This window comes from Lutra lutra, chromosome X, assembly GCF_902655055.1.
Source record: "Lutra lutra chromosome X, mLutLut1.2, whole genome shotgun sequence".
Classification (NCBI taxonomy): Eukaryota; Metazoa; Chordata; class Mammalia; order Carnivora; family Mustelidae; genus Lutra; species Lutra lutra.
This window is the reverse complement of record NC_062296.1, coordinates 56,898,354-57,019,318: the sequence shown is the minus strand read 5'-3', so window position 1 is coordinate 57,019,318 and position 120,965 is coordinate 56,898,354. Positions and strand designations below refer to the sequence as shown.

At 50.7% G+C, this 120,965-nt stretch overlaps 8 protein-coding genes across 18 annotated transcripts; 1 reads left to right on the top strand and 7 right to left on the bottom strand.

Annotated features, from left to right (window-relative positions):
• Positions 1–17,085: 17,085 nt before the first annotated feature.
• Positions 17,086–20,762, bottom strand: TIMM17B (translocase of inner mitochondrial membrane 17B). Of its 3 annotated transcripts, XM_047714721.1 has the most exons (7): positions 20,635–20,762; positions 19,664–19,763; positions 19,192–19,235; positions 18,588–18,651; positions 17,736–17,864; positions 17,537–17,647; positions 17,086–17,460 (listed from the first exon to the last, which is right to left on the bottom strand). In XM_047714721.1, exons 2-7 carry the CDS (start codon positions 19,758–19,760, stop codon positions 17,372–17,374), a joined length of 534 nt encoding a protein of 177 aa, XP_047570677.1. In that variant the 5' UTR covers positions 19,761–19,763; positions 20,635–20,762; the 3' UTR covers positions 17,086–17,371. The 3 variants fall into 3 exon arrangements, with proteins under 3 accessions (XP_047570677.1, XP_047570676.1, XP_047570678.1); XM_047714720.1 differs by lacking the exon at positions 19,192–19,235 and having other exon boundaries at positions 20,635–20,695; XM_047714722.1 differs by lacking the exons at positions 19,192–19,235; positions 20,635–20,762 and adding an exon at positions 20,429–20,555.
• Positions 20,763–20,838: 76 nt separating this feature from the next.
• Positions 20,839–25,199, top strand: PQBP1 (polyglutamine binding protein 1). 3 transcript variants are annotated; one of them, XM_047714717.1, is made up of 7 exons: positions 20,839–20,992; positions 21,471–21,555; positions 23,335–23,446; positions 23,925–24,037; positions 24,241–24,504; positions 24,734–24,797; positions 24,979–25,199. In XM_047714717.1, the coding sequence occupies exons 2-7, from the start codon at positions 21,489–21,491 to the stop codon at positions 25,133–25,135; spliced, it is 777 nt and encodes a 258-aa protein (XP_047570673.1). In that variant the 5' UTR covers positions 20,839–20,992; positions 21,471–21,488; the 3' UTR covers positions 25,136–25,199. The 3 variants fall into 3 exon arrangements, with proteins under 3 accessions (XP_047570673.1, XP_047570675.1, XP_047570674.1); XM_047714719.1 differs by having other exon boundaries at positions 20,842–20,972; XM_047714718.1 differs by lacking the exon at positions 20,839–20,992 and adding an exon at positions 21,037–21,296.
• Positions 25,200–25,258: 59 nt separating this feature from the next.
• On the bottom strand, positions 25,259–34,572 carry SLC35A2 (solute carrier family 35 member A2). Of its 4 annotated transcripts, none has more exons than XM_047714715.1 (5): positions 34,039–34,568; positions 32,295–32,477; positions 28,569–28,720; positions 26,921–27,061; positions 25,259–25,577 (listed from the first exon to the last, which is right to left on the bottom strand). In XM_047714715.1, exons 1-5 carry the CDS (start codon positions 34,127–34,129, stop codon positions 25,470–25,472), a joined length of 675 nt encoding a protein of 224 aa, XP_047570671.1. In that variant the 5' UTR covers positions 34,130–34,568; the 3' UTR covers positions 25,259–25,469. The 4 variants fall into 4 exon arrangements, with proteins under 4 accessions (XP_047570671.1, XP_047570668.1, XP_047570669.1 ...); XM_047714712.1 differs by having other exon boundaries at positions 26,921–27,651; positions 34,039–34,543; XM_047714713.1 differs by lacking the exon at positions 32,295–32,477 and having other exon boundaries at positions 26,921–27,651; positions 34,039–34,570.
• An 874-nt stretch (positions 34,573–35,446) lies between these two features.
• PIM2 (Pim-2 proto-oncogene, serine/threonine kinase) lies at positions 35,447–40,751 on the bottom strand. The gene is made up of 6 exons (XM_047714716.1): positions 40,483–40,751; positions 40,240–40,349; positions 39,438–39,488; positions 37,363–37,735; positions 36,717–36,893; positions 35,447–36,621 (listed from the first exon to the last, which is right to left on the bottom strand). Exons 1-6 carry the CDS (start codon positions 40,541–40,543, stop codon positions 36,458–36,460), a joined length of 936 nt encoding a protein of 311 aa, XP_047570672.1. The 5' UTR covers positions 40,544–40,751; the 3' UTR covers positions 35,447–36,457.
• A 2,939-nt stretch (positions 40,752–43,690) lies between these two features.
• OTUD5 (OTU deubiquitinase 5) lies at positions 43,691–73,014 on the bottom strand. Of its 3 annotated transcripts, none has more exons than XM_047714711.1 (9): positions 71,666–73,014; positions 61,447–61,537; positions 52,607–52,671; positions 52,364–52,520; positions 52,117–52,265; positions 47,150–47,353; positions 45,271–45,472; positions 45,066–45,179; positions 43,691–44,765 (listed from the first exon to the last, which is right to left on the bottom strand). In XM_047714711.1, the coding sequence occupies exons 1-9, from the start codon at positions 72,257–72,259 to the stop codon at positions 44,641–44,643; spliced, it is 1,701 nt and encodes a 566-aa protein (XP_047570667.1). In that variant the 5' UTR covers positions 72,260–73,014; the 3' UTR covers positions 43,691–44,640. The 3 variants fall into 3 exon arrangements, with proteins under 3 accessions (XP_047570667.1, XP_047570665.1, XP_047570666.1); XM_047714709.1 differs by having other exon boundaries at positions 61,447–61,540; positions 71,666–73,013; XM_047714710.1 differs by having other exon boundaries at positions 43,691–44,762; positions 61,447–61,540; positions 71,666–73,010.
• A 2,868-nt stretch (positions 73,015–75,882) lies between these two features.
• KCND1 (potassium voltage-gated channel subfamily D member 1) lies at positions 75,883–84,078 on the bottom strand. Of its 2 annotated transcripts, none has more exons than XM_047715881.1 (7): positions 81,212–84,078; positions 79,372–79,534; positions 79,186–79,269; positions 78,995–79,093; positions 78,464–78,714; positions 77,098–77,319; positions 75,883–76,023 (listed from the first exon to the last, which is right to left on the bottom strand). In XM_047715881.1, the coding sequence occupies exons 1-7, from the start codon at positions 82,330–82,332 to the stop codon at positions 75,999–76,001; spliced, it is 1,965 nt and encodes a 654-aa protein (XP_047571837.1). In that variant the 5' UTR covers positions 82,333–84,078; the 3' UTR covers positions 75,883–75,998. The 2 variants fall into 2 exon arrangements, with proteins under 2 accessions (XP_047571837.1, XP_047571838.1); XM_047715882.1 differs by having other exon boundaries at positions 77,091–77,319; positions 81,212–84,077.
• Positions 84,079–85,579: 1,501 nt separating this feature from the next.
• Positions 85,580–109,600, bottom strand: GRIPAP1 (GRIP1 associated protein 1). Its single transcript, XM_047715879.1, has 26 exons — positions 109,497–109,600; positions 107,361–107,427; positions 107,181–107,242; positions 105,993–106,019; positions 105,089–105,196; positions 100,123–100,273; positions 99,111–99,295; positions 98,867–98,914; positions 98,151–98,182; positions 98,001–98,048; positions 97,757–97,856; positions 96,356–96,433; positions 96,057–96,149; positions 94,929–95,063; positions 94,049–94,144; positions 93,587–93,799; positions 93,343–93,456; positions 92,465–92,542; positions 92,257–92,352; positions 92,067–92,123; positions 91,880–91,979; positions 90,042–90,172; positions 88,163–88,285; positions 87,952–88,045; positions 87,063–87,217; positions 85,580–86,141 (listed from the first exon to the last, which is right to left on the bottom strand). The coding sequence occupies exons 1-26, from the start codon at positions 109,536–109,538 to the stop codon at positions 86,049–86,051; spliced, it is 2,526 nt and encodes an 841-aa protein (XP_047571835.1). The 5' UTR covers positions 109,539–109,600; the 3' UTR covers positions 85,580–86,048.
• Positions 101,526–102,236, bottom strand: LOC125091830 (cytochrome c oxidase subunit 7A2, mitochondrial-like). Its single transcript, XM_047715880.1, has one exon. It carries the CDS (start codon positions 101,916–101,918, stop codon positions 101,667–101,669), a length of 252 nt encoding a protein of 83 aa, XP_047571836.1. The 5' UTR covers positions 101,919–102,236; the 3' UTR covers positions 101,526–101,666.
• Positions 109,601–120,965: the final 11,365 nt, after the last annotated feature.

Genomic DNA, 120,965 nt, shown 5'->3' with positions numbered 1-120,965 from the left:
TTAAAATGACACATCCAAGGAAACAAAACTTTGGTAAAATTTGAGTAGACATTGGGCAAAAAATGTTGGGGAGGGAATGTTAGTGGCTATTTCTGGGTGGGGAGATAGATAATGGTTTATCACTCTCTCCTTTACCCTTCTCTCTGTTGTCTGAAAAAAAATGTAATGAATATGCATCACTATTAAAATCAGATCAACATAAAGATATTTTCATTTAGGAATCAAAACAAACTATGGGGGTGCCTGGGTGGCTCAGTTAAGCATCTGCCTTCAGCTCTGGTCATGATCTCAGGGTCCTGGGATCGAGCCCCAGATTGGGCTCCCTGCTCAACAGTGAGTCTTCTTCTACCTCTCCCTCTGTGCTCACTCTCTCTCTCCCTCTGTCACTCTCTCTCAAATAAATAAATAAATCTTTAAAAAATAAAAAACAAAGTATGGTAACATGGCACAAATTCAAAGTGAAGAAAGACACCTTGATGCTGCTGGGTATATCTAATCCATTGATTCTGTCTCCATCTCTTCTGTATTACAAACAACTTTACAAGGAAAATCATTATACATATCCCTTTATGGTCCTGAAGATGATGTTCCCAGTGATGGGGTGACAAACACATGTTTAAGGTGGCTCCCATGATGCTTGTCTCCTGGTGTCCACAATCTTGTGTAATCCCCTCCCTTTTGAAAGTGTGCATGACCAAAGGTAACCAGATATATGTGATAACATGTACATAATTACATCAGAAATGAGATTGGTGGGGCGCCTGGGTGGCTCAGACGGTTAAGCATCTGCCTTCGGCTCAGGTCATCATCCGAGGATCCTGGGATCGAGCCCCGCATCAGGCTCCCTGCTCCTCAGGGAGCCCACTTCTCCCTTTCCCTCTGCCTCCTGCTCCCCCTGCTTGTGCGCTCTCTCTCTCTCTCTCTCTGTCAAATAAACAAAATCTTAAAAAAAAAAAAAAAAAAAGAAATGAGGTTGGAACTGTTATAGGCGGGAGAGTCTGTGTTGGGTGAATGGAGGTGTTGGTTCTTGGATTCCCCATGAAAGATTTATATGAGGATCCACAGTCAAAGGCAGCCAGAAGGAAGTTAGCAAACACGAAGCAGTTTGTTAAGGACAATGCACACTCAAGAATGGAGAGTGGGCAGGCCCCGAGGTGGCAACTGCACCAGGTTAGAGATGTCTTTTCTTTTTATGGTTGTATAGGTTACGGGTCACAGCAGGGTGGTCTCTGACTGAGGTTGTTTTCAATCATCTAAGGGACTTCTCCTACCAGTTGGGAGGGGGAGTTTTTGGTCCTACAAGGTTCTTGCTGGAAGTGTTATGGCCATTTTTCCCCCAGTGGGGGGGGCATTTAAACTAGGCACAGACTGGTGGCTGGACCCCAGGCCAGGCTGGGGGTGTAATATATAATGTAAATATACTATAATGAAACTCTAGGTTACCCTAGCCTCAGGTGGAGAAAAAGAGAGGTAGCCTCTAGGAACCGAAGGTGGTCCCAGCGGACAGCCAGCAAGAAATCAAAGCCCCCAGTCCTTCACCTGCAAGGAACTGAATTCTTTTTTTAAAAAAAGATTTTATTTATTTATTTGGCAGAGAGAGACACGGCAAGAGAAGGAACACAAGCAGGGGGGGTGGGAGAGGGAGAAGCAGGCAGGCTCCCTGCTGAGCAGGGAGCCCAATGCGGGGCTCCATCCCAGGACCCCAGGGTCACGACCAGAGCCAAAGGCAGATGCCCAGTGACTGAACCACCCAGGCGCCCCAAGGAACTGAATTCTGCCAATAGCCAGAGTGAATTTTGATCCTTCTCCAATCAGGCCTCATATGAGACTGCAGCCCTTGTCAGCACCTTCATTTCAACTTCATGAAGCCTGAAGCAGAAATCCCAGTTAAACCACGTCCTGACCTCTGACTCACAGAAACTGTGAGTTAATGTTGTTGTGTGTGTGTGGTTTTTTTAAAAGATTTTATCTATTTATTTGACAGACAGAGATCACAAGTAGGCAGAGAGGCAGGCAGAGAGAGAGGAAGCAGACTCTCCGCTGAGCAGAGAGCCCGATGCGGGGCCAGGACCCTGGGATCATGACCCGAGCTGAAGGCAGAGGCTTTAACGCACTGAGCCACCCAGGCGCCCCTGTTGTGTGTTATTTTAAGCTGAGAAGTAACATATCATCAACAAACTAGGAATAGAAGAGAACACCTTCAACCTGATGAAGGACAAAAGCCCACGGCTAACATCATACTTAACAGTGGATCAGGATCAAGACAAGGATGTTCCAGGGGCACTTGGCTGATTCAGTCAGTACAGCATATGACTCTTGATCTTGGGGTGGTGATTTCAAGCCCCATATTAGGTGTAGAGCTTATTAAAAAAAAAAAGATAGGGATGTTTCCTCTCGCTTTTATTAGACATTCTAGCCAGAGCACTTGGGCAAGAAGACAAAAGCATCCACAGTGGAAAGGCAGAAATGAAATAATTTTCATTTGCAAGTGATGTGACCTTATACATGGATAATCTTAAGGAATCTACAACACAAACATTAGAGTTAATAGATGAGACCAGCGAGGTTGCAGGATATAAGATCAATATTAGAAAACTCAATGGTATGTCTATACATGAGCTATGAACCATCCAAAATGAAAGAAAACAATTCCAAATTCCATTTGCAGTACCATCAAAAAGAATAAAAACACTTAGAAACAAATTTAACAAAATAAGGGCAAGACTGTAGCCTGGAAACCACGAAAACCATCTAACACAAGCCCAAATCCCATAATCACTTTCTTCTAACACCCCTCTTTTAGATACTCCATGGTTCTCCATGGCATGTGGTGACCCTCGTGGCAGCAAGCTAATAAACCCTGGTTGGTTTGACTGCAGCTGTGTTCCTGATGGTCTTTGACTAATGGGCATTAACACAAATGGAGAAGGTTTTGCTGAGATTGGGCAGAAATCCTCACTACCCTACCCTGTTCTGAGACCTTCAACTCAGTAAGAGTGCACGTATCTGAAACCCCTTGTGTCTCCAGCTAATTGAGTCACCTCCTTGCCCATGCTTGGCTTGGGAGTAAGTTCACAGAGCCTCAAATATAGACATTTCAATGAGGTCCTCTGCATTGGATGTTTTGTTTGTTTTCCTAGGAATGAGGATACCCCAGACTTTGGTTATCTGATCAGATACATAGTGTTACTTGGTAAAATTGTTTTCTAGATTTTTAGCACCTGTTTCTGTGGTCTGTCCAATTGTGTATGTGAAACATATAAGTGTTATATTTAGTTACATAGTTGAGCATTCCTTGACAACAAAAGGAAAAAGTCTATAGGAAGAGAAAGAGCATAGCCCTGACATTTATTCCCAAACTGGCCCTGGGGGCTGAGAAGTCCCTGTTTCTTCAGACCAGCATCCTTTGGACAAACAAGCCTTGGATCACCATTAGAAAATCTGATGCGGAAGCAGTCTCAAATAGATGTTTGTACACATGTGTTCATAGCAGCGCTATTCACAACAGGTAAACACGGAAGGAAGCCAAGTGTCCGTCGGTGGATGAGTGGATAAATGAAATATCATATATACCTACAATGGAATATTATTCAGCCTTTAAGGAAGGAAATTCTGATACATGTGACCACATGGATGAACACTGAGGACATTATGCTAAGTGAGATAAGCCAGTCCCCAAAAGAGGAATACTGAAGGAGTCTACTAACACGACGTACTTAGAAGAGTCAAAATCTTAGAGACAGAAAGTAGAATGGTTGGTTACCAGGGACTGTGGGGGGAGGGGAGAAGAGGGAGTTAGTGTTTAATGAGTACAGGGTTCAGGGTTTTTTTTAAAGATTTTATTTATTTGAGAGAGAGCACGCTCCAGCGCGAGTTGGGGGGGGGTGCACAGGGAGAGAGAGGGAAAGAGGAAGAAGCAGACTCCCCACTGAGCAGGGAGCCCTACACACCGGGATCCTAAGACCCTGTGATCACGACCTGAGCCAAAGGCAGAGGCTTAACTGACTGAGCCACCCAGGCACCCCTGGAGTTTCAGTTTTATAAGATGAAAAGAGCTGGGGCATCTGGATGGCTCAATGGGTTAAGTCTCTGCCTTCAGCTCAGGTCATAATCTCAGGGTCCTGGGATCGAGCCCCACATTGGGTTTTCTGCTCAGCGGGGAGCCTGCTTCCCCCTCTCTCTCTGTCTGCCTCTCTGCCCACTTGTGATCTCTCTCTCTCTGTTAAAATCTTAAAAAAAAAAAACAGATGAAAAGAGCTATGGAGATGGATGGTGGTGATGGTTGCACAATATTATGAGCGTATTTAACACTTACTGAAATGTACACTTAAAATGGTAAAGATAGTACATTTTATGTTATGTGTATTTCACCGCAATAAAACAAACAAAACATACATGAATTTCTTCTTCAGTCTTGTCTTTGTGTCCCTGAGAATTGCTTTGTTTAATTTCATCCGCTCAGTCAGGAGGGCTTTTATTCCTGGCCCACCACCATGACCGCCTTTAGCGGGAATCTGGAGACACCAGTTACACAACACACCCCTCCCCTTATGGAGCATTGCAATTCTCATGGGATCTTCCCAGTCTAAAACTGTGCCTTTCAGGCCAAGCACCTGTGTCCTTCATGTTTTTTTCAGCAGAATGTCAACATAAATGTTTATCTAACCGCAACTGGCATAATTTCACCAGAGAAATGTCAAAATTGCAGTAACTACTTTGGGAAACTTCTGCCATGAACAAGATTGTTCATTTGAGGGCCGCCTTAGAACAAAAAGGGCATCTGGGGGCATCTGGGTGGTGGCTCAATGGGTTAAGCATCTGGGTCTCGATCTCAGGGTTGGCAGTTCAAAGCCCTCATGGGGCTCCACGCTGGGCATGTCACCCACTTAAAAAAGGAAATTTATACAATTTTTAAAAAGAGCAATAATGGCAGAAATCCACACAAAGAGATGACTTGTTTCCTTTATCTAAGAGAGAGATCATCTTGTTTAACAAAGGAGACACCCTTCTCTTCATTTCTGTATTTGGGGATTAAGGAGTGTTGACGTTTAAGATTTTATTTATTTATTTATTTATTTATTTATTTAAGAGAGAGAGCGTGCACGATCTCACGCGGGGCATTGTGGGGAGCAAAGGGGGAGGGAGAGAGAGGGAGAAAGAATCTCAAGCAGACTCCTCACCAAGCACAGAGGGGAGGCAGGTTCCATCCCAAGACCCTGAAATCACCACCCCAGCTGAAACTGAGTTGGACACTTAACTGACTGACCCACCCAACTTTTTAAAAAAAAGATTTATTTATTTATTTATTTGAGAAAGAGAGAGAGCGAGCACACATGTAGTCAAGCTGGGGGAGGGGCAGAGGAAGAGGAGAAGCAGTCTCCGCTCTGAGCGTGGAGCCCTCCTTGGGATTGATCCCACAACCCTGAGACTATGGCCCAAGTGGAAATCAAGAGTCAGCTACCTGACTGAGCCACCCAGGTGCTCCAAGGAGTGACGAATTTTTTTTTTAAGATTTTATTTATTTATTTGGGCGCCTGGGTGGCTTAGTCGTTAAGCGTCTGCCTTCGGCTGAGGTCATGATTCCAGGGTCCTGGAATTGAGCCCCGCATCGGGCTCCCTGCTCGGCAGGGAGCCTGCTTCTCCCTCTCCTACTCCCCCTGCTTGTGTTCCCTCTATCGCTGTGTCTCTCTGTCAAAGGAATAAATAAAATCTTAAAAAAAAAAGATTTTACTTATTTATTTGAGAGAGAGAGATAGTGACAGATAGCAAAAGAGACACAGGTAGGGAGGAGAGAGGGAAGCAGGCTCCCCGCTGAGCAAGGAGCCCAATGCGGGACTCGATCCCAGGACCCTGGGATCATGCCCTCAGCTGAAGGCAGACACTGAACCGATTGAGCCACCCAGGAGCCCCAGAGTGCTGACTTTTTAATACTATGCCTTGATAAAATTGTCAAAGGCCTAATGTATTGTTTAAATCAGCTGTAATAACTCCCTTTTTTATTTTTTAAAGATGTATTTATTAATTTGAGAGAGAATGTGCACATGGGGGAGGGGCAGAGGAACAGGGAGAAAGAGAAGGAATCCTTAAGCAGACTCCCTACTGTGCATGGAGCCTGATGCAGGGCTACATCCCAGAACCCCAAGACCGTGACCCCAAGGGCAATCAAGCACCTTCCACCTAACCAACTGAGGCACCCAGGTGCCCCATCTCTTTTCTTTTTTTTTAAAGACTTTATTTATTTATTTGACACAGAGAGAGAGAGAGAGAGAGAGAGCAAGCAGGCAGAAAGGCAGGCAGAGGGAGAGAGAGAAGCAGGCTCCCTGCTGAGCAGAGAGCCCAATGTGGGACTTGATCCCACCTGGAACTCTGGGATCATGACCTGAGCCAAAGACAGATGCTTAACTGACTGACCCACCCAGGCGTCCTCTTTTATTTTTTATTATTTTATTGGCTCTTTTGAGAGAGGGTTGAAGGGTAGAGGGAGAGAATCCCCTCCACCCCAAGACCCATAGGATCACAACCTGAAGCAAAATCAAGAATCAGATTCTTTAACCAACTGAGCCACCCAGCCCCTGCAATAATTCTCTTTTGAGTATTTTTTTAAAAGATTTTATTTATTGATTTGACAGAGAGAGAGGGAGCTGTGAGAGAGGGGGAAGCAGGCTTCCTGCTGAGCAGGGAGCCCCAGGCGGAACTCGATCCCAGGACCCTGGGATTATGACCTGAGCCAAAGGCAGATGGTTAACCACCACCCAGGAGCCTCTCCTTTGAATGTGTTTATGTCAGATTGTATTTTCATGCAGCCAAAATTCCTCCCCTCTCCTTGTAGAGGGAATATAACTAGCTTTTTACGATGATAATTTCTCTCTTTTTAAAAAAGATTTTATTTATTTATTTATTTGACAGAGAGAGATCACAAGCAGGCAGAGAGGCAAGCAGAGAGAGAGGAGGAAGCAGGCTCCCTGCTGAGCAGAGAGCCAGATGTGGGGCTCAATCCCAGGACCCTGAGATAATGACCTGAGCTGAAGGCAGAGGCTTTAACCCACTGAGCCACCCAGGCACCTCTAATTTCTCTTTTTTTAAAAGATTTTATATATCTATTTATTTGAGACAAAGAGTGCACATATGCAGGGTGAGTGGCAGGCAGAGGGAGAGGGAGAATCAGACTCCCTGCCAAGCAGGGAGCCCAATGTGGGGCTCCATCCCAGGACCAGGAATCATGGCCTGAGCCAAAGGCAGACACCCAACTGACTGAGCCACCCAGGCGCCCCTTACAGTGATAATTTCATGTTCATCTGAAGGCACCTCAGGAACCCTTATTAAAATGGACAACAAATGATGGCAATTCTATATCTTTTGCCATACTTCAGATAGCCATAAGAAGAATGGAAGGTAGCAAAACTGCTTCGTGGTATTAGCCACAATAGCAGAGCTAAATTGGCCTTGATACTGAACCAACATTGATGAGGTAACTTAAAGGCTCTTGCTGAGGTGGTCCCCTTGAATGTCATACCTCCAATGACACAATCATGGCAAAGACTGTAAAGGTAGGACATGGGTAGGAACCCAAGACTTGAAGTCCCTTTGAACACCTCCAAATGGGTTATGAACATGTTCTGGCTGTGGTGTATTTTCTGGGCCAACTGAGATTTTCATTGGCAGAGAGCCTTTGCTGTAAGGGGAGGGGAAATTGCTTCCTTTAGTATTTGAATCTCAACTTGTCTCTCCAGTAACAGGGGCGCACATTGCACTCATTTAAATAACAGTCGTCTAAAAACTTACTCACAAACCCTACAGTCATTAGCATCCATAAGCTTCAGAGAAAGTAGAGACTTAATGCGGTTCTATTTTTTTTTAATTTTTAAAATTTTATTTTAAAGATTTTATTTATTTGACAGACAGAGATCACAAGTAGGCAGAGAGAGAGAGGAAGGGAAGCAGACTCCCGCTGAGCAGAGAGCCTGATGCGGGACTCGATCCCAGGACCTTGGGATCATGACCTGAGTCGAAGGCAGAGGCTTTAACCCACTGAGCCACCCAGGTACCCCCTTAGTGGAATTCTAAATGTAAAAGTAAGAGAAAACAAACTGATGGTTGCCAGAGGGGAAGGGGAGGGGGGAATGGGCACAAATGGGTGAAGGGTAGTGGGATGTACAGGTTTCCAGTTATGGAATGAACCAGTCACAGGGAGGAAAGTCACAGCATAGGGAACACAGTCGATGGTATTGTAATGGTGTTGTATGGTGACACAGTGTAGCTATACTAGTGGTCAGCAGAGCATCGCATATAGAGATGATGAATCACTATGAATTATTACGTGTTCCTGAAACTAATGTGACAGCGTATGTCAACTAAGCTGGAATTACAAAAAAATTCAGGGCGCCTGGGTGGCTCAGTTGGTTAAGCGTCTGCCTTCAGCTCAGGTCATGATCTCAGTGTGCTGGGATCGAGTCCCACATCAAATCTTGCTCCCTGCTCAGCAGGGAGCCTGCTTCTCTCTCTCCCCTTCCCCCTGCTCGTGATCTCTCTCAATCTCTCTCTCTCAAATAAATAAAATCTTTAAAAAGAAAAATCAACACACTTCTGGGACGCCTGGATGGCTTGGTCGGTTAAGGATCTGCCTTCGGCTCAGGTCATGATCTCAAGATCCTGGGATGGAGCCCAGGGTCTGGCTGTGTGCTCAGCAGGGAGTCTGCCTGTCCCTCTCCCTTTGCTCCTCCCCCCACTTGTGCTCTCTCTCCCTCTCAAACAAACAAACAAATAAATAAATTCTTTTTTAGGGACGCCTGGGTGGCTCAGTTGGTTAAGCAGCTGCCTTCGGCTCAGGTCATGATCCCAGCGTCCTGGGATCGAGTCCCACATTGGGCTCCTTGTTCTGTGGGGAGCCTGCTTCTCCCTCTGCCTCTGCCTGCCACTCTGTCTGCCTGTGCTCGTGCTCTCTCTCTCTCTCTCTGACAAATAAATAAATAAAATCTTAAAAAAAAAAGATTAAAAAAAAATAAATTCTTTTTTAAAAACTCGAAACACTTCTGAGAAACCCTCAAACTTTAAGAGACTAAAGTATTGCCACTAGCCTTGATAACGTCAAGATATAAACCCTCTGGGGACCACCTCTGGTTAGTTACTTCTGAGTTATTAACAGACCACCCCATGTGTTTTGTAATTTCACTTTCAATACAAGATTTTACCCTATTACAGGTCAATGCGACTTCATACTGCCAGAGACTCCTATGATGCCACCAGATGTCTTCCTAAGAGGTTTGAGCTGCATTTACGAAGTATCCACCTACGGGTGCTGGACTGGCTCAGTAGGAGGAGCGAGCAACTCAATCTCCTGAATTCGAGCTCCATGTTGGGTGTAGTGATTACTTAAAAAATAAACAAATTTCAAAATATCCACCCAAACAAAGACTGCATGATCTAAGGGAAAATTGCCCTTGAACTTCTTGAAAAAGACATTAATAGGCATCAAACAGGATTCTTAGGAATTCTCTGGAAGCCGATGACTGCAGAGGTGCAGACCTTCTCCCCAAGATGACAAGACTAATTTTCTGATTCTACAGCACCCTTTTTTTCTTTTTATTCCACTATGCATTTTTTAAAAGATTTTTATTTATTTGAGACAGAGTGAGAGCGAGAGAGATCACAGAGGGAGAGGGAGAAGCAGACTTGCCACCGGGCAGGGAGTCTGATGGTCTCAATCCCAGGTCACAGAGATCACGACCCAAGTGGAAGGCAGACGCTTAACCAATTGAGCTACCCAGGCGCCCCTATTCCACTATGAATCCTGACTATTAGTATATCTTAACACCCAACAATGAGGCAAGCATACACTCCTTGGAATTGCTACAGAAACAGCTGGCTCAGGATGCCCGGGTACCTCAGTTGGTTAAGCGTCTGCTTTACCCTCAGTTCATGATCCTAGGGTCCTGGGATCAAGTCCTGCATCGGGCTCCTTGCTCTGCAGGGACTCTGCTTTTCCCTCTGCCTGCAGCTCCCCCTGCTTGTACTTGCCCTCCCTCTCTCTCTCTGTCAAATAAATAAATAAAATCTTAAAAAAAATTAAATAGGGGCGCCTGGGTGGCTCAGTGGGTTAAAGCCTCTGCCTTCAGCTCAGGTCATGATCTCAGGGTCCTGGGATCGAGCCCTGCATCGGGCTCTCTGCTCGGCAGGGAGCCTGCCCCCTCCTCTCTCTCTCTGCCTGCCTCTCTGCCTACTGGTGATCTCTGTCTGTCAAGTGGATGAATAAAATCTTTTAAAAAAATTAAATAGCTGGTTCCTTCTTCATGGCAGCTGCTGTTTTCCATGGTAGGGAAAATAGTTGTGGAAAAACTGGTCCCAAACTCATCTCTGACCTTAGCAGATGCCACACATGACACAACTTGTATTCTAGAAGCGCAACTAACCAACTTAAATGTAAATTCGTTAGCCAGAGTTGTCACAAACCATTTCATAACCTCGGATTTCTTTTCAGCCAGTGAAGGGGAACGGAAATGGGGAGATGATGCTCAGGGAACACTCTTTGTGGCACTTACAGAAATACTACAGGTGAATTAGAGTGCTTTCTTATGAGACTAAAAGAAAAAGCCGCCTGGCTCTCTAGAGACCGGTTAGACTTTGGGACATGGTTCCATGGCCTGAGTGTGGCCCGGTCATTTAGGCCCTGGTCTCCGAGGCTTATTATGAAGACTAATTATTATGAAGACTTATTTTTTAAAAAGATTTTACTTATTTATTTGTCAGAGAGATAGAGAGAGTACAGGCAGGCAGAGTGGCAGACGGAGGCAGAGGGAGAAGCAGGCTCCCCACAGAGCAAGGAACCCAATGTGGGACTCGATCCCAGGATGCTGGGATCATGACCTGAGCTGAAGGCAGCTGCTTAACCAACTGAGCCACCCAGGCACCCCTTATGAAGACTTATTATGAACTTATTATGAGACTAATCATCATCTTGTTTTTGGTAACTACCTGTGTATGTACCCTGCTCAGAACCTTAAACAGCCACGGTACAGCCCTTGTCACGTCAGGGGATTCGACACAAACACATCTGACACAAACCCAAATCTTGTAAGGTCTTTCCTTAACTGAGATGCCCAAGGATTTTCCACGGTGTGTATTCCCCCTTGTTGCAATGAGCTAATACACCCAATTTTGTTGAATCACTAGTGTGTTCCTGGTAGTCTTTGGCTGAAGTCCGAGGACATTATTTGCTTAAAAAATCCAAGAGAACTAGGGTGCCTGGGTGGCTCAGTTGGTTGAACATCCAGCTCTTGGTTTCTGCTCAGTTTGTGATCTCAGGATCATAAGATCGAACCCTGAGTTGGGCTTGGCGCTCAGCGGGGAGTCTGCTTGAGATTCTCTCTCTCTCTCTCCCCCACTCGGTCCTTCTGACTTGTGCTCTGTCTCTAAAATTAATAAATAAATCTTTTTTATTTATTTTTATTTTTATTTATTTTTAATTTTTAAAATGATTTTATTTATATATTTGACAGAGATCACAAGTAGGCAGAGAGGCAGTCAGAGAGACTGGAGGAAACAGGCTCCCGCCGAGCAGAGAGCCCAATGCGGGGCTCGATCCCAGGACCCCCAGACCATGACCCTAGACGAAGGCAGAGGCCTAACCCACTGAGCCACCCAGGCGCCCCTAAATAAATCTTTTTAAAAAAAATCCAAGAAAATAATCTAAAACACTTTTAGACCTAATAAGGAAGGTGAGCAAGGTGGCCAGAAACAAGACTGAATGTGAAACTGAATGTCCTTCCTTTACAGACACTTAAAAATTCTTTAAATGTAATAGAAAAGGACATTGTTCATCATGGTAAGAAAATACAACTTCCTGTGAATACCTTGAGCAAGAAAAGTATGAGCTCTACCAATTTACAGAAGAAAAGAAAAAGGGGCCCAAATAAATGGAAAGAGATGTTGTGTTCCAGGCATGAAGAATCAACACTGGAGAAATGGGTCCCCAAATTAATCTATATATTCAATTTAATGCAAGTAGGATTCTTTTTTCATCTCCTAAATTATGAAATATCTTCAAATGGACAACAATCTGCAGAAGATAGTAATATAATGGACACCTGTGAACTCTCAACATTTTGTCATTTGCTCCCAATTTTTTTCCTTTAGGAAACAAAGTATTCCAGGGCACCAGGGTGGCTCGGTCAGTTAGGTGACTGCCTTTGACTTAGGTCATGATCCCGGGGTCCTGGGATCGAGCCCCACGTTGGGCTCCCTGCTTGGAGGGGAGCCTACTTCTATTTCTCCCTCTGCCCCTACCCACCAACTGTGTGTGCATGCTCTCTCTCTCTCTCATAAATAAAATCCTAAAAAAAAAAAAGAAAAAATATTTCAGCTCCAGCTGAAACCTACTAGGTTAGCTCCCTCTACTCTGTTTTTTTTTTTTTTTTTTTTACTTATTTTAAAATTTATTTGAGAGAGAGCAGAACACATGAGAGCACTAGCAGGGGGAGGGGCAGAGGGAAAGGGAGATACGGACTCCCCGCTGAGCAGGGAGCCCAACACAGGGCCTCAATCTCAGGACCCCGGGATCATAACCAGAGCTGAAGGCAGATGGTCAACTCAGCCACCTGGGCATCCCTCTAGTCCACTCTATCCTGCTTTCGCCCTCTGATGTGAACGCAACACTGAGTTTCTTATTGATTGTTCCCTTGCGCCTTTTTATTCTTTCATTAGCTCATCAGGGACCCATGAACTGCATATACTGTTCACATGTGTTTACTGCAAATATCGTACTCTACACAGCAGTCTTTGGCTTTCCTTCTTCTGTGTCATACTGCAGGCTCGAAAATGACCCTTGTTGATCCACACGGCTCTAGCTCATATTTAACTCTTCGGTGAGATGCACGCACAGAAAAGTACACGCTCTGATGAACGTTCTCAGAAGACGCCTGGGTGAAGGCCCATGATTGCTGCCAGCCTGCTCTCCGTCAAGTCATTCCTTGAGTCCTTAGTTATTACCTTAACAACGGGGGCTCAGAAATTGTTCCGCTGGCCTGTGAAAAGCTTCAAAGGGCACCTGTGGTGCTGATCGATGATGTGTCGGACATTATGGTGCAACACACTATACATACGGATACAAATGTCCGCTTTGCCACTTTCAGGCAGCACAGCCATACCTCTTGGTGCCTTCCATTTCCCCTTAGGAGGGTGACAAAAAGAAGGTTCCTCTGTCCCCCCAGAAGGGATCATTGGTGCATTGTTCCTCTACTGTGGGCATTCTGAGGACACTGTGGGCATTCTGAGGACACTGCATATTCCCCGGAGATGACTCCCATTGGCCAGCTGCGGGGGTTGGCCCCAAATGAGCTCTTTGATACCACCCGGGACAATAGCACAGCATTGCTGTCCAAAAGTGTATCCGGGGGTGCCTGGGTGGCTCAGTGAGTTAGGCCTCTGCCTTCGGCTCAGGTCGTGATCTCAGGGTCCTGGGATGGAGCCCCACATCGGATTCTCTGCTCAGCAGGGAGCCTGCTTCCGCCTGCCTCTTTGCCTACTTGTGATCTCTCTCTCTCTCTCTCTCTCTCTCTCGGTCAAATAAATAAACAGAATCTTACAAAAAAAAAAGTATATCCCCAGGGGATGCTGCGCTCCTCCCACCCACTTTGATGACCTGAGGTGCTGGGGCTGGCAGAGCTGCCCTGCCCAGCCAGGCCCTGTTCTCCAGCTGCCACTAAGAAAACAAAGGAAATAAGAACACTCAGACAGGGGTGTCTGGGTGGCTCAGTCCGTTAAGCGGCTGCCTTCAGCTCAGTTTACGATCCCGGGGTCCTGGGATCGAGTCCTGCGTCAGGCTCCCTGCTCAGTGGGCAGTCTGCTTCTCCCTCTCCCTTTTTGCCCCTCCCCTGCTTGTGCTCCCTCACTCTCTCTCCCCCAAATAAATAAATAAAATCTTACATAAAAAAGAAAGAACACCCAGGCCAGCAAGCCCCAGGTGCAGGGTAAGAGGGTATGTGTGTCCCACTCTCATGTCTCTCTCTCACTTCTTTGTTTTGTTCTGACTCTCTCTGCTCCTTTCTCTCCCTTGCCCCCACTGGCTGGCTCACTCTCTTAATCTTTTGTGTCTATCTCCCTTCTCACATTTTCTCTTTTCCTGTCCTACCATTTTTTTCTCTTTGATACTGCTTTCTCTGCATCTACTTCTCCTTTGATATCTCCTTAAACTTTGGCTTCCCTTTGTCTTGGTCCCTCTTGTGGGCTCTGTCCCAATTCTTTCTATTCTGTGTCTTAATCTCCCCATGTCTCTCTCCCCAGCATCTCAGGGTCTCTGCCTGAGGCAGTGACTCCCCACCCTGTTGTCAGGGCTGGACCCCGTTGTACTTCCCGGATTCTTTCCATCTCACTAAACTTCCTTGCCCCCCAGATACTTCCTCCAGCCACCTGCCCCATGACATTAACAGATAACAAAGCCAGGGGCCACGGGGAGTGTGCAAGCCACCAGCCAGGGGGACTGAAGTAGAGAAATGGGGAAGGAGGGCTGAGAGACAGATCAAGACAGATGGAGGCCAACTTGTCGCTCAGGGGATGGGGGAAGCCAGGAAGAAGAGGGGAAGGAAGAACCCCAGGGAGAGGCATGAAATCCTTGTGGGAAGCAGATGGGATGAAATCAGAAATGAGAGTGAGAGAGCGAGCCAGAGGGATAAAGGAGGCAGGGTCAGGCTCCTCTCTGAGAAGCTCAGGCTTCTCTGAGGCCCCTCAGCCAGACGGTAAGGGAAGGGCAGCCTGCTAGCCCTCTGTCCGTGGGGCCCTTCAGCCCAGCTCACACCTACTATGCTGGCTGGCCTTCTTCCCTGCGTTTACCTCCATCTGACGCTGAGGGTCTTCCCACGTCCCCACCTGCATTTTCCTTTCCTTTTTAAAAAGATTTATCTATCTATCTGAGAGAGCAGGAGAAAGCAACCACCACTAGTGGTGGGGGGAAGGGCAGAGGGAGAGGGAGAAGCCCAGTCCATGCTGAGCAGAGAGTCCCACGGGAGGCTCAATCCCAGGACCCTGAGATCATGACCTGAGCTGAAGGCAGAGGCTTAACCGACTGAGCCCCCCACGTGCCCCCGACCACCTGCATTTCTGACTCTCGCACAGCTTCTTGTTTCTCTTTCCATAGATCACTTGTAGGTCTCTGCCTCCAGCTCTTCTCGGGTTGTTTCTCTCCGTGTTTGTCTCACTCCTGCCTTCTCCCAGTCTCCATAGTCCCTCCAGATGGAAACTGTCTGGGGTCGACCCCACGTTTCCTTCCCTGGCAAAAAGAAGTTGTGTGCAGGCCCAGACACGACCTGACTGCTCCTCCGCTGCCCCGGCTCTAGCTCTGGGGACCTGGGTGACTCCAGACGCCCCAGGCCCAACTAGGAGACCAGGGACTCTGTGGACGCTTGGCGCAGGCCCCCCCCCCCCCCCCCCCCCCCCCCCCCCCCCCCCCCGCCAAAGCTACAAGCCAACGTTGCTGAGCTGGTACCCTGGTATTCATATGCACGCACACACCCCCGCCCCCGCCCCAGCTGCCTGAGGAGGAGCCAGAGCAGAAGGGCCTGAAGGATGCCATAAACCGCACGAAGGCCCCCTCGCATCCCACACAGCCTCCTGGGGACCGGAGACAGTGAACGGCCCCAGAGGCAGAGAGGCCGTATGTTTGGGTGTACCTACAGGGGCGGAACCTTAAGGAACAGAGGGCATGGGGCCTGAGCTGGGCAGAGGTTCGGGCTAGAGGCTGGGGAGGACCAGGTAGGGGCAGCAGGAAGGGACCTGTAGGAGCCCCACCCATTTGGAAGGGACCAGGCAGATGCAGTAGGCACATGACACACACACAGAGGAGCCAGAGCTGAGACATAGAAGAGGTAAGCGCTTGCAGGATCCTTAAAGGACAGGGAGGAAAGACAGGAGGGGGCCGGGGCCTGCGGATTCAGGTCTGTGGGGACCACAGCCGAGTGACATAGCCAATGGGAAAGGAGCTGGTGGGGTTCCATAGGAGCGATATGGGGTCTGAAATATGGGCGGGGGGGGGGAGCCCAGAGAAGGGGGCCTGGTGGTGAAGGGATCTTGCCATGTTAGCGGCCCAGAAGGCATGACCGCCTGGAAGACCCTGGGCCCGAAACTGACACCCCTAGAGCTCTGAGCTCAAGGCCGGGTGGGGGCCCTGCAAGGGCAGTGCGCACAGTGCCGGCAGCCCCCCCCCCACTGTGCTTCCCTGGAGTCTTGTCTGGTGGCTGCTGGCAGGCTGGCATCAAGGCACATGAGCTGGCCCTGTGACACTTCGGCTCCTACAGAGATATCCAGGCTGTTGGGAGGTCTGGGCCTCTATATTTTTACCCCCAGGAAGCAATTTTGTCTAAGGACATCTCCACCTCTTTGTAATGGCTTGCACTAAAAGAAACTGTTCTTAGGTCCCCTGTGATGCACCCCAGTGACAGTGTTGGCCCCACATGTGTAGAAGTTTGTGTGGAAGAGACAGTGTTTGGGGCCAATGTCCCTCCAGAAAAATCTCTTTCCTGTAACGCCCGCACCCCAATATGAAAACTCCTTTCTGGTTATTTTATGGTTGCTCTTAAGAAAATTGCAACGCTGAGCATCAAGGAGTAGCTCCGGGATACAGAAGGGGAGACTGACAGAGGGCATCTTCCTCAAGAAAGCTGGATCTTTCTGACCCCTACTTCCACCCCAGGTCCATGGCGAGGCCACAGAGAGGGAGATCACACTCATAAATGGGGTGACTGGGATTCAGAAAGCCAGACTTCACTGCAGTCAGATTTCCCAGCCTTGGCAATGGGTGCATGGGAGAGAGGGGTCGGGGTGCAAGGTGCAATCTACACCCTTCCCCACCCCAGTAATTCTTCTGTTCACTCACTTCTTTCCCAAGCCTGTTCCCGTCTGCCTATGATTCATCACTTGGTCCCCACACCCCCTTATTCATGCACCTGTTCACTTCTCGATTCATTCCTCCTCCTGCTCATTCATCCCACAAACACTTACTCTCTGCAGACTACAATATGTAGGGCTTCTGCATCCCCGAAGAGGGCCCTGCCCTTGTCATAACAAGGGGCTCCCACACGCGGCTCAAGGAGTACAAACACAGGCATTTCAAAACAGGCTTTAAATACTCATCAGGGCGCCAGGAAAAGGGGGCTGGGGTGAGAACTTGTTACATGTGAATTTGGGGTTGGGGTGCCCTGATAGAGAAGGGGACCCATCCTTCAGGGCAGCTGGGGTGCCCCACCCCCCACCCTGGGACAAGGGAGCACAGTAGAGGCCCTCTCTGGAGGGTCCCAGGGCCAACTGGGAGCCAGCCCTCCCTTCGAGGTAGATCATCGGGGAGGGAACGGAGGAGGAGCTCCCATGGTGGTGACAGGCGGTCACTTCCTCAGTGGTACTGCTGATAGCTGGGATAGCCTGGGGCTGGTGTACCCTCCTTAGGGGGCAGCTGGCTAGGGTCCTCCAGGAACGGGGGTGCTGCAGAGGAAAGAATCAAGGGTGAGAGGCGATGCATTTCGCACCTCTCCCTGACCAGTGTCTGCTGGGTACTCACCGTTGCGAAACTGCTGGGCCGTGTAGCGAGTAAGGAGGATACCAACACCCTCTATGAGGGCCAAGAGGATGCCCCCCATCATGGCCGAGCCCACCATGGCCAGTGGGCCACCTGGAAGAGGAAAGAGACAGGGAGAGAGAGGTGAGGGCAGGCAGAACAAGGCGAAAAGGGCTGGGGGGCCGGGGGCTAGGGCACTCACTGCGGGCTGCCAGCACAGCCCCGGTCAGTGCTCCGCTGGTGATGGAGTTCCAGGGGTCTTCTTTGCCCCGCAGGCGCACCAGGCCACAGTCGATGGTGGAGAACAGGCCCCCCCACACCGCAAAGCTACCTGTAGGGAGACAGAGGCTGAATCAGAATGCCCCAAAATCCACAGCGCTGGGTCTGGGGGCTTCCAAGGCCTGAAGGTTCTGGCAATGGATGGGGAGAAAAACCCAGACACAAAGGCGGAGAGTAAACTCCTAGGGGAATACTCCCTGTGTGCCCCTTTGTCAAGCGATCTCTGATCGCCACCGGCATTCCCCTCACCTTTGTAGGGGTTTGACAAGTGTTTACAAACAGATTTCTCTTCTGTGTGGCTTTTCACAGAGCAACTCTGATCTTTCTAAGCATCACACCAAACTGGACTTCCGATCTTGCTTTAAGGGACCCCAAAAGAGGCTATGAAAGCTGGTTAACGCTGTGATAGTTTAAGTGTTTATTGAGGCCTTGCTGTGCGCCAGGACCTGTTCTAGATACTGATATGTTAATTTGACTTCTGAAGTCTTAATTTAGATGGTTACTGCTGTCACCATCCCCATGTTACTGATGAGGTTCGGAGAGGTGAATCCACGAACCCAAAGTCATGCCATCAGGGAAGATCCGGGGTCTGGACTTAAACTCTGGAATCCATACTTCTGCACCTCTGTATTCAATTATGGGGAAACATCACTGTCCTGAAGTTGCAGGCAGAATTGGGACTGGAAATGTGGACCCCCAATCTGCAGTCTAGAACCACAGGAATGACCACTGCCAACTCTGCATCCCATTTCCTAGGTCTCTCCAAGCCTCTCACCTCCAATCTGGGGGGCTCGGATCCTCACAGCGTTGACACTACCTCTCATTCGGTGCCGAATTCCCTGGGAAAAGTGAGGAGGCGGGGAGTCAGAACAGGGATGAGACCCCTGGCACGCAGGGTTTGTAGCTTTTAAGAGAGGGAACGTGATGGGTCAGGGGTATCAGAAGTAGAGACATGGAGCAGGGACCAGGAACTCGGAGGCTGGTGAGCACCCTAACATGGGCGTTCTCAGGTGTGGGTTGAGAAGTTCTCATTCATTTAATGATCCCTAGCACCTAAGTGCCAGGCACCATGCTGTAATGGAGGGATAATGAATGAGACAGACCTAGCCTCTGCCCTCTCCGAGCTCACATTACAGTGGGAGAGACAAATGCCCGGCAGAGGTACAGACCAACAAGATAGCTTCACACAGCAATATAGACCCTAGAGGAAATGGCATCAAGAGAAATGATAACGGCTGAGGGGTCAGGAAAGGACTCTAAAGGAGGGGGTGTTTGTGCTGAGACCTTGAGGATGAGAACAGGAAAGCTGGGCAAAGATCCAGGAAAGAGTTCCAGGAGTTGAGGGGAGGGATGGGAGTAGATAGATAAATTTCAGAGACCTTGACAAATGGATGGCATTTAAAGCCATGATGTTTGATAAGATCTTGGAAGAAGGTGGGCCGAGAGAGAGAAAGAAAAGAACATTGATTAGGTTACATTAAAAGCATTTTCTTAACTTTAAGGCTGTCCTTCTGCCAGTTAAACTCCTGGCACTTCCCTGTATCTAAGTAATCTGCCTCTGGGGAAAATCTCTCTGGCCTTGCACATACATTTATAATTTGATGAGGATCGTTTTGATAGCACAGTATTTCCACAGAGAAAACCCAGTTGGGTGCTGGGGGCGAGGGACACAGGGCCATGTTTGCCATTTCTCCCCAAACCACAGATCCTGAAGCCAGGCCTGGCACATAGTAAGCTAGCAGGAACCAGAATGAGTAAGTCACGGCAGCTCCAAGCGGTTTTCCGCGCAGTATCCCGTGTGGGATGGGCAGGGCAGGTTCCCCGCCCCACCCAGGGAAGGCCACGACTCACGACAGGGGCATTGCGGAAGCCCTTGATGGCCTGGAAGACTCCACCGCCGATGACACCCATAGTGAAGGCTCCACCGCAATCGTCCACAATTCGCCATGGGCTGCAGGCCGGAAGGTAAGGGTGGGATTAAGTGAGCCCCTCTTCCCCCTGCCATATTGCATGGACTCTTTCCCACTGGGAGAAGCCAAGTCACTCCAATAGGAAGCAGCACTTCAGATAATATTATTTTCCCCCTCATTTCGGCAAATGGTGTTCAAAGGGAAAAGCATTAGTCTTGGCCCTGTCCGCCCCTCCCCTCGTGGCCAACCGAGGAATCAGCCAACTGCTTCCCTACTACCGAACAGTAAACAAACTGACACAGGCGGGGTTGGCACGTTTGGATCAGCGATGTGAAAGTGTTCATTCGCTAATACCGTTATTAAAGCAGGACGGGGTCGCACCCCCGTTTCCAACAATGAACACGTCCGACCAAATCCCGCCCTCTTCCCTCTTTAACCCGCCCCAACTGGGAAAAACCAAGAGCTCATGGTGCGGGGGGGGTGGGAGGACCCAGTTCGTCCACCATAGGCTCACCCGGGCCCCGCCCCCATTCGCTGAAGAGACCGGGATAAAGCCACGCATGGCAACTCTGGGGATTTCCGCTCGACAACCGTCACCACCCCCGGGCTGGAATGGATTCGACCAGCATGGCTCTTTCCGTTAAGAGGGACTGGGGAGACAAACGGAGTCAGGGGAAACTTGGGAGTGGTTGGTCCTGCACCGCACCTTCTCCAGGCACACGGCGGCAGCCCCTCTTAACGGTGCCCGAGTGGGAGGAACGAAGCGGAGGGAAGCGGAAGGAGACCACAAATGTCTAAGAATGTCCCGAGTCTGGGACGTGGCGCGGTGTGGCCGGCGCCTCTCCCGCCCGCCTCCCACAGCTGGCCGTGGCGCCGCAGCAACAGTCCCGGGGCCTGTGCCCAACGCCGTACCAAGGCTCCCGCGCGTACTCCTCCATGGCGCCGGCGTCCGGCCGCGCAGTCCTGACTAAACCCCGGCGGGCCACGCCCCCACGGCAAACGCGCACAGGCGCCTGAGCGCTCCACCTATTCCAGCCCAGCGATTGGGTCGCTTCGCGCTTGTCAGGCCAGGGCCGCGCTCTCATTGGCCACCCGGGTTTGCGTCATCTGTACGGCAGCCTGAGCGTCGCCCAGTTCTTTCAAGCTTTGGGGAGGACGGTCCTCATTCTGTGTTTTCAGAGAAGGCATTCATGTGGTTCTGGTGATCCTAGCAGCTACAAGAGAAAGCCGGCCCATCTGACAGCCTTCCAGTACGCGCGGGATTGTATTGGTAATGTTGGGGTGGGTGCATCTTTTGCAGCAGGAGGAGGTGCTGCGCTCTGCTTCCCCATCCCGGACCTTTGGTTCCTCCCACCCAGGAGTCTGTGGGGGACGTTGGGTGAGCCCATTCCTGGGACGCAGGGGGTTGGAACTGAGCTTGGCCCCTTCGGCGGTGGGCGGAGCCTGGGCCTGGGAGGGGAACTGGGTCCTGGAACACCCAGCCTCGAGGCGGGGTCGGTGGGAGTTTGGGTGGCAGTGCACCTATCTTCCCACCTCTTAGTGTGTCGGTTCCGTCCGGCCAGCTATCCGTGCAGGTAGGTAGGTGGGGGTCCAGATGGAGTATATGCTGGGAGGAGGCGCTTGATTTTAGGATCGGGATTTGAATCCTCATTTGAGCTGGCGGTTTGTGTGTGTGTGTGTGTGTGTGTGTGTGTGTGTGTGTGTGTGTGCGCGCGCGCGCGTGTACCTGTCCGTCCGTCCGTCCCTAGGTCTGTCTGCTGTCCACTATGCCGCTGCCTGTTGCGCTGCAGACCCGCTTGGCCAAGAGAGGCATCCTCAAACATCTGGAGCCCGGTAAGCGAGCTAAAAGCAGATGGGCCTACCATGTGGCAGGCTTGACAGGCACTTTGTTGTTCATAACTGCCACTTCATACCTAGCATGGACCCTATTGCGCACCAATCAGTCGGGTGGCGGGCATTGTTAACAATATGGCTTCCTGACATTCATTCCTACCGCGGGCGGGGGTGGGGGTGGGGAATGCACATTTAGTGCTTAATATTGACAGCAGAAGGCCTTTTTGGGGTTCTGTTGTGTGCCACGTGCAATCCAACAAGCAATCCGTTGGAAGGTATTACAAAGTATCCTAGTAGACCGTAGCAGGATGCTGATACTTTGTTCTTTACCCTAATGATTACCTTATTTTAGACCTACAACGGTGCCACCATGCACTATGCTGGTGATCTGTAACTTACTGTTCACCGTATCCGTAGCTGACATGTATTTTGGGCCCAAGTGCTTGGCATATGCATTATGGCTAACAGTAGAAAATAATGATAGGATCTATCATGTATGCCTCCTGGGCTGCTTGTGCTAAGATTTCCACCTCATTGTCAGTAATAGTAAAAGCTGGCATCTGGTGTGGTGGTTTTTTTGTTTTTGAGGGGGTTTTTTTTGGCATCTGTTTTGGGTACAGTGTGCTAAGCACTGGGAAGTACATCTTATTTTCACCTTACTGCTAAAGGCCATCTGTTACAAGCAACTGTGCCACGCATAGATCTTGTGGTTAATAATACTGATAATGATCACTGACCATTATTGTAAGCCTGTTGAGTAAGACACCCTGTGCTGATGGAATATACATCTTACTAACGATACTGTTGATGATAGCTCACATCTACTTTGGGCCTATTGTGTGACAGACAGTATGCTGCTGCTGACATGTACATTTCATTGTTAGTTCCAGCCATAGCTGAAATCTGTGCTAGGCCTACTGAGGGTCACGTACCAAGCTAACAACATTCACCTCTTTTATTTTGCCAATAGTAACTAACAGCTGCCGTATGTGTCAAGCCTAGGAACTGAATGGACCCAGAGCAGTGTTTGGGATATATCCCCTGCCATCCAGACTTGCTGCTCAATATACAAGATCAGAAACCCGTTATTTGGGGCGCCTGGGTGGCTCAGTGGGTTAAGCCTCTGCCTTCAGCTCAGGTCATGATCTCAGGGTCCTGGGACCGAGCCCCGCATTGGGCTCTCTGCTCAGCGGTGAGCCTGCTTCCCCCTCTCTCTGCCTGCCTCTCTGCCTACTTGTGATCTCTCTCTCTGTCAAATAAATAAATAAAATCTTAAAAAAAAAAAGAAACCCGTTATTTTCCAGGCTTTGGGAGCTGAGCAGACTTGGACATATTTTCAGAACAATCCATTACTGTTCAAACTCATTTTATCCAAATAGATTTGGATAGCATGATGTCCCATGCTATCCTGAACTCGGGAACTGGAAGATACGTTTGTATGATGAATCCTTGTCTAAATTCTGAAATCAGATAGGTGTGGGTGACAGCATCAAATCCCAGATTTTACCTGAACCCAGAAACAGAAGAGATTTAGGTACATTTTTTGGCAAATCCCCTGATCTTCAGACACTTGGATTTGGAATGTGACATTCGCCACAGAAGGTGAGACCTGGTGCGTGTGCGTGTGTGCGCGTGCGCGCACACACACACACACACACACACACACACACACACACACACACGTGGTCCATGTGAATTTGAGTGTCTCTCCAGGCTCTGGCTGTAAGATGAGAATCCCTCTAGTCCTTACTGCTTTCCTCCACCCCGCTATTCTGCCAGAGCCAGAGGAAGAGATCATTGCCGAGGACTATGATGATGACCCGGTAGACTATGAGGCCACCCGGTTGGAGGGCCTGCCACCGAGCTGGTACAAGGTGTTTGATCCTTCCTGGTGAGCCTGGGGAACTGGGGTGGGGGTGGGTGGGGGAACTGACATCTGACTTCACCTTTCCTGTGCTGTCCCTGGCCTTGGGGTAAATGGGAAACACAGAGAAGAGGTCTGGGGGTCCACCCTCTGGGGTCCTGATGTGGGGTAGTTACAAGAGATGGGTAGGAGTTGAGGCTATAAGACCCCTGTGCTGGGGTGCCTGAGTGGCTCAGTGGGTTAAAGCCTCTGCTTTCGGCTCGGGTCATGATCCCGGGATCCTGGGATCGAGCCCCGCTTGGGCTCTCTGCTCAGCAGGGAGCCTGCTTCCCCCTCTCTAACTGCCTCTCTGCCTACTTGTGATCTGTCTGTCAAATAAAAATCAAATAAAATCTTAAAAAAAAAAGACCCCTGTGCTGACACTCCTCCACTCCCTCCTTCCCTCCTTCCCTCCTCTCTCCCCCTCCCTCTCTCCCTCCCCTGCTTCCTTCCCACTGCCCCACAGCGGGCTCCCTTACTACTGGAATGTGGACACAGACCTCGTGTCCTGGCTCTCCCCACATGACCCCAACTCCGTCGTTACCAAATCTGCCAAGAAGCTCAGGGCAAGTAATGCAGGTGAGTTGGCGGACCTAAGGGTGCCTCAGTTCTGGTCCTGCAGTTCTCAGGGAGGGGTCAGGTAAATGACAGTGGACTGGGGAGGGGCAGGTGAGACAGGCAGACCAAACCCCAGGCAAGAGCGGGGGCAGTTACTGAAGGAAGAGGCTGCTGGGGCCGGAGATTGGAGGAGAAAGGTCGCTTCAAGGCTTTTGTGTTCCCAGATGCTGAGGAGAAGGTGGATCGGGGCCATGAGAAGTCAGACCGAGGCCACGAGAAGTCGGACCGGGGCCACGAGAAGTCGGACCGGGGCCACGAGAAGTCGGACAGAGACCGGGAGCGTGGTTATGACAAAGTGGACAGAGAGAGAGAGCGGGACAGGGATCGGGATCGGGATCGTGGGTATGACAAATCAGAGCGGGAAGAGAGCAAAGAACGGCGCCATCATCGCAGGGAGGAGCTGGCGCCCTACCCCAAGAGCAAGAAGGGTAAGCTCAACAGCAGGGCCGGGGCCCGAGGCAGATTAGGCATCACGGACAAGCCATGGAAGAGAGGCCCTCCCTTTGCTCATGCGAGTGCCTGAGCCTGGGGCCTGGGATGGGGTGCTGTGGGCCACGGCAGCCATGCACCCCATTTCTCCCTGGGATGGGGGAGGTTGGTGATCAGGGGCTCCTTGTGTCTCTACTGAAAACCTCACTCTGCCACCTGTTTCCTCAGCGGCAAGCCGGAAGGATGAAGAGTTAGACCCCATGGACCCCAGCTCGTACTCAGATGCACCCCGGTAAAGGAAAAGCCCTCACAAGCCCTTCTCTTTCCCTCACGAGTCCCTTGCACTGATGACCATTCCTTTTTTCCTGTCTCCTTCCCCGATTTGTCAGTTGTTGGAGCTGGGGGTGGGGAGTGCCCACTGTATCCCATATTCCCAACTCCTGACCCCTATTTCCTAACCCCCTTCCCACCAGGGGCACTTGGTCAACAGGACTCCCTAAGCGGAATGAGGCCAAGACGGGTGCAGACACGACAGCAGCGGGGCCCCTCTTCCAGCAGCGCCCCTACCCATCCCCAGGGGCTGTGCTCCGGGCCAACGCCGAGGCCTCCCGAACCAAGCAACAAGACTGAACCTCCCCGCAACGCCACCCCACTGCTCCCCGGTATTTTTAATAAAGCTTTTCGATGGATCGTGCCCATGAGGCCTGAGTGCTTCCTTCCCATGCGCTCTTGAGGCTTCCCAACCCAGGCCGGCAAGATGTGAAACACATTTTATTTGCAAAAACTCACCTAAGATAGTGCGGGAGTGGCAAGGATATGAGGGCGACGGGGGGCTTGGAGGCCGAGGTGGATCCTGTCCATGCCCTCATTACCAGAGTTCAGTTGTGTCCCTCCCCCTGCGTGGGAGTGGGGGGTGGGGGTGGGGGGACCAGGCTGGGGTTCAGTGTCTACCTCCCCCTCACCCCTAATACTGATCAGAGTTTGGTCCTGGCTGGGCCAGGGCAAGAGGGGAGAAGGCCAGGCCAGCGTCTTCGATCCCAGCGGCTACGAACCCTTCACCTTGGTGAGCAACCTGTGGTGGGAATGGGGAGGGAGAGAGAAACACAGACAGCTGGTGTGGGCTGGCAGGTGAGTGCCCTGAGCAAGCGAGGGTGGCAGTGGTGGGGCTGGTAGTCCGGGGGTTAGTAACAGAGCCTATGCAGACAGAGTGAATCCCCTGGGTCAGAAAGCTACACGTGGACTAAATAAATACAACATCTTTATTTGGCATTGGGTCTCCTGACATTTGTTCATTACAGTTTCTTAGAAAACAAGCCAAAAAAATCAGAACAAATTAATCAAAAATAAAGATCCAATGACCCTATTTACATAGAGCAAAGATAGCCCAGGCATCTCCCCTGTGTGTGTGTGTGTGCACGTGTACGTGTGCACGCACGCGCGTGCGCACGCACATCCTGGGAGACCGTTAAGGGGTTAATAAGCTTTAGGGAGTGCAGGGGGCAGGTTCCACATCTCAGTGATTTGGAGACCCCTCACCCTGTCCCAGAGCGAGGGCGCCTCATACGGCCAGTGCGTTACCAGAGCTGTGGTCGGCAGCTTTAGCTTCCCTTTTGGGATGTCTCGGAAAAGAACCCTGCATCCGGCATCTGACAGTGTCTTAGATTTCAGTGAGATTCAGCCACTCCAAGGACCTTTTCCCCCTCCCCGCACCCTGGATTATTAATTATCTGATTACACCACAAGTTCCCAGACCACTAAAAAAACAAACAGCCCCCACTGCACTGTACCCTCCCCAGGAATGGGCCGATGCAACACGTGTCAGCTCTGGCCCCTGCCTCTCTCCGGGGTGCCCACGACAGGCCCATTATCAAGGGTCTCCCGTCAGGGAAGCTGCCCCAAGGCCACGTACAAAAAAGACCCGAACTGCTAACATGATCCACTGCGGCTGTGAGGGAGGCAAGAAGGCCTCAAGCTACAGGAAGCTGAACCCCACAGGTAGGCATCCATCACTAAAAGAGCTGTAACATTTTTGTCCAATTTGTCCTTACAAAGGTGGAGGGGCTGCTAGGAGGGGCTCTCCCAGGCATGGAAGACAGGACACCCCCAGCTGAGGGCAGGCAGGCAAAGAAAGGCCTTGAATGACAACACTGTCAACCCAGTCCCCGAAAGGGGTTGGCTGGGGCAGAGGAGGCAGCTCTCAAAGCCCCCTCCAGTCTGCGAGGAAGGGTTCGTGTGACACCCCACCCCGTCCCATGCCCCTCCAGAAGTCTCCATGACCTGGGAGAAAACTCTTCCAGTCCCAGAGGAGCCAGGCCCAGTGGCAGCTCAGGTCCCTGCAGATGCCCAACACCCTCCACCCAGTCCCCCTCCCTGTCACCCCCCACCGCCACCAGCCCTCACTTCACCAGCACTGACTTCGGCAGAAAGGGCTCCGTGCTGAGGTCTCCACGGTGGGAAGACAGCTTGGGTGGTGGCGGCTGCCCCGGAGGCTGCTGGTGCGTGCAGGGCCCGGAGGCGGAGGCAGAGGCGGTGGCTTTGGCTGCACCTCGGGGCAAACTGTAGAGGTAGACAGCACCGATGACCAGCCCGGCGCCCAGGGCAAACAGCGGGTCCACGTGGAAGCCGAAGAGGCGGATGGAGGCGACCGTGGACAGCAAGATGGATAGGGAGGTGGCAAAGCCCTTGAGGATGTTGTCGGCGTACTTGACGACAACAGCCACCAGCAGCCCGCCAAAGGCCTGGTTGAGCACCACGCCCCACACGGCCGGTGTGTAGCCGAAGAAGAAGCCGCGGCGGGCCACAGCAGTGCCCTCGGCCCACCAGAGCCCCACCAGGCCTAGCGCCGTGCCGAAGAGGCCCAGCTGCAAGTTTCGCAGCCACACAGAGCCCGAGCTGCCCTTGAGGATCTTCTCGAAGTAGACGCCCGCAAAGCCCGAGGACAGACAAGAGGCCACGACGGCCACCAGGCCTGCCCCAGGGTTCTGGTCCAGTGGCCGAGGGCCCCCACCCCCAGCTTGCTGTGCCTGGACAATGGCAACGCCCGTGAAGAGGAGCAGCAGGGAGGCCCACTGCAGCCGCGAAAGGCTGCGGTTCAGCATGAGCACGGAGAACAGCGCCGTGGTCAGGATCTTCAGCTGGTACGTCACCTGTGTGCGGCATGCATGTGGGAGGTGCTAAGGGCTGTTCCCCACCCCACCCCCATCCCGCAATGTGCCCAGTGCAGGGATAGGGCAGGGCAGGTGGCCAGAAAGACACCCAGTCCTTGGGAGCTGACTGGTAGGGCGCTAAACAGCCCTGCGCCATGCTTCCAGGAAAGTCCACAGCTCCACAAGGAAGTCCCGGGCCACACCCAAGTCTGCACCCCAACCCCATTTTCTGGCTGTGTGATGAGGAACAAGGCACTTGCCCTGTCTCGGCCCTGACATCACCATCTGTAGAGTACAGCTGTTGTTTGCGAACCAGCTCATGTGGCAGGTGAGTGAACAAGTGACAGGCTCTCTGATGAGGGCGCGGGGGGTGGGGAGGGCTGATAACTAGGTGCTGATGCAAGCCAATCAGCCACAATGATAACATCGGCAAACATTGACACAGTGCCCGCTGTGTGCTACTGTGCCTCTGGGCACTGCATGTGAATCCATTCGTTCAGTGCTCTCCCAGATTAGGTGGATGCTATTGTAATGTCTGATGGGAAGATGAGAAAACTAGGCACAGAGACGTCAAGTGACTTGCCCAAGATCACACAGCTGGGAAGTAGTAGCCGAGGTGGGATTTGGGCCCCAGAATCCAGGCTCTTGAACCGTTTTCCAAGGCCTCCTTGTAAACAGCTAAAAGCCCGCCTACTGCCAACCAAGGGCTCTTCCCAGATATTATTTCTTTTAGCCGTCCCAGCAACCTGATGAGGAGGCATTCCCGTCCCCATTCCCGGTTCTCACAGATGAAGAACTGAGACTGAGGGAGAGCCAAGGCGACATGGCCCCAGCTCTCTGCAGCCCTCCCCTTGTCGGCCTCCTACCTCCCCGACCCCAGCTGGCTCCTCCGAGGCCACACTGGGCATGCAGCTCACCTGGAAAGTGGCAGCTGGCAAGTTGGAGATGGCAACATACTGGAGGTTATTCTGCAAGGTGTAGATGAGAGAGGGCACCGCAAGCTTGAGCGTGTCCACATACCGCACCAGGACAGCCTCGTGGAGGAAGAGCGCGAGGTGCTTCACGTTACCTGGGGTGCACGGGGAGGGGGAGGACAGTCCTCCTGAGCACTGCAGATCCTCTGCGGGCCAGGACTGGGCTGGGCCCTGCGTCTCCCTACCATACTCTGACTTCCTGAGGGCTCGAATGAGGTCTGTGCTCTCAGTTTCCCCACAGCGCAGCATCCCCCCCCCCCCCGCTCCAGCAGGCCTCATGGCCAGCAGTTTCATAGGACACAAAACCACCATCCTCGACTGTGTGCAGCTGAGGCTCACAGGTTGTCCTCACTCAGTGTACAGCCTAGCTCCCCGGACAGGAGGCCCACTCAGGGCAAGCACTCAATTCCCGTCTAGCCAGTGAAATTGTCAGTAGGAACTAGCTTGTGAAGGAGAAGCCTTAGGAGTGGGAAGGCAGACTGCCAATCAGAGGGGAAGTTGGAGACTCAACTATGACGCTTATCCTAGCTCCTTACTGGCCTGCGAGCTGCCTGAGGGCAGGAGCCATCTCCTGCTCTGCCCACCCAACACGCAAGGACTGGGCCACCTGGGCCACAGGCAACAGCGGCAGTGGGACTAAGAAGCAGGCAAGGCTGGCTGGGGCCTGCTCCCACTGATGCATGAGAGAGAGGACCCTCCTGGAGAGTCAGGCCTCTGCAAAGCTCTACAGTTTACCTTTCAGGCTCAGCTGCGTGTTGCTCCTCTGTGAAAACCCCACCTACTGCACCGGGCTATCGCAAGGGAAAGCCAGTGCACGGGCCTATCATAGGGAACTTGCACTGACGGCTCATGGCCCTGCCCGGCCTTCGTCCCGGGAGTAATTACCCATCTCAAACCCCTTAACCCCAACTCTTGGGGCCCAGGGGTTTGGGTGTTGGACATTTTCCAGGTGTCAGACAAGTAGCACAGGCAATCTGGCACATAACACATAACATAACCCTCACATACAGGGGGCTGCACGCCATAATCACACATGTTCGTATTTCTGTGGTGACTTGTGTAAACATTCACACCAAATGAGAAAAATTAGAAACACAGATACACAAACAGCCCCATGTGGGGTCAGGCCAGGTTTTACCACAAAACTGATTCAAGAGAAAAAACAACAACAACAACATGGGGCAAGGGGCTGAAATTGTAGATCTGAGGTGGAGGCCTGTAGTTTTAAATCTGCAGCTCTTTGCTTCTCCCCATCCCAAATATCAGCCCCCCTGAGGGCAGGACGCAGTCAGAGCAGGGGCTGCCGCAATGAGCACTTGGAAGTGTCTCGGAATCAACTGAGAACAGAACAGAAGGTGGGGGAGGGGACAGAGCAGATGATGGACCTCCACGGCATGATGCTAAGTGAAGGAAGTCAGACCAAGAAAGACAAATGATTTCACCACCTCGTAGAATCTAAAAAAACAAAACAACCACAAAACAGACACAGAATCATATACTCTTAGAGAACTGACAGTTGCTGAGGGCGGGGAGGGGAGCGGGAAATGGGCAAAATAGGTGAAGGGGGTAATGAGGTACAAAGTTCCAGTTATAAAAATAAATAAGTCACAGGGATGAAAAGTACAGCACAGGGAATACAGCCAATAATAAGGTAATAACTCAGTCTGGTGACAGATGGTTAGTGCACTTATCATGGTGAGCACTGTGTAATGTAGAGAATTGTTGAATCAGTATGTTGTACACCTGAAACTAAGAAAACATTACAGTTAACCAGTGACCAGCACAGGAGCTGGGGCATCAACCCCCCAGACAGTTAAAAATCCACATAAATTGTTGATGCCCCCAACCCCCAAGCTTAACTCCTAATAGTCTACTGCTGGCTGGAAGCCTTACGGAGAACATAGAACATTTTGTCTGTTATATGTATCATATATGGTATTCTTACATTAAAGTAAGCCAGAGAAAAGAAAATCCTAAGGAAAATACATTTTCCGTACTGTATTTATTAGACAAAAACCTGCGTCTAAATGGGCCTGCACAGCTCAAACCTGTGTTGTTCAATGGTTAACTGTGTATCTCAGCTACACGTCCACTTTAAAAAAAAAAAAAAAGGAAAGAAAGGACAGAACAGATGGGTTCCCAAACTGCTGCTTCCCAGGGTCCTGGGGCTAGTGAGTGGGCAAGAATTTTTTCTTCATCATAAATACTGACAGCAGAGCTGGAACAGACATCTGTATCCTTTACAAAGGCAAGGCCTTTAATTATTTTTTGTAAAGATTTATTTACTTATTAGGACATGAGTGCCCACAAGCCGGGGGAGAGGCAAAGGGAAAGGGAGAAGATCTCAAGCAGATTCCCCATTGCTAAGTGCAGAGCCCAATGTGGGGCTCGATCTCAAGACCCTACGATCATGACCTGAGCTGAAATCAAGTCAGACGCTTAACTGACTGAGCCCCCCAGGCGCCCTCGCACAGCCTTTGTAGAGAAACAACTGAAAACGTTTTAAAGCAGGCTTTTAGGGAGATGTTTAAATTGGTATAGAAATTCAATTTCTAGGAAGTACAGAAAAGGTAGAGGAATATGTTAAATGATACCACTAGGAGGCCGGCAGCAAACTGCAGACTGTCCAAAGTCTCTAAGACAAACCACCTGCTCTCTTCAAGAAATTAACTGCCCAGGGGCACCTGGGTGGCTCAGTGGGTTAAGCCTCTGCCTTCAGCTCAGGTCACGATCTCAGGGTCCTGGGATCGAATCCCACATCGGGCTGTCTGTTTGGCGGGGAGCCTGCTTCCCCTCTCTCTCTGCCTACTTGTGATCTCTAGAGAGAGATCTGTCTCTGTCAAATAAATAAAAATCTTTAAAAAAAAAAAAGAAGTTAACTGCCCATCACAGAGCTGGAGGAGAACCCTGAGGTTAACAGACCTAGAAGACACCAACCAATTGCAAGACACTGACCTTATATAAACCTGACTGAGACAAATTCTTAAAATTTTTTATGATATTTGAGAAGCCATTATAAGTGTGTGAACACTTGACTGGGTATTTGATTCTTTTATGGTTCATTTTTTGATGTATGATTTTTAGATACTGCAGTTATTTTTAATGTACCAAAATATTTATTCAAGACAGTAAGGTAGGGGTGGGGATTTACTTCAAAATACTACATACTTCGTGTGGGACACACTGCAGTAAAGTAAGGCAGGGAGTGGGTAGGTAGGCAGACAGGGAGATGGACAGTGAGTGGGTAACCACTGATGCTGTTTAATGGCAGAGGGGCCATGAGTGGACAACTGATGAATCTGGGTGATGGGTACATGGACATTTTATTTTATTATTCTCTCCAAGTTTGTGTATGTTTAAAATGATCCATAATGCAAAGTTAAAGGGAAATAAATGAATCACCCTGTAAGGGTCCCCTGCTACCTTATGGGCACAGACCACTCCTACAGTCCACGCAGACCAACTTCCCGGGCATCAGGGGTATAAAAGTAGGGCTGGAGGGACAAGGCAGATTAGCTGCACTTACATACTCCACAGGCGGTTTCAGACACAGGGATACAGTAATATCCCCCCAGCAAACCCTCCATGTGGGCATGGGTGTACACACATACACACACAAAGTCCCACTGACCCCAGTGCAGCACCACCGCCCCCGTTGCTGGCTCATACCCCTCTTCTGTGCGAAGAGCAGCAGCAGGCAGGTGAGACCTTTGAGCACTTCGGCCATGACCACAGCAGTGGTGGCAAAGAAGCGGTCCCCAGGCAGTGTGCGGGCGTAGCGGATGCTGAGGATGAGGGAGGCATTCTGGACCACCAGCACAGCTAGGGATATGTATTTGAGGCGCCGGTGAGCTGTGGGAAATTCAATGAGCAAGGGGGAAGAAGGGGTCAGAAGCTGCTAGGACACAGCCACACCACCACCTTTCCCCTCACTCCTTTCTCAACCAGGATCCTCCTAGCCACTGCCACTTCCTCTCTCTGCCTCCCTATCCTGACCCAAGGAGGGTCTGACTCCCATCTACTTCTGCTGCCTCAACAGGCAGGAAGAGCCACAAAGGAGGAAGTGGACCTCGCCCCATCCAGCCCATACCTGGAATCCTTGCTGAGGTATCAGGAAATGGCTGGAGCAGGTGCTGAACACACTGGGCCCCCTCTCTCCATCCTCTGTGTGAGAAGCAACTCCACCCCAAGACGGACTACCAACCACATTCTCAACATTTATTGAGTGCTAACTGTCTACCTATCGCTGGGATAAAGAATTTATGTGGAATACCTCAGCAGATCCCTATGTTGTTCTGATCTCTGAGCGAGCTACAAGGATTCCATTATATGGGTGAGCAAACCACAGATTTATATGAAATGATGCTTCTATTTAATGAGGGGTCATCCTATGTAAAGAATGATACCTCAATACAGGGAATGAGACCACTATATAAGGCATGTCCACCCCCTAAAGAACGGTCTTCCTCCCATCTAAGATATTATTCCATCCCCTCACACTGAGAATGGTCTTTCCAACTCCTACCTTCTATGACCACCAGAGCCCCTCTGACACAGAATGGTTTCACAAACTTAAGAAATAATTCCTCCACAGCCCCTAGGACTGGACCCCATATAATAAATGGTTACTGTACCAAGAATGGTGTGATTCCCTCGAGGACATAAGGAAGTATTTCCCTATACTCCACATGGCCCAGTCATCCTCCAACCACTGCACCTTCCCTACCTCCAGCCAAGGAATCATTCCTTGTTCTACTCAAACTCACAATGAACTCTCCCCGCTATAAAGAAGGGCCCCACACCCTCAGAATGTCTTTTCTCTGCCATGTAAGAAAGGACCCTCTCACTCCAATATACAATGGACTCTACCAGCATTAGGAAGGGACCCACCAGAACAGTCTCATCTCCTTATAACGGACATCCCAATCTTCAAAACGGACCCCCTAAGTCGGGTATGGAAGGACCCGCCCCACCCTAATTCACAATAACCCCTATCCCTTTATAAGGAAGAAACCACCACCCACAGAACAGCCTCTTTATTCTATAAGGAAGAACTTTCCCACCCTCAGAATGCTCTCTCCCTTCTCTAAGGACGGACCCCCACACACAAACTCAAAATGGTCTCAGTGGTCTTAGCCTCCCCCAAAGGCAATAACCCCCCAGTCTCAGAAAGATCTCCATTCTCCATATGCGGAAGGGACCCCCCCCCAATTACCCTCAGAATGGTCTCTTCCTCGCCTTCCAACACACTCACAGTGGACCGTTCCGTCCTCCCTCCTCCACACCCCCACCACACACACATAGGTGGGTCCATAAGGGATGCTCCCTCTCGCTTGAGTGAGGAACCTTCCTGACCCCCCAGCGATCCCGACCCTCGCCCGGCCACCGCCTGCTCGGCCACGGCCCGTCTCACCCACACTCGCTGTTCCAGGCTCCAACGCCCCCGCGGAGACCGCCCCTGGCGCAGCAGCCGCGGTAGAACCGCCAGACCCAACCGCTGCCATGTTGGCATCTGCCTGGCCCGTCCCCTCGGCAACAGCAGGGCACTTCCGTATCCGTCACTTCCGCTTCCGGGCCTCCGGGGTAGGGGCGGGGCGAGTGAGGGGCTGGCCAGAGCTGTGGTTTTTCTCGCCCGCTCCCGGACAGTGGTAACCTAAGACCGCGGCCTCGGGATTCCCAGATTCCGTCGGGATGGGCAGACCCAATACACGGCCGACTCAGCCTCTAGCTGTCTCTACAGAGCCTCATTGGCTCATTCCCGTTACTAGACCCGCCCTCGACTTCATTGATCTCCCTTTCTAGATCACCCGCCCATCGTGTGTCCTTGTCTCATTGGCTCAGCTGAGCCTCTTCTATCTCAGCTCTTCATTGGCAGCTTCTACAGATGACCCCGCCTTTTCCGCACCAAAACTCCTGGGTACCTTCCTGGTTGGACTGAAGTTCCTCTTTAGCCCACCTCCCGGCGAGGTCCCGCCCCCTGGAGAGTACGCAGGCGGCTGGGAGGAAATTTAGACTGAAGGCGCGGGACAGGTGAGGGTCAGGCGGGCAAACGAGCAGAGCACTTGAGGCCACACAAGCGAGGTGTTGGAGAGGGGAGACTGAGAGTAGGGAGGATAAGCGAGCCCCTGTTGAGGAGGAAAGGGAGTGCGAAGGGGACAGGTAAGCCACCAGGTGAGGCTTTCAGGTTAGCTTTTGAAAGCGGAGCAAGAGAGGGTACAGCTAAGGTTAGGGCGGGGACGTCGAGGTGAAGAATGAGAGAAGAGGGATGAACAAGAGAGCAAGGGAGAGGTGAAAAAAGGTAGGGGCAAAACCGGTACTTACACCCAGGATGTTATCAGGAAACATGGAAGGGCTGGAAAAGTTTCTGTCAGTGCCCGGCCCCTCCCTCACCGGTGACCTGAAAGGCCTTTTCTCCCACGGGAGAAGCGCTTTATTTCCTCCCCCGGCATCGGGGGGGAGGCAGTTTTCTCTGGCCGAGCAAGCCCTCTTTGACTGGGGACATATCCCAAACATCTTCAGGGTCTACAGTAGATCCAGCGGAGCCCTTCTGCACATCCTGGGAACTACCTAAGAGCTGGAATGTGGGAAATCCGTTTTTCTTTGTGTTCCTGCTTAGACCAACCCATAAAACAGCCTTAGGACAGTACCACAGGGCGAAGCCCTCCCAAGAGCAGAGGAGCGATCCAACCCACCTCCCTCTTGACTCAGTATACATTACATGCTTCATAATTGCCTCACTGCATCTACAAATAGCCAGTCGCTTCTGAGTCTAGAACATTTATCAAATAGCTTCCTTGCTTCATCTACAAATGGCCAGTCACTTCTGATTCTATAACATTTATTAAATAGTGGGTTTCCACACATGGCTTTTTTAAATAATCCAGGCAGGGGGAGAAGGAAGAGGAGGACATAGTTGGAGCTCCCCTCCCACCAATACATAAGTATTTACATTTCAGCAACTGGACAATCCTGGCTCAGAAGGAGGCAGCAAGAATCCAAAAAAGATGGAGGGGGGGGCCCAGGAGAACAAACAACTAGACTTGACTTCCCCCACCCCATCCCAAAAAACCATCCACCCCATCCTAGCGGACTCTGGTGGTGTCCATCTCCCATTTCCCAAATCATGGAAGTAGGGTTCTCCTCACCAGAATAAGAGCACTTGGGATAACAGAGTAGGGTCCCCTCACCAAAAAAAAAAAAAAATAAAAAAAAAATAAATAAAATAAAAAAAAAAATAAAAAAATTTAAAAATAAAATAAAATAGTAATAATAATAAAAATAATTAAAAAAAAGTCCTGGGATAACAATAGGGCATTACCTCCCCCAGAATCAGCAACCCTGGGCTGAGGTAGGCAAGCAGCTTGACTGAATATAGGACCCTGGGCTAGGGGAAAGGGTCCTTTTGCTAAAATAAGAGCTGCTGGGGCATTGGAAGGAAAGCACCCTTGCCCAAGTGAGAGCATTTGAACTAAGTGTGTGTGGTGGCAGCAGGAGGTGCCAGTGTAGGGGTTACAACTCATCAGAATAAGAGTCCTGGGGCTCAGAATGGAAGGAACCTCAACCAAATAAACACCCTTAGCAAAATGAGAAATAAGGAAGTTCCCCCCGCCCTCCAGAATAAGAGACCATAAGTTCTGGGAGGAAGGCTCCTTAGCAGAATTGGGATGGGGAGTGGGCAGACTTGGTTTATGTCTCCTGACCCCTGATCCCCAATCTCTGACCCTAACAACACTGGATTTTTAATGACCTGTATAACCAGGTCAACAGATGTCCATCTATCCCTGTGGCATGCCATGGGATGGCTATTCCAACTAGCGGGGGCCTGGCTAGGACTAGGGCAGCAGGGACCAGGCCAAAGGGGTGGGCCCCCCCTTGGGGGCATTGAGGGGTGCATCCTCAGCTGGTGTCTGCATCCAGGGGTCCAGCAGTATCTCCTCCAGTGAGGGTCGGGCAGAGGGTTTGGGGGCCAGGCACCGGCGGATTAGGGCACAGCAGTCTGTGGATCAGAAGCACACAGATTAGTGGTCAGTTGGGGACACTAGGCCCTGGGAAGGATGGAGTCCACTGAGCTAGGACTGGTGAAGGCCTCACCTGGGGACACATGGGCAGGGAAGTGGAGCTCAGCCTCCAGAATCTCTTGGTCCCTCTCGAAGGGAATGTCCCCACACACCATGTCATAGAGGAGGATACCCAGTGACCAGACAGTGGCTGGGAGTGCGTGGTACTGGTGACGAGAGATCCACTCGGGGGGGCTGTACACCCTTGTCCCTGCACACAAGCCAGAGATTAGACCACTCCCCGATAATGCCCCTCCCCCGCGAAAGTATGGTCCCCTCACCAGAATTAAGAGAACACACTACGGGAGCACGGTCCCCTAACCGGAAGAGTTCTTTAAATATAACAGCAGAGTCTCATCATCAGGAAAAGAACAATTAAGGTAAGAGCAGAGTGGCCTCAACAGAATAGAAGCCCTTAAAAGTAAGAGTACGATCCCTTTACCAGACAGAAAAGGAACACTCAGGATAATAACATAATCCCTTACCAGGTCTGGGCACTGTCAGAAGATGGACTTTAGAAGAGGACAAGGCTTGAGAGTCCCCAATATTAAAACTCAAGAACGTTATAAAGGTGCGATATAGATCAAGGAGCACGGGGTACCCCAGCACTAGAGGTCAAAGATCAACGGACCATAAAGATAAAAGATTAACCCCCCCATTAAGATTTAGTGAAGACTTACCATCAAAATCAGTATAGGGTTCATCGTGAAGCAGGGCACCGGAGCCAAAATCAATGAGTTTGGCACAGCCCCGGCGGAGATCCATCAGGATGTTCTCATCCTTGATGTCACGATGGACAACTCCACGGGCGTGGCAGTGGCGAACAGCTGCCACTACCTGGGCAAACAGGCAGCGGCTTCGGCCCTCACCTAATGGGCCCTGCTCTGTGATGTAGTCAAAGAGATCCTGGGCAGGCAACGGCCGTTCGAGGACGAGCATGAAGCCTTCTGGTGTCTCAAACCAGTCAAGCAGGCGGATCACGCCAGGGTGCCCACCGCCTGCACCCACCTTCCATAGCAATGCCACTTCCAGTGGGCATGTGGCTGAGTCTGACTGCGGGGGAAGGGGAGAGAAAAGAGAACACAGACATCAAGCCAGTAGCTCTGAGGCTGACTTCTTGCCTGAACTTAAATCATAGCCCCTCAGCCTCCAGACTGTGTGTCCTTCAGCAGCCCACTTCCCTCCCTGAGCCTCAGTTTCCCTGTGTTAAGGGCTCAAATACAGCCACTAGAAAGGTCGTTTGAGCCAAAAGCCCATGCACATCTGGCACATTATAGGAACTGAGTAAATATTTCAGTAAATGAAAGTCATTTTTTTAAAAAAGGCCTTCTTGGGGCACCTGGGTGGCTCAGTCGGCTGAGCTCAGCTCAGGTCGTGATCTCACAGATCATGGGATCGAGTCCCACGTCAGGCTCCATGCTCAGCCCAGTGGGAGTCTGCTTGAAATGCTCTCTCCCTCTCCCTCTGCCCCTTTCCTCACTCTGGTGTGCACGTGCATGCACGCTGTCTCTGAAATGAACAAACAAAATATATTTTTTTAAAAAGGCTTTCTGCTGAAGAAGCAACTGATGAACACTATTATGTAATAGTCTATCTTTTGTTCACTGGCATATGAGAAGAGATTAGAACAGTGCCTTACATACAGTGGGTGCTCAATAGATGTTTGTTAAATAGTTAAAAGCACTTGATAGTACAGTCTGGCACAGAGTTAGCTCACAAAATAACTATTATTGTATAATGGTTTGTCTGTTTTGTTCACTGACTATAACAGTGCCTGGTAAGGAACAGGGTAGGGTTTAATACTTATTTATTAAATAGGTAAAAGCAATTAGTAGAAAAGAACCCTGCAAAAAATAAGCTCTCAGTAAATGTAATATTTTGTCAAATGCCTAAAATTGTGCCTGGCACATAGTAGGTCCTCAATATACATTTGTTAAGTAGGTAAAAGTGATTAATTGCAAAGGAACAAAGTAAGAACTCAATAATACTATCATGTGATGTTTTGTCACTGTCATTGAACATCCAGAGCTGGGTTGAACGCAAGTACTTAGTGGGACTGGGAACACAGTAAACTTTGATGATGAAGCAAAACCTGAGACACACAGTCAGTGCTCAATAAAAGGCTTAAGTGCTAGGCCACAAAAGCCGCCCTACGCCAGAAGCCCGGTGAGGGCATACGGACAGCCAGAATCAGCCTTCCTGCCTGAGGTGGGGCCCTCTCCCGGCCAGTACGCTGACTAGCACAGCCGCAGACAGGTTTTCTCACGGTGATGAAACTTTCGCTACTGCGCAGGCGCACCTTCTCCCTCCGGGTCCCACAACCTGCGCAGGCGCAGTCTCCCCCAGTGTCCGCCAGGGGGCGCTCCCACACCTATAACTTGCCCAGACCCGCCCTGTTGTCCGTTAGCGTTCTAACGGCCCAAGAGAAGCAGCCACCGTCACCATGGCAACCAGTGACCTATGCCCCTCTTTCCCCACCAGCATGCCCTGCGGGCAGCCCCTGAGCCTGTGTTTGGAGGGAGGAGGAGAAAGGAGGGTTGGAGGGGGAGAATCCAGGGCCCAAAGCGAGCTGGGGTGAATCAGAACTGTATGGAGGTGTGGATGTCACCAGAGGGGAGTAAACACAGGCTGGTTGGAGTATTCTCTTCACCGTTACAGGGCCCAGGGAATCATACAAGCCCTAGAAAGGCAAGGGGTTGCTGAGTCCCATCTTCAGAGATGGCGTCGCCAGGTCAGCGACTACAGAGATACTCACCAAGGGTGACCAGCCCAGCACGCGATTCCGGGGGATCACTTTGATGGCCACCTGGAGAGGGGGGCTGAGGTGAGGGGGCCACCAGATGACCCTTTGACACCCCCAATCTTGACCCTCACTCTAGTCTTTCGGGTACCAACCTCGCTACACCACAACCCAAAATGAGCTGGAGCTTCTCCCCTGCTCTCCAAGTCCCCAGAACTGAGTTTATCTCTCCCATCATCCTTGGCCCTGGGTTCTCTCTTCTCAGGCTTCAGGACCCCTCACTCCAGATCCTGGGCTCTTAATTTCCTAATACCCCAAGCCCTCAATCTTACCATCCAGCTCCAAGACCCTCCAATTTTGTAGTGGGTTCCTCGTCCTAAGGACTCCACACTGGACATCTGCCCTCGAAATCCCCCAAATCTCAGCTCTGGGTCTCTCTACCTTCCCACACAGATACACATCCCCTGGATCCCTGGGTCTAGAGTCCTCACGACCCCCCAATCCTCAGACTCACTCCCTGGACCTCCAGCATCCCTGCCCTGAAACCCCCTCTCCCCCACATACCCACCTGGATCGCCACACACACAAACAAGCGCGCGCACGTGCGCGCGCTCGGGCACCCCCACCAACCCGGATCCTGGTCCTCATCACCCTACCACGCACACATTGTCGGCTCATCCCCTGGTCAATCTGGTCAATGAGCATCCCAGCCTCGGGACTCCCACCCGCCACACACACACCACACATGCACGCATGCACGCACGCACGCACGCACACACACCACCCCTGGCCCACCCAAGACCCTCGTGGTTGATACCTGGAGTCGGTCTGTGACGCGATGTCCTGCGAAGACGGTACCAAAGCCCCCCTTACCAAGGAGGGGGCCGAGTCGGTACTCGGCCTCGAACGCTTCGCGATCCTTGCCTCCTACGCAGGCGGAGGCGAGGAAGTCAGGGTGGCTGCGTGCTGAGCCCTGCCGCGACCCTTTCCCCCTCCCCCCGCACCGCCCTCAACCACTTCAGCCCGCTCGGCCTAGTCGCGGTAGGGGAGCCTCGCTCACCTGGCGGCGGCGTGGGGGTCACGGGGGCCACGGGGAGCCCTTGCAGAGGCTTAGTCAACATGGAGATGGTGCTGCGCAGATTGAGCCCGCTGAGCCCGCAGGGCGTGGATGCCCGGGGTAGCGAGGCTGGGGAGCCAGGACTTGGGGGCGCCAGGGTGGAAGGCAAAGAAGCTGATGGCCCAAAAGCGCCCGCAAAACAGCGCAACGTTAAGATTCGACGCGCGCGCCAGCCCCAACGCTACTGAGCCGGGGCACGCGCCTCCCGAGAGAGTCGCCCCGGGCGACAGCCCCGCCCACTTGGCTTTGATCAATCCGGACGCGGCACCTGCTGTACCCCAGCCAATAGGAGCCAGTCCTAATTTGCATACCACCCTCAACGTTTCAAGTACCCCCTTATGCAAATGTATGCCCGGATCTTCCGCGGGGGCCGGGCCTGCATGCAAATGTGGGGGGCGCGCGCAAAGAGGAAACCGGTTCTGGGAATCCCTTTGCAGCAACCGCATTTGTTTTGGTTGTTGCGCGGGGTTGTTTTTATATATGTGTGTGTATGTGTATATATAGATAAAAACTTAAAAAAATAACTGCACCGCCTCCTTTCCTAGGAAGTTGGTTTGCAGCCGTTGCTTCGAGATTAGCGCGGAGATAATGCCATGCCGGGCTTCTAAGAATCTGGGCCTGTGGCTACCCAGGACCTTGTCTCCAAAGAGTGCTCCTCACCCAGGACCAGAGCCCTCTAAGCGGCTAGAGGCCTCTGCCCCAAAACTGAAGCCAAGAATCCTGGAAGAACCTGTCCAGCTTCCAGGGATGGGTAAACCCCCCTGACTACTACCGCAGGAGACGCGCTGGTCAAAGACAGCGTTCCCACGCCCTGAGGCAGAGGGCTGCGGGGTGTTTTGGAGCCCTTAACCTGGACAGACCTGGCTAGGTCTGCCCGCGAGCCCAGTCAGCACATCTAGAATCTGGAATGGCAGAGGGAAGTGGAGCTCGGGTGGGGGTGGGGTGCTAGCGAGCCAGAATGATGGTAGAGACAGGGACGGAAAGAACTCAGACAGGTGGTAAAATACCCTCAGTCACAAATTTGGGAAAAACAAAATTTGGGAAAAATAGTCGATCCTCATGCCGGAGAAAGAGATGCATTCAAGACACGCAGAAGTACCATGTGATATACACAAAACCCATAGTCAGACGCATTCATGTAAACTTGTCCTAGACACACATGCAGACATCTACTGTCACAGAGCCTGACATCCACCATTAGGCAGGCATGCTGCCAGTTATGTCCCGGAATGACACCCAGTGAAACAGTGTTAAGGAAAGACAGGCACTCCAGAGATTCACATGGACCAACGCTGCCATGTGACAATGACACAGAAATGTCTTGTCAGACACACCACCAGAACTTGTCACAAAGATACTGGCACCATCAGACATGCACCGTCAGGGGAAGACTTGTACTGTCCCAGAAATGAGAGACCTTGAGTCTGTCACAGGAAGACACACAGATGCTCCAGACACACAAGTACTTCTCCAAAGGCAGACATAAATACTTATGCGACAGAGCCACATAGATAGGCAGCGTCACAAAAACAGACGTGGACACACACCCGCAAACATGCAGTGTTGTCACTGAAACTGTCCAGAAATAGCTACCCAGACTCTGTCATAGGAATACAAACGGACATCCACCCCATCAGAAAGAAACTGCAGATGCGCTGTCACAGACCCACGCAGACATGCACTTGTCTCAGAAACAGACATAAACTGTCAGAAAGAGTCCCACACTCAGTCACCATCTGACACACCTGGAAACAAGCCCTCATCACACACACTAGACATTGCGAGGTGCATGTGAAGACTTGAACTCACCAAACGCGTGCATGCATGCACGCACACACACACACACACACACACACCCAAAAAGCAGATACACACATGTACTCTCCCTCATTCATCCAGTATTTATTAGGGGGCTACTATAAGCCTACCAGGTCCCAGCAAGGGTGCAGATATTAGAGATAACACAAATTAAGTCAGGCATCACAACCCTTGCCCAGGAAGTGAATCACGGAGTTATTGGGGAAGGAATAAAGATGTATCTGTGGATAGAGGGGAGAATATGGATGAGGTCACACAGGGCTTCTCAGAAGGTGACACTCTACCTATCTTGAAGGACAAGGTTGGGGGTTCAGGATGGGGAAGGGCAAATTCCAGGCAGAAGCCAGTGAAATTGGACAGGGTGGCAAGAAGGCAGGGGGGTAAATGGTGTAAAAACTTCAAAATGAGGTAAATAAATACTAATTGGTAACCTCTGGGCTCTCAGAACATGCCAGGCACCATGCCATCAGACATTATTATATGCTGACCATGTGCATTCTCTCTCAATGCTCACAACCAGAGAGAACGTGAGGTAGTAGACATTAATCACTCCTACCATACACATGGTGGGACCCCTGAAACTCAGCCTGTGATTTGACCAAGATCACAAAACTATAAAAAGCCAGGGTGGGCTCCCAACCAACTCTCCAACATGTGATTGCTTGACCAATGTGGATTCCACAGGCACCCCACAAGATGGCCACCCAGCCAGCCATGCCTTTGGCGGCAGAGCTGGACGTGCATCCTTCCACAGGGGCCCCGCTAGTGAGGCACAGCAAAACACACTCTTGACAAGACCTGGGGGTCAGCCATCCTTCTCTGCCTTGGCTTTACGCCAAGGAAAGGCAGGGGCATGGGTGTCAGAGGACTGGGAACATGAAAAAGAAAGGGTTTAACCATCCCTTAGTTAAACCAGGGAGGCCCCTCCAGTTGATTTCACTGAGCTTATGTTGATACGAAGCATTGTGTGCCTTCCCAAAGCATTTCCGCATCAAGGAGCAGAAGGAAAGAGCAAACATACATAGGGAAGGAGGCAGGCAGAAAAGCTGCAAGTTCAGTTCCAGCCCTCAAGCTCCTAGTTCTCTGCTCCCACCACACCCCAGAACACAGGGTGGGCAGGCTACGTGTGCAAGTAAGATGGAGCTTTCTTGGTGGGAACAGGTCCAGAAGTTGGTTTAGTAAGAATGAATCAAATATGAACAAACTGGGCCCACAGACATACCCTACTGGAGAGCATGCAGCCCTCAGAGATCAAGCCAAGGCCTATGCCATCACCGCCTCTACCTGGAGGCCCACCCACCCCATGCCCCACACAGAACAGAGGCGCTCAGGGGAAACTGACATTTGGTTTTATTGTGCCAAGGACATTACAGATGGTGGATCTTGTCAACACCTGCAGGGCACGGGGGCCCCATCTGCTGAGGCTGTTCCTACTCCCCACACTCAAATCCTGGGTGGCAGCAGCCTCGATCCTCAAAGGTGCCCCCACCCCAAGATTCCAGAGACCGGTGGCGGTGGCAGTGGTGTGGAAGCAGTAGGAATGCTGCGAGGCCAGAGTCTCATTGTCCAAAGCCCACGGGACACCTGCCCCTGCCCCAGCTTGTACTCTAGACCCTGCCCACCTCCACAGAGCTGAAGGCTAGAGATGGCAACCACATCTTTGTGCCCCCTCTGTGCCCCGTGGCCTGCCTGCTCCCAAACCAGAGAGATGCCGCCTTCACAGAGCCAATGCTATTGTCTACATCATTTTGGATTGGTTGAGTTTATAAGATAAAAGTACATTTTAATAAAGAAAAAATTCAACATTGAAGGCTCAGACATTCTTGGGGTACTGGGAAGGGGAATTCCCACTTCTTCCTCCCACCTCCCCAGTATCATTGTGGAGGTGGGGTGACAAGTATTTCTGATCTTGGAAGGAATGGGGGGCAAGGATACTTTCCTCTGTCTGAATGTCTCTCCTCGGGGGCTGCCTGGCTGCCAGTTGGTTTGTCTGTGTGCCTCTCGCCTACCTTCGGCACCCTTGCCCAAGTCCCCTGTGGAATGCAGGGATGGTGCTGTGCAGGGGGCAACAGGGCACATCAGCTGGCGAAGAGACGGGTGATGGTGGTGGTGGCAGCGATGAGAGGGGGCGCAGGGGTGGGCCAGCCAGAGGGAAGTGGGGAGGAGCAGAAGGAGGGGAAAAAGGGAAGAAGGCAAGAGGGAAGAAAGCCAAAGAAGGTGGGGCGGCACCGGAGGGCAGGAGTGGTAGGGGTTGGGAGATGGTCTCCAGTCTCTGGGTCTCCATCAACTCTTGTCTGGGGGTGGATCTCTGTGCACTTTGTTTTTCTTCATACTGTCTAGGTATTCCTGTTGGGATACTGCCAGCACCGATGCTAGGATCTCATCATCATCCCAGTCGTTCAGACCTGCTGGGCAAGACGAAGAGGAAAAGGATGATGGGGCACTCCCAGCGCACCTTCTCCTCAGCCTTTGCTGATCCCGGCTCCAGAGAGATCCCATCCAGGCCCCTCTTTCTCTACAGAGAGGGCTCCTCTGGGCCTATGAAATCCCACGCAAATCTCCTCTGGACACATCACTTCGGCTTGAAAAACTCCCTTTTCCTGTGGAGAGGGCCAGAGGCTCTAGAAGCCCCCTCTCAGGACTTGCTGCTTCTTCCATCTCTCCCCAGCTCCCAGCTGGCCCCTGGCCCCTAGATAGAGGAGGCTTACCAAAGGCAGAGGGGGACATCTGCTGAATGAGGGCCCGGCACTCCAGAGCAGGGTAGAGGGACACGAGGGGGGAAGTAGCCCGGTCGGCCCCTGCAGAGAACTGGCTGCTTGTACCTGGGGCAGAGGGACAGTCAGAGGCAGGGTGCCCACAACCTAGGCAGCACCTCCTAACCCCAGCATGCTTCCGTGTCACCAAGTCACTGACCTGGTGCACAGGGTGAAGGAGGTTTGGCAAGAGCTAAGACAGTGCCTGGGGAAGGGGGCTTGATGCCCAGCTCGGCGTGCAGCTCAGGGTGCTCGGGCGAAGAGGCTGAACTCCGCTGCCGCGGGGACCGGCTGGTCCACTCCTCCAGGCCACTGGAGGCTGCTGCTGTGGCAGAACTGCATGTGGCGCTGGCTTTCCGGGGCTGCAGTGCAGGAGGAGGAGGAGGTAAGGACCGACGCCAGGCGTGAGCCTCCTCTGCCCCATCCCAAAGGGCTGGCTCGCTCCTGGCATGCTGGCTGTGATACAGTTTCTACGTAGGCCACCATATTCCTAGTCACACAGCAAACTGCAGGATGAAGGCCAGCTCCTTAATGCCCCCCTCACATCATTACAGCCAATCTGGCAGGAAACCTGTACCTCCACCTTCAAAACACGTTCAGGGGACGCCTGGGTGGCTCAGTTGGTTAAGCAGCTGCCTTCGGCTCAGGTCATGATCCCAGCGTCCTGGGATCGAGTCCCACATCGGGCTCCTTGCTCATCAGGGAGCCTGCTTCTCCCTCTGCCTCTGCCTGCCATTCTGTCTGCCTGTGCTTGCTCTCTCTCCCTCTCTCTCTCTGACAAAAAAAAAAAAAAAAAAAACCACGTTCAGACTCTATGCCCTTTCCTCATTCCTCCCAAGCCAGCACTGCCAGCCGCCGTCACTGGGACTTCTCTAGTAGCTTGCACCTCACCGGTTCCCTGCTTCTCCCTCTAACTCCCTAGACTCCATGCTGCACTCAGCAATCACAGGGATCCTGTCCCTCCTCTGCTCACCACCCTCCCAAAGGCTTCTGCCTCAGCCACAGTAAAAGCCAAAGTTCTCAGCACAGCCCACAAGCCCCTTCTGGATCCGGCACCACCCCTCTCTGAATACTGCATTCTGCTCAGACACACTGGCCTCCGGGCCACTCCCAGATCACACCAGGGATGCACTCTCCCTCAGGGCTTTGCTCTGGCTGGCCTTCTGCCTGGCCTGGCCCATGCACTTAGCTAACTGCCTCACCTCCTGCAAGCTTTTGCTCACATCTCAACTGCTCTGAGGCCTACCCTGAACATACTCTCTTATCCTGTGAACTCTCAGCTCCCTCTCAGCCGTACTCATTCCCTTCACTCTGCTCTACGTGTTTCAACTGTCCTACCTCTCAACTCATCTATTCATTATGTTCACTGTTTCTTTTGTCGACTCTGCAAAAATGTAAGCACCACAAGGACAGGGATCTGGGCTTGCCCAGCTCATCAATGTACCCTCACACACTGAGAACAGTGCCTGGCACAGACCTGCAATTAATAGTTGTTGTAGAAATTACTCAACTCTTGCCAACATCTACAACCACTCTAAACTCCTTGTGATTCTTCAAATGCCTGGCTGCTCTGCCCCATCCCTGCCCTAAAAATCCAATCTTCCTGTGCGAAGACTGACCAGAGACCCCATGTCCAGTGGTCTCCCAGCCAGGGTCATGGGCCTCACTGATATATCTGTCTGCCTCAGTAGACAGGGGATCACGGAGAGTGGAATAGTCCAGACCTAATTTTATATCCTCAGCACAGAGCCTGACATACAAGGAAATTCAACAAAAGCTTATCTCTCTGGAACTATCCATCAATCCCACACGTCACCACCAGTGGCTGGCCTCCCTCACTCCTTAAGAGCTTGTTCTACAAAGGTGTTGAGAGTTCTAAGGCACAATGCCAAGACTAAGGCCAAGATGTGGTACAGAATGAGCTGAGAGCTTCCTTCTCTTCCAGATGTCAAAACTGCTTAATTTCTTCTTTCTGTACAGGAGCAGAACATGTGAAGTAAGGGGTTCCTGGCCAGGCCTCACCTGAGCCGAGGACTCACCTGGCTGGGGCCGCGGACCTGGCGGGCCTGTTTCTCCTGATCCCGCAGCCACTGCAGGTAAGATTCTCGAGCCACCTGCTCCTCAATGGCCTCATTTGTGGCCTCCCAGTCTGTGGCCCGCTTCTTGTCTTCCAGCATTTGCTGTTCAATCCATGACTCCTCTGATGTTTTTATGGCATTCTTCATCAGGGACTGCTCTGCAAACTGCAAGGCAGGGAGGAACAGGGATGTGGGGTGACACTCTGAACTCTGGCCAGGAGCCAGAACTGGCTCAGGACTGTAGGCCTATAGGCCCAGAAAAGAGGAGACAGGAAGGCAGGTACTCTTACAAGGACCCCCAAGCAGGCCGCCTTTTCATCAAGAATTGGAGGAAGGCTGGCTTCGGTAGTGGGACTTGTCATTCCAAACTCCTATACTCAGAAGCCCTGCTCCCAATCCCAAGACACCTTGAGTGAAGTACTATGTCTGGGGCAGCCGGGTGCTGGAATTTAAAGATGCCTCATCCAGCGATGACTCGTTTCATAATGTTGAGACCTTCCTCACCTATGCCCAGATGGGACAAGGAGAAAAGATCACCTGAGAAGTTAGCTGAGTGTGCACAGGGTGAAGGGAGTATTTGGACATTTAAGGCGACAAGGGGATGGTATCATCATGGGAAAGGGTGTTATGAATTGTGGGACATTGTAAGAGAGTGCTTTTTGTCAGGTGGAGAGACACAACAGCATTTAAAAAAATGAAGTAGGGGCACCTGGGTGGCTCAGTGGGTTAAAGCCTCTGCCTTTGGCTCAGGTCATGATCACAGGGTCCTGGGATCGAGCCCCACATTGGGCTCTCTGCTCAGCGGGGAGCCTGCTTCTCTACCTCCCCTCCTCTGCCTGCCTCTCTGCCTACTTGTGATCTCTGTATGTCAAATAAATAAATAAATAAAAATCTTAAAAAAAATTAAAAAATGAAGTGATAAAAAAATACCAGAGCATATTCTAGGCATTAAGTATTGCTCAGTGAAACGCTAATATTATTTTAGTGTAAATACATATACTACACCCAATGTGTGCATTAAGTTATGATGGAAAATGTAATTTTTTACCTATGTATAATAGTCCAGAAAGCATGTAAAACTCTATGTTAGAACAAGCCAATTTAGAAATGGGCAAAAAGTCTATAAACACACAATTTCCTCAAAGAAGATATACAGATGGCAAATAAGCACATGAGAAGATGCTCAACACCATTTGCCATCAGAAAATTGCAAATTAAAACTGATGAGGTACCTTATCAGTTGGAGATATCAGCTAAGAACTGTAGCTTCACAGAGATATGGATGGTTACATAAGAAATATTTCTAGATAAATGTATCACAGGTTAGTATACACAGATCTATCTCCTTGCTCTGTCAGCTGAAAGGGCCTAGAAGCAAGGACACCCCAGTAGTAAGGAGCTCAGTCAGCACCCAGATCTTGGTTTCTAATAACATATTCCAATAAAAGGAACCAGAGGTCTTTGGGAAAATGGCTGGTTCTAGGACTGGGGCAAGAAATATACAAGATTAACTGGTAGCACCTCATAGTGCCAGAAAGTAAGAAAGTGCTGCAAAATGAAACACAATAAACAAACCAAAACAAAACAAAATCAAACAAGAAAAAAACAACCCACCACTACAATGATGGGGATATGTCAACGTGATGCAGGAACCAACTGAGAGCACTCCTGACAGCCAAAACTGGAACAATGTAAGCATCAAAATAAATATAGTACTGGATTATAACTCAAAATATAAAAGAAATACCCTTGAGTCCATAGTGATATAAATAAATGGGGGACAAGAGACAAATCTCCCTTGTAGATGAATTCTACATCATTTACATAGATACTCTACCCTCAAGAAGATGGAGCATAACCTCTGCTTCTACAGTGTGGGCTGTGCATAATGACTTCTTTCAAACAGAACAGTATGGAAAAAGGAATGGGGGGAGAGAGTAATTTTACAATGGAGAAAATCTGGCAAACACTACTTCTGCCAGGGGTCGAGGTCAACATCAACAGTCATAAATCATGGTCCCAGTACATATCACTGATATGATGTGAAGAGACTGGTACTTTACCACTGTGATCTTCCTCCCTAAAACCCATAACCCCAGTCTAATCATGAGAAAAACTTCAGACAAATTTCAAAAGAGAAACATCCTACAATACACCTGACCAGTACTCCTCAATACTGTCAAGGTCATCAAAAACATCAAAGTGTGAGAAACCATCACAGACAAGGGAGCCTAAAGAGACAGGATGACTTCAGTTAATAATAATGTATCATTATTGGTTCATATATTGTAACAAATGTATCACAGTCATCCAATGTTAATAAAAATGAAACTGTGCAAGGGGGAGGAGGACACACGGGAACTCTACCTTCTCAATTTTTTTGTAAATTTAAAACCGTTCTAAATAATTAAGTCTACAAACAAATAAAAACTCCTTAAGGCATTCACAGGTTTTTTAATTTAAAAAAAAAAAAAAAGAAAAATGAGTAGGGCTGGGGCGCCGGGGTGGCTCAGTCAGTTAAGCATCTGCTTTCAGCTCAGGCCATGATCCCAGGGTCCTGGGATCAAGCCCCACACTGGGGTCCCTGCTCAGTGGGGGGCCTGCTTTGCCCTCTCCCCCTGCCCCTCCCCCTGCTTGTGCTTGCTCTCTGTCAAATGAATAAATATGATCTTAAAAAAAAAGAGAAAGAAGTGAGTGGGGTAGCTGGGTGGCACAATCGGTTAAGCTTCCGACTCTTGATTTTGGCTCAGGTCATGATCTCAGAGTTGAGAGATCAAACCCCAGGTTGGGCTGTGCACTCAGCGCGGAGTCTGCTTGAGATTCTTGCTCCCACTCCCTCTCCCTCCACCCCTCCAATAGTGCTCTCTCTCAAATACATAAATCTTAAAAAAAAAATCTTAAATCTTAAAAAAAATCTTGGGGGGGACGCCTGGGTGGCTCAGTTGGTTAAGCAGCTGCCTTCGGCTCAGGTCATGATCCCAGCGTCCTGGGATCGAGTCCCGCATCGGGCTCCTTGCTCAGCAGGAGCCTGCTTCTCCCTCTGCCTCTGCCTGCCATTCTGTCTGCCTGTGCTCGCTCTCTCTCCCTCTCTCTCTGACAAATAAATAAAATCTTTAAAAAAAAAAAAATCTTGGGTGCCTGGGTGGCTCAGTTAAACAACTGCCTTCGGCTTGGGTCATGATCCTAGAGTCCCAGGATCGAGTCCCCCATCAGACTCCCCGCTCAGCAGGGAGTCTGCTTCTCCCTCTGACCCTCTCCCCTCTCATGGTATCTCTCACTCTATCTCTCAAATAAATAAAATCTTTAAAAAATAAAAAATATATGGTTTCACTTATTTGTGGAGCATAACAAATAGCATGGAGGACAAGGGGAGATGGAGTGGAGAAGGGAGTTGAGGGAAATTGGAAGGGGAGGTGAACCATGAGATACTATGGACTCTGAAAAACAATCTGAGGGTTTTGAAGGGGCGGGGGGTGGGAGGTTGGGGGAACCAGGTGGTGGGTATTAGAGAGGGCACAGATTGCATGGAGCACTGGGTGTTGTGCAAAAACAAGGAATACTGTTATGCTGAAAAGAAATAAAAAATAAATAAATAAATAAAATAAAAAATAGAACTTAAAAAAAAAAAAAAAAAAAGAATCGAGTGATCAGACCACAAAAAGTCATGGGTGAATATCAAATCTGTGTTGTTATGTGAAAGAAGCCACTCTGAAAAAAACCCACATACTGTTATGATTCCAATTCCATGACATTCCAGAAAAGGCAAAACTAGAATCTATAAACAGATCAAAGATAAAAACAAGGAAATTCAGAGAAACTGTCAGAACGAAGAGGAGCCACGAGACATGACAACTAAATGTAGTAAGGTGTCCTGGATGGGATTCTGGAACAAATAAGATCACTAGGGAATGACTGAGGTCATGGTCTTCAGTTAATGTATCAATACTGGTTTATAATTGTGACAAATGTTCTATGCTGATGTTCGTAACAGTGGGGAATACAAAAATAATCTAAACTCAATAATGCTGTAAATCTAAAACTGTTCTGTTATAAATTAATAAAAGTTTACTTAAAAAACAAAATTAAGGGGCACCTGGGTGGCTCAGCGGGTTAAGCCTCTGCCTTCGGCTTAGGTCATGATCTCAGGGTCCTGGGATTGAGCCCTGCATCAGACTCTCTGCTCAGTGGGGAGCCTGCTTCCCCCCCCCACCCGCCTGCTGCTCTGCCTACTTGTGATCTGTCAAATAAATAAACAAAATCTTAAAAAAAAAAAAAAAAAAAACTATGTTGGAGGGTGTGTTGGTGTTAGGGTGTGCATTTCCTAAAATGAGGCAGGGGCACTTTGTTTGTAGGAAGTGAAACCTGAACAGAAGATAGCAAAATCCCCAGAAGATGACTGTTTATGAGAGAGAATGAGAATCTGTCAGCATGTGCTGGAAAAGGTACTGCCACCTTGTGAGCACCTACTAGGCATCAGGCCCAGGGTCAGGCATGTTCTGTATCGGCTGAGTGGCCAGCCCACGTTACTTGTATAATCTGCCCGAGGTCCCACAGCCAGTAAGTAGTTGGGCCAGGCCTGCACTTCAAGTCTCTATGACCACTGCTGTCTAGAACTGCTGCATTTCGGTTGCTCCATGCAGGTGCCGAGATACCCAGACCAAGCCCAGGTTCACAGTGCCCAGATGTGCCTCCATATCCCAAAATCAACAGGCATGAAAGATGGGTAAGCCAGCTCAGACACACAAATGGAGAGTACCAAATGAGCCCTGAGAGATCACTCTGGTTAACTTCCTAGTTTTACAGAGGTGAGAGGTCAGGGGCAACTCAGGGGGCACGTCATTTTTGTAGGCTAGGGCAGAACTGAGACCTCAAAAGAGGTTTCTGGCCTCTCTATCTAGCAGCCATCCCGGGCACGGGGACCCACTTACCCCGGGTTTGAATGATGGCAGGCCTAGCCCCACACCAATGGTGGCCTTGTTGGGATTCACCACTGAATTGTAGTGGATATTCCGATGGTAGCTGACGCGGATGGGTTCATCCTCGTTTTGATGGATCCCATGGAATGTGTTGATGGGTTCTGCAGGGAAAGAGAAGGAAGGAGCATCCACAGTGGGCTGGGATGGGTGGGCTCAGACCAGGAGCCGTCAGCTGCTCACCTACCCACCACATACATACCTGTGCTGTACTGGTACACCTCCACGGGCCGGTTGTACATCTCTGCCATGGCCTGCATCTCAATGTGGTTGCCATGGCAGTTGTTTTTCCGCTTCCTGTTGATGTAGGTGGTGAAGTCCTCTGTGACATAGTTGGAGAAGTAGTCAGCATTCTTCATCTGCAGAATAGATCGGAGGGTCAGGTCTGTGCGGGGAGGGGATGTCCCCACTCTGCCCCCACCCCGAGGCCTCCGCGAGGTCTCACCAGATAGTCCATGCAATGCTTTCGCACAACCTCATGCATGTCTTGGTCTCCATACACCTGGTCAGCTGTGGAGACAGAAGAAAGGAGAGGCGGGGGTCAAGAGCTGTCACCAGACAAGAGTTCAAAGTCCTGGAATATCCTTGGGGGTGGAGGGCTGGGGGCCAGAAAGTTCCTTTTCCTATGCTGTGGCCTGGAGTGTGCTTGGCTTTGAGGGCTGGAATGGGATCATGGAAAAAAGAGGCAGGCAGGGACAGTCTCTAAGAACAGGAGAGTACGGGTGAGAGGAATGCAACCACAGGCCTCTCAGGCAGACAAGTTTGTCCAGGGCTTGCCTGGCCACTCAGATAAGTCAACAAACATTTTAAGTCCCCTAAGTGGCCTCGAGCACCAGCAATTCCACACTCCCCCTTCACTATTCACGTGAGGAAGCTAAGGCTGAGAGACAGTCTGTGGCTTCACCAAGTCACCCAGCAAGTCAGTCTGACAGATTCAACTCTAGAATACAATTTTCCTGACTCTCGGGAGCCAGCATGGCCTTCGTAGGTTAAAAATAAATAAATAAATAAGAAAAAACCATAAATACTGGGCTCCAAGCCCAGTTCTGCCAGGTACTAGTGAGCTAAACGACCAGAGGTAAGCAACCCAAGTGTCCTGAGCCTCACAGGCTTCACGTGCAAAACAGGAACAAGCAGGTAACTAACTCCCTGGCAGGCCTCTTGTAGGATCAACGAAATCATGGGTCTAAGGTTACCAGCACTAGGCTTGGGACAGACTCAGTAAATCATAGTCCCCTACCAAGAGTGGGGCTTCAAATGTGGGGTACTGTGAAGGGGACAGAGGTCAGTAAAATCCGGCCCCGTCTGCAAGAAGCACCTAATCTAGGAAGAGACACAAATATGAACATAACTTAAGCTTAAATGGGGAAAGGCAGCCTGCCTGTGGCCCAAGTGGTCTAGGTGTCACAGGGTTTCAGTCAAAGTAAGAACCAGGCTCCTGGGACACCTGGGTGGCTCAGCTGGTTAAGCAACTGCCTTCGGCTCAGGTCATGATCCTGGAGTCCCGGGATCGAGTCCCACACTGGGCTCCCTGCTCAGCGGGGAGTCTGTTTCTCCCGCTGACCTTTCTCCACTCATGCTATCTCTCTCTCTCTCTCTCTCATAAATAAATAAATAAATAAATAAAATCTTTAAAAAAAAAAAAAAAAAACAAAAAACAAAAAAGAACCAGGTTCCCCCCTGCCTTACTTGAGGATCTTCACACATGCCATTTCCTCTTTTCTTCAGGGCATTCTTCAGGGCATTCTTTCCATCCTCCTTGGCTACCTACTTGTCAAACACCCAAGTATTCTTTATACAGTTCCCCAGTCCTCCCACTCTCCAGAACACTTCTATCACCAGATTTATCAAAGGTGTGTGCAAACTTCCCCTGCCTGACCGCTCTGACTCCCACTGAGGGCCAAGACCAAGTCACACCCAAGTCCCCCCAGCTCAGGGCCTCCTGATACAGTACAGGAAATCGGGACCAGCTTGCTGAGTGGATGGACAGGCTAAGGGAGCCAGAGTCTTCCCCTGGGAAATTAAAGTGGGCTTGAAGACAAGGCACGTCTGATACCCATTCTAAGATGAAGAGGGAATTTCTCTTTGTCTCCCCAAATGACTATTGCTCTGATGGGATCTCCCTGGGGCACCAGGGCAGGGGCAGGTCTAGCAGGAACACTGCAAAGGTCTTCCGTGACAGCCAGTCTACCTCTGAAGAATCGCCAGAAGAATGCCTTCACTGCCCTCTCCTTCCCTCCCTGGAGGATTCTGTGAGATAAGGAGAAAAGGGCAGTTCTGAGATAGAAAATGGGCCCCATGCCTGTCTCACCTCCTCTTGGAGGTGCAGAGACCTGAGGGGGAGGGGAGCTGTGAAGGCGGGAAGGGGTAGCCCCTTCACCGATGTAAACAAGGATGTGGGTTCTGTGGCCACAATCCCCTCCCCCTCCACAGCAGCACTTCCAGCAAGTCACGTGCCCTGCGCAGAGGCTGGGGGCCCCCTGCTGCCACCTTTCTTAGAAGCCAGGACCACAGAGCCCACTGTGGCTGCAGAGAGCTATTTATGTAGAACAAGCTTGGGGTGCTGAGGATGCAGTGCGGCCAGCAGCTGCAGTAAACAGGAACTGAGATGGCGGCAAAGGGGTTAAATAGGGGCTGGCCTGCCAAGCTGGAGGAAATGGCTGAGATGTTCCTCCGGAAGAACCAACAGGCATTTCCTGGGAGATGGATCTACCTGAGCTGGATGCCAGATGCAAGAAAATGGAGGAAAGCAGAGACTGGAACAGGGAAGGGAGCTGAGGGAAGCTCGTAAAGGCCCCCTCATTCCCCTGCCATTGGCTCTTGCCTAGCAGAAAGGCTCTGCTGCCTCCTAGCTGTGTGGCACTGGACAAGGCCTTCAAGCTCTCTGGGCCACAGTGACTTCATCTGTGAAGTGGGGAGAGTAACTACTCTTTCTTTCACAGGGGGCTGTTTAGATGAGGTAGGGTTTACTAAATGCCTACGATGCACTAGGTGTTTAAGAAATGAACCTAGGGGCTCCTGCTTGTCATGAGTGGACAATGACTCTCTCAGATAGCTAATCATCCCTAAGTCACTCAGAATGTCACCGGAACCACTTACTAAGCTTTTCCTCATTTCTGTCGCACTTCCTCAGCCAGAGGAACGCCCTGAACAAGGAGTCTAGGCTGTCCTTCCTCACCCAGGCAGGGCTGGCTGTTTACCTTTACTGAATCCAAAGGTCCACAGGCCTACCTTCTGTGTCCATAGTGCAAATCTTTAGCAACCAAATTAACATCAAATCAATAATATAGGTTTCACAAAACAGGGTCCTTAAATGACTTTCTCTATGTACCTACCTACCTCTCAAGTACCCCCTTCTCTCCTCGATCCTAAGATGCACTGGCAGGTGGTACTGTACATGTATTTAAATCACAGCCTTTGTTGGGGGTGGGCAGCATGACCCACCTCATTGATTATAGATAAAAGCTAGTTTTGGGATCATCAATGTGGAAGAAAATGTGCCTATCTGAACACCAAGGGAACCGAGCAATAATACCTCCCAGTGGGGGAGAGAGGATCTTTTCAATGATACTAAGGTGGGATAACAATCCAGGGCAGGGCTTAAACACAGGAAGTCCTCCTCATTGAGGCAGTGCTTGTCTGACTCTGCTAGCCCCACCTCTGTCCTCCAGAAAGCCCTCCTCCTCCTAGAAGGTTGGCATATGAGATTAGGGGCTGGGCTGGACTTCCCTGTGGGGCCAAAGCGGGGGAAAGGGCCCAATGGACCTGCAGAGGTAGGGGAATTCAGAGAACTTGTTTTGATAGAAACTGAAACTCCTCTTCTTGCTGACACTGCACTTGTGGGCAATCTGCACCTGCTCTCCCCTCCCAGAGTCCAGCTGAAGGGGTCCCCCACTACCAGACCTCTGTCCACAACCCAAAAAGGGCTCAGAAATCCTCAGAACAATACCCCAACTGGTTCCACCAAGGCCTTTTCACATTCCAACTTATTTCATCTTCACCCCACAAAGCCCTACTTTACACAGGAGGGATAACTGAAGTACAGAAATGTGGCAGAGCTGGCCCAAGGAAGGGTGAAGGCCAGGCTCCCAAGGACTACCTTGTAACTTTAAACACTGATGCTCCAGATGATGTTACCACTACCCCCAATCCAGCTATCGCCTGCCTAGGGCAAGGCCTGATTCTGTCTGTCTCAGTTTCCCTACCAGCATAAGCAGGAATCAGCTGGAACCCTGGAAAGGCCTAGGAGTGGGCAGAAATTACAGAGAGGTCAGCATAAACCTTACCTCCCCCCACACCCTATGTCTGTCCTTTCTCTGAACACTCTGAGGAACGAGCAGAGAAACGCACATGTGCGCGCGCGCGCACGCACACACACACACACACACACACACACATACACACACACACAGAGCCAGCAGATCCTGCCAAAGATGTTCCCTAAGGGGAACTCCTGGGTGGCTTAGTCCATTAAGCAGCTGCCTTCGCTCCAGGTCATGATCCCAGGGTCCTGGGACTGAGTTCCACCTGGTGCTCCTTGCTCAGCAGGAAGCTTGCTTCTCCCTTTGCCTGCCGCACCCCCTGCTTCTGTGTGTGCATGTGCGCTAACAAACAAATGAATAAATAAAATCTTTAAAAATGAAAAAAACTGTCCTTTTGAGGGATGTCCAGGTGGCTCAGTCTGTTAAGCGTCTACCTTTGGTTCAGGTCATGATCCCAGGGTCCTGGGATCGAGTCCCACATGGGGTTCCTTGCTCAGCGGGGAGCCGGCTTCTCCCTCCGCCTGCCACTCCCCCACCTCGTGCGCACACACACACTCTCTCTCTGACAAATATCATCTTTTTTTTTTCTTTTTAAAGAAAGGCAGACTGCCACGTGCAGTGCCTCATTTGAACGTGTCTGGAATCTTGGAAGCTTGAGTACCCTACATTCTCCTACAAATGGACCCTGAGAGCTTGTTTGGAGGTTCTAGCAGGGGAGCGCAGTTATTCGTATACCCCTGACCAAGGAATGGTCCTCTTCTCTATCAGGGAAGGTCGTCCTCTTCAACCAAGCACGCAGCTTTGGGATGGACGCACATGGAGCGGGTAAGGGAGGAAGGGGACACCCACCTAGCCAACCAGATCAGCCGAATCAACCCTGGCGATCAGTGGGGTGACAGATGTCTCAGCCAGATCACCCTCACATCCAATAAATAACATCTTTAAAAAAAAAAAAAAGATGTGGGTGCCTGTGTGGCTCAGTGGGTTAAAGCCTCTGCCTTTGGCTTGGGTCATGATCCCAGGGTCCTGGGATCGGAGCCTTGCATCGGGCTCTCTGTTCTGCAGGGAGCCTGCTTCCTCCTCTCTCTCTGCCTACTTGTCATCTCTGTCAAATAAATAAATAAATAAAATCTTTAAAAAAAATGATGTTCCCTGAGGCCAAATACCCCTCCCACCCTCACCACTACAGAGACCTACTGCATTCGACAAGTAGCTGCCCTTACTGTTAAACAAGACTAAAGGTTGGATGAGAGGCAAAGCTGTATAAACCAGGGACCCTCACCTCCTTCCTACCCTTTGCAAGGGGTTAATGGGAGGGAGGAATAGTCAACAGCTCTAACAGACTTGCCTCAACCTCCTTCCCTTACTGCCTGGGGGGAAGGTCCCTCAAACCTCTGTAATCCTTCCTCCTCAGGCGCCCTAAAATAGTCACTATTTGCCAAAGAGTTATATGGAGAAGCAAGACAGGAAAGCCTGGGCTACCTGGAGCTTAATTAAGTACAGGGCCCTACCATTTGCTTTGGAGGCACCTGGGAACCGCCTCCCTGCCAGGTCGCTGCCTGCCTGCCTGCAAGAAGAGCCACAGCAAGTTCTGCTGAGGACAGAAAAGGAAGTCTGGCGTCTGCAGGGAATCTAAAAACAAACCACACAAATGTGTGTACACAGAGCAGCAGGGAGAGACAGGAACCTGATCTATTCCCCACTTGCCTCCTGGCCCAGTGGGAATCCTGGCCCCACTGAGATGAGCCAGGAAAAAGGCCTCCCCTGCCTGTCAAGCAGCTGCGGTATGCACCTGGCCCCTGGCCCCAGATGGCACACCCTCAGTGGGGGAGACACCCTCAGTGGGGGAGACACCCTCAGTGGGGGAGACACCCTCACTGTGGGGAGACAGAACTCTGTCCTCTTGAAAGCCTGGTCTCTGAGATGCCCGCTCTTCTACTCAAGGATTTCCACAGCAAACATGGGGAAACTGAGGAAGCAAGGCAGAAAGAGCCCAACAGAAACTGGTGTACATGGGAGTCCATGGGAATCTTCTCCTTCTGGCCTAGTTCAACCTCAGACACTTATGCTCTGATACTGCCCATGTGATCTAGACAACAGGGTCCTGGCTTTCTCGTAAGGCCTCAGTTTCCCCACTTATAAAGCATTCAAAATTAATCAAAGATCCATCCCTCCCAGCACTGATGGTCCAGGCTAATGTTTCTGGGCCATCATTCTAACATGTACAGCCCCAGCTGCTTCTTCATGGCCCGTGCAGATGCATGTGTGGCCTCCACTTTGCCCACAGAGCCAGGGCCAGAGGTTTTTGCTGAGTCAAAGTCCTATGGGGGGAGGGCAGGAGAGAGGCAGACTCATGTTTCCAGGAAGAGGTTATCTGAGCCTAGCAGGGGCAGGGTGGGCCACAGGATACCTAGAAACTCAGGCTCCTACTTCCACTCCTTCACTGATGCTCACAAGTCCCCAACATGCCATTGTGAGAGAGAGCAGTGAATACTGGTTCCCACGAGGGACACCCAAAGCCACCTGCCTCAGGATTCCCAACAGTAGAGGACTACAGGCTCTTAGAGGAAGTAAGGCCCAGAGAGGTCAAGGAATATACTTGAGGTCACCCAGCCAGTCCACAGCTAAGCTGAAAAGCTAGGGCTTTACCAAGGTCACAGAAAGAACATGTCCTTTGGATACCTCTGGGACCCCATGCCAGCTCTGCCACTAATGACCCTAAGCATGTCATTTCTCTTTCCTGAGTTTCAATCTTCTCACTTGTCTTACAGGATAACGATTCCAATTTTGCAGATGAATCTGAAGTACCCAGCTGAATGCCAGCAAACAGTCAGGGTCAAGGAACAACATTGTGGCCTCTATGTGTGCAATCCCCCCTCCAACTCCAGCCTTCAGTTTGTGTTCCTTCCACCATGCCATGCGTGGCAGGAACTAGAACCTGTAGGCCTTCTCACCTGAGCTCAGGGTAACTACACAAGCTAGGCTGGAAGCAGAGGGGCAGCAGAAAGCCCAAGGACAGAGTCCCCTTCCCAGGTACATATCCTGTGCACTCTGCCCCAGGGAAACCTCCAGATTAGGCCTAGAGACCCAGGGGCCACGTACTTCCAGGGAGTGGCCATGAGGCTTCTGAGGTTTTACAGAGAAAAGCCAAGGGCAGCCCAGCTGGGGGAAATGGGTAGCCATAGTGCTGATAGGGAAAGGCCTTCAACCTGCAGCGGTCAGCTCTTCCTGTAAGCTCAGGCTCTTTACTGGAAGGCCCTTGTTGAGGGGGGAGGTATCAGAGGGTGTCTGGAGAGGTCAGCCAGATGGACACACATGAATGTTGCTGTTAATATGGGTTACTACACAAGACAGGTCCTTATCGGCCCCAACATCTGCCTCAAAGGTCGCCTGAGATCAAGGTGCCCAACTGCATTCTCTTACACTCACTCTACCAGTAGCCCCGTTTGCCCCACATCTAGCCTGAGGCTTCAGCACAGGGCAGCACCTCACAGGCCCTGAACTATTCTTTCTTTGCCTTCCTTTGGTCCAAGATGCCCCACACCCAGCTCTTTCTCTAGAAAACATCCCGGGAAGAACACAAGCTTGCACCACAGGGCTAGAAAGGGTGGGATTTTCCCAGCCCAGCAGAGTCCACTGCCTGAGCTTCTTCCACTTGGTAGAATGGAGAGGTAAGCAATTAATCCACCTAAACTTTTTCTACTTATTCAACAAACATTTGTGGCTCTTAGACACCACTGAAAACAGCATTCAGGCTTCACCAATGCTACTGTTCCCTGAAGGTCTACCAAGTGTCAGGCACCAAAGGCATTTACTGTAAGTGATCTCATGTAACCATTACAAATCTGGGTCTTTGGCCTTCTGTTATGGCCTCAGAAACAGGCTCAGGAGAACAGCTGCCTGCCCAAGTTCAGACCAAGAATCAGTGGCACAGTCAGAAGTAGAGTTGGTCCAGGCCACCAGTAGACATGGGGCCAGCTACACAGTGAGAAAATAGCAGACCCTCTAAGGACTCAAGGAGCCCTTCAGAATCAATACCATTTAACAGATGGGAAAATGGGAGTTTTTGAATCACAGCCCGAACTAGAAGACAGGGCTTCTGACTCCTACTTCGAGGTTCCTATCAGAGGGCCCTTTTCCCTGGTAGACAGTACAGACCCTATGGAAGGGTCAGATCACATGCACAAATTCCCCTGTACACTACTAGCACAAGGCTTTAGGGCTGCCTGCTGGGTCACAGATTCAGAGGCAGAGCGACCTCAAAGATGTCACTCAGACTGGATACTAGATGTTATTAAGGAATTATGAATGTTGTTAGGTAGGATAATGACGCTTGGATTATGTTAGGAAAGAAAAAATCCTTATCTGTCAGAGAAACATACATGAATACTTACAAATGAAATGATCCGACGTTAGGGTTTTGCTTTAAAAATACTTGTTTCAGGAGAGTGAAAATGAGTGGGCAGGGTAGTGATGAACAAGGCTGGCCATGTGTTCATGACTACTTTGAAGATGAATGATGGGTACATGAGCATTCACTATTCTACCTTTCTGTAAGTTTTAAAAAATTCTATGACCTCAGGGTGACAGCACTGTGCTGTGTTTAAGAACAGGAGGCATGGACTAACCCAACCCAGGGACTCCCAACTCTACTCTGACACTGGGCAAGTCACTTCCCTGCTCTAAGCTGCTTTCCTCTTCTGACAAATGGAAACCACAGTAGTCCCTACACCTACATAGCTTGGAAAAGAATAAAAAAGGGTTTCCTTTAGTGTCTGACAATGCAATCCGTCCCTAAGTAACATTATTTTTTATCACCATTATTGTTATTATTATCACTTTCACATCACTGCACTGCCTCATGACCAAAGGATAGAGGCCAGATACTGACTTGAAGCTGGGGTCTGGAGTCCCTGAAACACCAGTACACTCAAGCCCCAACCCCGTCTCAGGGGTTACTCCTAAACACTAGAAACAGCTCAGGGGCAGCCCTAGGCCCTTGAAGGCTGAGACACAGACTCACCTACAGCCCGGAAGAGACAGGCGCCGTCCTCCTTCATCTGCTTGATGATGAAGCCCTTCTTGTCTCTCAGGGCCTTTTCAAACCAGTGCTCCTGCTGGAGGGAAAAGGTGGGGGTCAACAACAGGAAAGGCCTGTACCCCCACCCCAGGGCCCTGCCCTCCAGTTCCCGAAGGGCCCAGCTAACTGGTTGAGAGGACACTGGGCAGGGTCAAGTCCCTAGCTCTGATTGACACTCCATGCACGTGGAGGAGGAGGAGACCCTTTCTTTTAGGGAACTAGTCATTGTATAAGCAGAAGACTTGATTCCAGAAGGGTCTCATCTGTTTTCTGACTGCCCCTGCTGACCATGTTGGGAATCCAACAGTGGGCACCTACAGGAAGCGAGTGGCCCAGACCTGGCAAGTACCCGGAGGCAGGGTGGTATGAGGTGGGGTGGGGTGGGGAGGTGGGGATGGACCTTACTCTATCTCAAGGAGTTTCACCAGTTCACCTGGGGACCCTCTAACCACTTAAGGTAGGGAAGATGTTGAGGAGGGAGTAACTGGCTACAGCCTAGATCCCAAGCCCTACATATAGCTAGGGAATGTCAAGATATATCGCATAAGGAAAAATGCATACACTGTATGATCTCACTTATAACTGAACATATTTCACATATATGTCTATGCGCATACAAACACATGAAAGTTGCAAAGACCATACAACAAAATATCTCTAAAAGCTGGTATTACAGGTGATTTTTATCTCACCTTTCTCATGAGAAGCATGCAATCCCTTGTCCAAAACTCCAAAACTCAAAAAGCTTTGAAAACCAAAGTCTTCCTCTAACTCATCTGCCATCCTAACCTGACCTGAGCCGGTGAGAACCTATTTCTCCCACTTGGAGGTGAATGTTCAAACACTTCCATGCAGAAACAGTCAGCAGTTTGGTTATGAGGTACTACCACTGACCCCACCAGAGGTGTCACATAACACATAGTATACACACCAGGTGATTTTTCTAAACTCTGAAATTTCCCTAAAATTCCAAAGCACATCTGACCCCAAAGGTTCAGGTTCAGTGAGCCCGTACAAACACGTATCTTCAGACTTAAAAAAATAATGGCGAGACGAATAGGCAGAAAAGAGGACGTTTAGGCCAGTGAAACTACTCTGTATGGTACCTTAATGATGGTTACGTGTCATTATACATTTGTCCAAATCCACAGAACGTACAACGCCAAGAACGAACCCTACTGTGAACTGTGGGCTCTGGGTGATTATGATGTGTCCTACATGGTCACTGACTGCAACAAATGCACCACTCTGGTCGGGGGGTGTTAATAATGGGGGAGACTATGCACATGTGAGCGCAGGGGGTTTGTGGGAACTCTTGTTCAGTTTTGCTGCGAGCCTCAAACTGCTCTAAAAAATTAAGTCGATTATAAGAAATGATGTCGACTTGTCACTGAAAACATGTTTTCCATTTCAAAACAAAACCAGAAGCAGCAGACCTTTCCCAGGCCTTTCACGCCCTCTGCTGGCCACAAGAAGCCAGCCTTCAAGAGCATCTAGGCTAAGGACCAGGAATCCCAAACCTGCTCCTTTGGGACACAACCTGCCCAGGGATTTAGAAGATCCGGGCTAACTCTGACTAGACAGAGGGGATCACTTCTCTGCAGGCCACATTTCCCCAGCTCAGGTGTGCGAAAATCCCAGCAGAGTAGGAAGTACAAGGTTCAGAGGCTCTGCGTTCCAATACCAAAACAGTGTTTTTCAATACCCAGCCCTGTCATTCACTTGCTGTGTGATTTCAGACAGACTACCAGCACTCTCCAAGCCTCAGTTTCCTATCAAACGACAAGATACGTGATCTACCTGACAGAGCTGTCAAGAAGCTCAAAGGAGCTTCAAGGCCTGAAAAGGCTTGGTAAATAACAGGTCCTCAGCCACAGAAGGGGCAAGACTGGCACAGAGACCACGTACAACTGAGAGGCTCTCAGCAAGTCCCATGGGAGTGGCTGGACAGAAGGGAGTGAAGAGGGGGGTGATGAAAGAATGCCCAGCAGCCCCACCATTAGGGAGGTGTGGCTGGCTTGCCAGAGATGACAAAGGCACCTGGAAGCCCTTAATGGGCTTCCATGGACAGCATGGAGACTCTTATTTGTGCAGAACTCTCCAGCATGTGCCTCTCCCACCCCAGAGGCTGTGGACTAGCACACTTCAGCCAGTTTCCCCCAGTCCATCCCTGCCCTGCAGGGACAGCCATCTCCCAACACCATGGTACCTGCCCCAGCCAAGGGTCACCAGCAGGGAAGCTGCAACTATGACTACAGGCCCACACTGGGCAGAAAGAGAAGTTCCAAAGAAGGGCACATAGTAACCTCCTGCCCTCAAGTGCAGGGGAAAAGGAGATTGAGGGGGAAGGGGATCAAAGAAGAGGAGAGGGGGCTCCTACTTACTCCTCCAACAAGGGTCTACCAGTAGCTGCCAAATCAGACCCTGACTATAGTAAGCCTGGCAACGAGGACAGAGAAATGAATCTAACTTGGTTTCTACCCTCCATAAGCTCACAAACTGCTGGCGGGGGGGATGGGGAGACAGGGAATGACCATACACAAGTGTGAGCAGGGCAGTCAAAGAGCTGAACACAGTGCTATGAAACACCCAGGAAGGGTCCTAACCAATCATGAAGGCAGGCCCCAGAGAAGAGGTGCCACCCGACAGAAGGATTAAAACATGAAGACCTCCAGAAATGCTTGTTAACTCTAAGTTAACAAGAAATCACTTCTGGGGGCACCTGGCTGGCTTAGTCAGAGAAGTATGAGACTCTCGATCTTGGGGTGGTGAGTTCAAGCCCCATGGTGGGTGTAGAGATTACCTAAATAAATTAATTTTAAAAAATCACTTCTACCACAAAGCACCAGGGATGCCCGAGGCTCAGCGGTGAGTCGGGCACAACTAAAGTCCTGGGTAGGACTATGCAGGCAAGAAGGGTGGGGCCAGGAAGAAAGATGAATTCCTATTAGCCAAATGCCTGCCCCGTGCCAGGTGCCTGATGCAAAAGGTGACTTCATTTAATTGTTCTTACCACAGCCCAGGTGGCAGTGAGCATTATCCTCATTTGACAAAGGCAAAAAGAGCTGGGGTTTGGGCACCAGGAGAGCCTACTATAGAGGCAATAGGGGAGGCCCTCACGAGCCACAATATGGAGACATACCTGGCAGCCCATCCTGGGAAAGTCGTGGTTTGTCCTTAAAAATGAAGGAGGCCAAGCATACCCTTTACGCAAGTAGGGCTTTGGTTCTGGGGCAGTCTGGGCCTAGATCTGGAGGCCAAACCATGATCCTCCCACTGGCTTTGGCACCAGCAACCTTAAGGGCTTTGGGTCTGGCTGAAACCCTGCCTCTCCCTTTGGGGAGAGAAAGTAGGGAGGCCATGGTCCTGGGCTCCAGGAAGAGCTTAGAGTCCCAGAAGCCTCTAGCTTAGACTCCTCCTTCCCCTGGCTGGACAGGAGCCTCTGGGAAAGGGGCCGACTTGGGAGTTGTTTAGGAAAGTGATCCAGGAAGAAAAGACCGGTGGGAGAGAGGGATGGGGGCTAACCCTTCCATTGGTTAAGTTTAAGCTGCATCAATACTCTGGCCTGAGAAAGTCAAGTCCAGACCGTGAATCTTATGAGCCCACTGCTGGGCCTATGGGTGAGTCCCTCAACATTCCTGAGCCTCCACAAGGGAGCTGGGCAAAGCTCTCTGACATCAAGGGATCCCAGGTGCAAGACTCTGCAACCTACTGGTCCGAAAGCCCAAGGGAAGTTGAAGCGGACTGCGGGACCCAACTGACTTACATTCCAGAGCAGCTCCACCAATTATCAGTCATGTGATGAACCACTCTGAAAACTCCACAGTTTTCCAATCTATGAAATGGGATAACAAGCTTCCCAGTAATAGGGTAACTGGAAAGACTCAAATGTTACAGGACTTTGCCCAGTAGGAAAGTACTTAATAGGTTCTCTTCTTCTCCCTTGGAGGGAAACAAGAACACTCCTGTAGGAGGCCTAATGACGACCGCCCAAAGATATTAGGCCCTAATTCCTGAAACCTGTAAATGCTACTTAGTAAGGAACAAGGGTCTTCAGCTGTGTGATTTAAATTAGGATCTTGAGATGGGGAGATTATCTTGGGTGTATCTGAGGAGGACCTAAATGCAATCACAAGCGTCCTTAGAACAGCAGATGAAGTCCTGACACAGAAGAGACTACACTTGACCAGGGAAGATGGTGTGAAAACAGGCAGAGGATGGAGTGATGCAGCCACAAGCCAAGGGAAGTCAGCAGCCTACAGAAGCTGAAAGAGTACTGGATTCTCCCTAGAGCCCCTGCAGCAAGTGCAGCCCTGCCAACACCTTGACTTTGGCCTACTGAAACTGATTTTGGACTTCTGGCTTCCAGCACTGAGAGAGAATAAATTTGTTGTTCTAGACCACTCAGTTTGTGGTAATTTGTCACAGCAGCCACAGGAAACGAACACAAACCCCCCTTGAAGCCCTCCCTGGTGGGAGCCATGAGGCAATATGGCGTGGTTCCAGTCCCACAGAATCCACCTCTGTAGCATCCCCCCAGGGAGAGGATGAGAATGAAGGCAGCAGGGGCCTGGAATTTCCCGTCTGAGTCTGGGAAGCTACTGACCCTGCCTATCAATGAATGAGCTGCCACTGAAAGGGGAGGGGGCAGGGGAAGATGGCAGCAGGAATAGCAGCTCTCGGGTAGATGTCTTCTCAGAGCCCAGGGCCAAGAGGTGTTTAATATTCTGGCCTTCACAGCTCTGTCCCAGCAAGCTGGATGCCAAGACCACCCCCTCTCCCGCTCAAAACTCCCAGGAACACTGGCTCAGCTCCATGGGCAAAACACAGGCAACCCATCCAATGAAAAACAGGCGCACTGCTAAGGAGCAACACAAGCTCTCCAGGGCAAAGGAATGGGAGAAGAGCAAAGCCCCCAGGCCTACTGCCGGGCCACTGAGGGGGAGAGGGGAGAGGAGGTGGGTTTTTTAAAAAAACGAAGATTCTATTATTCTGCAACAACAAGAAATGACGTACTGACGCATGTTACAACATGGGAGGCTATTAAAGAATATGCCAAGTGAAGCCAGATACAAAGAACTGGACTGTACGATTCCATTTAATATGAACCGCTCAGAATAGACAAATCAATCAAGACGAAAAGTAGATTAGTAGTTGCTGGGGGCTGGGAGGGGATCATGGGACTAGAGGAGAGTGATGGTGCAGGGCTGCTTGGCAAGTGATAAAAAATGTTCTAAAATTGATCATGGCGGTAGGTGCACAACTCTGTGAATACACTAGAAGCTACTGAACTGTACACTTTAAATTGGTGACTTTTATGGTGTGTGAATGATACCTCAAGAAAGCCGTTAAAATTAAACAAATCCAAGGGCCTATAGCACTAGCAGGGGAGAAAAAAGCCAAACACTGCTTGAAACTTTGCAGCATACCCCCAACAAGCCAAAGGGCCTCACCACTTTCAAAATGGGTAAGAGGAATGTGGAGCAGGGAATTAAGAAGAGATGACAACTAGCTTCTGAGAAAGGAGTCCAAGCTCCCTCCTATCACCCATATCTCCCCAGACTGGAGAAACTGGGGGCGCCTGGGTGGCTTGGTGGGTTAAGCCTCTGCCTTTGGCCCAAGTCATGATTCCGGGGTCCTGGGATCGAGCCCCACGTCTGGCTCTCTGTTCAGCAGGGAGCCTGCTTCCCTTCCTCTCTCTCTGCCTGCTTCTCTGCCTACTTGTGATTTCTGTCTGTCAAATAAATGAATAAAATCTTAAAAAAAAAAAAGACTGGATGGGGCGCTGGGTGGCTCAGTGGGTTAAAGCCTCTGCCTTCGGCCCAGGTCGTGATCCCGGGGTCCTGGGATCGAGCCCCACATCGGGCTCTCTGCTCGGAGGGAGCCTGCTTCCTCCTCTCTCTCTGCCTGCCTCTCTGCCTACTTGTGATCTCTGTCAAATAAATAGATAAAATCTTAAAAAAAAAAAAAAAAAAAAAAAGACTGGAGAAACTGAGGCCCAGATAGGGGAAGTGCCTGAAGATATAGGACTCCAACCCTGACAGCCCGGGTACTACTTCCTGCTATAAGACTGTCTCCCCACCAAACGAATCAGCAGGTTCCTAGATGCCAAAGCTCAGCTGCTAAAAGGATTCCAGGAAGAACCAGAAGATCCTGGGGCAAATGCAAGAAAAGAATCAGCCACACTCTGAGGTGGGCCAGGTCTGGTATTCATAAACTCAATAACCCTGGGCATGGGTGGCCTTTTGGAGAAAAAGAAGCTGAATGTTTGCCTAAAGCATAAAACAGCCAAGCAGGAGATCCTGGGGTTTGAACTCAGGCCCGCCCAGCTCCAAAGCCCAAACTTCTTCCACACTACCTCCACACCATCCAGTAGGCACCCTGACAGGCAACCCCCAAGCTTATTCACCATAACACAGCTGGACATAAAAATCACTGTCTGCCAACCCTGAGCCTCACACTCAACAGACACCTGTCCTGCCCACTAAGCTTGGATGGCAGGGAGGGAAGAAAGGGGCAAGGGAGAGAAAGAGAGAGAGAGGAATCCAGATTTTCCTCAGAAGACACCCACTGTTCTGTCACCTCCAGGTCCAGAGGGCTTTGGCCTGAGTTCCCTAAAATCCCAAAGCTAGACAACACTTCACCGGCTCCTTACCAGACCAATGAGGAAACGGAGACCCGGAGAACATAGCCCTAGCTATTCCGGTTCATCCAGCAAAGCTCCAGCAGAGCCAGAGAGGGAACCCTGGGAACCTAGGTACCCTGGCTACAGTGCCAGGTCCAGCTTCTCCCACCACTGGAGCATGCACATCCCCCGCTGAAAACGCTCTGTGAGGTCCTCAAGCTCAGGAGACGTACAAGCCACTCTTTGCACGGGGTTGATTCAGTAAGGCAGCCGTGCCTGGAAAAGGAAACCCTTGATACTACCACCTCCCCAGCACCAGGACCCCAGGGTGCCAAAAGGGCTCCTAAAGTCCTATAGTAGTCACAGCATCTGACTGAACAGGAAGTCTGAGTAATCAGAACACGGATTCACCATCTGCGCTTCCTCTCAACAACTCCATTCTTTCCCAGGAGATCTAATGGGCCTCCAAGGCTACAAATGCCCCAGGTGACAGTTCAGGACCAAGACTGGAGCAGCAGGAAGAATCTTCCCTCTTCTCATCCCCCCAAAAGTCCCAAGTTGGAGGAGGTGAGACAGAGAGAAGCATCTTATTCTCCTTTTGTCCCAAGAAGTGTGAGGACAGTAAAGCCTTTCCTCTGTCATTGGGAAGACATCATGCAGCCACAGACCTTCACTTCCATGTTCTTATGGAAACAAGTATGAAGGAGGGAGCCTAGGTGATGTGAAAGGGGGGTAAGGAGAGGTCTTTCTAGTCACCATGGAAGCACACAGCTTTCTTACCTTACGCCCTTGGGACCAGGGACGTAGCACTCCCATTTCTGTGGAGAAAAGGCAGACTCCCCCCAACCAGGAAGAGAAACAATTCCTGGCCCTGACCCTGTGGGTCCAGAAAATTGATTCTACCTGTAATACTCAAGGGTAGAAAGGGAGAAAGGACGGGGTGCTCAAGACAAGGCCCTAGCCCCTGCAAAGTACAGAAAGATTTATCTGAACCAAGGGGAAGAAAAATATGGGTAGAGAATTTCCCTGGAGTGGGGATGTCTCTGGTGAGAACAAAGCTTGATGAAAGCAATTCAGGAAGCTCAAAACATTTCCGTGATCCTGGAAATGAGAAGCAAACAGAGCTGGGTCAGGGAGAGACTCAGAGTATCTCCTAGTTCTTCTGGGGAGGCCTCAGCTACCACATCCCCAGTACCTGGCAACCTTCTCATAGAAAGTAGGGAGACCCTCGTCCTGGCCTCAGGGAGCTCAGGTAAGGGGTTCTTATGACTATGAAGAGCACCCAGGTCTTTCTGTTCAATGCGGGAGGCCTCAGGACACACTGGAGAAGACCTCATGTCTATCTCACTGGTGAGAAAGGATTGCCTGGTTGCAGGGTGGTGGAGAGTCTCATACCCAAGGGGGACCTCAAGCCCCTCCCTAAGATGATCTCTTGTCCCTGAGAAGCTTAAGAGGCTCAGACTCTTCCTCAGAATCCCATCCTACCCATGTCCCAAGGGTAGTGGGTAGTTCTCAGGATTTAGTTCACGAGTGGTCTGAGGCTCAAGTCCCCAAGGAAAAGTATCTTATGTCCCTAAAAGGTCCCTATGACTGGGGTATATATATGCTACCTGAAGTGAGGTGACAATTAGAACTCTCAGGGCAGACTCAGGTCTCAGATTCTAAGGTGGGCTGAATTGTCTCACACACCAAAGAGAAAGTTTAAACTCTTAGGGGGAGACCCAAGACCCTATTCCCTAGGGACTTGGAGCCTAAGGTGGAAGAAGTCTTTCTGTTCCTGAGGAGTACCTTAAATTCCTTGAGAAGGAAGCCCAGACCTCATTTCTAAAAGACACACCAGTCACTGAGGTATGTATGGGTCTCATCCTTGAGGGCAAGCTCAAGTGTCCTGTGCAATGGGTCTCAGGCCCTGAAGGCAGACTTAGACCCATGGGGAGGGCACAGGCTCCATCTCTGGGACTCCATCCTGCCCACGTTCCCTGAAGAGTGGTAGCAGGCTACAGTTCCCGAAGCAGGGATCTTACATCCCTGACAAAAAACTCAAGCCCAAGGCACCTGGGTGGCTCAGTCCAGCATCTGCCTTAGGCTCAGGTTGTTTTCCTGGAATCCTGAGATGAGGCCCACATCAGGCTCCCTGCTCAGCAGAGTCTACCTCTCTCACCCTCTGCTCCTCTGCCACCCCCCATCCCAGCTCATGCTCTCTCTCTCAAATAAATAAATAAAATCTTAAAAAAAAAGTAGAAGCTCAGGATCTTGAGGTAGGGGGTGCTCGGATCCCTGCTGGAGGGAGAGAAGGGCCTGTTATGTACCCAAGGTGGGTTTCACTCCTTCTCATATCCCTGTGTTTGTGTGTATTGGGAGGTGTCTGAGACCCCACCAAGGTGAACACTCAGATACTAATCCCTGATGAGAAAGGACCTCTAAAGACCTCATCTTGCCTGGAACCTCTATGTGGGGGGTATCCCTTTTCCCGAAGAGTCTTCAGATCCTGTCTCTGTAAGCCCTTGTCCACAAACAGGGGACCCTGGGCTCAAGTGCCCAAAACTGTTAGGCTTATTTTCTTAAAGAAAGGTTCAGGCTGGGGAGGTTGGGGGAGAGAAGACCTAAAGGCCTATCACTTAGAAGAAGCTTAAGCTCCTACAGAAAAATTCAAATTCAGACTCTTTGGCCCCAACGAGGTCTCTGACCACTGAAAGGAAGCACAGACCCTTGTCACTTAGAAAAGAGACGAATCTCATGGACCTTAGTAGTTTCTGGTCCCTGAGTGTTAGTTTTGGCTCTCATCCTCAAAGGGAAGAGAATCTTTTCTCCCTGAAAGAAATCTTATCTCCCTGGAGAAAAACTCAGAAGATCCCCTTCTCTAAATAGGATATATATAAATATATACACACATTATGTATCAGGCTCTTGATTCTAGACGAGGGAGTCTCGGGCCCTTGAAGGCAGGCTTAACACCCTTAAGAAAGTCTCAGACTCCACTGCTGGGTGGTCCTGGGCTGTGTCCCTCTGAGAAGGAACCAGGTGGGGGGCGGGGTGGTTGTCCTGTACAGATGGTATCAGACCCCTGAAAAGGATTTGGGTAACTCAGGAACGCTCAAAATTCCCCTGAGGTCTCCACCTTACCTGTGCTCCCTGGAGGAGGAGTCTTAGACCTTTATCCCAGAGGAAAGGAAATCTCAAGGCACGGAACACAAACCAAGGTCCCTTGGAGTCATAAGACTCCCCTCTCGGGAGGCAATCCCACCTAATGTTCCTACATGATGAGGTCTCAGGGCCCGAATGATGGCTCTGGGTCGGTCCCAGAAGAGACCACAGACTCAATCCTTAAGTCCGCCATCTTATTTGGGGACTCTAACCCCCAAGTCCTTGGAGGGGGGTGGGGAAGTGTGTGCCTCGGGCCCCCACCACCAGAGAATGCCAGAATCCGGGAGAAGACGTAGGTCCCTTGGGACGGTCTCAAACAGCCTTCCTGGAGTCCCTACCCAGGCTGGGGAATCCCACCCGCCATACCCACTCACCTGTTACCCCAGCCCATACCTGCTCAACGGTTGCAGGGTCCATAGCCTCGATGCGAGCTGCAGCCGCCTCATACTCGTCTTCACTGTTATAACCTGCGCCGACCTCCTCACGCTCTGGACTGCCCCCTCCAACCGCTCCGACCCCGGGGGCTTGACGCCGCCGCTTGCTATGGCCCGGCCCGGAGCAGCAACCGCCAACGCCTACGGCTCCGCCCACGCCCACCACCACGCCCGCCGCGCCCACACCCGCCGCGGCTGCACCCAGCGCGTCACCTGGGCCGCCGCCGGGACCAACAGGGCCCCCGCAAGGAGGAGGAGAGGCCTGCTGTGGCCGCGGACCCGCCACGGCGCCAGGCGGCACGGCCAGCGCCCAGCGGTGAAGCGCTCCCGGAGGCCCCGGTAGCGGGCCCTGAGGCGGTGGCGAGGCCCGGGGACGGGCCCCCACGACGCCCGAGTCACGGTCGCGGTCGCCACCCCCCACACCCGTGCCGCCGCCGCCCACGCCCACACCCCCGCCGCGGCGCGGCGCTGGGGGCAGCGGCCCGGGCGGCGGCGGTTCGTTGGCGGGGTCGGCGTCGGGAGGCGGCGGCTTCTTTTTGGGGAGAATAGTCATGGCGGCACCGCCAAGTACCCCCGAGCAAACCCGGCGCGGGGCACGCTGGGAGAGAACCCGGATGAGGGGGCTACTGTGGTGCGCGAAGCACGATGGGATCGGCGGGACCCGGATAAAGAGATTGTAGCACGGGTTCGAGAATGGTCGGTGGCGCGCAGGTCACGCGGCAGGAGAACCCGGATGTTAAGTCCTAGATGAAGGTACCGCAGCGGGTTTGTCGTAGTCTTCTCTCCAAGTCCAACAAGTTTATTGCTACACTCGCTCCTTCCGGCCTGCTGCTTCAAAAGAAACAGAACCAAAACAAGCACCTCTTCGCCCCGCCCCCTCGCAGGTTCTTGCACTACCGGGTGGGGCCCCTGGGCGCTGCGCAAGCGCGCCAGGGCACGGCCCCGCCTTTCGTTCGGAAGTACGTGGGCAAAATCTTCGCCGCCGCCACAACAATCGCGGGCACCAACCAATCGAAGCAGCTGAGTGGGTCCTCGATGACGCCCACGGACCAATCAGATGCGAGCGATCGCCCTCCTGTGCTCTCTGTCTCAGATTTCAGTCAAAGTCGGCGCTCTCGTTCCTTGCCTTTATTCTCGTCCGCCCCGTCGCGTTCTTCTCTCCCCGAGGTTCTGACTCGCGGGCGGAGTACTAGTACAGGACAGCGTAGCCAGCCCCGTGCACGACAATTTTAAAAGCGCCTCGCCGCCAGACTTCCAACTTGGCCGCAGTCAGCCGGACTGACTGGAAAATATCAACACTCCCAGAGCCTAGCCCTCCCCTGAAGCGTCAGTTCCGGTCCCACCCACCTGCAAATCCACGTCTAGTGGGGAGGCGGGCGCCACTTCACCCTGGTAACAGGCCGAGTTCTGCGGTAACTGGTTAAGAGGAGTTGTCACTCACTTTGGGCCGGCCAACCCTGGGGCAGAAGTGCACCGTGGGGACCTTGGGTGTTTGGGAAGCAGACACGCCTTCTTTGGCTCCGCAGTGCTCTCGCCCTCGCGTTGACCTGCCCGCCCCTGTGGCTAGTGCGCAAGCGCAACACGCCTTTCCGACGCCCCCGCCCCCCTCAGCAACTGAGTTTACCTGGATTGAGCAAAAGTTTATGAACCAGCGCTGTCACCAGTTAGTGCTTTGCAAGGGGGTTGGTAAAATCCCTGGTACTGAACAGTTGGAGAGCTACAAGCTAATCGTAGCTCTGCCCCTTCTGTCTGAGGGCTCTTTGGCAAGTCATTTAACATCCACCCCATCCGCAATTTTTCAAAAGAATTTATTTTTCTAGTAATTGCTGTACCCAGCCAGAGTGGAGCTTGAACTCACAACCCCCGAGATCGAGTCCCATGCTCTTAGGACTAAGCCAGCCAGGCGCCCCTATCTGCAATTTCTAATCCTCTGTAACATGAGAATGGTAATTATGATTTAAGGATCAGTGATTAATGCCTGCAAAGGGTATAGTGCTGTGCCTGGCACATAGTAAGTGCTCAATAAGTTAGTTTGAATGGCAGTGCAAGGAAAAGGATCCCAGGGTTTGGAGTCAGGAAGACCTCAGTTCCAGACCCTGATGGACCGTTACCAATTGTATGATCTTGGGCGAGTCACTGTGTCTTAAATTTGAGGTTACCCGTGGAAAATAGGAATGATAATGCCTGCCCAGACTACCTCAGGGAATAGTTATGGCGTTCAGATGGGTTTATGAACCAAGAAGTTGTTTTGAGAGGTGAGGGCTTGCTGCTGGTCTTGGGAGTCAAGTCATACATGTTGACTGAAAGATGATTAGAAAGCTCTTCTGAGTGCCATCTAACCTTGTTCCTTCAGATGCTGACCTTGGTTGAAGTTCTTCCTTGAAGGGTGTCAGTTACAAATGGCATGTTGTGTTTCTGCTCTGAAGACTTCATGAGACAGGACTCAAGTTTCCTGGGCCTACTGTGTTCAGGGCACTATGCCAAATGCCTAGGCATATTACCATATTGAATCTTCTCATGATCCTCTCACTTGACCTCTATTTCCTACTAGATATGTCCAGCATTACATGTCTAAAATTGAATTTAGGATAATCATTGTAGCTAATCTTCATGAATTACTCTCTCTGCGCCTGGCACTCTGTGCTAACAGCTTTGACGTTCCTTTTGACAGTAAGTGCCCCCCACTCAGCCTTTGCCCAAGCCAGAACCTGGGAGTCAACCTTGTCTGCTCCCTCTTCCTCAACTCCCACATGCCTGTCAATCCCAAGTCCTGTCAATTCCACCTCTCAAACCTCTTAACTCTCCAACTCTTACCACCACTACATGGTCCAAGCCACCATCACCCACCAAGTGGACTACCACAAGAGCCTCCTCACCACCCTTCCTCCCGCCAGGACTGTTTCTCTAGAATCCACTGTCCACAGGCAGAGCAATCCTTCTGAAATGCAAACCTCATGATGACTCTCCTGTCTACAAGCCTTCAGAAGTCCCCGTTATCCTTAGGATAAAGTCCAAAATCTGTATCATAGCTTCAAAGGCTTTTTTGTGAGCTGGCCTATCTCCACATCCCTACTCTCACCACAGCCTCACACTCTCCTCCCCAGCTGAACCAAACTAATTTCAGTTCTCCGAAGGCCCCGAGCTTGCCCCCTAACCTCCAGGTCATTGCACATGCTCTCCTGTCTGCCTGAAACTTTTATCCTTTTCCCTGGCTAAATCCACCTCATTCTTTGGGTGTTGGCTGGATTAGGTCCTCCTGCCATCTGCATGCTTCTGCAATCCTATCAATCTTAGTTCCACAACACTAGACTGTAATTGCTTAATTGTCTGCCCTCCATGCTCACCTCTGTCAATCATAGACGATGTCTATGTTGCCCATCTTTGTATCCCTAGGGCTAGCACATGGTATGCGGTTAATAAATATTTGGTGAATAAATGGTTATTATTTTACAGATTAGCAACCTGAGGCAAGGAAAGGTTGAAGTGACTCTCTCACCTGGGGCTTGGAACCCAGGTCAACCCCAATCCAAGGTCTGTCTTCTTGGTGCTCCACAAAGCTCAGTCACACTCTAGCCAAGTGTATCCAGTAGCCCAGCAGAGACAGTGCAGGGGATGTCCACAAGGAAGGGTGAGCTGCCAAACTTGACAGATGCTTTCTTTCTTCTTCTTTTAAAATATTGAGTTCTTTTTTTTTTTTTTTTTTTTTTTTAAGTAAGCTCTAGGCCCGATGTGGGGCTTGAACTTAGGAACCAGAGATCAAGAGCTGCATGTTCTACTGACTGAGCCAGCCAGGTGCCCCTGAGAGATGCTTTTAATTAGAAATCAGTTCAGAGCCATTGGCTGCCAGGAAGCCTGGGGTTTAAGTCTCCTCTGACCAAGTGTGTGCTGCTTTGGGTCTCAGTTTCCCCACCTGTGAGTAAGAGAGCTGGAGCAGATGAGTCCTAGGGGCATATCTCAGGGCTTCCTGGCCTGCCTCACTGGCTGTAGATTCAGCTCTTCAAACCACCCTCTTTAATTCCTCCTAGATCTCCATCTTCCAGAACATGTCACCAACCACTGACCTCCCAGAACCTAGACCGCAACCTGCCCTTCTCCGGTTGAAAGGAATTGAAACCAGTGTACATTCCACCCCCGCCCCCAGCCCGACCCAGCCTCCAAATTCACAGAGCCAGGAGGTACTCATCCTCATCTCTCCTCTCAGGTTTTATTGACTGATGGAAACTACATCTTTGTCAGCCACCAGCTCCACGGGGACAGTGCTGGGGACAGGGAACCTGAGATGATGCCAGATTTCAGCCTGAGAGCAGACACAGAGTTCTGGAAGGTGACCCAATAGGGAAAAGAGAGAGGAATATGTGAAAAGGCTTTGCGGGGGAGGAGGAGGAAGAGATCAAGAAGTTCCTCCTGCCCCCTACAACTCTCAGAGTTTAGGAACAACTCAGGCCCCATCCCCAATGCTTCTGGACTCCTGCCCAAGAACTTGGAATCATCTATGATCTCCAAACACAGCCCAGCTCTCACTGACTGCTAGTCTCTTATCTCAGCCAGTCCAGACTCCAGCCCAACCCAAGAGGGAAGCAAACCAGGGGAGAAGGGGGCGGAAGGGTTGGAGGTGGCCCCCCTGGTTAGGGCAGATCTAAATACTGCAGCAGCCTGGGCAGAGCCTTTGCATAACATCACAGCAGCAGCTGCTATTGCTAGAGTTTGCTGGGGGCCCAGCACAGGACGGGGTTGCAGGGACCCATTTCCAGCAGCCAGGAAAAGGGAGTGGTGTTTGTGCTCTCTGTGTGTATTGGGAGAGGCAGCCTGACCCCTGAGCCAAGGTGGGGGGTGGCAGGTCACTGCTGAGGCCACAGCCCAGGAAGCCTGTGGTTGCATTCCAAGCTTCAGAATCAGGGAGCTGTTGGGCTCAGTGGAGGGTGGGGGAAACTCCTAGAGGCCAGCTCCAAGGTGAAGGTTCTCTTCTCTGAACCCCCAAACCTCCACAGCCCAGCCAGAGAGAAGAGGGAACCTCATCTCTCCTTCTCAGGCCAGAGCTGAGATGTCAGGTGGGAGTCCCAGGGGCCAACAGGAGGAGCATGCAGGAGGCCAGCGAGGGGAGAGAGGCCAGCCCTGGTGTGCTGGGGCAAGGAGGCTGGGGGGCCTGAGGAAGCCCAGCACTTCAGCAGCCCCCAGGACAAACTGTCGGGGGTGGGGAAAGTTTCCCCTTCCCTGGCTGCTTCCACATCAGGTGAGCCGTTCCGTCAAACTGCATTGCATAGTTCTCAGTGGGGGGAGGAGGGGCAGAAGGGGTCCCCAGGTCTGTCCCTCCTTGCCTCCCCAAAATATGGCTTTGGAAAGGAGTCCCCAAGAATTGAGAGGGCCCTCTGGACAGGCGGACCCACCGCTCACAGGGAAGAGATCTTGACAGTCTCCGGGAGGAGGCAAGGGGTGCCCAGGTTGGAGTTCCTGAGGGTGCTGCTGGCCCCACCGCCACCACCAGGGGAGGAAGGTTGGCTCTCATCTGGGGTGTTGGCAGGAGGGGTAGGGATACTGATGATGGCAGCCACGAAGTCCCGGCTGTCGCAGTTCAGGTCAAGGCTGTCGTGGGGCTTGGCATTGAGGCTTGAGCGGCTGTGCATAAGGGTGGGGAGGTGGAAGCTTCTTAAAAGGTGCTCTTAATACTTGCTACAGCAATCGTGACATGTATTGAGTGCCTGTTGGGTCTCTGGCTCTGTTCTAAATGCTTCGCCTCCATTCCCCCATTATGGTGGTGCCCAGTGAGGGCTCTGGGGTCAGGTGGTCCTGGGTTGAAATCCCAGTCTTACCTTGGCCCCTCTAAATCCCTCTTCTCTCTTTCATCTGTAGCGTGGGAATAACAGAGTTGCCTACCTCGTAGGGTCCTTGCGGAGATTAAATGAGATAAGAAGTGCTATAAAGTGCTCAGCCCAGAACATAATGAGCACGCATGGAAATACCAGTATTTCTTACCTCATAGGGTCACCGTGGAGATTAAATGAGATAAAAAGTGCTACAGAGTATTCCACATAGTGCCCGGAGCATACATACATAAGGAGCATACATACCAGAATGTTCTCCATCGTGGTTACTCCTTATGATGCCAGACCCTCATAATGATCAGTGTAAGAGTTACATGACCTGGTCCTGTTCCTTTCTGATTTGGCTTCCCACAACTCTCCCCCTCACTCACTCCACTCTACTCACAGGAGCTTCTTGGCTGTGTCTCTAACACGCAGATCCATTCTTGCCTCAGGGCCTTTGCACAGGCTGTGTGCTCCCTCCCTCATCTTCTTCTGGTGTCACCTCAGCAAAGCTTCTCCATACCCCATTCTACACCCTGTCCCCCATCCCCAGTTTATTTTTCTTCTTGGTACTTAACACACCTCATTGTGTACGTGCTTGTTTATTAACGGTCTCATCCCACTAGAATATAAATTCCAGAATGTCAAGGAGCTCTGTCTGTTTACTTTGCTGTCTGAAATGAACTCAACTTGTAAACTCCTACAGTGAACTCCAAAGTGCCTGAAAGTGTGCCTGGCATATAGTAGGTGCTCAATAAATGTTGGCTGAAAGAGCCAACGAAGAACAAGTTCCAGGCAAGAGAAGCCCAAGTTCCCCACATAGAGGAGTCCGGGCTTGAGCTTGGCTTGCCGGGCCAGAAGTCAGGACATCACAGACCACCATCCCCCGCACACCCCACCACCCAGTCTCAGCTCTGAGCTTCCCCTAGGGGTAGCCAGCAGGTGGGGGTGCTTACCTCTGAGGGGCAGGGCTTCTCCGCAGCCCTGCCAATGTGTCCAGCTCCTGCATGCTGCCACGACTGACTGAGGCCGTGGAGTTGGCAAGGCGAATGGCACGGCGCTTGGCCCTGCGGGGACAGCAGGAGGACAGCAGGCTGCCAGGCCCCACTGCCTGGGAGGACACGGAGGTGCTGCGGCTGGTGCGGCCCCCCAGCGAGACAGCGCCCAGAGCCTCACTGAAGGTTAGCTCATCTGTGAACTCATGGCACTGTGGGCAGAAGGGAGGCACGGTCATGAGGCAGCACACAGGAACTGACCCCAGCCCTCGGCCTTTGCTGAGGCCACTCCCTCCTTTCTGGAAGTATCTCTTGCTTCCCTTCCTCTGCCCACCCTTCAAGGCTCAGCTGTACTGGGGCCTCTTCCAGGAAGCCCTGTGGGATTTCCACAATCAGTAGTGAGCCTCCCATCCCAGGGAGGGAACTGGCTGGGCTGCGGAGGAAGGCCCCTCCTTCTGTCGCCCACCCCCCCACCCCGCCTTTAGGCCTCACCGTTGTCTTCTCTAGACAGTGAAGGAGGTGGTGATGTTGTTGCTCGAAAGCAGAACGGTTCCGGACACACAACGCCTGTTCCTCCCCACTGCTGCTGTCCTGGGGTGGACGGAGCAGAGGGACAAGGTCAGAACCTTCCTCCTCCCGCCACTTCTCCCCTGCCACCCAACCCCAAGCAGGCCCCTCCCCACCTCAAGGCCTCCGTTCTGCTTGTACTGTAGGAAGGCATTGGTGGTACCACTCTTTGCCAACCGGATCCTTGCCAAGCGCACCTTCTACAGAGAAGGGAGGAGACAAAGGGTCAGGTGGGTAGACACAAGAGCAGACTGGCTTGGGGCACGGGGAGCAGGAGGTACTCTGAGGGAAGAGGCTGTTACCTGCTGCGCTCGGCGCTTGTCAGCACGCTGGTTCTGGTGGTAGATGCGGCTGAAGTTGGACACGATGACCGGCACAGGCAGCGCAATGACCAGGACACCGCTGAGGGAGCAGATGGATCCGAAAATCTTGCCAGCAATGGTGCTGGGCACCATGTCTCCATAGCTGGGGCCAGGGGAAGGAAGCCGAGGTTAAGAAGAGTGCCCACATACCCCTCAGTCTTCCACACCATCCCATCCAGCCCAACACACTCTGCGACCCTGGCCGGGCACTGAAACTCTCTGAGCCTCAGTTTCCCGCTCTGCAAAATGTGGGGAAAGACCTCTCTGGCCACCGGTGGGGGTCAAGGGAGAAATTGGCCCTCGGCCCCTACCATCTGCTGCCCCCATCTGAGCTGCACATCTGAGTCAGCTGGAAATCTATTAATACCAAACAGAGGAGAGAAGGAGGAAGTCAGAGGCAGTAAATATAGTCTCCTGGGGAGAAAGTCCAAGCTGAGTCCTGGGAGCAGTGCTCTGTTGGTTTTGCTTCCATCTGTCTTACCTTCTCTAGGTAGGACCCCTTCTTATTACCCCAGAAGAAGCCTTGAAACTCTCCTCCCATGAAAAAATAGGGGGAGCCTTGAAACTCCCTCCTCCCTTTTCTTCATGCCATCTCCTCTTCCCTGGGGATGGAGCAATGCCAATCTTATCCACTTGTGTCAGGGGGTCGGGGTGGGGGGGACCCAAGCTTAGGGAGGTTCCACAGCTGACTTGCTTGAGATCACCCAGCATACTTTTGTTCTGAACAGGGGACCAGTGAGATCCCCTCCCCTCTGCAGTCCCAGCCTCTAGGCCTTCTCTCAGTCCTTGTCCCCCTCCCCCCCAAGGATGGCCGTTCCTTATTTCTTTGACTCATTTAAAAGTCTCTCCAACTTGGCCATTTCTGGTCTGTGATGTGTCATCTCAGACTGTGTCCTCAACTATGAGACACAGGCAGCTGTCCACCCTCTCAGGGTTGCTGTGAGGACTCATTAGGGTAAAAGGCACTCAAGAACCCAGTTCCAACCCACTCTCAGGGCTCAGTATTTGTATGTCAATCCAATTCTGAACCTCCAACCAGAATTAATTTCTACTCCTTAGAAACCCGAAAGCCATTTCTCTGTAGCTCTGCTAAAACCCCAGCGAGCCCACTTCACCCATTCAACAGATCCCAAGCAACTGTACACCTAATTCCAGCAATGGAAATTTAGAGAAGGAGCATGGTATGTGCCCTAAACAATGTCTTTAAGAACAACATGAGTTTGGTGATTCTGTCTGATGCCTTTATCCCAACTTGTTCCCTCTCAAGGATTGACACTAAAAAAATAATGCTGAAAATACCTCGACCTGGAGAACATCAAGGAATCACAATGTCACAGAGGTAGGACCCCATACGGCAGATGATTCTGGAGGTTTGAGAGACATGGGTCCTCAAGGTGGGAAAAAGGAGGTGGTAGAACGCCAGTACCTAGGTATCCTACACCAGAAACTTTCAGAGAACTTTCACAACCGTGAGGTCACAGAATCCCCTCTAGATGACGAAGGGATCAACATTTCTCATTTGCCACAGGGGGGAAACAGGCCCAAAGAGAACAAGGTCAACAGAAAGAGTGCAGCTAAGACAATCTTTGGAACCCAAGTCTCCTGACCTGGACAGTGAAGGCATTGTCAGACCTGCAAGGGATTTGGAGATTAGTCCAACTCCCTTTGTTTTCAGAGAAGAGCAGGCAGAAGCGCAAATTGAGAAAAAAGAGATCTTACTCTTACAGAGAAAGGTGAGTGTAACTGATCAGGCAGCTCCCAACACCGGGTCTGCACTCACCCGAGGGTGGTCATGGTGACAATGGTATACCAGAAGGCCGCAGGGATGCTAGTGAAGTTGGTCTTGTTTGTGCCCTTCTCAGCATAAAACATGACCGTGGCGAAGATGATGATGGCCATGGTAAGGGAAAAGAGGAGAAAGCCCAGCTCAGAGGCACAGCTCTTGAGTGTGTAGCCCAGAATCCGCAAGCCCTGCGAGTGCCTGGAGAACTTGAAGATGCGGAACACCCGGAATACACGCAGGGTGACAAAGGCGCCCGAGACATCCTCGTTCTTGGGCACGAAAAGCCCGATGTAGTAGGGCAGGATGGCCACCACGTCGATAAGGCTCATCACACTCCGCAGGAAGCGGCACCGGCTGGGGGCGGCGAAGAGCCGCAGGAGGTACTCGCCGGTGAATATGAGCACGCAGGCCGTGTCCATGCAGAAAAAGGCTAGGGGGAAGCGGTCGCCGCAGGGCTGCTCCCTCGGGGGCCGCCGCGCGGGGCCGCGGCACGGGATGGTCTCCACCACGTTGGCGATGACCGACACGGCGATGAAGAAGCCTGTCACGTAGTAGAAGACGAGGGCCGCCGTGCTCGTGTGCGGGTTCTCGAAGGCCCGCCAGAGCCGCTGCCTCAAGGAGCTGCCGGCAGGCAGGGCAGGGCCATCGCCCGCCTGCTCCGCCTCCTCGTCCTCCGCCAGGCGCTCGGCGTTCTCCTTCTTGCGGTCCCGGTACTCTTCGAGGCAGCAGTCGCCCACGAGCTCCGGCACCAGACCGTAGAAAGCCAGCTCTTCGTCGAAGGCCTGGATGCACTCCTGCCGCGGGCAGTGCAGGCGGCCCGTGCGGTAGAAGTTCAGCACGTGCCGGAACATGTCGGGGTCGCGATCGAAGAAGTACTCGCCCGAGTCCGCGTCATAGAAGAATTCCTTCTCCGAACTGCCTAGCAGGGTGTCTGGGTAGCGGTCCAGAGTGTTCTTCCAGGTCTCGAAGCGCCGGCCACTCACGTTCACCACCAGAACCTCATCCCCTCGAGACGCCTTCACCCCGGGCGCAGGAGGCAGGGGCTGCTGGGCCAGGGGCAACCAGCCCACCGCAGCGGCCCTCGCGAAGGGCAGCCACGTGGCCACGCCGGCCGCCATCCTGCGCGCCCCAGGGCCACGGAGACTCGGGGTGGGGGAGGGTGGCCTTTAGGAGAGTGTGGCTGTCTCCAGGATGCTGGGGGCTTGGAGAGGCCCTGGGCCACTCGCACAAGCAAACTGGGGGTGTCTACAGAGGCCGAGAGGAACCAGGAGGAACTAGAGAGACGGGTAGGGCCTTGGGGGGCATTTAGAGGATCCAGGGGGGATTTGGGGGATGTCTTGAGGGACCAACCAAGGAGGAGCCAGGGGACATGGAAAGGAGCAGAAAAAGGGTGCCTGGAGGGGCCAAGAAGGAGCCCAGGGAGTGTTTAGAGCAACTGATAGGGCTCTGGAGGGGTCAGCATGTGCCTGGGAGATGTATGGGGTGTCTAGGGGGCAAGAAACATTGGAGAGTTGCCCACACTCTCAAGAGTTCTGAGGAAAGATGGGGCTGGGACCCCTTAGTGGGTGTGGAGAAGGGGCTGGGGCATCCAGAGAAGTGGAAATGGGACCAGAGGTGTTTAAAAGAGGCTAAGAGTGTCCAGGTGCGGGGGGGTTCTAGAGGGGCTGAGAAAACTGAGGTGGGTCGTCTGCACCCTCAAGACTTCTGGGGAAAAGATTAGGGGACTGGAGCTCCCTCACGGATCCAGGAAATGGGTTCGTGCACGGAAGAGGTGGCTATAGAACCAGAAGGTTGTAAAGAGGCTGCGAGGTGTCTTGGGAGTGCCTAGAGCAGCCAAGAATAGCCTGAAGGGGGGTGTCTACACTCTACAGGAGTTCTGGGGAAGGCAGGCCAGGTGGGGCCCCCTAGAGGGACTGGAGAAGGGAGTAGGGCATCTGAAGGGTTAGATATGGGGCTAGGTTATTTTACAGAGCCTGAGAGGTGTCTGGGAGCGAGGGGTATGGGGTGCTGCTGAGAAAGTCTGGTCCACCCTCTCAGGAGTTCCTGGGGGGAGGAAAGGGGCCTGAGGAAGCCCCTTGGGACTCAACTGGAAGTTGGGCACAGCCCCAGAGCACCCAGAGGCTGGATAAAGACTAAGATAAGAGGAGGGGGTCCCTCCAAAATGGGCCGGAGGGCGGGGTGGGATGTTAAAGGGAGCTGGGTGTGTCTCAGGGGAGGGGGAGGTTGGCGGGCCTTGCGGAGGGGCGGGTGTGCGGACGGGGGAGGCCCGGGCGAAGCTGTGTCCCACCGTTAGGGGCTGGTCTGGGGAAACCACACCCCGAGGGGCTGGCGGTGTGTGCTGGGCAGTGGAAGCAGCGGCGGCAGAAGAGGAGAAGCAGCCACAGCCAGGCCCGGGAGAGAAGGCAGCGCAGACAGGCAGGGGGAGGGGGCTGGGTCCCTGGAAGGACTAGGTCCAGCAGAAGCCCTGGGGACTATCCCAGGATGGGCTAGGGAGTGGGGGCTGGACCAGGGAAGGACAAGGACAGCTCTGTGCGTGGCCCCCTCCCCCTCCCCAAATGGCCGTCCTCACCTGTGTCCCCGCTGCAGCAGCGGCCACAGCGTTGGGGCTGGGGGTACCAAACACCGGAGCTCCTGCACCCCTCTGCAGAGCTGCCTGAGTTCTCCTCCTCCTCTGGCTCTCTCTCTCCGCCCCTCTGAGCTTGCCGGGAGCTACAGAGAGAGGCAGGGAGGGGCCTCGTAGCTCCCAGAGCCCCCTCCCCTAGGACAGCCTGAGAGGGACCCTGGGGAGACTCCGCCTCCTACAAAGCTGGTTGGGCCTCAGTCGCGTCATCTGGAAAATGGGGGTGGCAGGGAGCTCTGCCAGTTCTCCCCACCTCCTTCCTGGACTCCCCCCTCTTCCTGCCCAGCTCCTACCCCCTCTGCCCCCAGGGGCCCCCACCCCCACCCGTCTGAATCAGCAGCACTTAGCAGATCCGATCGATGGGGAGTCGTCCGTTAATGGCCCCAGAGCCCAGTGCCATGTGGAATGATGCAGCGCTGTGTCCCCTCCCTGCCCCCATGCTGGAGAAGGGCTGAAGAGGGTGGATGGAGGGACGGGTTGGGGGGGCATTTCTCTAGATGGCCAGGCCCCCAAAAATGTTCTGGGGGGTGGGTGCATGGTTTAGAGCCCAGGTCCGATCAAGACTGTTGTTGTGGGACTGGAGCACCATCCTGGTTTCAGACGTGAAATAGGGGGTAAGGGGGGTGTGGATGGGGGCAACCCAGGTTGGGGACAGGCATACCATGTTGTCTCCCTGGGGGTCCCCACTGAGAGGCAGCCTGCCTCATCCTCCTGCATTCAGCAGCCTTAGTTCACACCTCCTCCTCTAGAGGACTCTGCTCCCTGGTGGCACAGAGCACTGGGTACCGAGTGCCTCGGCCCACAGATGAGTTCGAACCCCAGCTTTGCTACTGACTTGCTGTGTCCTTTAGCAAGTGCCTTGGGTTGTATCCTCGGTTGTCTGATGGAGTTACCCCAACTTGATAGTGTCATGGGGAGCATTAAATGGAGTGATGTGAGAAGGGACAGCACTGGGCACTGTGTACAGGGGAAGCCTCATTTTTAATAAAGGTGTGCGAGCACTAAGGGGGGACCAACTTTCCCCTTTCAACCAATCTACCCACCCATGTAAGCCTCAGTTTGCTCACTAATCATGCTCCTGATTTGCCCGTTTCTCCATCCCTCCACCCGTCCACCATGCAGCTCCCCATCCGTTCTCCCACCCACACAACCCAGTGTTCTACCCATCCCTCCATCCACTTGCTCGCTCACCCATTTGCATATTCACCCCATACACCTATTTGCCACCCTATCCTTAAGTACCTCCGGCACCCATCCACATGTCCATCCATAGCCCTGCCCATCACTACTTACCTACTCTTCACCCTTCCTTAGCCATCCATCCATTCCCCTGGCCATCCATCTGTCCACTTACATCCCCGATCTATCCATCTACCCATTTATTCATCTGATCACCTATTTGTCCCTCTGCCCGTGTATTTCCCAACCTCCCCTGTCATTGATCCATGCAACCTTCCACTTACTTATCCACCGGTCCATCTAACCACTTACCTATCCTCTCATCAGCCCACTCTCACCCACACCCACACCCATGCCCCCCTCACACCCACCCACATACATATCTGGTAGATATTTCTGGGTCACTCTGGTGGAGGGGCAGGCCCACGGTAACTGGGCAACAGTTGGGGGAGGGTGGGGAAGGAGAGTAGGACTGAAGCCACAGACTTCCCTCCCCATTCCAATGGTGTGACCTCCCCATCCCCGGCACATCCCTCCCGGTTGGAAAGAATGAGAGTAGACAGTCAGTGGGTGGGCCCGTCTGGCCAGATGGTATTTTGGCTGCAGCCTTTACACACACGCGCGCGCGCACACACACACACACGTTGCTAGAACGCTAACAAGGACCGCACCCCACCCAAACATCCCCGATCCCAAATGCAGAGTAGCCAGGCTTCCAGACATAAATTAAAAAATAAAATAAAATAAAAAAGAGTTGGTCTCTGGGGAGGGAGAGCTCATGCAGAGGTGAAGGCAAAGGCCTCTGGGAGCCAGGGCCAAGAAAGATGAGAAATCCCTGCCCTTCCCCTCAGGATCCCCATTCCCCGAGGGCTTTTGCCCTAAAACAGGGTCACTAACACCAACCATCAGGCCTCCAGCCCCTTTAATGTGCAGTCTCCCAACCTATTTGATTTTGGCCCCATTTTCCCACCAGAGCCCAAGGGCAAGTTGTCCTGGGAGGGGGGAGGGGAGGGAGCAGCTGCAGCCTGCAGGTCTTTAGCTGGCTTCTCCTGGTTCTAGGTCCGGGTCAGGCGACCCCACGCACTCCTTGCTGAGCCGCACAATCTCCTGGGAGAGAACTTCGATGTCCTAAGAAACAAATGAGCCATCAGGGGCCCGGGCAAAGAGCCGGGGAAGCTCCCTCAGCAAACCGGGGATGTCCTCCTTCCCACCTCATTAATCAAAGCCCTTCTATGTCTAGCCTGGCACGGGAAGGTATTTGGAGAGGCTCAGAGCCCCAGCGGTGGGCTGGGCTTGGAAAAGATGTGTGTGTCAGGGGTGGTGGTGGACGGGGGTAGGGAGCCTCCCCGGGGAGGGGGACCCAGGGATACAGATATGGGAGCAAATCACAGATCGCCCACTGATGTGGTACAGCCGGAGGAAACCACCTTTCCCTTGCCACTGGCTTCTCTACTAAATGGTGAGCTCCCTTCTCAGAGGCAGGGGCTGGGTCTGCATCCTTTCTGACTCCCTCAGAAATGGGGGAAATATTTGGGGAGGGCAGGATGGGCAAGAAGATGTATGGGGTGATCCATGGTAGGCAAACGGGTGGGTTAAGGGACAGTTCAGAGGATGGATGGAGGACAACAGGCGTGCGGGTCACTAGGCAGGTGGGTAAAAGGTAAGACAAGGGGTGACTGATGAGTAAATGTGAGAGAGAGGGAGGTATGTCAGGAAATAGGAGGAAAGACACGGGGCAGGTGAGTAGCTGGGCAAGAAGGGCGGGTTGAGGGGCGAGCTGGGTGAAGTGTGCAGGAACAGATGAGCAGGTGGGTGCAAAGACAGAGGGGAGAGTAAAAGGCCCAAGGGAGAGTAGGTGAGCTGACCGACTAGAGGGTGGGGAGGTGAGGATGATCAGTGAATGGGGTGGGGGTGGGGTGGGGTGGGGTCTGGGCACCTGCAGATGACGGGGTGGGGGTGCAGGGTGGGGACAGGGGGACGGGACAGGGGGCCAGCTGTGTGGCATGGGAGGCAGGCAGCTACGCGGACAGATGGGAAGGCCACACTCGCCTTGTGCAAGTGCATGTTCTTGGTGAGTTGCTCCTCCAGCATGTTCTGGAGCTTCTTGTTCATTTCCCGAAGGTTCTCGTCACCTGGCTTCACGAGGTCTCTCAGGACGCTGCCCAGCCCACTGCGGTCCGTGTGGCCTGCCGCCACAGACACATCTGCAAGGGCCCAGGCTGAGAGCGCCCCCTCGGCAGAGCCAGAGGAGAGACGAAAGAGACAGGGCAGAGAAGCAGGAAACAGAGAAGGGGGCAAAAAGTAGTGGGGAGAAGCTGAGTGAGGTAGGGGGCGGAGGCTCAGCTGTGTGAAACCTGGCCATCACTTCCTGGCTGTGCAGCCCTGAGAAATGGGGATAATAACCACCTTGGGGAGCTGGCAAGAGGCCTCTGACTGTATGCGTAGCACAGACACACAGTGCTCGGCCTGCGTCAGTCCATGTTCTTCTGACTAAAAAGGGAAAAATGGGGCTAGGAGAAGATGTGACAGAAAGGAGCAGAAGAAACAAAGATGGAGGGGAGGGGGGGAAAAGAGGATAGAAAGTGGGAGAGGAAGAGCTAAGAATCCCTGAAGGGGTACATATGTAGATGAGAAACTTCCAGAACAGACACAGTCCAGACAGGCAATAGGAGCAGTGAGAGGAGATGAAGGGTACAGCAGAAAGAAGAGATGGGGAGAGGAGAGAAAGGAGGGAGAGGGGACAGAAAACCACACTGGAGAAAGGAGAGTGAAACGATGACAAAGACTCAGAAGGGAAGAGCAGTGGGTCCTGCTCTCCCCTCCAGCAGCTGTGATCTTGTCAGTACCTTTGCTGAGTCGTGAGAGGAGAGGAGACAGTGGGGAAGGAGGCGGCAGGTCAGAGACCGGATGGGGGTAAGGTCGGGGAGGAGGCACTGACCGATCCGGCTATCCATGACATAGGTCTCGATGATGGCACTCTTCCGACAAAGGTCCTCCGCCATGGAGGCACTGCTCACCTCCAGGTGCTTCACCTGCGGGCCAGCCCAGAATGTTCGCACATCATAAGGGGCCCAGCCACACATCCCCCCCGCCCACCCCAGCCTCCCCACCAAGGGTGTGCCAAGTGAGGACAAGGAGGCAGAAGGCACCTTCTCCTCCAGCATCCATTTCTCCTGCTGTGTCTCTGCCAGGCGCTGAAAGAGCTCAGCCACTTCCTCATCGGACAGCTCGGCTGGCCGCGGAGGCTGGGCCTGAGGGCTGCTGGATAAGGACTGCAGGGAAGAGGAGGGGAGAGGCCAGCCCAGGCTCAGCACTGTCGCCTATCCCAGAGAGGATAACGGGCAGATGGGGGAATCGGGAGGGGGGGAGGGCAGTGGGAGTGGAGCACCCACGGGGACTCTGGATCTCCCTTGGTCGAAAGGGGGATAAAGGAACCACCACATCATCTCCTTATTGAGAGGATGAAGGGAGAGCCCGTAGCAAACGTGGGCTCATTTCCAGTTGACAGGAAAACTAGAGGGCAGAGGAATAAGCTCAATGATACCACTAGGAAGCCAGCAGGAGAACCCAAAAGGTGGGACACTTTCTGTGGGTCAATTGGCTGGTTTCTTCTACAGGTTGGTGTCATGAAAACAAACAAACAAACAAACAAAAGAACCCAAGTAACAATGGACCACACTAGACTCAAGAGACGTAAAGGACATAAAGCAACCAGATGCAACATGTGATCTGAAACTGAGCACTGGTTTTCATAAAACCAGCAATCGCTATTTTGGGGCCAACCAAATCTGATTAAGGTCAAACTACTAGATGAGATAAACATTTACAAGATCAGGAAGATAAAAAGCAGCTGGACAAAAACAGGTTCTTTATAATCTCATTTAGGTTTAAGAAAGAGAGGGATGCCTGGGTGGCTCAGTCGGTTAAGCATCTGATTCTTGGTTTCAGCTCAGGACATGATCTCAGGGTCACGAGATTGAGCCCCGCATCGGGCTCAGAGCTCAGCATGGAGTCTCCTTGAGATTCTCTCTCTCTCCCTCTCCCTCTGCTCCTACCCCAATTTGTTCGATCTCTCTCTCTCTAAAATATATTTTTTTAAAAGAGCAAGATCTAGAAGGGTGTGAACCGAGGGTTTATAGTGGTGATCTCTGGATGGTTAAGATGTAGTTGCTTTGGATTTAAAATAAAATCTTTGGGGCGCCTGGGTGGCTCAGTGGGTTAAAGCCGCTGCCTTCGGCTCAGGTCATGATCCCAGGGTCCTGGGATCAAGCCCCACATCGGGCTCTCTGCTCAGCAGGGAGCCTGCTTCCCTTCCTCTCTCTCTCTGCCTGCCTCTCTGCCTACTTGTGATCTCTGTCTGTCAAATAAATAAATAAAATCTTTAAAAAAAAATCTTTGGGGCGCCTGGGTGGCTCAGTGGGTTGAAGCCTCTGCCTTCGGCTCGGGTCGTGGTCTCGGGGTCCTGGGATCGAGCCCCGCATCGGGTTCTCTGCTCTGCGGGGAGCCTGCTTCCCTCTCTCTCTGCCTGCCTCTCTGCCTGCTTATGATCTCTCTCTGTCAAGTGGATAAATAAAATCTTTAAAAAAAAAATTTAAAATAAAATCTTTGCTTCTGTGTGTTTTAAAAAATTTTCTACACAGCACACATACAACTTATGGAATAATAAATGATTTCCAAATAGAAGCAGCCAGCCAGAAAGCTGACACAACAGACGACAGTAACAAGTGATGATCATGAGTTGGGAAAAAGGACCTCCTACTTGGGTGAGGTACTTGCTAGGAGTGACATATTTTATGACACTGGGAAAGGTGGAATTAGCTCACAGTTGAGGGAACAGAGAGAATGAGAGAATAATTTGCCCATCCCGCATTTGGCAATCTGAATTCAAGTTGGCGAGCTTACAGAAAAGTTGGTAAGAAAATGTGTGTGCTGGGCCCACAAAGGTAGATGGCTGCAGCGGAGGGCAAAATGAGGGCCCCAGAATTGCGGTGGGAGAAGCTGGGCTGTCGGCTCTTTTTCGCCTCTTACCCTGGCTGGAACAGTTGAGCTTTCCTTCTCCCGCAAAATCTCCCGGTAGCTAAAGGAGGAGACGCTACTGCTGTCCCCAGTCTGGGTCCGGCTGGGCGAGTTCATCTCTGAGAGAACCAGCTCCTCGAGGCCTTGGGCAGAGAGGGAAGAGAAACCTGAGTCCCAATCCCCCAGGGTCCCAGGGCAGCGACTGGCAGGAAGAGGCAGAAATAGATTTGACAGAGATGGAAAAGAGGCGAAGTAACACTCGGGCATGGGAAAGGTGGAGGCAGACAGTATGACAGGGAGAGGCAGAAATGGAAAGAGGAGCTGCCTCTCTGGGCAAACACACACGCCAGAAGAGAAAAAATGGTGATGAGGCTAGGAGAGAGTGGGCAGTGTGGACATGTCCGGGCATAAAGGGACATCTGCACTTGCACTTGGCATGTGCACAAAGGGGACCCACAGCTGGGGAGAGCACGGGGCAACGCCCAGACGCAGAGAGAAAACTCAACAGGCAGCAAGCCGCAGCAGAGAGGCCAACAGAGATGGGGTATAAGGATACAAGTCAGCAGAGACGAGGTGGGGGAAAAGATGGAGACAGACATGTAACCATGACCCTAAATCTTCATTTCATCTAATGGACAAGGACAATGTATGGCACCACCATTAGAATCTGCTTGATTCATATATTAATCTGTAGCAAAACAGAAACTAAACCCCTCTACAAAGAGAGGTCATGGGTGCCTGAGTGGCTTAGTCAGTTACACGTCTGCCTTTGGGTCAGGTCGTGATCCCAGGGTCCTGGGATCGAGCCCTGCACCGGCCTCCCTGCTAAGCTGACAGTCTGCTTCTTCCTCTACCCCTCCCCCTGCTCATGTTCTCTCTCTCAAATAAATAAATAAAATCTTAAAAAAAATAAAAAGAGGTTACTTCAGGAGACAGAATGCCTCAGGGAGAGAGAGATTGGGTGAGAGATAGATCCATTTTTGCCATGTCACTTAAAGCAGGCCCACTGAGCTTGGGCCTCTGCTCCTGCAGCTGCTTCTACATATAAGGGATGGGGGCTGACATCCCTCCCCCCAAGGGTCTCCAGCAAGAGCCAGTGTCTGCAGGGGGGAAAGGGAGAAAGTTTTCTCTGAGCCTGTGATATGGGAGATGCACCAGAGCCCTAACCACTGCATCCTATCTATTTATTTAAACATATTTATAGGCCATCTCCTTCTTAAAAAAAAAAGTCCAAAGCAACTCAAGGTTTCCAGTTGCATCTTCTGCCTGAAGTGGCAGAAAGAACATGGATTTAAGCCACATAGTGAGAAAGCCGCAGTGTTGCTGTCTGAATGCAAGTCTGTCTCCCTTGCTCAACCCCGGGCTCCCAGAGGACAGAGTTTTGGGGGGTTTCCTATCAAACATGAGCATGGGGGCTCAGTCCACATTTACAGAATGAGAGAATGGATACAGGAGATTTAGAGATACCAAGTGAGGTGTGGTGATGTGTATGAGAGGGTTGTGGGGATCCAGACAGAGACAGAGGAGAGAGAGAGAGAGAGAGTTAAAGGGACAGAGAAGAAAAAAGCAGCAGGAGAAAAAGGAGAGAGAAAGAAAGCAGGGAGAGAAAGAGACAGAGAGAAATGGCACATAGTGGTACAGAGAGACCAAGAGGAGAGACAGAAAGAGGTAACGCAGAGAGCAAGAGAAACAGAGGAGAGACAGATAGACTGAATGACCAAGTTCAAGGTGGACAGCAAGTGCGGAAGAGCCTGGTGGAGCGAAGTGCAGCAAGTAGCCCTGGTCCTGGAGACCTCCCCTGCACCCTGCCCCCCAAGCACCCCGGCGCCCCCTGCCCTCCCGGTCCACACCAGAGCGGCTCTTGCTGTTGGTAAGGATGTCCTGCAGCCGCTCCTGCAGCTTATCAGCCCTTTTCCGCTCTAGGTGCAGCTGCCGCTTGAGGTCCTTGAGCTGTGGGGAAGAGAGAGGGGAAGAGGCAGGCTGAGGCCCAGTGGTCCCATGAGCAGGGGCCTGTGCCTGGCCATCTCCCCATCATACCGCAGCACTGCCCTTCTTCTCCAGGATCCGCTGCCCGTCCACTGTGTCCTTCACCTCCTGTGGGGCGGAGAAAGCACGGCTGGTGACAGTCAGAAAGGCTGGGTGCGGTGCCTTTCCTCCCTGCCCCAGGTCTCTGTGCTGAGGCCCAGGGTATGTCAGGGACAGTGGGGGGGGGCGGGGGACCAGGGACCTGTTTCAGGTTGCTGATGGTCTTCAGGTGGCAGTCCCTCTCCTCTTGGGCCTGCTGGAGCTGATCCCGCACCCCCTGCAGCTCCTCCTCCTTGCTCTGCAAACCAGGGGGCAGCTCAGGCCTCTGCCTGGGCAGCCTCCGTCCTCCCTCCAGGGCCCGCCCCCCTGGGAGAGAGGGACGCCGGCGGGCCATGGCAGGCCACGGGCACCTTCAGCTCGCCAGCGTGCTGCTCCCGGCACTGCTTGAGGGTTTCCTCTTGCTCCTGCTGCTGCTGCTGCAGGGATTCCTATGAGACAAGGGTCGGGTCCAGCCATGCCCCCCCACACCCCCAGGACGCTGTGGCCGGTGAGGGGCGTGATGGCAGGTGTCTGCAGGCAGGCAGGAGCCACTCCTGCGGGGACACTGCATGCCCTCAGGCGGGTCACACATGGGGCATGTCTAGGGCTACGCTGTCTGCGCCACAGACCGACACACACGCCTCATTTGATTTGATTTCACAAAACACATGACACTTGCTGTGCACCAAGAATATTGTAGGGGTTTCACGTCCATTGACTCGGTTTATATAATCTCCCCGTAACACCCACGTGGCCGGTACTATGATTATTTTTTTTTTTTAACTACTGATGAAGCACACAGGCCCCAGGCCAGGTGAGCTGCCCATAAGGAGCAAGCGGCCCAGCCAGGACTTGAGCCCACACAAGCGGCCGCCTCCAGCCCCCACACTCCTCACTACTGCACGCCACTTCCCCTTGGGTGTTATGAAGAGTTCTTCCCCACGACGGCAGTAAAAGTCCTTGTTCGCATAAAATCAGGATATTACAGTAATTTCCTAACAGAAGCGGGTTTGGAAGGAAGGGATGCCTTTTCAAATCTGCACATATGGCCTTCTGCCTCCCTGGTGGCCATCCCCTGATCCCCTCTGGAAGGCCGCCATGGAGCCGGTGGGGCTGTGGGGCTAGCCAAGTCCAGAGCACTTCAGAAAGTTCCAGGGCCTGACCAATCCCGCTCCCCTGGTGTGGCATGGGTGTCCCCCACCCTGCACCGCCCCACCAGCCCTCTGTGCCTCATCAGCCACCAACTCACCTCGGCCTCCTTCAAGCGTCGTTCAAACCAGCCCTTGGCTCCATCCATAGAATGTACCTGAGCTTGAAGTTCTTCCACAGTCTGCTGGAGATTCTCCAGTTCTCGAGTTCGGGCCTGGGAGAGAGTAGACTGTCAGGACAAGGTAGGCAGACGAGGGGGGCTCTGTGCCACCCCCGAACCCATCAGCGATGCTGTGCTCCCTGAGTTTTGAGACACAGAAAGACCTTGCCATCCACCCACCCACCTTCTCCTCACGGATCTGCCCGCGGAGCTCCTCCTCCTGCCGCTTCTTGTCTTCATGCAGCTCTCGGAGCTCCCGCTCGTAGCGCGCACGCACCCCCAGCACCTCCTTCTCATGCCTCAGTCGGACCGCGCCCAGCTCTTCCTTATGCTGGGACTTCTCCTGCAGCGTCTCCATCGCCAGCTCGTCCAGCATGGCCTTCCGCTTTTCGGCACTCTGGAGGCAGGGTGATGCCCGTCAGCCTCCTCCCTCCACGTTAGCTGGAGCCCCCCACCCTCTCCCCAGACCCAGCAAAAGAGCCCAATTCAGCCTCCTCCCCATTCCCACAGACCAAGCTAAGTCACTCACCTATCCTCATGGCACTGGTCACGTTCTATCCCTTGTTGTTCCCAGGCATTGGCCCGCACCACCCACTCCCTCCCCACAGACCAGGGCCAAGCCTTTCCACCTTGCAGAGCTGCCCACCTTCCGAGCCTCCTGCAGCTCATGGGTCAATTGCTCCTTCTCTTGCCCGATTTCTTGAAGTTGCTCCAGGAGCCGACTATTGGCCCGCAGTGACTCCTAATGATGGGACCAAAGAGAGGAGTCTGACAAAGAGCCCCCAGCAGATGATCGTTGCCCAGGACACCTCTGGTGGACGGGTCTCCCTTAACCCCAGTAAAGTTGGTATTGTTCTCTCCTTTTCTAGATGAGAAACATGGCATCTGTGTTTCATGTGTTCTACCCCCTGCCCCGCCCCAGTCCCTAGCGATAGATTCCGTAGTCAGACTGTCAAGCTGACTTTGCCCTGCCTCCCCACAGTGAGGCATGGCCTCACTGATTAATTTCCGTATGCGGAAGTGGTAAGCATGAGGTAGGTTATACTCATAAAGGAAAGGGGCATGTTGGGCCCTTTCGCTCTTCCCTCCTTCCTTCCACATGGAAAACAAACATGATGAAGTGGGGGCCTGGGCAAGTGTCTTAGCTCCCAAGATAGAAGTCTTTCATTGAAGGTGGCGACGTAGAAGGAACCTGAGACACTGGTCGTGGCGCAGCCATCGTTCCCTCCCTAGACAGCCCACCTGGACTCTTCCATGAGGGAGAATTAGCCTTCTATCTGATTTAAGCCACTATGATTCCAGTTGCTACCATGGGCTCAGAATGGCTATCCTGTCTAACTGAAGACGCTCAGTGTCAGCGAAGGAGAGCTACACAGTCTAGAACACAAGGTGCTAGTGAGTTAGGAGACCAGACCAGAACCCAGATTCTCCTGACTCCAGTCTTCCCCCACCTGCGCCTCATGGAGGGCTCCCCCGAGCCCACACGAGGGAACTGGGAGAAGCCAGGTCAAGGCCAGAGATGTCACCTGCAGTTGGGAGTTGAGGTCATCCTTCTGTCCCATGAGGTCCTCATACTCAGTCTGCCGCTGCTGCAAATCAGCCGCCAGACCGGCATTCTCATCCCGGAGTGTATTGAGTTCTTGGGTCTTTGCTGTTTGGATCTGGGATGAATGGGGGTGAGGGGAAGCAGAGTGAAAAGGGCCCCCCGGGGGCCAGCCACAGGGTTTGAGCCTCCCAGTTCCAGGGAGACAAGGAGGGAGGCAGGAAGAGAGCCAGGAGGAAAGAGAAAGAATTTCAAAGGGAAAAAGAGATCAACGGGGGAATGGATAAAGTAGTCTAGTCACACAGCAGAATAGTAAACAGAAATGAAAGAACAGACCAGTGCTACATATGGATGAGCCTCACAGGAAAGAAGCCAGGCACGAAAATGGGCATCTGATTCCACTACATGAAGTTAAAGAACAAGTAAAACTAATCTATGTCACTAGAGGTCGGTGGAGTGATTATTTCTGGGGAAGTATCGATTAGGAAGGAGTAAAAGGGGCCTTCTGGGGACTGCTGAAAACGCTCTACATCTTGATCTGGGTGGTAGTCACATGGAGACAGACAGACAGACTGCCAGACAGATAGGATTCATCAAATGTACACGTAAAGTTAGTACACTTCTTATACTTTACAGGAGAGAAACTAGAAAATGCAAGAGAAGCAGGGGTGAGTGGCCAGAGAGAAGAGGGGTGGAAGCCATCGGAAAGAGAAGCTGAGAGGGGCGCCTGGGTGGCTCAGTGGATTAAGCGTCTGACTCTTGATTTTGGCTCAGGTCATGATCTCAGGGTTGTGAGATCGAGCCCCGCATCAGGCTCTGGGCTGGGCATGGAGCCTGCTTAAGATTCTCTGTCTCTCTCTTTCCCTCTGCCCCCTGACCCACTCCCTGCTGCTCCTCCAGTTCTCATTCTCAATCTCTCTCCCTGAAAGGAAGGAAGAAAGGAAGGAAAGAAGGAAGGAAGGAAGGAAGGAAGGAAGGAGCAAAGGATTAAGCAGAAACAGAGGCAGGAGAATGGCATGAGATCCAGACGGCCCTGCCCTAACGTGGATCAGAAGCAGGAGGAGACAGGAAGCTGGAGAGGGTCCAGCAAGGGCTCCCAGGTATCCTGTACCTGCTCCAGGGCAGCCAGGCTGGTCCTCAAGGCGTTGTTCTCAGCCAAAAGTCCTTCCACTTGTTCCTGTGCATCTGCACTCTGGATGGACACCTGGCCCCACCCCCACACCAGGTGAGAGTGGGTCCAGAATGGTGTGGGCGGGGGGGCAGGACCCACCCATGGCCAAGAAAGAAAACACCCACGGGCACACGTACCATGAACCAGGGGGAAACAGAACCCCTGGGGCCTTTCCTGCTTGTGTAAAACATGCTGTGGTGCCCCCCGCCCCCTCCCAGAAGCTGCCCCATAGCACGTACCTGATCCTGTAGGGCTCGCAGAGCTGCTGCATGCTCCAGGCGCTCCCCCTGCCGCTGATCTCTCAGTTCCGCCAAGCTCTGTAGGGACCAGGTCAGGGGAGCCCATTCCAGACCTCAGCCTCCCCTGATGTGCTTATAACCGCACAGACACCCCTCTCTGGCCACCTGACAGCATATCCCCAGCATGTGAGGGTCCCAGACTACCCAGCCATCAGACTTAGGCTCACCTGAATTCGTAGTAATTACCCCCAGGGGCCTCAGATCCCATATCCCAAGACTAAGAATCTTAGAAGAACACCTAGGCTTTGGGGGAGTTCAATCTCATCCCACCCCCTTCCATAAGAGGTCTCACTCTCACCCAGATTCTGGCTCAGATGCCCTAGGATTCTTGGACAAACTTAGCCCACAGGAACTACAACTTCACCCAGATCACTCCTGACCCCAACACCCAGGGGTTTCAGACACACTCCAGCCCTGTGTCTCTAGCTCCCGAGAGTCTCAGGGTCTGCCCAAACTCATAGCTCCAAACCCTAGAGGTCTAAAACCCATACAGTCTCCTAGTTTCCACCTCCTGGTGAGGTCTGACTGACCACCCCCACCCCCAACCAGCTACTTTTGTCCCTAGTTTCTAGGGATCTTCAGACCCAGGTAACTGAAGACCCAGCCTTACCCAGACTTCCGTCCCCAGCTCTTAGGGACCTTAGACCCACAAACCACCGTGTCCCTTAATCTGTGGGATCTCAGACTCACCTGCTCTAGGGGGAAGCCTGGAGGCTTAGAAGTCCTCTAGCCCCTAACCCTTGGGACCCTGAGACCCACCAAAAATTTTGTTTCAGTCTCTGGATGTCTTAGACTCACCAACTTTTTTTATCCACAGCCTCCAGAGGTCTCAGGACCACTCAGCCCAAGTGATCCCACTTACCTGTTGTCTCAGCCCTCCAAACCAGCCCCCAGCCCCTGAGGGCCTCAAATACAGTCAGCCTCTAGGCCCACCTGTCCACCCTTGAAAGTCTTGTATCTATCCAGCTCCCACAGGTCTCAAAGTCCCCAACCTCTAGGGAGTTTCGGCTCATTCCAGCTCCTGGCCCCAGTCCCTGGTGACCACAGATTTCTCCAGACTCCTGCCTCCAATCCCACAGAGTTTCTGATTCATCTGAACTTTGGCACCCCCCCAAGTCCTTAGCCCCCCCGAGATCTCTGATTCAGGCAGACTCATAGGCCCACTCCTAAGGCTCTCGGGGCTCCCTAGTTCCCATTTTCCTAGCTCCTGGGACCCATCTAGTCCCTATATTTCCAACACAGGAACTACTGGATTCCCCAACTAATCTCCACAGACCTCAGGGATCCCTGGACCCCCAGCCCTGGCTTTTACCCCAGCAACCCCTGAATCCAGCCGCTCACCTGATTGGCAGCCTCGAGTTCCTGCTGCAGCTTCTGAGTGCGAGCCAACTGGGCTTTGAGATCTGCTTCCTTCCTTTGCTGTAACTCCTCAATCTTATTCCTGGAGGGTGATGGGGGGGCACTGACCTGACTGTTGACCATGGCCTGAGGCCCTATCTCCCACCTCTGCCCCTGTGGCCTTCAGGCAATCCTGCTGGGGGCACTGTCCCCACTGTCTGCCCATACGCCCATCCCTGCTAGTTACCGGCTGTCGTTGAATAGTGTCTCCTTTTCTGTCTGCAGACGGCAGAAACTGGACCCAGAGAGACATACATGGGTCAGTTCCATATGTTGGTCCCCCAGCACCTGCTGGTCCCCGCAAACCCCTCCCCTCACCTCAGGAAAAAAAATTTACCTTTCTTGTTTCTTTTTCAGTTTCTCAGATAGCTGGTTGGGGGGACGGGGGTGCAGACAATTGATAACATATTAGTAAAGACAAAAATAAATTTAGTATTTATAGACACTTCTCACTAGTCCTTTTCGGAAGCTGGAAGTTACTTATGTTATCTTGTGGAATCCTTGAAATAGTCCTGAGAAGCGAGGATTACTGGTTTTATAAATGGGGAAACGGAGTCTCGGGAGGGTTCAGTAATTGGGTTGCCCGGGTGGTCAGTAGCAACAACATGATCTCCACCCAGTTCCCTTAGGCTCCAAAGGCCAGCATTTACACCCCCAACATATGGACTGACAGCCATGTCATAGAATGGCTACAGCAGGAGGGCCTGGAAAGCAGGATCATGACTGCCAGCTTCATCACTTGATCTTCAGTATCCAAGTTAAGAGCCAGCAGTCTATAAATGCTTGAATGCATAGACAGATGAACAAGGAGAGCTGCGAGGACTCAGAAGGGAGGGATGGGGCTGGCCATCCATGAGACAGAGGAACCCTATTAGCCCTATTCTATACTGAAAGCAACTGTGAAACATAAATGTGCGTCTCTCCATTTCAGATGAGGAAACTCAGGCTTTGTGGGGGGTGGGGGGTACTCTGGTCCTTCTTCCCAGCCAGGAGAAGCATGGCAGGTGGGGAGTTGTAGGGGGACAAAGTCCAGGGAAAGCTCAGCAGCCCCACCTTAGCAAGTTCCTCCTGCAGCCTGGATGTTTCTGCCTGCTTCGAGCTCTGCAGGAGAAGGATGAGGGAGGGAGTTAATATGAGCAAAGGGGGAGGTAAGACCTGTGCCTTCCCCTGCCCTCCTGCCTCCCTAATCTGTCCGCCCACAAGTTGGTGAGATCACAGACATCTCCGTGGGACCGCAGGCAGACCTAGGGCATCTGCCTGCGTCCTGACACCCCAGCCCCAACAGACACAGAATCACCTCCAAGCCTTGTAGTTGCTCCCAGAGCAATCTCTTTTCTTCCTTCTCCATTTCCCATTTCAACTCCACTTCTGCCAGTGGCATGGGGGCTGGGACAGTGGGGGCGGGGCCCCCCGGGGGGTCCCCTTGGCCCTCACTGGCAGCTTGGGCTCTCCCAGCCTCTTTCCCATAGCGTTCCTGCAGGGCTGGGGGGTAGAACAGAAACAGATGATGGAGGAGGTGTTCTCTGAAGACCCCTACAATGCCAAAAGCAGATGGAAGAGTTGGCCTTGGATCCCTCAGGCAGAAGAGACCCTGCCCCAAATGACCAAGCGCCTACAAAACAAAGGCTCAGGTCCATCCACACTCCTCACAAATCTTTTAAGCTCTCCCATCCACTGAAATCCCGTCCACAGTTTCCCCAAGCTCCACCCCCTAACCCCCAGCACCCACCCACAGCCCTCCAAGGTTATGATCACCACCCTCCACCCCTGCTGCTTACAGCTGAATCCTGTAACCAACTAATCCTCAACCAAATCTACAAAGCCTCCCTCCTGATCACCAAATCAGCACCTACCACACCACAGGCCTCAGCTGTTCTCCAAACACCCCCACACTGGGACCCTCCCACACTCTACCAAGTCTCCTTGGAGCCTTGCTCCCAGACCCCACGTTCAATCTGGGCTCAGAGTCTTCCGAAAGCTCCTTCACTCACTCTCTCCATTTAGCAAAGAGCTCCTTTCTGGTGTCCGATCTGCTAATCTATAACATTCGCTAGGTACCAGGCACTGAACTCAACCCAGAAAGATACCACCTCATCTTAGCTCTACTTCAGTCTCCCACGTGGTGGACATCCCCACAAGCACCCTGGAGACGAGGAAGCTTTGACTCAGAGGTGAAATGGCTTGTCCAAAGTTATACGCTGGTTCATAGCCAGGCCCAGCCTGATTCTGAAGTCTTTTCCCTTCCCAGCGGGTAAACACCCTACTCAATACCCAAGGTCCCCACATCCCCAAGGAGGGTCTGCTTGCACCTGCCACATTTTTCTGCAAGGCCGTGTTCTCTGCCTGCAGTCTCAGCAGCTCGCCATCCACAAGACCCCCAGCCTGGGCAGTGCCTGCCTTGGCAGCCCCATCCTTCAGTTGCTGGTTCTCCCGCTCCAGCTGCTCCATCTGGCTGCAGAGCTGAACAGGGGAGGAGTGAGGGAGCAGACAAGCAGAGAATCAGAACAATATTGGCTGCAATATACCTAGCGCTTGGCAGATGCGCTTTACAGTTGGCGTAATTCCCATAATGCCCCTGCATTAGGTAGGGTGCCGTCGTAACTCATTATCCCCACTTCACAGATAAGGACACGGAAGCACAAATGTCAAATGACTCTGAATTCACCCATCTGTTAAGAGGCCAAGTCAGAGAGGGCAGAGGCCACTGAGGGCAATTTTCTGCTTGCCCAGTCGCAACCTTGCAGTCATAATCCAAGACCTCTGGCAGGCTCCATCTGGAAGCTGCTGGTCCAGGTTGTCAGCATCACAAATAGCCCCACTGCCAGACCCCTTCTGTGAGGGAGGATCTGTGTCTGGGAGCCTAGGCACAGACAGCTTTCCGGGCATTTCCAAGGCCGGCACTACCCACAGCTCCTCATCGTCAGCCCTCAGCCTTGGAGAAACATGCAAAGCGAATAAAACTAGGCCAGCCTCTTGCTCAACTCCCGGCTAAAAGAGTTCTCACAGGGGTCCAGACAAGATCCTTTGTCCCCAGGGCACCTGGGTGGCTCAGTCAGTCAAGCATCTGCCTTTGGCTCAGGTCATGCTCTCAGGGTCCTGGGATAGAGTCTGAAATCGGACTCCCTGCTCAGAGGGAGCCTGCTTCTCCCTCTCCCCCTGCTTGTGCTTTCCCTCTCTGTCAAATAAATAAATAAAATCTTTTTTAAAAAACAAGATCCTTTGTCCCCATTTTCAGATGAGAATACTGAGGCTCACAGAGAATTTTTATTCTCTTGCCTGGGATATTTTCTACCCAGAACACTATTCCTTTCATCTAGTTCCTCACATGACTGGCTCCTTTGCAACCTTCAGTGCTCTGTTCAAATGTCACCCTTTAAGTGGTATCCCCCAACACAAATTCTGAAACTCTCCAGCACAGCGCTCTATTAATTTCTTTTTTTTTCTTTTTTTTTAAAGATTTTATTTATTTATCAGAGAGAGAGAGAGAGAGAGAGAGAGAGTGAGCACAGGCATACAGAGTGGTAGGCAGAGGCAGAGGGAGAAGCAGGCTCCCCACAGAACAAGGAGCCCGATGTGGGACTCGATCCCAGGACGCTGGGATCATGACCTGAGCCGAAGGCAGCTGCTTAACCAACTGAGCCACCCAGGCGTCCCTCTTACCTAGTACTAATCGTAATTAAATTGACCTAGTATGTTCTTTTTTTTTTTTTTCATGGTAAAGACTGCTTTATTGGTGGCAGTTAGTATAAGTCAATAAGTATTGATCCCCAAAGAAGAACTCATTTATCAGTTACTGGTCCATAGAGAGCTGAAAGAAACTGATCCAACTGCCTGCTGAGATGATAAACTGAAGTCAATCCTGCTTCTTGGGAAATGAAGCCATAGCTAGCTGATATACGGCATATGCTATTCCACCAACTGTAAGCGTCATAGTAGCTCTAAACAGGAGGGCCTCAGCTACTCCACCCTTTAGATGCAGTGGAATTCCATTATCCTCCTGAAATAGCTTTTGTTTCTCTGGAACTTTATTTTCAATCTGCCTGCGTGAAGCAGTACTTATGGTCCTCTGGGCAGACTGATGAAGAGCCAGCAGATTCAGCAGCATCTTGGCTCAGTTAATACCCACCCACCTCGACAACCAACCACCAAGAACGAAACTCCCCACCTGACCTAGGATGTTCTTAATTTCTTAAAACTGGGCAGATGTTTGGATTCTAAATTGTGATTGATGATTACACTTTATTTTGTAACATAAGGTCACAAGCACAGATCCTGAAACTAGCCTGCTTGGATGTGAACTTCTACTCTGCCATTTTTTAGCCATGTGACCTTGACACAAATGGCTTCACCTCTCTGGGGCTTGGTTTTCCTCATTTGCTTAGTAGGGATCTTAATAATATCTCGTTGGCCCATTTTAAGAGTAAATGAGTGAGGGGTGCCTCGGTGGCTCAGTTGTTAAGTGTCTGCCTTCGGCTCAGGTCATGATCCCAGATCGAGCCCCACATCAGGCTCCCTGCTCAGCGGGGAGCCTGCTTCTCCCTCTCCCTCTGCTGCTCCCCTGCTTGTGTTCCCTCTCTTGCTGTGTCTCTGTCAAATAAATAAAATCTTTAAAAAAAAAAGAATAAATGACTGAATAACATAAAGCACATCGAACAGGACTGGGCATGCAGTAAGCACTACCTGTCAGTTACCTATACTAGTATTATTTTTAATTTTTATTTTATACAAGATTTTATTTTTAAGTAATCTCTATCCCCAACACGGGGCTTGAATTCACAACCCTGAGATCAAGAGTCACACGCTCTTTCAACTGAGCCAGCCAAGCGCCACTATTATCATTTTTTTAAAGATTTTATTTATTTATTTGACAGAGATCACAAGTAGGCAGAGAGGCAGGCAGAGAGAGAGAGAGAGAGAAGAGGAGGCAGGCTCCCTGCTGAGCAGGGAGCCCGATGCGGGGCTCGATCTCAGGACCCCGGGATCATGACCTGAACTGAAGGCAGAGGCTTTAACCCACTGAGCCACCCAGGCGCCCCCACTATTATCATTTTTATAAACATTCTCTTTCTGGGGTGCCTGGGTGGCTCAGTGGGTTAAAGCCTCTGCCTTTGGCTCAGGTCATAATCTCAGGGTCCTGGGATCGAGCCCCGCATCTGGCTCTCTGCTCAGCAGGGAGCCTGCTTCCCCCCTTCTCTCTCTGCCTGCCTCTCTGCCTACTTGTGATCTCTGTCAAATAAATAAATAAAATCTTAAAAAAAAAGAAAACATTATCTTTCTCCCCATCCCACATCCAGAAAGTAGGCTACCCAAGAGTGGGGCCCAGGTTGTGCTGCTTCCAACTATCTCCAGAATGCAGAGCATGCTGGGGGTGCTCAATAACTATTTGTTGGAGGAAAAATGGAGCTGAAGTATCTTGGCAAGTAAGTGGTGGAGGCAGGCCTTGAACCCAGATGTCTGTGAGCACTACCAGTTCCCGGGGGAGGGAGAGGGGAGTGGGAAGGATATTCTATACCTGGTCCAGGGCAGGTGCTGAGAAACACAAGTTGGATTGAAGGAAGAATGCCTGCCCCTGCCTCACCCTAAAGGGACCACGATACAACTGAGGCTGGAGGCAGGAAGCAGTGAGAAGTGAGGAAATGAGGTCGGCTATTATTTGAGCACCAGGGGTTCTGAACAGTCAGGGTCAAGGACCCACTCAGAGCTGCTACTTAAAGGAGTGATGTGATAAGGTCTGCAAGTCAGGAGAACCTCTAGGGCATGGGCTGGTAGGAGAAACTAGAAGTGAAGAGACCAGCAAGAAGGCTATGGGAATAGGGCAGGTAAGTGGTAGTAAGGGCTGAGGCAGAGCAGGGCCACAGGATGGCTCTAAGACTTTTAAATAGTCAAAAAATATTTTAGCGGGAAAATCAATCAGTAATAATAATACAGTATTATCACTAGCTAACACCTTGGGCACCTGGGTAGCTCAGTTGGTTAAGTGTCTGCTTTTGGCTTAGTCACAATCCTGGGGTCCTGGGATCGAGTCCTGCATTGGGCTCCCTGCTCTCCGGGGAGTCTGCTTCTCCCTCTGCCCCTCCCACTCATTCTACCTCTTTCTCTCTCAAATAAATAAATAAATAAATTTTTTTTAAAGTAGTTAACACCTACATAAACAATACTATGTACAAGGCTGTTATAAGTCATTTACAGACACAAGTCCATTCAATCCTCACAAAAATCCCTACAAGGCAGGTGCTGTCATGATCACTTCTGATTTAAACATCTGGGAACCAAGAAGCAAACAGGTCAAGTGACTTGCTCAAGGTTACAGTTAGCAAAAGGTAGAGCTAAGAGTTTAATCTAGGCCTTACAGCTCTTAACTATTAGTTGGCAAATCATCTCTCCTGCACATTGTACCTGTTTAAAGGTTGTTCTCATATTTTGTTTTTTAAGGTCTTAAGAACTAGATTCATGGAGTCCTGGAAATACCATTTTTGTTGCCATGAGAATTTGTTCCTTAAAACACACTAAAACCTTAGACACCTCTTCTTTTTTTTTTTTTTAAAGATTATTTATTTGTCAGAGAAAGAGAGCATAAGCAGGGGGAGTGGCAGGCAGGGGGAGGAGCAAGCTCCCTGCTGAGCTAGGAGGCAGATGTGGGACTCGATCCCAGGACCCTGGGATCATGACCTGAGCTGAAAGCAGATGCTTATCCAAGTAAGCCACCCAGGTGTCCCCCTTAGAGCCTTCCTGACCATGGACACAGAAGATACATAAGGAAACAAAAGCTAGTATCTCTAAGTCTCTAGTAGGTTTAGGAACAGCCAGAACACTAAAATCTGTGAGGAGATAGAATTATCCAACCTGGGATGAATTATCTAGAAGAAGTAGAACTCCAGGATCAGGTCAGATGAAGAGGAAGGAAGAGAAAAGGGAAGCAGCTAGAACATTTTTCTATTTCATGCTAAGCATAAGAACTTTAACTAAGACCCTCTAGTAACCTGGAACTCCCTAGCATCAGCTACCAAATATATACAAAGGGACTGGAAGCTTGAAGAAAAGGGTGATTTGGTCTGGAACCAGCTGTCCTCAGGGCTTGCAGACTTCTAATCCCAGCACAGGGAGTGGCCCCATTTGTCAAATCACTGCCCCCCAGCTCAGATCCAGGATCTGTTTCAGCACCATGGACAGTGATCCAGGGCCGGCCTCTGTCCAACCACCTTCAGCAGCCCTCCAGCTTCAGTCCAGGAGGCCCCTACCCCTCAGATCCCGCTCAGCTGTCCCCGACACCAGTACCTTGCTGAACTCTGCCATAAGCGTGCTGTTCTGCAAACGAAAGTCCTCCTCCTGGCTGTGCAGCTTTGCCTGCAGCATCTCATTTTCACTCAGTAGCCCTTCGACTTCCTGCAGTGGCAGATATGGGCCAGGTCTCCAACAAGGGTAGAAAAGGACAGAGAGATATGGCAAAGAAACACAGAGGAAGAAAATGACGGGGGTGGGTGGGGGGAGATCATAGGATAAAGAGAATGACATGGGTGAAATCAGATACAGGGAAGGAGACAGACAGACATGGGAGGGGAGAGAGGGACAGGGGAGGGGAGAAAGGGACATGAGAGGAGAGAGTGGGAGGAAAAGAATGGTAGATAGAATAGGTGAGAGAACAGGTAGAGAGATGGGGAAAAGAAGACATAGGGAAGGAGAGAGGGATGGAGAGGAAGAGAGAAAAAAGAAAAGGCAGGAAGAAAGAGATAGGCACAGAGAGATCAGTGGGAGGGAGAACAGAAGCAAGAGAGGGGGTCAGGGAAAGAAATGAGGAAGCGACAAAGGAAAGGAGGGGGAGAAAGAAACAAGGAGTCAGACAGAGAGAGAAAGGGAAAGAAGAAAAGAGAAATGATGGCACAGGTAAGGGAGAGAAAAATGGAAGGTTGGGGAGAGAAGCAACGGTCAGAGAGGAACAGGAAGATAGGTAGAGAGAGACTCAGAGAGAAGGCCAGCCAGAGAGGGAGAAGGAACGATGGAGAGGTCCAGAGTGAGACAAACACAGGAAAATAAAGACAGACATACAAACATATGACAATGAGGCAGTCACAGATTCAAGTGCACACACAGAGAAAGAAAGGCCAGTACCAGGAGATCTCAGCATACAGAAATATCGCCCCTCGGTTTCCCAGACACACTCACTCACCATGGGTCCCCTTACCTGAGCTTTCTTGCTCTTGCTCAGTGCCTAAAGGTAAGGGGGGTAGGAAGAGAGAGAAGGTGAATGGAGATGGATTCCCTCACTAGTTTATGGAGACACTGTGGCAAGTGTCAAGGGGGGATAATGACGACGGGTTGGGGGATGGGAGCATCTTCAATCACAGAACTTGCATGAAATTTGTAGTCCACGGGAATGATGGAGTGAGTGAGTGAAGGGCACCCCGCTCAAAAGCCCTCCTCTTAGCCCTTGAGATTGTTCATGAGTCTTAGTATTTAACCCTTCAAGGGCTGGGTTTCCAGGCTCAAAAATAGTGGCTGTGGGTCCAAACATATCTACGTGGATCCCTCCCATGCACCATGAAAACTGCTGCTCCCTTGTTGGGCAGCTGAGGGCACTGCCACGTTCTGCAGTCAGCACCATACCAAAGAGAAGCCCAGCTTCCTGATTGCCAGATTTTCTGCATTATGTATGCTTTCGTCTAACAGATATTTATGGAGTGCATAACATTGAGCTACGCGTGGGGAAAGAGCAGTGAAGAAAAAGACTAAAGAGGGCCTTGAATGCCTTGAGGGGCCATAACAGGTTATACACTATTTCATCTTCAGATGATCTGAGAGGTAGGTCTAGTCTCATGTTACCAACAGGACCAGGACACAAATGGAAAGTGGGAGCACAAGGCCCAAGTGTGAATGGAAGACAGAAGGCAGATTCAAGGCAGATTCATCTATGGATGTGACTATTTTGTTAGAAGTTAGTGAATGAGACTGAGTAATTGAAACTGTAAATTCATTAAGAGTAAATTAAGGGGCGCCTGGGTGGCTCAGTCGGTTAAGCGTCTGCCTTTGGCTCAGGGACCTGGGATCGAACCGCACATCAGGCTCCCCGCTCAGCGGGAAGCCTGTTTCTCCCTCTCCTATCCCCCTGCTTGTGTTCCTGCTCTCACTGTCTCAGTCAAATAAATATATAAATAAATAAAATCTTTACAAAAAAGAGCAAATTAATATTAATCAATACCTAAGCAGGATTAGACAAAATTAGCAAACTAAAGAGACTTCCATTAGAGTTTTTTGAATGACTGATGACAGCATATAATGTTCGGCCTGGTTCCCTGTAGGTGCTCCCTGGATAGATGAATGAGTCAGATGGTTACAGGGAAGCAAGGGTGGGTGAGTGGGTGGAGGGAGGTACCTTCTGAGCTTTGTTGAACTCCTTATCCAGGTAGGCGACCTTCTGTCGAAGACTGGTGAGCTCTGGTGTGGGGAAAGCAGGGAGTCTCAGCCTCAGTCAGTGGCAGGAAGTTGAAAGGTCTTCCTGTCAGGCCTCTGTCCCTCAAAGCCACCCCCACCTAATGAGACCCTCTTAACTCACCAACGCCATTCTTGCGTAATTCATCTGAAAGCTGGTAATTATTTGTCCGGAGTTCCAGGAGCTGAGCCTTGGGGGAAGCAGAGAAGGGAAACAACTAGGTTAGGAATGTGCCCCTAATTTCACCATGAGGGAACTAGTCCCCTGAGCCCCACAGACCCTACTGCCCTCTCTATGCCTCTCTAGTCACTCCTTAAGACCTATGCACGCTACATCCTAAATGAGCCTCCAGCTCCTCAGCCCCTGTCCCACCTTCTCCAGCTCTACTTAGAAACAGAGCCAGCATCACTCTTCCATCCCTCTGCATTCAAGGCCATAGACAGAGCACTGATGCAGTCAAGTTCTTGCTCACACGTATCCCAGGGCTCCCCATGCCTACAGGATAAAGTTCTCCCCCCTAATCCTGGCTGACTTCATCAGACACTAAATACTGGTCTATCTTTCTGTCATAGGAGAGTATTGTCTATCCGCCTGGCCAGACTTGGAGGGCCCTGAGCATAGGGGGCGGGGGCCTGTACTCCTCCCTCTTTTCAAGGGAAGAGGGCCTGGTATTCTCCTGTCCAACTTACACTAAGTTGGGAGCTGCCTGGGGTCCTCACCCCCAAGGCTCTTTAGCATTTACCCCTTTAAAGAATTAAGGGAAAGTGAAGTATGGGCCACTCCAAACAGCATACCCCTTCCTAACAGCCCTGTAAGGCAGTGAGGCCAGTTCTTCCCAGACTTACTATCCCTTATCCCACCAGGATCTTTCCCTCCTCCCATGGCACCAGCCTTCACCCCCCTGGTGGTCTGCTTAAGGTCAAAGGGCTTGGCCCCTACAGAATCTTTCCTGCCCCTGTTACTCTACCAGATCCAATGATCTGTATTCCCCTGTCTTGATCCAGTTTGTACACCCTTGGCACCAACATAGAAGCTCTGTCAGAGCCAAATGGTTCTTCCCTCACTCATGGCCCAATTAAATCAATCTTCCTCACTCAAGAGTCCCCCACACCCCTCAAGAACTCCCCAGTCACAATCCAATGGGATGGCCCTACATCCTTCAGGGTCTCTCCTCCACAAAACCTTGGGTGGGCCAACTGGATTACTCTTACTCACTTAGAATCTCCCCTCACAAGTTACAGGTTGTAACTTCCCCTTTCACCCTCCCGGATCTCACCCTTTCACCCTAAGCATTCCTCACACAAGAACAACTGATTTATCTCATTCAAGTATCAATGGATCACCTACCCTCAGAGTTCCCTTCTCCTCCCACAGGATCATACTCAGGGCTTCCCCCTTTCAGAGTCTCCCCAAACACAAACTCCAATGGTCTTCCCCAGTAAGGAACTCTCTCAACAAGGGCCTACTCTCGCCTTGCATCCCAACTCAGAGTTGTCCACAAAAGAATTCGAGTGGTCAGGGTACCCAACTGGGGTACCTCTCCAAAATCCAATGATTTCCTCTGTGTGGTCCAAGCTATCACTCTTTAACCTTTTCTGGTCCTCTCTCCAACAGGAATTAATGGTATTATCCATTTGGGGTCCTCTTCACCCCAGGTTTAATGGGATCACCCCTAACCTAGATCCAAAGGTTGCGCCCCCTCTTAGGATCCACTACCAGCACCCACACAGGATCTCCACCTCCAGAACAATGACAACATGTGGGGTCTTTGCCCAATTCCCTGGCATAGTGGTATCTCCCACAAACATTCCCACCTTCCACCGGATAATGAATGGTACTGCCCTCTCAAGGGCTCCCCCCACCATGACGCAAATGGCCCAATGCTTGTTTCCTTCCTCTCCAGACAAAATGGTTTCGCCCTCTCAGGATCTCCTCTCAAAACCCAATGTTACCATCACCGACCCATGGTGTCCCCCGCACGGGCCAAAGGTCTCGTCCCCTCCAGGTATGAGTGAGGTATCGCCCACTCTAGGACTCTCTCCTCCGCCCACAAAGCTAACAGACGCCAACCCCTCAGAACCCAACAGTATCTCCGAACCCAAGAGTCTCACCTCTCAGAGCCTCAGTTTCCCTTCCCCAGACCAACCCCCTAGACCCAAGGTCCACCATAACCAAACCCTTCTCAGAGCCGGTGGCACGACCTCTCTCTGCCCCGCCCCCCGTCGCCTAGCGCGGTGGTCTTTTCGCTGCGAGCGGCACCTGCATCCGCTGAAACTCCTCCTCAGACAGAGCTTGCGCCATGTTCCTCCCCCCCACCCCCCCTACAGCCTTCTGCGCAGATGCAGTTCGTCCCTCCTGTCAGTATTACGATCGGATCAAACCACTGGCCAGGAATGGAGGGGGAGGAGTCTACGCGGGAAGTTCAGTATTTTGGAGACGGAGAGAAGAGAGTGAAACTGACAGATCAGGTGAACTGCAATTTAATGTTTTACTGCAAACTTAGGTCGTCTGATCTGGCTTTTGAGGTCTCATAGACCACCCATTGTGATGCGACACTGTGGCATCCCTATGTCATCGGTGGACTCGTCGCTAGGGAAGGGTTTGCCGACAGAAAATAACCCTTCCGCCGTACTCCTTTAATGAGAATGGTTGACTTATAACCCTAGAAATGAAAGCGGAAGCTTTGCGCGCTGGTATTGTTCCCGCCCTCCTCCGAGTGACCCCAGAGGGAAATCCCGCTTCTGGTGAAGCCCTTGGCTTTTTTTTTTTTTTTTTTTTTCCTTTTGGTAAGATTTGATGCTGATTTTCTTAACAAACGCCGTACATCCTGTTAGGTAAAGGGCCTAGCCAGAAATAAATGTAAACTACCCAAAAGGAAAGAACGGCAGTGAATCAAAAGAAAAAGCTTCGAATAAAAAAAAAAACAAAAACAGGATGGCGAAACCCCAGGAACATCCAAATAAGTAGTAAAATGCATTATAAGCCTCTCTTGTGCTTTCTGGCTCCCTATACAAACCCCACTACCCAAGCAGTAGTTTTTATCTGGGAAAAAGAAACATTAGAAAGCATGTTTAGAGACATTATCAATACTAGCATACTCTCTATTTTATCTTTCTTTGGTGGGGGACGGTAACTTAATTTTTATATCATTTTAAATGTACCCCAAAGCAAGAATGGTACAAGGAAATTCCAGGTACCCTTACCCAGATTCGTCCATTGTTTACGTTTCACCACCTTTGCCTTATCGTTCTTTCTATGCAAAATTTCTGAACCATTGGCTTCAGTATTCAGTGATGATTTTCTAACACCAACATTCCTTTGGTATTTATTAGTTGCTATTCTACACTAAGGAAGAGCTTTCTCTTCTCCCCCATTTATGTATGTATATCTGTACATACTTATTTTGTTCAATGAATTATAATCACTATCATTATTTCCTTTGGTGCTCAAACTGTCCCAGATTTGGCCAGCGGGAGCTCCTTCAAGTTGACTTCCCTGTCCCCTTGGCATGCCCCCATCGTTTTGCTTTTGTTTTTGTTTTGCACTTTCTTGTTGGCATTATAAGATGCTCCAGACTCACCTTATTTTTTTTAACTTAAATTCAATTAATTAACATGTAGTGTATTATTAGTTTCAGAGGTAGAGTTTAGTGATTCAACAGTTCATATCACACCAAGTGCCCTCCTTAATGTCCATCCCCCAGTTACCCCAGCCCCCCACCCATCTCCCCTCCTGCAACCCTCAGCTTGTTTCCTAGAGTTAAGAGCCTCTTATGGTTTGTCTACCTCTCTGATTTTGCCTTATTTTACTTTTCCCTCCCTTCCCCTGTGATCCTCTGGTTTGTTTCTTAAATTCCACGTATGGGTGAAATCAAATAATAATTGTCTTTCTTTGACTTATTTCACTTAACATAATACCCTCCAGTTCCATCCAGGTCGTGGCAAATGGTAAGATTTCATTTTTTTTTTTGATGGCTGAGTGCAGTCTGACCTTATTTTCAGTGCCGGTTGACAAAGTGTGTATTGCTATTGAGGTGTAATTGTTTCTAGGCCCTCCCAGTGTACAAAGCTAGGAAATACATGTATGTGTTCTCCATCTAGCCATACATATCTATTTAGTTATTTTGCTATAGGTATCTATATTTTGAAAACATAAATTCATTACTAATACCTTACATGTCAACCCACCAATGCAAGGTTCATTCTAGTTGTCTCACTTTCCATATTTGTAAATCCCTTTTTCAGTGAAAAGAAACCTGGACTCTCATTATCCACAACAAATTTGCTTATTTGTGCAATCATATAATACCCATTAGGTAACCAGAATTGCTAAATCATAAGACTGCAGAAAACAAACCTACCAACTAGAGGTCAATATAGTTGTTTTACAGTCTCTTGTCTTTAGGCTCATGGCAGTCTAAAGTCAAATAATCTAATAGTCTAACAGTCTAATAATCAAAATACGGGGTTTAACAAGCTTCACTATTTGATGCATTTCCTTTTGTCTTTAATCTGATGATAGTCAAACTACTGTGTTCAAGAACTACTTGGGTTAGTTCTCCTCCTCCTCGCCCCCCTTCCATTAGGCTGTGTGATTCATTTGAAATACCGTCAGATTCCTTTGTTTCTATTAGAATTCCATTTTGCCCCTCCCCACCGTTGTGGAGGTAACCAGTCTACTTACTTTCTGGTTTAGCCTTTCTGTGTTTCTTTTTGCTCAAATGAACAGATATATGTATATTATCTTATTTTTCGTGCATGAAGGGTAGCGTGCTTTGCATTTGTCGTTTGACACTATATCTTGTCTCTCTTGCAGCTACATGGTACCCCATTTTGTAGATGTATCATAATTTAACCACTCGCCTATGTTTGCCCATGTAGGTTGTTTCCGATACTTTGCAATTATAAACAATGCCAAAAAGAATGCCCTTGTATGTATATGTAATTTTGTGTTATCTGAGGCATATATTTAGGGTCAATACATAGAAATAGGATTGCTGCATCAAAAAGTGCAGATATAGTTTTGTTGGGTATCTCCAAATTTCTTCCCCAAAGGGCTGTTCCCATTTCATTCCCACTAGTGATGTATTTGACAACCTGTTTCCCACAGCCTTTCCAAGAGACTGTGCTGTCATTTTTTAAAATTTTCTCTGATCCAGGGGCACCTGGCTGGCTCAGTTGGCTAAGCGTCTGCTTTCAGCTCTGGTCATGGTCCCAAGGTCCTGGGATTGAGCCCCACATCGGGCTCCCTGCTCAGTAGAGAGCCTGCTTCTCCCTCTCCTACTCCCCCTGCTTGTGTGCTCCTTCTCTCTCTCTCTGCCTCCATCAGATAAATACGTAAAACCTTTAAAAATTTTTTCTCCAATCTGAGAGGTAAGAAATGATATCTTTTTTTTAATATTTTATTTATTTATTTGACACAGAGAGAGAGATCACAAGTAGGCAGAGGCAGGCAGAGGGGGGGGGGAAGCAGGCTCCCCGCTGAGCAGAGAGCCTGACGCAGGGCTCGATCCCAGGACCCTGAGATCACGACCCGAGCCGAAGGCAGCGGCTTAACCCACTGAGCCACCCAGGCGCCCCAGAAATGATATCTTATTGAAGGTTTTTTGCCCTCATTTTCATAGGGGTAAATAATTTGCCTGCTTTGGGAAAGTGTTTTCAGCCAGAGCTTTTTACCTTTTGTAATTCCATGAATTTATTGAGATGCTCTCCCTCTCCCCCCATATATATAGTTAAAAGATAAACTGTAGGCATATTAAAAATTTTAGGAGTTTATTTGAGCAAAACATATCTGAATTAGGCAGTATCTAATCTAGCAGATGGAAAAGAGCCCTGAGAAGCTGTACAAAATGACATTTATGGCCAGAAGGGAGCAGGAATAAGGAAATTTTCCAAGCAGAAAGCCCAAGTTGGTTATTGCAAGGTTACTTTCCTTTAGGGGATGGCAGAAGTTTGTCAGAAAGACCACCAAACTAGTGCCGGGCGGGTGCTTCCTTTTTTTTTTTTTTTAAGGATTTTATTTATTTATTTGACACAGAGAGAGAGATCCTAAGTAGGCAGAGAGGCAGGCAGAGGGAGAGGAGGAAGCTGGCTCTCTGCTGAGCAGAGAGCCCGATGTGGCCTCGATCCCAGGACCCTGAGATCATGACCTGAGTTGAAGGCAGAGGCTTAACCCACTGAGCCACCCAGGTGCCCCATGAGCAGATGATTCTTGATTGACTGGTGTAAGAGTTCATATCTGGAAGAGCCAAAACTGTAATTAAGTCTTCCCTTGGTGATGTGCATAAGCAACTCCATTTTGGAGCTGTTGTTTGTTTGTTTAACAATATATATACTTAAGGGTACAGTTCAGTGAGTTTTGACAAATGTATATAACCTTGTAACGACTACCACAATCAGTATATAGACCATTTTCACCACCCGCAACAGGTTCTGTTGCACCCCTTCCCAACACCCCCCCCATACCTCAGGCAACCACTAATTTGCTTTTTGTCACTATAGATTATATTTGTCTTTTTCAGAGTTTTATACAAATGGAATGAGACAGTATGAACTCATGTACCTGGTGCCTTTCACTCAGCATAATGCCTTTAAGATTCATCCAACTTGGGGTGCCTGAGTGGCTCAGTGGGTTGAGCCTCTGCCTTCGGCTCAGGTCATGATCCCAGGGTCCTGGGATCGAGCCCTGCATCGGGCTCTCTGCTCAGCGGGGACCCTGCTTCCTTCTCTCTCTCTCTGCCTGCCTCTCTGCCTACTTGTGATCTCTGTCTGTCAAATAAATAAATAAAATCTTTAAAAAAAGATTCATCCAACTTGCTGTTTATATCAGTACTTTTCCCCTTTTTACTGATGAATAGAATCCCATAGTACAGATATTTCACAATCTGTCAATCTATCCTCCTGGGGTCGTTTTAATTTGCATTTCTCCAACTATGAGTGAGATTACACTTTTTACATATCGAAGGGCCATGTCAATATGCTTTTTAAATGTGTGAATTGTCTGTTCACATCCTTTGCCTTTTTTTTTATTGGCTTTTTTGACCTTTCTCCCTCAAGTTTCAAGAGTTCTTTGTATATGGAGGATACGAACGCTTTACTGTTTATAGATACTGCATGCATTTTCTCCCAGACTGTCAGTTGTCTTTTGACCTATAAATAGAGGTATGTATACTAACTCATGCACGTACACATATCTACAATGTTTTCTGTATCTATCCATCTGTATGTATTTTAAGACAAACATGAATTCATACCGATATTCCAGTACCTCATAGTTCATTCTATCTCTTCTTGCTTATTTATGTCTTCCCACTCCAAACATGAGAAACCTGGTTCCAACCATCCACCACCCATTTATGTAATTATATAATTGCTATAAACATGTCTAGCAATATCAGAATTGTTAACTTGGACCTCTGTGGGAAATAACTTTAACAAAATTGAGTTAAATGTTTTTCTGTGGTTCCTTTTGTCTTTAACATTGGGGTTTCCAGTCAAAGAACCCTTTTCCAAGGTTACTTAGGTTAGCATGCCTTTTCCTGCCCTCTTCAGTGAGGTCATGTCCTTCATTTGTAATAGAGTTAGATTATGTTGACACAGTCTGCATTCCACCCTGGGATTCCCTGACCTCCTGGTTGATTTTTTTTTAAATTTTCATAGATTAAGATTCATTTTTGTGTGTGCTATAAAGATCTATGGGTTTTGACAAACACAGTTTAAAGTTTTCTTCCTATAGATTTTTTTTTTTGCATTTCTTGTTAGATTCCCTCTTAAGGTATATTATCCTCATTGCTGCTATTGTAAGTGGGGATTTCTCTATCATTATATCCTCTAACTGATTATTATTTGTATATATGAAGGCCATTGATGTCTTTTTTAAAAGATTTTATTTTATTCATTTATTTTTGAAAGTTCATGTATTTTTAGAAAGCTCTACACCCAACATGGGGCTCGAACTCACAACCCTGAGATCAAGAGTTGTATGTTCCACCAACGGAGCCCTCCAGGTGCCCCATGAAGGCCATTGACTTCTTTATGTTAATTTTACTTCCCTCCACTTTGCTGAATACTTTGTTATAGTTTTATCATTAATTCTGTAGGTTTTGCCAGGTACAAAATCATATCATCTGAAAATAAAGGTATCTTTATTTCTTCTCCTCCAGTTAGTGTACCTCTAATTGATTTCTCTCGTCTAATTATCATTTTCCACTAACAGGAACCAGAGATCCTTTTTGAAATGGTTGATTGCAGGGCCGAGGCAAGGAAAGTACAAGGTGAATCTGGAGCATCTTGTTTGACCATCCATTGAATGAATTTGAATTTAAAAAAAATCCATGAGGGGCACCTGGATGGCTCAGTTAAGTGTCTGTCTTTGGCTGAGGTCATGATCCCAGGGTCCTGGGATCGAGTCCCACATCAGGCTCCCTGCTCAGCAGGGAGCCTGCTTCTCCCTCTGCCCCTTGTCTTGCTCATCTCTCTCTCAATAAATAAACAAATGAATAAATAAATAAATAAATAAATAATCTTTAAAAAATTAAGAAAAATCTCTGAGTCAGGTTAAGCATCTGCCTTCGGCTCAGATCACGATTCCAGGGTCCTGGGATAGGATTGAGCTCTGCTTCGGGCTACCTGCTCAGTGGAGAGCCTGCTTCTCTCTCCTCCCCACTTGTGCTCTCTCTCCCTATCTCCCTCACCATCTCTGCCTCTCTCTCTCTCTCAAATAAATAAATAAATAAAATCTTTAAAAAAAAAAAAGAATCCACAAGTCCCAGCTAATTTAAGTAAATGAATGGAGGACAAGGGAAAACTCCCTTACAGTGGGTTGTCAACTACTAAATGTAGAAGAAATGATGAAATTAGAAAATTACTATATGGCAAACACCCACTGTAGTAATTGTTTCGGGCAAGAATCATCAATGGGTGCTAAAACCGGGGGAGAAAGTATGATGAGGAATGCTATATTTACATAGTATTAAAGGATCTCCCCACAGATTATTTCTTTTTTTAAAAATTTTGAAAGATTTTGTTTATTTATTTGTCAGAGAGAGAGAGAGAGCGAGAGCACAGGCACGGGGAGCCACAGGCAGAGGGAAAAGCAGGCTCTACACTGAGCAGGGAGCCCAATGCTAGGCTCGATCCCAGGACCCCAGGATCATGACATGAGCTGAAGGCAGACCCTTAACCAATTGAGCCACCCAGGTGCCCCCCAACAAATTACTTCTTAATTATAATTAGAAAAATGGTAACTTTACTGTGGAGAAACCTGGTGGACACTACCTTCACCAAGAGGACAACATTAACATCATGAATATGGGGACAGACTGGTATTTCCTGCCTCCTGATGTGAGGCACTGAGAAAGATGCGTCACTTCTGTGGTGCTTCCGCCAAAAATTCAAATCTGAATCTAATCATGAAAAAATATCAAGCAAACTCCAATTGAGGGGCATTCTACAAAATAACAGTTTGTACTCTTCAGAAACACTAAGGTCATAAAAAGAAAAACAAAGGAAAACTGAGGAAGTGATCCAGATTTAAAGAGAGTAAAGGAACATGACAACTGAATGCTACATGTGATTTCTGCACTGAATCCTGTACCAGAAAAAAAAGGATTTTATTTTACTGTGAAGGATGTCAGGGGCACGTGAGTGGTTCAGTGGATTAAGCGTCTGCCTTTGGCTCAGGTCATGATCCCAGTATCCTGGGATCAAGTTGCATTGGGCTCCCTGCTCATCAGGGAGCCTGCTTCTCCCTCTCCTCCCTGCTCTCGCTCTCTCTTGCTGTCTCTCTTGCTCTCCCACTCTCAAATAAATAAATAAATAAAATCTGTAAAAAAAAAAAAAAGGTGTCAGGGGGACAATTGGCAAACTTTGAATAGTGTTTCCAAAATAGATCACAGGAATCTATCAAAATTAATTTCCTGATTTTGATAATGATACTGTGGTTATATAGGGGACTGTTTTTCTCTTATATATCTTTGTACAGGAAAGAGTTGACACTGAGACTGGCTATCCTTACAAAGACTTGATTGCAAGGTTAGCCCTTGACTGGCATCTGGTAACTTGGGTGACAAAGAGTTTTCTACCATGATACAGAAGTTTTTCCAAATGGTAAGAATGGTTCACTGTGCCAAACCATTTCTACAATGTGATTTAGGTTGAGCACCTGCATTCCTTTAGGGAGCCTGGAATTTTGGTAAATGGTAGGTAGAGGGGGGTTCGTAACCATCCCCCAGTGAAAACCTTAGGCACTGAGTCTCTAACAAGCTTCCCTGGTACACAAAGCATTACACGTGTTGTCACAGCTCAGTGCTAGAGAAATTAAATGCATCCTGTGTGACCGCTCTGGGAGAGGACTCTTACAAGCTTGTGCCTGGTTTCCTCTGGACCTCAGCCCATGTCGCTTTTCCCTTTGCTCAAGGCAGGTGGGGAGCCTAAGGAAGTCCATGCAAGGATTTCTCCAGATTCCACCAGTGCCCTTTTATCTTGTTGATCTTGTCATGTATCTGTCCTTTCACGGCAATACACTTTAGCTAGGAGTACAACTATATGCTGAATCTTCTAAGTCATCCTGCTGAATCACCATACTGGGGGATGGTCTTGGGGACCCCTGACACAAAAATACACACATACACAGAAAGAAGGAATGATAAAGGACAGTGGCAGAAAGTTAACAGAGGAGGATCCCAATAAAGGGTATACAGGAATTGTTTTGCAACTTTGCTGTAAATCTGAAATTATTTCTTTTTTTTTAAAGATTTTATTTATTTGGGGGCACTGGGTGGCTCAGTGGGTTAAGCCTCTGCCTTCAGCTCAGGTGGTAATCTCAGGGTCCTGGGATGGAGCCCCACATCTGGCTCTCTGCTCAGCAGGGAGTCTGCTTCCCCCCCTTCTGCCTGCCTCTCTGCCTGCCTCTCTGCCTACTTGTGATCTCTCTCTGTCAAATAAATAAATAAAATCTTTTTTTTAAAAGATTTTATTTATTTAGCAGAGAGAGAGAGAACGAGCACAAGCAGGGGGAGAGGGAGAAGCAGGCTCCCCGCTGAGCAGGGAGCTTGATGCAGGAGCTCCATCCCAGGACACTGCGATCACCACCCAAGCCAAAGGCAGACGCTTAACTGACTGAGCCACCCAGGCGCCCCTGTAAATCTGAAATTATTTCAAAATAAAAACTTTAAAATGGAAAATGAAACCAAATCTGTATCTTTTTTTTTTTAAACCAAATCTGTATCTTAAGTGGGTATATTGCTTATTGCTAGAGGTATATCTGCTTTCAGATCCTCTCCGTGAACAGACATGGGAAATACACACACACACACATAGACACACACAGTTCTCTTTCTCCATCTTATCTAAAATCTGGAGATCATCTTGTTACCTTCAATTCTAATTCAATACTTCAGGGTACATTCTTCTCTTCCTCCATCCATATTTATAACTTCCTTCTTATATTTGTAACTCCATTAGTAAGTACCTAGTTCCCATTATTTCTAATATATTTACATGTTCCTGAAGCCTAGATTATACAAAAGGGAATTTTGGAATTGTTAACTCATACTTCCACAAAAGCATACCTATTTATTAGAGATCAATATTTATTTATAGGCATTTTAATTTTTATTTATATATTTTTAAGTGAAAAATATTCTTTGGACTTTCTTTCTTTCTTTCTTAGACTTCATTATTTGATAGAGAAGGAGACAGCAAGAGAGGCAACACAAGCAGGGAGAGTGTGAGAGGGAGAAGCAGGCTTCCTGCTGAGCAGGGTGCCCAATGCGGACCTTGATCCCAGGACTCTGGGATCGTGACCTGATTTACCAGAGCCAAAGACAGATGCTTAACAGCTGAGCCACCCAGGCAGCCCTGATTTTTATTTATTTATTTTTTAAAAATATTTTATTCCTTTATTTGAGAGAATAAGAGAGCATGCACACAAGCAAGGGGAGTGACAGGCAGAGGGAGAGGGAGAACTACGTTCCCCCCAGAGTGGGGAGCCCGATGTGGGGCTAGATCCCAGGATCCAGAGATCACGACCTGAGCTGAAGGCAGATGCTTAACTAAGTGAGCCACTCAGGTACCCCTACTATTTTTTTAAAGAAAGAGAGAGGGACACCTGGGTGTCTCAGTTGGTTAAGTATCTGCCTTTGTCTTAGGTCATGATCCCAGGGTCCTGGAACTGAGCTCCACTTTGGGCTCTCTGCTCAGGGGGAAGTCTGTTTCTTCCTTTCCCTCTGCCCCTTCATCTCCCTTGTATTCCCCCACCCCAGATTGTACTCTCTTTCCAATAAATCAAAAAAATCTTAAAAACAAATATATATATATATATATAGAGAGAGAGAGAGGGAGAGAGAGAGAGAACCAATGGGCACAAAGGGGGAGAGGGAGAGAAAGAATCTTAAGCAGGCTCCATGCCCAGTGTGAAGCCCAATGCTGGGCTTGATCTCAAGACCCTGAGATCATGACCTGAACCAAAATCAAGAGTTTTGGGGTTGGGGGGTGCCTGGGTGGCTCAGTGGGTTAAGCCTCTGCCTTTGGCTCAGGTCATGATCTCAGGGTCCTGGAATTGAGGCCTCATCAGGCTCTCTGCTCAGCAGGGAGCCTGCTTTCCCTCTCTCTCTGCCTGCCTCTCTGCCTACTTGTGATCTCTCTCTATCAAATAAATAAATAAATAAAATATTTAATTTAAAAAAAAGAGTCTTGGGGTGTACTTGGGGTGCCTGGGTGACTCAGTCAGTTAGGCGTCTGCCTTCACCTCAGGTCATGATCCCAGAGTCCTGGGATCGAGCCCCATGTCTGGCTCTCTGCTCGGCAGAGAACCTGCTTCTCCCTCTCCCTCTGCCTGCCACTCTGCTTGCTTGTGCATGCTCTCTCTCTCTCTCTCTTATTGTGAAATTAATTAATTAAGTAATATTTTTTTAAAAGTCCCACACTTAACTGACAGAGCCACCCAGGTGCCCCTACAGGCATTTTAAAGGTAAAATTTCCATACAGTAAGATTCACAAATCAAACTTTATAGCATCCTGACAAATGATGACTATATTCAAATAGCCCATTCCCTTATCCAGATGTAGATTATTTCATCTCCCCCAGAATTTTCCCTCCTACGCTTTGCCAACCAATCTCTTCCCCAATGGAGCAATTACTCTTCTAAGTTGTTTTTGGAGGGAACATGGATATTCAATTGTTCCCTCATTTGTTGAAAATATTACCCATTCCAGGGGCACCTGGGTGGCTCAGTTGGTTGAGCATCCAACTCTTGATTTCAGCTCTGGTTGTGATCTTGAGGTCATGGGGTCATACGGTCATGGGATTGAGCCCCTTGTCGGCTCTGTGCTGGGTCTGGAGCTGCCTTGAGATTCCCTCTCTCCCTGTCCCTGCCCCCCTCTCTGGCTTGTGCTTTTTCTCTCTCTGTCTTTCTCTCTCAAAAAAAAAAAAAAAAGAAAGAAAAAGAAAGAAAGGAAGGAAGAGAAAGAGAAAGAAACAAAGAAAAAAAGAAAGAAAACGTTATCCATTCTGCACTGCCTTTGCACCTTTTTTCAAGTCAATTGACTAGGGTGCCTGGATGGCTCAAATGATTGAGTGGCAGGCTCTTGATTTCAACTCAGGTCATGATCTCAGGGGCCTGGGGTAGAGCCTGGTGCCCACGTCAGCGCCAGGCTCTACACTCAGCATGGAGTCTGCTGGAGATTCTCTCTCTCCCTCTGCCTCTGTCCCTCCTCTGGCTTTCTCTCA

Excerpts from the sequence above, each read along its gene's own strand:
- KCND1 (XM_047715881.1), bottom strand. The coding sequence starts at position 82,332 with ATGGCGGCCGGCGTGGCCACGTGGCTGCCCTTCGCGAGGGCCGCTGCG. Across the intron at positions 79,535-81,211 it reads GTCACCATGACCACCCTCGG|CTATGGAGACATGGTGCCCA; the intron begins GTGAGTGCAGAC and ends CCCTGGCCCCAG. Across the intron at positions 76,024-77,097 it reads ACTGTCAAGATCTCTTCCCT|AACTCTGTGTCTGCTCTCAG; the intron begins GTGAGCGGTGGG and ends GTCACCTTCCAG.
- OTUD5 (XM_047714709.1), bottom strand. The coding sequence starts at position 72,259 with ATGACTATTCTCCCCAAAAAGAAGCCGCCGCCTCCCGACGCCGACCCC. Across the intron at positions 52,672-61,446 it reads CTGTCTCTTCCGGGCTGTAG|CTGACCAGGTGTATGGAGAC; the intron begins GTGAGTCTGTGT and ends CTGTCTCCACAG. Across the intron at positions 45,473-47,149 it reads AGGTCCGCGGCCCCAGCCAG|CCCCGGAAAGCCAGCGCCAC; the intron begins GTGAGTCCTCGG and ends CCTGCACTGCAG.
- PIM2 (XM_047714716.1), bottom strand. The coding sequence starts at position 40,543 with ATGTTGACTAAGCCTCTGCAAGGGCTCCCCGTGGCCCCCGTGACCCCC. Across the intron at positions 39,489-40,239 it reads GCGTCACAGACCGACTCCAG|GTGGCCATCAAAGTGATCCC; the intron begins GTATCAACCACG and ends CCCCCTCTCCAG. Across the intron at positions 36,894-37,362 it reads ACCCTATACTGATTTTGATG|GGACAAGGGTGTACAGCCCC; the intron begins GTAAGTCTTCAC and ends GCTTGTGTGCAG.
- TIMM17B (XM_047714721.1), bottom strand. The coding sequence starts at position 19,760 with ATGGCGAATTGTGGACGATTGCGGTGGAGCCTTCACTATGGGTGTCAT. Across the intron at positions 17,648-17,735 it reads GGCTGTGCTGGCAGCCCGCA|GTGGCCCACTGGCCATGGTG; the intron begins GTGAGTGCCCTA and ends TTCCTCTTCCAG. Across the intron at positions 17,461-17,536 it reads GGCCCAGCAGTTTCGCAACG|CACCCCCGTTCCTGGAGGAC; the intron begins GTGAGTACCCAG and ends TTTCCTCTGCAG.
- LOC125091830 (XM_047715880.1), bottom strand. The coding sequence starts at position 101,918 with ATGCTGCTGAATCTGCTGGCTCTTCATCAGTCTGCCCAGAGGACCATA.
- SLC35A2 (XM_047714712.1), bottom strand. The coding sequence starts at position 34,129 with ATGGCAGCGGTTGGGTCTGGCGGTTCTACCGCGGCTGCTGCGCCAGGG. Across the intron at positions 28,721-32,294 it reads GCTCTTCGCACAGAAGAGGG|GTAACGTGAAGCACCTCGCG; the intron begins GTATGAGCCAGC and ends CGTGCACCCCAG. Across the intron at positions 27,652-28,568 it reads TGCCAGCTGCCACTTTCCAG|GTGACGTACCAGCTGAAGAT; the intron begins GTGAGCTGCATG and ends TGCCGCACACAG.
- GRIPAP1 (XM_047715879.1), bottom strand. The coding sequence starts at position 109,538 with ATGGCGCAAGCTCTGTCTGAGGAGGAGTTTCAGCGGATGCAG. Across the intron at positions 94,145-94,928 it reads ACCTCAACTCCCAACTGCAG|GAGTCACTGCGGGCCAATAG; the intron begins GTGACATCTCTG and ends TCCCATCATTAG. Across the intron at positions 88,046-88,162 it reads AATGGATGCTGGAGGAGAAG|GTGAAGCACCTGGAGGTGAG; the intron begins GTGCCTTCTGCC and ends GCTGGCCCGCAG.
- PQBP1 (XM_047714717.1), top strand. The coding sequence starts at position 21,489 with ATGCCGCTGCCTGTTGCGCTGCAGACCCGCTTGGCCAAGAGAGGCATC. Across the intron at positions 23,447-23,924 it reads AAGGTGTTTGATCCTTCCTG|CGGGCTCCCTTACTACTGGA; the intron begins GTGAGCCTGGGG and ends ACTGCCCCACAG. Across the intron at positions 24,798-24,978 it reads TCGTACTCAGATGCACCCCG|GGGCACTTGGTCAACAGGAC; the intron begins GTAAAGGAAAAG and ends CCTTCCCACCAG.